At 39.5% G+C, this 144,179-nt stretch overlaps 5 protein-coding genes and 12 non-coding genes across 20 annotated transcripts; 4 read left to right on the top strand and 13 right to left on the bottom strand.

Annotated features, from left to right (window-relative positions):
• Positions 1–10,432: 10,432 nt before the first annotated feature.
• LOC141648031 (large ribosomal subunit protein eL37z) lies at positions 10,433–12,049 on the top strand. The gene is made up of 4 exons (XM_074456447.1): positions 10,433–10,574; positions 10,674–10,809; positions 11,464–11,565; positions 11,775–12,049. The coding sequence occupies exons 1-4, from the start codon at positions 10,572–10,574 to the stop codon at positions 11,819–11,821; spliced, it is 288 nt and encodes a 95-aa protein (XP_074312548.1). The 5' UTR covers positions 10,433–10,571; the 3' UTR covers positions 11,822–12,049.
• A 3,360-nt stretch (positions 12,050–15,409) lies between these two features.
• Positions 15,410–20,413, top strand: LOC141648030 (proline-rich receptor-like protein kinase PERK1). 2 transcript variants are annotated; one of them, XM_074456445.1, is made up of 8 exons: positions 15,410–15,847; positions 16,919–17,395; positions 18,329–18,415; positions 18,512–18,582; positions 18,790–18,866; positions 18,942–19,089; positions 19,432–19,590; positions 19,921–20,413. In XM_074456445.1, exons 1-8 carry the CDS (start codon positions 15,592–15,594, stop codon positions 20,203–20,205), a joined length of 1,560 nt encoding a protein of 519 aa, XP_074312546.1. In that variant the 5' UTR covers positions 15,410–15,591; the 3' UTR covers positions 20,206–20,413. The 2 variants fall into 2 exon arrangements, with proteins under 2 accessions (XP_074312546.1, XP_074312547.1); XM_074456446.1 differs by having other exon boundaries at positions 15,488–15,847; positions 16,939–17,395.
• A 37,077-nt stretch (positions 20,414–57,490) lies between these two features.
• LOC141650442 (small nucleolar RNA SNORD14) lies at positions 57,491–57,611 on the bottom strand. The gene has a single exon (XR_012546474.1). It is a non-coding gene; the product is annotated as a small nucleolar RNA SNORD14 (small nucleolar RNA).
• Positions 57,612–57,655: 44 nt separating this feature from the next.
• Positions 57,656–57,739, bottom strand: LOC141650389 (small nucleolar RNA snoR77Y). The gene has a single exon (XR_012546427.1). It is a non-coding gene; the product is annotated as a small nucleolar RNA snoR77Y (small nucleolar RNA).
• A 19-nt stretch (positions 57,740–57,758) lies between these two features.
• Positions 57,759–57,913, bottom strand: LOC141650398 (small nucleolar RNA snoR2/U65). Its single transcript, XR_012546436.1, has one exon. It is a non-coding gene; the product is annotated as a small nucleolar RNA snoR2/U65 (small nucleolar RNA).
• A 324-nt stretch (positions 57,914–58,237) lies between these two features.
• LOC141650404 (small nucleolar RNA U49) lies at positions 58,238–58,308 on the bottom strand. The gene has a single exon (XR_012546442.1). It is a non-coding gene; the product is annotated as a small nucleolar RNA U49 (small nucleolar RNA).
• A 1,989-nt stretch (positions 58,309–60,297) lies between these two features.
• LOC141648029 (uncharacterized) lies at positions 60,298–64,288 on the top strand. Its single transcript, XM_074456444.1, has 2 exons — positions 60,298–60,456; positions 63,304–64,288. The coding sequence occupies exons 1-2, from the start codon at positions 60,410–60,412 to the stop codon at positions 63,935–63,937; spliced, it is 681 nt and encodes a 226-aa protein (XP_074312545.1). The 5' UTR covers positions 60,298–60,409; the 3' UTR covers positions 63,938–64,288.
• Positions 64,289–65,685: 1,397 nt separating this feature from the next.
• Positions 65,686–65,845, bottom strand: LOC141650401 (small nucleolar RNA snoR2/U65). Its single transcript, XR_012546439.1, has one exon. It is a non-coding gene; the product is annotated as a small nucleolar RNA snoR2/U65 (small nucleolar RNA).
• A 207-nt stretch (positions 65,846–66,052) lies between these two features.
• On the bottom strand, positions 66,053–66,173 carry LOC141650441 (small nucleolar RNA SNORD14). Its single transcript, XR_012546473.1, has one exon. It is a non-coding gene; the product is annotated as a small nucleolar RNA SNORD14 (small nucleolar RNA).
• Positions 66,174–66,228: 55 nt separating this feature from the next.
• LOC141650379 (small nucleolar RNA snoZ7/snoR77) lies at positions 66,229–66,303 on the bottom strand. Its single transcript, XR_012546417.1, has one exon. It is a non-coding gene; the product is annotated as a small nucleolar RNA snoZ7/snoR77 (small nucleolar RNA).
• A 28-nt stretch (positions 66,304–66,331) lies between these two features.
• On the bottom strand, positions 66,332–66,486 carry LOC141650400 (small nucleolar RNA snoR2/U65). The gene has a single exon (XR_012546438.1). It is a non-coding gene; the product is annotated as a small nucleolar RNA snoR2/U65 (small nucleolar RNA).
• Positions 66,487–66,820: 334 nt separating this feature from the next.
• On the bottom strand, positions 66,821–66,889 carry LOC141650405 (small nucleolar RNA U49). Its single transcript, XR_012546443.1, has one exon. It is a non-coding gene; the product is annotated as a small nucleolar RNA U49 (small nucleolar RNA).
• A 1,701-nt stretch (positions 66,890–68,590) lies between these two features.
• Positions 68,591–68,745, bottom strand: LOC141650397 (small nucleolar RNA snoR2/U65). The gene has a single exon (XR_012546435.1). It is a non-coding gene; the product is annotated as a small nucleolar RNA snoR2/U65 (small nucleolar RNA).
• A 364-nt stretch (positions 68,746–69,109) lies between these two features.
• On the bottom strand, positions 69,110–69,180 carry LOC141650403 (small nucleolar RNA U49). Its single transcript, XR_012546441.1, has one exon. It is a non-coding gene; the product is annotated as a small nucleolar RNA U49 (small nucleolar RNA).
• A 29,101-nt stretch (positions 69,181–98,281) lies between these two features.
• LOC141650848 (small nucleolar RNA R71) lies at positions 98,282–98,388 on the bottom strand. The gene has a single exon (XR_012546860.1). It is a non-coding gene; the product is annotated as a small nucleolar RNA R71 (small nucleolar RNA).
• Positions 98,389–99,114: 726 nt separating this feature from the next.
• Positions 99,115–99,960, top strand: LOC141649682 (uncharacterized). Its single transcript, XM_074458364.1, has one exon. It carries the CDS (start codon positions 99,115–99,117, stop codon positions 99,958–99,960), a length of 846 nt encoding a protein of 281 aa, XP_074314465.1.
• Positions 99,961–124,768: 24,808 nt separating this feature from the next.
• On the bottom strand, positions 124,769–126,136 carry LOC141646287 (uncharacterized). 3 transcript variants are annotated; one of them, XM_074454235.1, is made up of 3 exons: positions 125,874–126,136; positions 125,445–125,787; positions 124,769–125,157 (listed from the first exon to the last, which is right to left on the bottom strand). In XM_074454235.1, exons 2-3 carry the CDS (start codon positions 125,769–125,771, stop codon positions 124,981–124,983), a joined length of 504 nt encoding a protein of 167 aa, XP_074310336.1. In that variant the 5' UTR covers positions 125,772–125,787; positions 125,874–126,136; the 3' UTR covers positions 124,769–124,980. The 3 variants fall into 3 exon arrangements, with proteins under 3 accessions (XP_074310336.1, XP_074310333.1, XP_074310334.1); XM_074454232.1 differs by having other exon boundaries at positions 125,864–126,135; XM_074454233.1 differs by lacking the exon at positions 125,874–126,136 and having other exon boundaries at positions 125,445–125,857.
• Positions 126,137–144,179: the final 18,043 nt, after the last annotated feature.

Genomic DNA, 144,179 nt, shown 5'->3' with positions numbered 1-144,179 from the left:
AAAACTGAAGAGAATAGTTGAACATGTTAAGGAAGATCATAACATCAAAACATGTATTTAGTAAATAGATGAGGCAAAGTACCTTTGCTTTGCAAATTTTTAAGCCTCCAAATAAACTGGTGTTCTCGTCGTTCTCCTCTGGCAACTGCGTCTCTATATATGTGTGAATATGTAGTCTATTTTAGCTTTACCCAACAGGCAAGAATGCTCAATAAACTAACCACAGGAATGTTCACTGTACAAAGTACAGCAATTCATTACCTCAACTGTCATCTCAATTCCCTAGACCATTACCTTACCTCATCTCACTTCACACTCCTATCACCCCACTCCACTCCACTCCTTTCCCTTTTTCCCTCATACAAAAAAGCCATATTTCTTAACCCACCACTTTTTTTATGTCATGCTTTAGCAACACCACCAAGTAAATTCCCCCTAAACGGAAGTAATTTGTATGGGACTCCCTCAGCGAGGAAAAAGGCCATATTTCTTAACCCACCACTTTTTTCATGTCATGCTTTAGCAACACCAACAAGTAAATTCCCCCTAAACGGAAGTAATTTGTATGGGACTCTCTCAGCGAGGAGCCTGCAAGTCTCCAAATTTTGATTATTAAGCACATAATTGTAGCCGTAAATTGACAACTAAACAAGCTTCCGCTAATCCAACTGAATTCGTAATGCATCGTCTCCAATTGTAAGCAATTTTGTAGGCTATAAGTATAACCATAGACTCACAATCAAAGCTCATAACAAACACTACGTAATAGTCATTAAGCACAATCCCAATTTCTGAAAGCATAAATGTAACTCCAAATAAAATTAGATACATACCAAAGCGAATGGTCGGTACTTCAATAACTTAAAAAACGAGACAATTCTTCAAAGCCCTTTTAAACAATGCACTTAACCCGTCCGAGATAATCGTAAAAAAGTTAACAACGATTCATGAATCTTATTAACACACAAGGTTTTATCCACACATATTTTTTTTAGAAAAAGGAAATGACAGTAAAAGGTAGTGTGTTAATTTAGGCAAAAAAGTTGCAGAAGGAGATCGATGGACCAGACGAAAATTATAGGAGGAGATGTATTAGACAAGAATTTGCAGGAAGAGTCATGGATTAGGTAGTGTGAATGTCGAAGATTAGCTTTGTCAGTTTGCAAAGGTAATGTCAATTTGGCAGGCTCTAAAGATGTAACGTGGGATACACGAGTGCAAGTGGGCAAAATTGGGCCACATAAGTGTTAGAAGGCCATGCAAACTATTAAGGCCCACCAAAGCTTCATAAGTACCACAAAACCATTAAGGCCAACCAGGTAATTTAGGAAGTCCATATAAAATCAAAGATAGTATGAAGGCCCAGCAAACCTTTGGGCACTCTATGTACAACAAAATGTGACACCCTCATTCATTGCGGAAAAGTAAACACATAATTCTAGATAAAAACTGCATGGATATGTTTGTAATAGGTTCATTTGGGTAAAAACATGTAATTTTTAAAACCTGAACCTGTTATAAAAATATCCAAATGGGAAGGTGTCAAACATGCAAGGTCTAAAGTAAATCTCATAAATAAAACATCGCTAAAGTCGCGAAACAAAGTTATACAACCAAAATATGAAAAAGGGAGACATATGTCCCTAAAAGTATATGACATAAAAAGTGTTTAAGGGTCACAATAAAATAAAGCCAATCTAGGTCCCAAGGTTACTTTGCTCGCTAGCTCGTCCATGTACCCCATATATGCATCACCTACCTGTCAATCGCATTTTATACAAATACGAAAGCCACGGTCAGTGGGGAGTAACTCCGAGTTCTCCCAGCCACGAAATGTCATAATTAATATAACATGTAAACATAAGAATAAGAATATGAATAACACATAGCCTTAGCATATAGATGCTAGACAATCGTGCTTATCATGTGAACAACAATATAACAACACATAGTCCTAGCATGTGAATACTAGACCGACTCATACTACACTATCATGTGAATCACATAACATCCAGGAATCCAAACTCTATCAACCATAGGCGGCTTGCATCTCACCTTCTATGATTCATAGAATCATCAAACAAGAAAGGACAATATATCTAGAGACAGGCATAAGTTCTTAGTACAGTCAATAGTCACTCTGTAACTCGAGTCTATACCACGAGGTAAGGTAAACACCCTAGTCCTAAACCTGTGCAGACCTAGCGACATGCGGAAAACTACCGCATCCAAGACCCATTGATAACAACACATGAGTACCCCTAAGGAGTCCACCAAAGGGTTGGCTAGTACTTAAGCTGACCACATACTTCTAAGAGTACGTCAGGAGGTCATACCCTAACTTGGATATAAACCCACCAAGCTAAGACACAAAGGCTATTAAGCGGTGAACATAAACTCGTCAAAGACTATAAGGGCCTATCTATGACGATGGTCTAAGATACCAACACCACACAAGACAAGTAGGACACCCACTTAATCATAAGAGGGGCAAAGAGTCCAAACTTGCACACACAAATGATCATACACACCCTAGCATATGAAAGGCTACGCAAGAGTATATTCAGCTGACAATCCAACAATATCTCCAATATCAATAATAATCCAAATTCCAGCTAACCAACAGTACCATAATCCATGAGAACAAGCTAAAATGGCAAAGAGGCAACAAGACTCAAGCATAAGACATCCAAAGCATCCAACAACCAACATGTGAAATGATAATTACAAATATCAAGGCATACACATAAAACATCCAATAACAACCAATCTCACCTCAAAATACAAACCCTCGACCCGTGTCCCGCGACGGGTCATCGGTCAAATCGAGGCTGACCGGTTTAAACCTAGTTTGACCAAACTCGTTCGGTCAATCTGGCCCAGCTCAGAGTCTTGGCCTTCTTTGGCCCAAATCACAAAATTCCTCACAATATCATTCTCATGCCATTTCCAATTTCTATCATGTGAAAAACTATCAACATAAGGAAATATATTCTAACTTACAAAATATCCAATTCAATTAAATTCTCGCATAATAATGATTACCCGCATGCTAAAAATACCAAAATACATAAATACGCAAACAAAAGACCCAAAACATCAAACAATAGACCCAAGACCCGACCCACACAACGGGCCATGAACCGGGCCTGAACCGCGCCCCTTTACGGGCTGTTTTGGGCGGTTTTTCCGCCCCTTTTCCCTTTTTCCTACCAAAATCCGTTTCAAGCTCAATTTAATACCATCTCACGCAACAATCAACAATACCCATTTCGTTTCAATACTTAAACATGTGAAAAACAACATATTTAACAAACTTTAACAACAACAATTCATGTGAAAATTAAAGTTAACATGTTATTAATCACATAAGCATCCAACACATCATAAACAACACTAATGTGACATTAAATCGTCGAGTAACTCGGAATAGTTACCTTAAGCTAGCAAAGAGACAAGTAATAACTTGAGAAAGCTTCTAAAACCCAAAATTACTCTTCATCTCCAACCACATATGAGTCACCTAACTCATCCTCAAATTCTTCACCTATAAGAACAACAAAAACACAATTATTAAGCTTAAATTCGAAAACCCTAAAAGATGAGCCTTAAAACAAAATTGGGGGAAATGAAAATAAAGCTTACTAGTAGATGAGGATTGAAGAGAGGATTCCAAATATATAAGTTTTATGCAAATTGGTGGAGAAATGAAGGATTTATGAAGGATTTAGGGTTTGTAAGAAGGTTATTTTGAGAGGAATTTGGTTGTTTTATGAAAGGAAGAGAGAGAGAGTGAATTATGGAGGAAATGAAAATTGAAAGAGGAGGCAAATGGAGGGAAGGTGGCCGGTCCAAGGCATGGGGAGGTTGGGGTCAATTGTTTACGTTTTGGGTTTGCTTCGACGGTAATTAGAAATATTCGTCGAACGCGATTTCCGAGGATATATATTAAAATTCTTAAACACGATTTTACTAAAGGATTAAGTACTCATATGCCCAATATCCAAACTCGTTTACCCAACGACCGTAAGAAATGGGAAAATCCCAATATTACGACTTTTATCAGAAATCTATTTTATCAAAGTAAAAGGTTTAAATATAGTTTAAATTACTTTTAAACATTTCTAAACTATCAAAAGTGATTACATTACTTCAAACTAAAATAAAATTATATTTTATCAAATTATTATTATTTCAAATAAATTAATATTAAATTAAAATGGATTAAAATATTACTTTTAAAATATAATAAAGGTCTTAAAATTTACGGGTTGTTACACAAAAGGCAGACAAAACGACAGGGGTGGGAGTCGTATTAAACTGTTCATTTGAACAGTAAATTAGCTTGGGGACATTTAGAATAAGGTAGGTAGATATAATGTTTTGCTTGAAATGTGGTCAAGGGAGGGAAGCATGTATCCCAATTATGAGTTATGTCCCAACCGTGCCTTCCCCCTTCCCGTGGCTTGCACCCGTGTCCATAGGTTAGCCGTGGGAAATTTGGGACTCGACTAACGAGTCCATGCCACTCTGTGAGACCATTGACCGTAGGCTAGACCTAAGTCTCGACCTAACTACTCATATGTGAGGATTAGAGCCTCCTAGAGTTGGTACATCTACACCCAACCCTCATTTAGGATTGTGAGTAGGTCTTCTCGCGGGACGTGTTATGTTTAGACGCATAAGTGTGTCATTCCATCCTTAGACCATGATTTGCATTTCATTTTTGTGCACGAGTTATGGAATAAAATTTGCTTTCACACGCATATGAACCTCACATAGCCAAATTGCCTTGTTTTGTCCCTTCACTATCTCCCCTTTTGATTCAACCCCTTTGAGCCTTAGCCTTTCCATTTGACAAACCCACTTAAAGAGCTACAACCCATAACCACCCTTCCTTGATCAAGAATTGGTCGGTTTTGTAGTAGTATTGTAGGAGGTGACTCGGGTCGTAATGGTGGACAATGTACATGTCCACATGGGTCAAAAGTTTGATGTATGTTTGGCGTTATATATGAATAAGAGGTATTAATGTCTAAATGAAAAAAAAAATAGAAAAGTGAAAAAGTTTTGAAAAATGCAAAAAGAGTTAGTTATGTTGTATATACATGTGTTAGGAAAAGAAAAAGGCAAGCAATTTGATGTTTTCCAAAGTGAGTCGGGTTTACACAATTTTTGCATAATTTGGGAAATTGAGTTTTTGTTAGGGTTTAGATGTTGCTCATTTGTTGAAATAAGAGGAGTACTTTAAAAATTTTCCAATTTGAATTGGGTTTATGCAATTTTTGCATAGTTTTGGTAATCCATTCTATGTTAGGACATAGACGTGTCTCATGTGTTGCAATAAGAAGTGGGAAGTGATGTGTCGATAATTCTTGATTTGAACTCCATATGTCCAAACGATGCTTGCTCCAATCCCGTTTCGTCCTACTTCTTAGCCCCGTTACAACCAATATTTCATTGCTTGTGCATTATTACATTTTGCATCTCATTTGGACATAGGACGGTCTTACACATTAGATTGCGGGTACGTTCTCACGAGTCGGAGTAGGGGAGTGTTTTGGTTCTTTTTTGTACAAAAACACCCGACATTGTAATGAGAGACGAGTGAAAACCGTGAGGATGTTGTTGACTTAGGTCCCATTAGTCATGGGTCTTGTGGTTGAATCTTGTGTCGGCTTTGTAATTCTCGGAGGTCTAGTCCTTCTTTCCCCTTTCCCGCTCTAGAATCCGTTTCTTGAGCCTTGTTGGGCACATTTGGGTTGCTTGAGTCATCCTTAGGGGGTTGGCACCTCCATTGAGACTCTGAGACGGTATTTTCCCGACCGAGACCATGTTTTTGAAGCAAGAAACTCGGCCACTTAGATGAGAAAAGTAGACCATTTTTGTTAGATGCATTCTATTCTTTGACTATGTGCTTCATGTGAATGTATCGCTATTTCCCGCAAGCCTCCACTTGCCTTGCGTTGAGGTGCATACCTCATTGCATTTCAACGTGAGTTGAAGAGACGGAGGAGGCCCGTTAATTGCCTACCATCGGCTATTATTAGTATACTTTAAATAAGGGTCTTGCATGGTTCATTCTCTTACTCGAGGACGAGTAATGCTTTAGTGTGGGGAGGTTTGATATGTGATTAGTTTATAACATTTCACTTCCCGCTTCTCATGCATTTTGCCTTCTATAGCACGTTTCAAGCTCACTATCGCTCGTGTTTTGCCCTTCATTTTATGTACATCGATATTATGACTCCCCGTACTCCTTTGTAGAGGATTGGCCTTGGCAAAGGCAAGACGGAATGAAGATCGAGTGAAGAAGCTAACTCTTGTTAGCTTGAGAAGGAAAGGAGTGAAAAACCAGAAGAAGCGTGTTCTGCCAGCAGACCGAAAGCCGGTCCAGCCACCGGCAAAATATCCCCACCTGTTATTACAAGGAAAAGAGGAAAAATCTGAAGAAGTATGCTCTACCGGCAGGCCGACAGTCGGTCCACCGGCAGAGCACCACAACCCCCTGAACTAAAGATAGAAGAAGAAGAAGAAAAAAAAGCAAGAATTGTTTGGTCTCGCTACTGGTGCACGCAACAGTAACTGGCCAGCCGGTAGAAGACGTACCAAGGAAGAAATTGGAGTATAGAAGAGTGTGTCCTGCCGGCAGGCCGGCAGTCGGTCCACCGGCAGAACACGCACGCTAGTTAAATTTCCAAGTTTCAATTCCAAATTGCAAAAGGCGCGCTATCGGTAGGCAGGCCGGTAGCCGGTCCACCGGCACAGAGCGACAGCTGCGAGAAATGGGCTTTACTTCCTCATTTCCTCTAATCCAATGAAATACTATAAATACCCCTTCCCTTAATCAATTGTGCACAATACCCTAGATCTGAAATTACTCTCTTAATTTTATGCAAACCCTTAATCAAAACTTTAATCTTTCCTTAGTTAATCTTTAGTTACTTGTTAATCTAGCTTAAAAAAAGTATTGTTGGATTGTTTATATTTGGTATTGGGTTGTAAGTTGGAGATTGGTAAAGATTATTCTTCCATTTAATCAAAGATTGCAACTTTGTCTTCAATATTGGTATAATCTCTTCTCTATTATTGTTCATCTTTCATTTGTTTACATATTAAATTGTTTAGTTAGTAGTAATTGCAAAAATGTTTCTCCTTGATTGTTCTATGATAAATTCTCCATCTTTTGTGTTTGTTATCATCTCCATGTGTGAGTAGTGCCTTACTAGGATGTAGGGGAATCCCTTGTAGTATTAAGGAGAGGGATTTGGCATGGATTAATAGTAATTATTGGGTTATTTACATTTACTACTTGTTACGCACTTAAGGTGTTTGATGAATTTCCCAAATGAGTAAGTTGAGTAATTCCACTAACAATCTATCTACTATTTGAGTGAGTAACTTGATTAGTAACTAGGATTTGATAACAAGTTTTAAGTTAGATTAATTGAATGAGTAAGTTGATTAATCTTGGCTCAAGTGTAGAATTTACATCGAGAGACTAAAGTCTACATGTCGTGACAACTTAGATAACTATTAGTCCATGTCTATTTCCCTTCTCCATGCTACTTAGGTGAACTCGATCGTCCTAGTCCTTAATTAATCTTGTTTTAAACCATCTTAGTTGTTGTTTAATTCCTACTTGCTTTAGTTTGCATTTTAAACATTAGTTTAGAACTTTCCCACCTCTTTTTAGATTGAACTAAACTAGCCCATAAACGAGTAATCCTAGTGCCTCAATTTCCGTCCTTTGGGTTCAACCCTTTTGCATATTACAACGAATTTTCGTTCACTTGCGAGAGGAGTAAATATAAAACTCACATCAATAACCTGTAGACAATCAGAGAAAATACAAACATGAAGAATATTTTCTTGAGTAGCCCACTTTAGTGCTCCTAGAATCGCTATTATGTCGGCCTGTTCTGCAGATTGAGCAAAAGATTTCTTAAAAAGCTCATTTTTAATCAACCCCGAGTAATTGCTATGAGCCCACCCCATCCCAGAATTGAGATTATTATACCAATCTGCTTCCGTACAGATTTTATCAACGCGACAATACTATTGTCCCCAATGAAAAAGAAGCACAAATCAGGTTGAAGGTTTCAAGTATCAGGGTCATCTTTCAAAGCGTTCATCCAAGAAGTATGACGATTATTTTAAAGCTTTTCAGCTTTGTTGATTAAAGCGACTTTATGTTCATAGAGATAAATTGCCCCAATCGGAGAAATCAAGTCATCACCAAATAAAACACTATTCCAAGAAGATAAAAAAAAATCCAAAATGTACAAATAAAAGAAATAATAGCATCAGTAGAGTCTTTTTTCTTTTTTTAACAAACTGATCCAGTTGATGATCCAGTCTTGAAGACTACAATTAGAATCATTATCAACATTAATACCATGTTGTTTATACATTGTTTCGTCATTTACTTGATACTTTTAGTATTCTATAAAACGATTTTACAATATAAATATACAAACGACAATGATGTCTCTGCAAAGATTTTCTATTTTAGTTTAAATAAGGGCACTATGTCCCGGATTAAAATCATTTAATAGCATGTTTTAAGTGGTATGGTAGCTTTATATTAGGAGATACTTTCAGACATTAAGCTTCTCTTAAACTTATGATTAGTGTAAAAAAACAAAAACATATGCTCATATACTTAACGGAGATATAAGCTGTATTAAACTGTTTTAAATAAAAATTAGTGGTTTTAAAACTTTGACCAACTTATGCAAGAAGATTAATTTTGATTATACTGTGTTGAGCACCTTGCATAAATATTGGGCAAGGATTTTCATCCTCCCAGAAGACCGTGCTTAATAAAGTAAAGGCTATCTGTAACACTTCTTTAACATGGTAATGAATGAGACAATCCTGTTGTTGCCTCTTAAGATAATATATGCAAGCCATGGAGGAAAGGGGGTTGAAAAGGCTAAAGCAAATATTGCAGCAATCGACAAGTATGTCTGGTGGATGGAACTGAAGGCTAATCATCTTTGGTTGCGATAAATATTCACTCTATTTAAAGGACAACCAATAAAAAGAGTATGAACAAGGCTAAGGAGCAAACTGAGCTTAGAGGAAGATATATGCTAGGTGAAAAATTATATGTTTTGAGAATAATTGGAGGCAAACTACTGGTGATTAGTCTTTACAATTGGGGCTACTCTTGGTTGGTAAATGTTGGTAATGACTAGGTTCACTGGTATCTTTGAATCAGGAAGAAGGTAATAATCCCGAAACATTCTTTTATGTGTTCTTATAAGCTTCATAATAGGTTATTAACTCAAGATAGGTTTATGAGGATAAATTATATTATTATCCAATATAACAACTGCTATCTATGTGGAACTGAAGAGGATAACCATGATCATTTGTTTTTCCAATGTGTTTATGTGTTTGCATAAATTGGTTGATTAGTTTTGAATTGGTTTACCCGATAGTGATGTTAACTGGTGGCTTAAGTATAAGGAGAAGTCTCTTATGGTGAAAAAGAGCATTGCAACTGGACTAGCAAATCTATTGTACTCCGTATCAGATTTGACAATGTTGGAACAAGTGTAGAATTGGTAATGTGTTGCTACATACCCTAAATATGAACTTATATATAGGATGGTTAGAAATGATATCTAGATGAGGGTTAAAAATTGCCATGTGAAAGTTAAGGACCAAAGTGCTAAAAGATGGAGATGATATACTCCCTCCATTTATCTGTTTTTTCTCATTTCATTAAAATATTTCTCACATATATTAGAGAAATTAGAAGGAAATAGAAAAATAGAGGGAGTATTAGTGAAAATGATGTAATTCACCAGGACTATCATTTTCCATATGTGTTCCTATTCATCTTTGTAATATAATTACCTACATTTTCAAAAAGAAAAAAAAAAAACTTTGACCAATCACGTATGAAGTCAGATAGTGATTGCCTGACTGGTCCCACTGTTTTGCATTTAATGTTATTTCGATTAACTTAATTTGATTGATATTTTGTTGTTTTGAAATTGATCAAGTTGTTAGTAACTAGATCTTAGTTTGTTAGCACAAATACTATCATACAACCAGTTGTATAGTAGCATTGTACAACTGCCTTAAATTTGTTGAGCTTTTACACAAAATTATTGAGCTATTTTACAAGTTATTGAGCTATTTTACTAAGTTATTGAGCTTAATAATTATTCTGTTAAACTCAATAACTTTGTACCATAACTCTATAATTTTGTTAATAGAACTCGATAACTTTATAATAAAGTTCGACTACATTAAATAGGTTGTATATACAACCAGTTGTATAATACATTAACTGAGTTGTTATTTCGCTAAAAATGTCGACGATTATTAGTAGTTTGTCGACGAATGCCAACTGGGTACACACAACAAGGCGTAGGAAGTTCATATGAAATGAGGTAAGCCCGACCCATGTCCCATACGAAGTCCAATACTACATTTGATGAGGTCAAAACAGAACGAAACAAAACCCTAAGAAACCTTGTTGATAAGCAAAACTCCACAACGCCGCGAAGCTTGGATTTGAAACCCTAACCTTCCACTCTTCGCAATCCGCCATGGTAATCTTCTTTCTCTCTCCTCATTTTCCTAATTTCTTTCGCCATTTTTATCAAATCATCAATTTAATTGTTGATTTTGGTTGATTGACAATTCAATAGGGTAAAGGAACAGGAAGTTTCGGTAAGAGAAGGAATAAGACACACACACTTTGCGTACGATGTGGTCGTCGCAGTTTCCATCTTCAGAAGAGTCGCTGTTCTGCTTGTGCTTTTCCTGCTGCTCGTACTAGAAAGTGTAAGCAATTCTCCCTTTTCTTCTTCTTTTTAATTATTATTTTGTTTTATTTTCTGTTATTTTTGTTTGATGTATCTGTAATAATGTTATTATTTTAGAACATTGATAAGATGTGTAAAACATTTGGTCTGCTTGATTGTAATTTTATAGTAATGAGCTACCCGTCACGATCATTTGTTTACCTTTGGTTACAATACTGCTCACGGAAAGTCAAAAATGAACAAATTATTGGGATTTACGGACAGAGGGAATTGATAAAATGGTGGTGTGATTTCTGGTTAACAAACCAGTTATAGCAGTATGTGTAGATTATAACGTCGGATTAGTATTAATGTTGAGGTAATTTTGAGATATGTATCTTCTTGAGTGTGTTTGTGCTGATTATTTTTGTCTTTGGCCAGTTATGCATCATAGTTCTGTTTATTTTGTTTGAATTTGATTCTTCATATTGATTGGTATTTGGAGCTTCATTTTGATGATTCGAGACCTTTTAATTAGCAGTTCAATGTTGTGAGCTAGATTGTTGGTTACAGATTGGTGTGTTGAACTTTGTGCAATTTTGGTTCAGTTGTGGCCTAGTATTAGAATTAGAATGTTGGTTTTAGATGAAGGGTGTTTGATGATTTGCATTTTATTACTTGTTGGGGGACATAGACAACTGGAGTGTCAAGGCAATCAGGAGGAAGACAACAGGAACTGGTCGTATGAGGTACCTTCGCAATGTCCCACGTCGTTTCAAGACTGGTTTCAGAGAAGGTACATATATTCTCTGTTTTTTTTTTAATTCTAGAATGTAAGGAAAGTGAGCCATTTGGCCATCAATTGACCTCAGTTTACTTTCTAGAATGCAAGGAAAGTAGGACACGAGTGCCCCATAACTAAACCAACATTCAAACTTGTTTTGATTGTATGGTTGGTATATCCTTTTGGGTGACTCTGTGTTGACATTTATGCCGTTTATGTAGGCACCCAAGCTGCACCAAGGAAGCAAGTGGCAGCCGCATCTTCCTAGAGAGATTTGCTGTAAGAGGAGATTTTGATTTGGTACATCTGGTGATAACTTTACCATCGTTGCATTTCTGAAATGTTTCAACTAGTTTCTTTTTTATTTGAGACATTGTATTTTCATTGCAACAGTACTACTGCTGGTCTCTGTTGTTCTTTGAAAAATGTAGTATCAATAGATATTTAGAAACTAAAATGGTGATTTTGACATTCTATAAACTTCGGCTTTTGTTTCTTTTGGCAAATCATTCATTCATTCTCGATTACCATAAGATCTCGTTGATTTTAAGTCAGTTTTCACCCATCCCTAGTCCGACTTCTCAAGAACTGGAGTACAAAGATTGAATGATTCGTATCAGTGACCTATGTGATTCTGTTTTGCGTATATTTATTGTACACGTGATCGTGGTTATGCTTTGCTAACTAACGTGAGATTGCGGGTGATATTGGCATATCGCCGAGTTGGGAAAACTAGGTTCTGTTGGTGTCTGATATGACAGTATTGACGCGTGTTGAATTCAAGAATTGTTATGCTCTAGAGTCTAGCCTTAGTTTTAAAGAAGTCTGTTTCGCGTGTGCTTACGCTTGGTGAACACTAGTCAAATTTTCCAAGTGCTTCAGATACTCCTTGTAATCGATAATGTGTCGCTTGTGATTCACACGGCAATGCGATTTTCTGTTTGTTCTTTTCTAGTTCATTTATTATTCGCTTCTCATTTCTCAAGTATCTTAATTTAATTTACTTGCCTGTTTTTGATATATAAATTTGATTGCAAACGCATTGTGTCTCCCAGACCTTTACCTCTCGCCGCGTTCATTGTTGCTTTAGGCTCTCGTCACTAGCGTTGATCCTAACATATTAACAACACCATTCCAAGTTTCGTTCAAGTTTAATGGAGGCTCTTGCTCAACTTGTTGAGAGTAGTTGAGCCAAGTTGGTAATTTACGTTGAAATGTTTTTTATTTATTTATTTTTTATTTTTTTTTTTCCAGAAAGTGTTCATTGAAGTAAATTTTTTATGAATCCCCAAGTTAACATATTTTCAAAAATTATTTGACTTTTGCTTCATTTATTTTTCAGCTCGGGGTAGTAAAAATTTGGACCCATTAGTACCCTCAGCTAGTCTTGCTATAACGGATATATCCGTCTATAGTTAAAGACGGGTTAAATAGCTTGAAAGTGGTGACATTTTTTGTCTCCACCACCCCACTTGTTGTTTGTCATATTAGGAATGTGGTATTGTATTTGGCCCGTCTTTAGCTATAGATGGATATGTGCCGTCTATAATGAGATTTTGTGGAGTACCCTAAACATGTAAACGTAGTAAAATTGCACAAGGTCAGTAATGACCACCATCATCATTCATTATAAACCCCGTATCTTGCTGTGCTCAGCTCTCATCTCTTTTCATCACCTAAACGATTCATGATTCACACTTTATAAGGAGTGAGTAGTCATGGAAACATAAATACCGAGTACAACGAAAGTTTGATTGAAGGGGGCATTAGAGGTTGAAACACAATGTGGAAGGAGTCAATGGTCGACATTTAGGGGGGTCGATGCTCAAAGAGGACATCTAGTCGTGTGGAGGGCCAAGTGTCTGTTGTTTGTGCTTCATTGGTGGTCACTTGTGATGCTAGGGTGGTGGCTTGGCTATAAAACTCCCGGCAACAATGGTGTAATCACCAACTGCTACATTTTTTTTTTTTGACAACGTCCAACTGCTACATTTAAGTGTGCAATTTTGTAAAAATATTTATAATACCGAATGCAGATTTTTTTTTTTTTTTTTTTTTTTTTGATGATGAGGAGGTTGGATCCTCCCCGGATACAGGACCCCACCCTGCTAGGCGCCTGTACCATATGAGTTCTTTCCCGCGGGGATTATTCCCTCTCCGGGCGTCAGGTCCCCAGGAAAGTGTTCATCTAGGGAATCGAACCCAGGACCTCGCAATTCCTCCTTAGGAGCCGAATGCAGATTTAAATTTAGTATTTCCTCCTTTAAACTTTGACAATACTATGACCATCGAAGGTTTAATCTCTTCATTTGGCCGAATTCAGTAATTCACTATAATTGACTAAATATAGAGTATGTCTCTTGACAGATGAAAGGATCACAAAATATAAATAAAACTAGTTTTCAACCTGTGTAATATTGCACGGGTATATTTTTAGTAACATTGATATAATGATTAACATTTAAAAAATGTTATCCAAAATACATAAATATTTTCTACTCTATTTTTTTTAGTTTTATTTTTTTTAGCGGTAGTGATGAAATTCATTATTTTTCCTTCTAGCGTTTAAAGTAATTTTTTGAGATTTTTTTTATTATTTCTCATTATTCATAAAAAAAATATTATGTTATTTTTTATTTTTATTTTGGTAATAGTTATACTTCATGAGAATCAAATGGTAATTTTTTTTCTTTAGAATTAGAAAATATGTAAATCTGCTAATTGTATGCCTAAAAAATTATTTAAGATTGATGTAACTACTCCGTAAATTTTTATAGCTATCAATTTTTAAGCCCTTATTCTATCAATTTTAATTTATTCAATTTTTGGGAACATTGTATTGATATTTTATATTATATTATTTACTTTATATTCTTAATGTTCTAAAAATGTAAAATTAAAGAAATAAGAATCATTATATAAACATATTAACTTATTAGATTATTTTTTTTTTTGTGCGTATAACTTATCAGATTATAAACACGATAAATCTGTGATGAAAAAGAAATTAATTCAACTAACTGGCAAATGGGGCCCACGATTTATTTTATGGGAAAAAAAACTGCATAAAGTGACGTGGATTAATGTGGGTGCATGAAATGTTTCTGTATTTATTAAGATAATATGATACTTCCTTCTATTCTCAAACATCTTCCATATTTTCTAAAACAAAAAATCCACTAAAATCTTCTACTTTTCTTATTTGTCTATAATTTGTGGTTTTCCCTCCCCATATTTCACCCCTCTTAAAAACATTTCAAAACAATGTGAAAGAAGATAAAGAATAAGAGGGAGCACAAAAGACGGGTCTCTCAGTATTTCAAAATATTTGACCCAAATATGGTAATGGTGTAGTTTTACCTAGAGGTGCTCATTGGGCGGGCTGGGCGGGCTGGGCTGGGCCAAGGACGGGCCGGGCTAAGGGTTTGGGGCACTAGCACGACATGGGTGAGGGACCGGGCTGGGCCGGGCCAGTGCTGGGTTGGTTTTGTCCAGCCTGAGCACAACCCACATAGTGGCGGGCCAAGGCGGGCCGGGCCAAGTCAGTTATATTTTTGGATTTTTTAGTGTTTGGACCGGGCTGGGCCAAGGAAAATGCGGCACTAGCCCGGCCCGAGGGAAGGAGCGGGCTGTGCTGGGCTGGCACTAGGGCTGGCCGGGCTGGAGAAAGTCGACCCACGAGGCAGTGCTGGGCTGGGCCGGGCCGGATTGGCCCGTCAGGTTGTCCACCCCTAGTTTTACCCATAGCAAAGAATGTTTGAAAATCCCAATGGAACAAAATACTCCGTATACATTAGCGGCGTTGATCAGGGTGAGTTGGCAAACATAAGAACCACCAACATATATACCAACTGGCAACTACACACAAATATATTTTTTTTTGGGTCGAAAACTACACCCAAATATTATACGGAGTAGGAGAGAAAAAGACAGCAACAACAAAGACGTAACTGTCAGAATCAACCCCAAAACGACTCTCTACAAAAATCAACCACCATACCAAAACTTGACTCACACTGTTTCTTCACTCAAATATATATGTCTACGCCGCCACCGGATACTCCGCCGTTAATTACGGCGGACACATTCTCCGTTCCACCGCCGGCGCCACCGCCACCGCAGACTTCATCGGGAATGTCACGGGAGACAGTGACAGCATTAGTGGTTGGATTTGGACTTGGTGGGTTATTTGTCTTCGTTGCCGTGGCTATTTTCGTCTTTTTCTATCGAAGGCGTATCAACAAAAAGTTGCTTGCTGATTCCAACAATGACAATCACTTTTGTCTTCCTAAATGTATGTTTTTTTTGGCTTAATTTCGTATTCATATTAATTTAAACTATTTAATTGCTGTAAATTAGCCCTAAGATTATCAGGCGTTTATATAAATAACAATATTAATGTATATCAGTGGTGCAGGCCGCAGGAGGGGCTTTAAATTTGCCATTATATTTCTATTTATGTGTTTTGCCCCCAACTTTAGAATCATGACTTTGCCGCGTAGAATAGATTGATGTTTATTAATGGATGGATGGATAGAAGCAGTTATCTTAATCAAGTGTTTAATCAAAGTAAATACTTTGTGCTATGGGTTTGATTTGAATATTTTAATACAGTGGGAAGTGGGAACAATGCTCTTTGTTGCCGCGGCCATTGGCCAAAGCCCGTCTATGTAATTGACAGGGTTGCTTATGATTACTAAAACAAGGAATTTTTGGGAGATGGGTTATTGATGTGGTTTGGGAATTGATATGGGATCTTAAGAATTTTGTGAAACCGAGAATTGGTTGGATACTTGAGACTGAGTGTATGAGGAAATGATATTGGATCTTAAGATATGGGTTTTTGGTGCGACGGATACTGGTCCTTTTGCTAAATACTTGTACATAAAGAGGAAGTACTTCTGTGATTACAAGTTTTGTTCAGTTGAGGTGAGTAGGTGGTTATGATCAGGAATTCAGGATCTATGGTGTTTACTGTTTAGTCTGTTGACCTTCAGCTCTAGAAATTGAAATTTGTGGGCTTGTGATTGACCTCTTTTGACTATGCTCTGCTGTAAGGTTTTATTTTAATGGACATGTGCCAATGTGCTGTAAAGAATGAGGTGAATAGATGACATTTATTTTTAGTGAATAGTTATTCTCAATCTCAAAAATTAGTTTATTTTTTGCATCATTGAGAAATACCTGCAACTTCGCTGTGCTTGAATTGTTGTACTCCTTGTGTTACATGTATTGTGATTACCTTTTCGGGAAAAAAATTACAAGGTATATTGGGTTATTTTTATTCCATATTTTGCTCTAGTTATTGACAGACATAACCTTTTGACATTTGATCGTTCAAGTTTATAAATTTGTTCTCTTTTAGATGACCCTTCTGCTGGACAGGCCCACCAATGGCAGCACCATAACCAGCCTACTCCAGATCCAACACCCGGTGAATTGCCAAACAGATTACCAACTCAACAAAGTTCTGGTGCATTGGGCTCTGAAAAATCACATTCATCACAATCTAATGGTCTTCCAACACCCTACCCTAGTGGCACATTCACTTATGAGGAACTAGCACTAGTAACTGACAACTTCTCGAGCGCTAATCTTCTTGGTCAAGGTGGTTTTGGATATGTACACAAAGGAGTTTTACCTAATGGTAAAGAGATTGCTGTCAAACAGTTAAAAATGGGTAGTGTCCAGGGAGAGCGTGAGTTTCATGCCGAGGTTGACACTATCAGTCGTGTACATCATAGACATCTCGTGTCACTAGTTGGGTATTGCACTTCAGGAGATGAAAGAATGCTTGTATATGAGTTCATCTCAAACAAGACACTGGAGTTCCATTTGCATGGTAGGCCTTTTTCTTGTTCATATATTTCTCCTTCATTCACAGTCATGCTTGTCTGTATTCTTATAAAATAGCTGATTAGTTTTTCAATGGCTTGTTTGCTGGAAGCAACCGTACTTTAGCGAATGTAACTTTAGAATATTGTCATACTTGAAGCCTTTTTCTAGCTATTTCTTGTCTGGTTTATAGGGTTTTTCTTTAGGATGACTATGGCACTAATTTATTCAGATCCTACTAGTAGTCTTCGTTTTGACGTACTAGTATTTTTTCGGGTGTTACACTATTATTTTGATAGTGGAGGTAATTTGAAGGCAAGTAATGCTGTGGAAAAAGGGGTGTGTAACTTCAAATTAATCCTGCGAGCAGCCGAATAAATTAAGAATATGATTTCTATTTGGATGATTTCTGATTGAGCCATTGATATGTTTTAAGGTTAAGAGTCAAATTATACTTCCCATCTATTGATCTACAATTACTAGATTACGTATTGTCACTGCTACCCTGTTCTCTGTTGTGAGTAGGCTGCATGAGAATGATTAGGAACATTTGTTATAGCGCTCCTCTTTGATTGTTTATACCATTCTAAGATTTGCTGCTTTCCCTTTGTCACTGAAGGAAATAATGTATTGATTTAACCCGAGTGGCTTATAGTTTTATTTGAGTCATAAAAGTTTGGGTTCTCCAATAACACTAGTTAATTCAAACTTATTTTCCCTTATTGTGAAGTTATGTTTGATGAACAATGCTTTGTGCTTTCTGTACTCTGTACTCCTTTCACTGAGAACTTACGTGTGATTTTCTCTTGTGTCTTATTTCGTGCATCTTGCTTGTTTTTGGAATGATTGTGCATGAAAAATCTGGCTATACCTGAGGAACAGTTCGGCATAAAAAACCGTATGTCATGTATTTGTCTAACTGAAGTTAACATGTGTCTAGCTGAAGGAAGACCACCCATGAGCTGGGCTACAAGGTTGAGAATTGCTTTAGGTGCTGCTAAGGGATTGGCATATCTTCACGAAGATTGTGAGTCACTAATTATCTTTTCACGTTTTTCTGTAATGATGATACGCTCTTCAAATCATTTGAAAGGTTGTTGACTCGTTGCTAAAAAATGTGCAGGTCATCCCAAAATCATACACCGAGATATCAAGGCTTCTAATATTCTTATTGATGACGGGTTTGAAGCAAAGGTAACAAAGAAACACAAGTAGCAGACTAATTATTTGTAGGATTGTTTTCTTTTGGGTGTGGAGTACGCAAATGTTATGAGTATAATCGAATGAATTTAAACTTGTCAAAATCTTGCCCTACCCATTTTCTAGGTTCATGAACCTATAAATCTTGACACATAATCTTTATCCACATCCGACCCTAAAAAACTGTGCTTAATTATCCAGGTTTCGGACTTCGGGCTTGCTAAGTTTGCCTCCGACACAGACACGCATGTATCTACTAGAGTTATGGGAACTTTTGGGTAAAGCTCGAAATCTTCATTCCTTCGCATATCTTGCTAAATTACTGTAACTAATTTTTTTTGAGTGATTTGCAGTTATATGGCTCCTGAGTACGCCTCAAGTGGGAAACTGACTGAGAAATCAGATGTCTATTCCTTTGGGGTCGTGCTTCTGGAACTAATAACAGGGCGTAGACCTATTGACAAAGCTCTGCCTTTTGTGGACGATAGCATGGTTGAATGGGTGAGGATCAATATCCTGTACTCCCGTTTTTAAATAGCGTGTTTTTTCTAATTAAATGTTAGTCGAGTTTGGCAACTGCCAGTATGGTCTTAGTAGCTGTTGGAAGAAACTTGTTCTCTCTCTCATAATTGACCAATTTGCCAAAGAATGCATCATTGAGACCATAATTTTAAATATCGGTCTTGACCAAGTATAAAGGTTTTGGAGTTTAGCGCTACTGTATTTTAAAGCAATGTGCTAATGTCTCCTACATTTACCGAGATTAGGCCACGACAAATGATACCGCAATTGAAACCGAGTTTTTTACTACGATTGAGGCTTTCTTCTTGGGGAAACTTGCAGGCGAGGTCGTTACTCATGCAAGCTTTAGAAGGTGGAAATTTTGATGATCTTGTTGATCAAAGATTGGAGGACTATGATTCTTCAGAGATGGCTCAAATGGTTGCTTGTGCTGCTGTATGTGTTCATAGTTCAGCAAGACGACGACCACACATGAGCCAGGTGACTGTCTTAGAAGTCCACTACTTTGATTTTTTGTTTGGTGTAAAGTGAGCCCCAAGGGCAATTATACCAGCATCACTACTCGCATCTTGAAGTCCAATTTAATGCCCCTAGATTCAGAAAGACCATCTCGTCCGTATGACCAAGCTAATTGCTCATGCAATTAAATGAGAGAAATATCAAACAAGTATTTCACTTGATCTCACAGTGAAATCGTCTTTTACAAGACTTACTACCTTAGATTATGATCCAGTTGTGACCAAGATTAATACTTCTTCAATGTTTTGTAGAACTTTACATGTGAATTCCTTTGGTTGTGGCTTGAAACAGGTTGTACTAGCTCTGGAAGGGAATTTATCAGTTGAGGATCTGTTGAAAGATCTCAATCAAGATAAAAGAACATTCCACGGTAGCTCGGATTACGACTCAAGCAATCAATACCAGGAGGATTTGAAGAAATTCAGAAAGTTAGCCTTGGAAAGCCGAGATCAGAGTACAAGTGAGTACAGTGTGATAACAGTTGACCATGGTGCTCCACCATCAAGCTCCAGTACTGAAAATCTGCATGATACCCAAAGGCGTGAAACCGGCAAGTCTAGTACAGGCATATTGTAGGTGTTAATTCTCTAAGTTAACCTTCTAATTCGACTCGTATTATATTTTTGATTCATTCTTTAGACAATATGTGATTGGAGGTAAATATTGATATTTATTAGGATTAGTCCTTGTATATGTTCAGATAATCCGACATACTCCGTTATGTATTTGTAATTACTATTTTACTACAGTAATTAACAATGAGCAGTCTCTTCTGGATTGTGTATTGGCCAATGTTACTCAGACTCGTCTACTCGTATCCGACAAAATACGTATCGGAGTATCGGATACGGCTATTTTGTGCGAAATTTTTAATATTTTGATCTAAAATGAAGTATCAAAGTTGTTCCGGGTGTAATTCCAGAGCAGTTATACGTTACCACCCGTGCTTGTAGAATGACGTCTTTAGTTGAATCCTCCTTGCGGTCTCCTGAAACGATGAACAAACTGAGGGCTCGGCTTTGGACCGAGCGAACTCACTCCGACGCTCAAGTCAGTAAACTTAGAGAGAAGTTGTTGTTACTTGGCGAAGTATATATTGTAGAGAGATAAGGAAGATATTACCAGATGAATAGCGATTCTTAGGTTAAATTGTGGATCTCCTCCTCAATGAGAGTTGAGGAGTATTTATAGACTTTCACCTTTTGTCACGTAGTGGCCAAGTGGCCAAGTGGCTAGCAGTGGAAAGATCGATCTACCCCTCGGCCGAGGGACTCATGGCGGCCGGCGGGCCCGGTTGACTCACCGCCGAGGGGTCTTGGATATGAGTTCGCGGATGCGTGCCTCGGGCGGCTAGTTGTCCCCGCCGAGGCACAAGAGACAGCCGACGGTGGCGTCGGTTAGGTCGTCTAAGCCGTTGACTTCTTTGTGGATATCTTTGACCTTGCTCAATATGTTGATCGTCGGGCGGGTGCGAGAATATGCCCCATCAATTTGCCCCCAGCGTAGTCTATGCCGTGGTATGGGCTCCGATGTATGTTGAGCGTATATTCTGCGCAAGTCAACATATTTTCTGCCCCGGCTTCTTCTACCTCGGCGTGGCTCTGCTTAGGCCGTACCATATCCCCCCTCCACATGGTTGTGTAATGGACATCCGATGTGGAAAAGACAATGACGCCGGGCCGAGACCAGGGTGGAGAGTGCTTAGGTTGTTTCGATTGCCCCCGGCCGGTGCCGACAAGCTTAGTTGATCATGTGGCCGGCGGAGAACGATACTTAGGATTTTGTTGAGGAAGACGAATAGGCGAGAGAGATTTGAAGGGTCGTGTTGAAGACGCTTGTCACCGTTGCATTGATTGACGTTCAATCGTTGCAACGATTGACATTCCGTGGCCGCATGCCCGACACGTGTCTGTTTGCCGATTGGTGACGTTTCATGGGTCGTGCCCCGATTGGTCCTTCTTCATGGGCTTTTCCCTATAAATAGGGCGATTAGTCCCCGAAATTGGCCACCAATTTCATTTTCTATAAAATTTTCTTCTTTCTAGCCTTCTTTGTGAAACTTCTCTCTAGCTTTCAGACTTGTTACTCCGGCGTAGCATTTTTCTTCAAGGTAAACAATCAAATTTTTAATTTTTCTCATTAAGTTTTCGTTGTGAATCATGTCTTCTGCGATCTTTGGTCCTAGTAACCGTGCGCCGGGGGGTTCCCCGCCGCGTCTTGATGAGGAGGAGATGCTAGATGCCATCCCGATAAGGTCTGGGGGCCCTAGGTCTCCGTCTCCCGAAGTCGATCCAAAAGCTTTGGAGGATTGGGAGGACGATGATGATGATGATGACGACGGTGATGATGCTGGTGATGATGCTGAAAGGGCTCATCCTGATGAGGGGAGGCAGTACGTTATGGATCACGGCGAGGCCTGTAAGGTCCGCCTGGACCGTGTCTGGACCCATAAGTTCGCCAGTTGTTCCGGCGAGACATTTTTCGAGGGCCATTTCTACTTTGGCAGGGGGTACAAAATTGTTATCCCTGAGGAGGGCCAGGCCATCTGTTGTCCTCCACCGGGTTGCACCGGCGTATACATCCGGCACTTGGAGTACGGGCTCCGATTTCCGCTGAATGATTACGTCATGGCTATCATTAGAGCCATGAACGTCGCCGTGGCCCAACTGCACCCGCTGGCTATTAGGACCATAGTCGGCTTTGTCTGGCTCTGTCTCTTCAAGGGGGAGGTCCCAACGGTTAATTTATTCCGTCGGCTTCACCACCTTCGGCCGTCGTTTCCCGGTCGTGTTGGATGGTACAACGTGCAAGTGGAGCCGGGTTACATCTCCGTTGATAAGCTTTCCTCCTGCAAGGACTGGAAAGATCGGTGGGTGTACGTTGAGGTGCTTGGGATGACTATCCGCGCCCGTCCTTCCAAAGACCAAGTTAATTTGCGGTGCGAGATCGAGGCGGAGCATGACGGATGGGTCACCCGGAAAAAGCTTAAGATGGACGCCAAAGAAGGTCCCTCTTAATGAGGATGAGAGGCTGGCGATGAGGCTCTTTGAGACGGACAAGAGTGGGGTGTCGAAAACATGGATTCCTCCGACGCAGATCATTCTTCAGGATGAACCGCTCTGCCATGTCGGCCTCATACCGGCCCTAGCGCAGGGTGAGTGGGGTCGGTGTGAGGCCCATCTCTGCTCTCAACGTTTCTGTTTCTTGAATTTTGATTTACTTCTACTTAACTCTTACTTTGCTTCCTTTGCGGACCACTTTGGACCGGACTGTCGAGGATATCCTTCGAGAATGGGGCCGCACAAGGATAAGACCGTTGCTTGATTTGCACCCTAAGGCTCGCCCGTGATCGCAGGACGTCGCCGAATGATCGATGGATCGGCGGTGAAAGGCCCGAATGTGGAGGCGGCCCAGGCGAGGGTTGCTAGTAACATGCCGCGCCGAACGCGGAAAACAAAGTCTTCGGCGGCGACGACGTCGACATCCGTTCCACCTTCCATCCCTTCACCCGAGAAGGAGACGGTGGAGATCGTTGACATTACCGATTGGGGGGGGGGGACTCGATGCGGAGGGATCTCCCCTTGTCCGTAAAGGAAAGAGCCCACCCCTGCTGCGTGCCGATATTTCGCATCGCTTATCGCCGCAATCGCTAGCGCCGGCGAGGAGATGCGTCCTCCGAGCAAGAAGGCCAAGCATGGTACGGATATATCCCGTGGCTCGGACTTAGCCGGTTAATTAGGCGTTCCGATGACAAGCCTCTCCGATACGTCCATGTATACCGACACGGATGTTTTAATTGACTTTTTGTAGATCAATCAAGTCGGCGCCGCCGTTCTCACGTGCGGCAATTGGAGAAGCGGCACGAGAAGGCGGGTGATAGAAATGTCACCGTCGATCCCCTACTTCAGAAGGTTTCCCCCACCGAGCTTGTGGCGGAGGGGATGAGAATAGGCAAGAGGTCGGCGAAATGGACTCAGCTAGCCGACTCCCACATTATGGAGCAAGAGAAGACCATGGTCGAGGTCGCCCCACGCTCGAGCGGCTAAGGCCGGAACTTGACGCGGCGAACAAGGAGGCTAAGAGGGCCAAGGCCGAGGTCAAGAGGCAGTCCGTGCTTGAGAGAAAACTCGGGAGGACGCTGAAAAGGAAGTCCTCGCCGAGAGAGCCAAGGCCGGGCCGCGGCGGGCGAAGCCGCTAAGTCTGCAGGAGATGCGTGACCTCGTTCGAAAGCACGCCGACCTTTACCTTACACGAGAGGAACGAATTTAGGGGCTTGTTCCAGGCCCAGGGGAAGGTGGTCCGGAACAAGGATGCTATCATTGCCCAAAGGGAGGAGGACATTGAGAGACTCCAAACCGTTCTTCTCCCTAACATGTGCGCCCAATATCGGGACCTGGCCGAAGAAGCTGCCAGGGAAGTGATTGAGGATGAAGGCAGCTGAGGCTGCTGAGGCTGTGGCTGCTGAGAAAGCTGAGACTGCTGAGACAGCTTCTGGGTCGCCCATTAAGGACGATGCTGCTAGTGCTGCTGATGGCAAGCAGCAACATGCATAGGGAGACGGGCGGTCGTCTCCAGGCTCACCCGGCGTCTCTGATAGCTTTAGCTGTTCGGGGGCCAATTATTAAGCCTTTCCTCCCTGCCATCTTTTGGCGCTTAAATGATATGTCTATAACCTTTTGCCTTTCTTTTCCTTGTATTTTGTACAACTTCGGTAGGTTGTGTTTTGGCTTATCCTTATGGGGACGGCCGTCGTCTGCATTCTTCTCGTTTGTAATCTGTTATCATTAATGAAAGTTTGCTTGTTTTGCCTTTGGCTTGGCCGAGGTCTTTTCTTGTCTTCTTGCGTTATTAATTGAGCGCTTTTTCATTTTTACCTTCGACTTAGCCGAGGCAGCTAGAATGCGTATCTCAACTGCGTTTAACGTCTTTTTCTCGAACATGTTAGCGTGTTGGTCGCTTCATCTTTCACTCTCGGTCTAGGCGAGGCGTCGGATTTGCGCTTCCCAACCGCCGTTGTGAACATGTTAGCGTGTCGACCGTTGTGTCCCCTGCCAGGCCTTCGGCGGGCCGAGGCGACTAGGGGTTACGGCGCGACAGCATTCTTTGGCGTATCGACCATTGTGTCCCCTGCCAGGCCTTCGGCGGGCCGAGGCGACTAGGGGTTACGGCGCGACAGCATTCTTTGGCGTATCGACCATTGTGTCCCCTGCCAGGCCTTCGGCGGGCCGAGGCGACTAGGGGTTACGGCGCGACAAAGATTCTTTGGCGTATCGACCGTTGTGTCCCCCCCAGCCTTCGGCGGGCCGAGGCGACTAGGGGTTACGGCGCGACAGCATTCTTGGGGTGACTGCCCGGCTTGGGCCGTGGCGTCTACCTCGATATGACCGCGGAGGGGATAAACACTTTGATGGAAAAATTGGTTGATTCTTCATTAGATGTAAACATGCGTTGGGGTGCCAACAATTGTTTTGGACACCTCCGCCGCTACACAAAGTATTTCCGAGATTGTCGGTGTTCCAATGGCTCATCGAGGGCACACCCTCCATGTCGGTCAGCCGGTATGTACCCGGCCTCATTTCTTCAACCACTTTGTAGGGACCCTCCCAGTTGGCCGTTAGTTTACCATGAATGTTTCCCTTGTTGGTGGCGGCCGACTTTCTTAGGATTAGATCCCCTACTTTCAAGTCCCTTCTGTGGACTCTTCGGTTGTAAGCTCTTCTCATTCGGTTTTGGTATACCGCCAAGTTGAGGCGTGCTGTATCTCGGCTTTCTTCAACTAGGTCTAGGGAGGTTCTTAAGCCTTCCTCATTTTCAACCGGGTTAAAGGTGGCCGTTCTGAATGTCGGCACCGTTGCTTCAATTGGCGGGATCGCCGGACCCGTAGACTAAGTGGAACGGATCGTGTACCCGTTGCTTCTTTCTCCGTGGTTCGCAGGGACCACAGGACGCCGGGTAGTTCATCGGCCCATCTTCCCTTTAGGTCTTCAACTGTCTTCTTCAAACCGTTGAGGATTGTTTTATTGGCCGCCTCCGCCTGTCCGTTGCTCTGTGGGTGACAAACGGAGGAGTATGCAAATTTGATACCGAGTTCTTCCAGCCAGCTCATTATTGTGTCACTCCAAAACTCTCGGCCGTGGTCGAATACCATGACTTGGGGTAACCCAAAACGAGTTATGACATTTTCCCAGTTACCTTTCTTACTGCTGCTTGTCGTCTTTGCGATCTTGCTACGACTTCAACCCATTTGGTGAAGTAGTCAACGGCGACAATCAAGAACTTTCTTCCGCCGGATGCCGTTGGAAATGGCCCTAGTAGATCCATCCCCCACTGTGCGAAAGGAAGGGGATTAAGTACCGCCGTGCGAGTCTCGGGATGGCGCATGTATCACCGGAGCATGCATTTGACAGTTGTTGCATTTTTTGGTCTTGGCTCTGGAATCCGCAAGCATGGTGGGCCAGAAGTAGCCGGCTCGGAGAGCTTTGTGGGCTAGTGTTCTTGCCCCCATGTGATGGCCGCAGATGCCTTCGTGGATCTCTGTCAGTATTAGCTCCGCGTCGGTTGGACCGACGCACTTTAAGAGTGGCCTCGTCACGGACCTCTGTCAATTGCCCTTCAAACACCAAGTACCTTGCTGCGATCCTCTTTATTTTCTGCGCGAGACTGCGGTCCTCCGGTAGTTCACTTGTCAATTTGTATTTCATTATCGGAGTCATCCACGTTGTCTCGGTCTCTATGTTACCTACCATGCCGACGGCCTCGGTAATGCTCTTGGCATTCCCGATGTCCACCAAAGACACGGTTCGGTGACATTCTTGATGGTTGAACTCAAGCGAGTTTTGAGAGAGCGTCGGCTCGGTTGTTCTCGGACACAGGAATGCATTGTATACGAAAAGATTTCAACTTTGAGGTGTCGGCTTTTACCCTTTCCGGGTATCTTACCATTCCGTCGTCTCGAGTCTCGTACTCTCCTCTGATTTGATTAGCCACCAAAAGTGAATCTGTTTTCAAAATGATGTGCTCCGCCCCTGCGGCCCTAGCTAGCTCGACTCCGGTTATCACCGCCTCGTATTCGGATTCGTTGTTTGAGGCCGAGAAGGTAAATTTCAAGGCGTACTCGAACTCGTCCCCGTTTGGGCTGATGATAAGTATGCTTGGCTCTGAGCTGTTCGTCGTGGAGGACCCGTCGGTGTATACCTCCCATACTCCGGGGTTTTGCTCTTCTTGGTATGTGCATTCGGCCAGAAATCGCCGGTGCTGTCCCTTTATCGAGGGCCTCGGCTTGTCTTGAATGCCGGCCGGGATAGCTCTCTTGCCCATTTGATGAGCTGCGGATTGCTCAAATTTTTCCAATGCTTTCTCCAACGGCTGGTCGGTTAGGACCGTCACGGGATGTGCGTCGAAGTAGGGTTTCGGTTTCCTTGCCGCGACGACGACAAAGAAAGGCCTTTTTCAATCGGCGGGTAATTTCTCTCGGCGGGCAACAATGTATGGTGACAAAGTAGATTGGGTGTCTTGTTGCTTGTCCTCTTCTCGACGATCACAAAGACCGACCGTGGCCGAGGTAATCGCTGCTATGTGTCGGATATAGTGTTTCCCCCGGATCGGCACAGACGGGGTTGGGAGAGTCTCGAAGATGAGCTTTCGGTTGTTTGAAAGCCGTGATCTCGCTCCTCCCCCGGTAGAAGTCTTTATTCCCCTTCAACACCTTGAAGAATGGGGTGCTCTTGTCGGATGACCGAGAGATGAAACGGGCTAGAGCCGCCATCCTCCCGGTCAACATCATGACCTCCTTTCGATTCCTCGGCTCCGGCAGGTCTAGGATCGCTGGACTTTGTCCGGATTGGCGTCAATTCCCCCGGCACGACAAGTACGCCGAGGAACTTACCTGCCCGACACCGAGTTGCATTTCATTAGGTTGAGCTTCATCTTGTACTTCCTTAGTGAACAAAATGTCTCGTGTAAATCGGCTAAGTGCTCGCTGTCGGACTTGCTTTTTACAATAGCATCGTCGATGTAAGCCTCAATGTTTCGCCCTTTTTGATTTTGGAACACTTTGTCCACCAGTCTTGTGTAAGTTTCACCGGCGTTCTTTAAACCAAACGGCATCATTTTGTACATGTATGTGCCGTTACCGATGATGAATGCGCATTTAGGCATGTCTTCCTCGGCCATGAACACCGATGATACCCCGAGAAGGCGTCCAGCAGGCTCAGCATAGTGTAGCCTGCCGTCGCGTCGATTAAACTATCTATTCGAGGCAGGGGATAGCAATCTTTGGGGCATGCTTTATTAAGATTGGTAAAATCCACGCACATCCTCCATGCCCCCGATGATTTCCTCACCATTACAACATTAGCTAACCACTCAGGATAGGTACAAGGCATGATAAAGCCCGCCGCCGCCGCAATTTATCTACCTCGGCTTTTATGGCCTCATCCTTCTCGGCTGAGGAGTTCCTCATCCTTTGCTTGACAGGGCGAGCGGTGGGGAGTACGTTCAGCTTGTGAACAATTACCTCCCGGCTCACGCCTGGCATCTCGGCCGCTGAGTAGGCGAAGACGTCTTTGTTCTTTCTCAGCAGATCTAGGAGTGCGGCTCTTAATTTTGGCTCCAGGTTAACACCGATAGTTACGGTGCGGCCTGGGTCAATCTCTACCTCTTCGGTCTCCGCTCCTTCGACCATGCCGACGGTGGTATCCATGCGCTCGCCCTCCTGTTGCAAGGATGGGCTCTTCCCCTTCTCTGACTTCTTCGCCACTTCGAAGGAGTGCATGTTGCACCCTCTGGCGGATACTTGGACATTGACCACTTCGTCCTTTTCGTTCTTTGAAACGAGCTTATGCGCTTCCCCCCGGTCCGAGACATACATCAATGTCAGAGCCCGGATGGACATTACTGCATCGGCCTCGCTCAGGGTGACTCGGCCTATGAGAACGTTGTAGGCGGACGAGCCGTCAATGACCACGAACTCAGACATAACGTTCTTGGCCGCACTTCCCTCGCCGAACCTCACCGGCAGCCTGATTGACCCAAGGGGTACCAGGCCGGCCCCAGAAAAGCTGTACAACGGGTTGGTGCAGGGGCTCAAGTCTTCAACCTTCAGACCGAGGTTGAGAAAGCATTCGCTGTACATAATGTTTGTGTAGGCGCCTGTGTCAATCAGGCACCTCTTCACCAGGTGGTTGGCTATGTCCAAGTGGACTACGAGTGGGTCACTGTGAGGGGCGATGACTCCCTCGTAGTCCTTCTTCCCAATAGTTATATCGGGGATGCTGGAAGCGGGAGTCGCTGTGTTGGGCACAAAGTTGATGGCCTGATACAGCTCGTTCAGGTGCCGTTTGTGCCCATGAGCGGACCCACCGTTCTCGTTGCCCCCGATGACAACATGGATTACTCCTATCCGTTCGAAGACGGATTTCTTATCTGAACCGTCGGCATCAGTCTTTTGGCCTCTGGCAACATACTTGCCGAGGCTCCCCTTCCGGATCAGTTCTTCAATGGCATTCTTCAGATGCGGCGGTTGTCGGTAAGGTGACCGGTGTGGCCGTGGTACTCACAGTACTGGCTCGTGTCACCGTCACTCCTCGGCCTGGGAGGCCTCTCCCACTTCTGACCCTCGTTCTTGCTCAGGGAGAAAACTTCGGCGGCCGACACGGCCAGGGGGGTGTGATCATTGTACCGCTTCTGGCGGTTCGTTCCCGAACTCCCCTCGGCGTTCGCCGAGTTCTGTTTCCTGGTGGACCTGTCAGACCGTGACCTATCATCGTCACGGCGTCTTTCATCCGGGTTGTCCTCCCGGCGGCTTTTTCTTTCTGAGTGCTCGGCCTCGCTGGGGCCTACCCAGGTTTTGTGGTAGTCCTCCACCTTGATGGCTTGATCGGCCATTTTCCTGGCGGAGTCTAGTCTCTGGCCGCCGCACTTGATGAGCTCATTCTTTAGGTCTCCTCTCGGGAGGCCTTTCATCAGCGCGAAGGCTGCCAGTTCGCTGTTCAGCTCACGAATCTGCTGAACCTTGGCGTCGAACCTCTTCACATAACTTCGGAGAGATTCGCCTCCTTCCTGTCTGATAGTCAGGAGGTCCGAGGTCTCCACGGCCCTCCTCTTGTTGCAGGAATACTGGGCTAGGAACGTGTCCTTTAGGTCGCCGTAACAGTATACCGACCCGTCGGGTAGCCCCTTGTACCAACTTTGTGCCATCCCATGCAGTGTCGTTGGGAAGACTCGGCACCAAACCTCATCGGGTTGCTCCCATACTGACATGTGGGACTCGTAAGCCTCGACGTGGTCGATTGGGTCGCCTTCTCCCTTGTATGCTATAGGTGGCAACTTCAGCTTAGTCGGCACCGGGGTATCTAGGACGTAGGCGCTGAGGGGCTGTCTGACCACGTGTCGAACGACACGCGGCGACCGGCTCCTCGCATCCCTAGTCCGGCTCCTCTCCCCGTGGCGGGAAGGGCTTCTTCTCCGACTCTGGTGAGTCGGGCTTCTTCTCCGACTCTGGTGAGTCGGACTTCTTTCACTCCTCTGGGGGGTGCCTCGTCGGCGCTGCGGCGACGCCGTCCTCCCGCGAGTGCGGGAAGGACTAAGGTCTACCACTAGCGCTCTGGGCTCCCCCGGCGTCTTGACAGGGCCAGCTTCTTCCAGTGCTCCATTCAAGTCTCTTGGAGTCACATTCTGGGCCCTGGTCTCCTGGACGGGTTCCGCCGCTCTTGTCGGTGTGACAGTGTGAGCCGACGTACTACCAATGAGGTCCAGGAGTAGCTTCAGTTTTGCTACATCAACCACATGTCCCATGATGGTGACCTGGTCGGCGGGCAGCGGCATATCTTGTTCCTTCGGCGTCCCGTTCGTCGTATCAGTGATACGGCCGGTGGGGGACTGCCCGATTTCTGAGTTGTGGAATGTGTCGTCTTGGTAGAATTCGTTTTCCACCAACACCTTCTCTGGTTGTTTCGACATCTTCTTAGCTTTTTGGGTGGGTTTTTGTTTTGGTTTTTTTTTTGTTTGGGAATGAATGTGACTAGCTTCTAGTGTCTTTCCCCACAGACGGCGCCAATTGTTCCGGGTGTAATTCCAGAGCAGTTATACGTTACCACCCGTGCTTGTAGAATGACGTCTTTAGTTGAATCCTCCTTGCGGTCTCCTGAAACGATGAACAAACTGAGGGCTCGGCTTTGGACCGAGCGAACTCACTCCGACGCTCAAGTCAGTAAACTTAGAGAGAAGTTGTTGTTACTTGGCGAAGTATATATTGTAGAGAGATAAGGAAGATATTACCAGATGAATAGCGATTCTTAGGTTAAATTGTGGATCTCCTCCTCAATGAGAGTTGAGGAGTATTTATAGACTTTCACCTTTTGTCACGTAGTGGCCAAGTGGCCAAGTGGCTAGCAGGTGGAAAGACTGATCTACCCCTCGGCCGAGGGACCCATGGCAGGCCGGCGGGCCCTGTTGACTCACCGCCGAGGGGTCTTGGATATGAGTTCGCGGATGCGTGCCTCGGCTGGCTAGTTGTCCCCGCCGAGGCACAAGAGACAGGCCGACAGGTGGCGTCGGTTAGGCTGTCTAAGCCGTTGACTTGCTGTGGATATCTTTGACCTTGCTCAATATGTTGACTGGTCAGCGGGTGCAGAATATGCCCCATCAAAAGTATCATATCGTACCAGACAAAATACATATCGGATACGAAATACGGCAACTAAGTGAAGTACCGGAGTAACATACATATTGACACCTGCACCTGAATTCAAATCTCAGTGGTAGATGGTCAAGGACACTGGAATAGTATCTCCCATTTTTCTCAAAAGGTCTGAGTGATGTCCGTCGTTAATGAGATACGGAGTACCATCCAATGCCTTTAGTCTTGAACCCTCAATGGAAACAGGATTTTTTTAGAGGTGATCATGGGCCGGGCTCTAATACCAAAATAAGGCCCAACAAGCGGGTTGGGTTGGCCGGGCCACAGAAATGGGCCTTTTATTTGGCCCAACCCTGGCCCACACGGGCTTCAACGGGCTTCAAGACATGACAAAAAGACTACTATGTATTTATGTAATGAGTAAACTATGGTCTTAAGTTGGCATGATGTTTGTGAAGAAGTGTCTTGGAGCAATTGATATGTAAAACCTACCGACATACTATCATTAGCAATTAACCATTATCACATTACCAACAGTGGTACAGTAGTGCATATTTTTACGATCATATAATTTAGCTAAATGATACCATTAGCATATTTTATACTTCCTCCATTCAACTCTACTCTACCACTTTTCTTTTTCACGTTTGCCTTTGAAAATTACCAATAAGTTGCAGGTGGACAAGTTTTTTTTTTTTTTTTTTTTTTTTTTTGGCTTTGAAGACTAAAAATTATACTAAGTAAAAGTTAGTGAAATGATACAGGAATCAAAATTTTCCATTAAAGTTTCCATTTCGGGTCGGGCCATGTCAAAATACGGGCCAAATGCTAAGCCTATACCCGGCCCAAAAAACGAAGCAAGCTTTTTTGGGCCAGGGCATGGGCTTTTTTGGGCCTAATTTGAAGCCCAAGCCCGGGTTGGGATAGCGGGCTTGGGCTATTTGATCAGCTCTAGATTTTTTACTTCTATTTAGTTACCAAGTAATTATTGATTAACACCGTTTCTCAAACCTTTGTGATGGTTATAAATGCGCGAAAGTGGCAATTTGTCCCCTTAACTTTGTGTTAATGGCGAAATTAAGTCTTGTAAGTTTAATTGTAACAATCAAGTCTCTTAATTAAGTCTTGTAAGTTTAATTGTAGCAATCAAGTCTCTTAACTAAAGTCAAAAATGAAATTAAACCCATTGTTTGATTTTTCATGAAATTCCACCAAAATTTATTTTTATAATCCAATTAATTAAATAAATTTAATTTTTATAACCTAATAACTTTTATACAATTAATTGTAATAGCGAGTATTTTTTATAAATTTTACAATTTTTAGACAATTTATTATAAATGTAAGAACAGTTCATAAAGTTTTATCATATTTTTATTTTGTTTATTATAGATGAATGTAAAATTAGGTTTTAGATGAATAATTAAATTTGTATAAATTAATAAAATTAAAATTAGTAACTTTTATGTGTTATTAGTTGTATAATATAAATATAAAATGAATTTTTGTTGAAATTTAAGTGAAAAATAAAATCGGATAGAATTTCACTTGTTATAGTTAAGGGCTTGGTTGCTACAATTGAAACTTAAGGGGTCAAATTTTACCATTGAACAAAGTTAAGGAGCAAATTACCACTTTCACAATTATAAATGTTTGTTTAACTAATAAAGTGACCGTCTTATATTATAAGACGATCTTATCCTATAATTTGTATTAAATCTTATATCTTTAATAATTGGGTTTAATGAAAGAGCAAACAAGCCCTCCTTTCCCCATTACTCATGAGCAGGGGCGGAGCTAGCTGGTAGCAATGGGTAACGCATGTTATCCTAAACCCTCTAAAAATAGTTAATATTATCGATTTTTGCTATCCAAATTTCCTGAATATGAAACTTTAGCATAAATACAAAATAAGAAGCGGAAAATTGACTACCCAAAATTTCATTTCTAGCTCCGCCCCTGCTCATGAGGAGAACTGTATCACTCTTGTGAGTTGGGATCTATGCCTGACTCGAATCTAGGCCAAATCGAAAGATGGTACACATAAAAAAAAAAAAAAAACCCTTCACAAAATTTTTGGAGAAATAGAAACATACATCGGATGTAGTACCTCAGACCTCATTTGTTATTGAGCATATGTATAACAACCTGACCCACCACGGTCGTAACACAACCCAATAAGATGGGATATGTACCTTTGGGCCCATTACTTGTCCTCACTTAAGCCCAAAAGCACAGGCCTTGTTACTAAGTGGTGGGTGGAATCCCTGGGACAAACTCTCAATAACTTGGGGTGTTACAATCTCCCCAACTTAAAGAACACAACGTTCTCGTTGTGCCTCCAACTTGACCGTAGCCAAGCCCAGAATCCTCCCCCGCTAGGTGTGTGACCCAGGTACTCCCGACCACGGGCTCACCACACGGTCGCTCTGATACCATTTATAACAACCCGACCCACCAGGTCGTAACACAACCCAATAAGATGTGATATGTACCTTTGGGCCCATTACTTGTCCTCACTTAAGCCCAAAAGTACAAAGTCTTGTTACTAAGTGGTGAGTGAAATCCCTTATAAACATATCACAACCTCCTCAATTCCCCGATGTGGGACAACCTTACTCTCAATAACTTGGGGTGTTACAATATGTATATTTTTTCTGAACTTTTTAAAGTTTATAACTTACTCCCTCCTATTCTAGATAAACCTCCCTGTGACACCCCCATATACCAAGGAACCTTAAGAAGACATTCCCTAGCATATAAGGGCGTCAACATCTCGGTTGCCCGAGGTAAGTATGTAACACCCCCTCATACCAAGGTGCCTTACTAGGACCACCCTACCATGAAAGTGTGTTACCATCTCGGTTGCCCGAGGTTAGCATATATCAAAAGCGTCTGAACTGAGCACATTTATTAAAGTACTGTAAAGTGTAAAGCTTACATCATCCAAACTCAAATACTGTTTTAAACAAAATACAACTTCAAAGTCTGACAAATAAAGAAATCCAACTAAGACTCAGACGGTGATGCTATGACTCGTGATGGTACTCCTCCCAAGACTGTCCCCAAGCTCACACTAGCAATACCTGTCAAGCCTGCTCACCATCCCCGAATGGATCACCGCAGATTCCACAAACAACAACGGGGTCAGTATTACTCAATAATATAAGACAGACAAACGATACAATCAACTGATCATCTTCCAATTCCAATCTTTGTTCCCATATCAGAATCGACTACACACCAAAGTGTGTAGCCCCGCGCCATTACCCATCGCAACAGGTAATCCTCGCCGCCAGTGGGTGACCGCAGCCGATCCCACCTAGTCCAGCTCCTCAATGAGCGACAAACAATCCCTGTCCCTTAATGTGCACATCCCCTCCCGTGGCGGGTTCCACGGAGGGCGAACTAGGGTGTGAAGCCACTCCCGCAAGTGACTCCACCACAATCATAATCACAAGATATCACAGCCGTCTCAACACCCTTACACCAACATCATCACCACAAACTCCATACTCCGATGATCAACAGATAACAATAAACACAACAACATGTCTTACAATAACGATGAACCGAGTAGGAAACCCTACCTTAGAAATCAACAAAGGGAAATGAACTTGCACACTCGTAAAGGCTCCTCTACGAAGTCTTCTCCTATATCATAATCATATCACACAATTACACATTGCACAACCCCCATATTCCCAATTCCATAATTATACAAAGAACCCCAACAAATACAACAACATAGAATAAAGCTTACCAACAAAGTAGGATGAGGGATTGTACGTAAGGACTCAAGAAGGTTTCGCAAACAACAAAGCAATTGGGTGATTAAGGAGTGATTAGGGAGAGATTAGGGTTAACGTAAAATGATGAAGTAGAAATGATGTTTTGAAAACTGACGCGGGATATAAAATAAATCTTAAACGCTCCCTAATCAAACCGTCAAAATAATACTCGCCAGACCGAATACTCGGTCGAGTAAAGTTATACTCGGCCGAGTATCCTCTACTCGGTCGAGTATTCACTATACTCGGCCGAGTATTCATCGGCAGAACCAAAACAACTCATAACAATAGCACTACTCGGCCGAGTAGGCTCTACTCGGTCGAGTAGTCACCAAAGAAAATCCGTAGTGTTACAATCTTCCCCCCTTAAAAAGAACTTCGTCCCGAAGTTCACACTGTACTATAAAACAGAGCACAACACTACGCCACAAGTCTATATTGACCACATAGTCTATACTAACCACATATAACAACACCAAGGAACTATACAAATCACCACAAAAGTCATTACTCCGACTCAAAGCAAAACAACAACAACCAAAACACGACCACGACCATCTCCTACCCCCCTAAAAAGACAACGGTTACGTCCCCGTAACCAAACATACCTGAACAAAAAGGTTAGGAAAACGTTCTCGCATAGCTTCCTCGGGTTCCCATGTGGCTTCCTCCACATTATGATTAGACCAAAGGACCTTGAGTAAGTCCGTCTCCCCATTCCGGGTCTTACGAACCTTGCGATCAAGAATCTCCTTAGGAATTTCGGCGTAGGACAAGGATTCATCAAGCTCGATGTTCTCCATCTCAAGGATATGCGACGGATCGCTCACATACTTCCGAAGTTGAGATACATGAAAAACATTGTGTACTCTATCCAAAGCTGGTGGTAACGCTAATCTATAGGCCACCTCGCCAACACGGTCTAAAACCTCATAAGGACCTATAAACTTTTGGCTTAGCTTACCCTTTTTCCCAAACCTCATAACACCTCGCATAGGTGACACTTTTAAAAGAACCTTGTCACCTACCATAAACTCAATGTCCTTGCGGTGCAAGTCGGCGTAGCTCTTCGACGATCTTGAGCGCTCTCATCTTTTGCCGAATCAACTGGATTTGCTCAACCATATCTTGAACCAGCTGTGGCCCTAAAACCACCGTCTCAGAACTATCATCCCAACAAACTGGACTTCGGCATTTCCAGCCATACAAAGCTTCAAAAGGTGCCATCCCAATGCTTGTATGATAATCGTTATTGTATGAAAACTCGATCGGATCAAGCTGTCTTCCCAATCGCCCCAAAGTCCATAACACATGCTCTCGGATGTCTTCTAAGGTCTTGATGGTCCGCTCTGTCGACCATCGGTTGTCGGATGAAAGGTCAGTACTCATCTTTAAAGTCGTACCCATCAACTCTTGCAGCTCTTGCCAAAACTTGGATATGAACCTCGCATCACGATCAGAAACGATATCCTTAGGTATACCATGTAACCGAACCACATGCCTCCTGTAACCCAATGCCAGCTGCATCTTAGACCAAGTATCTTTCATGGGAACGAAATGGGCTGACTTGGTTAACCGATCAACAATCACCCAAATCATGTTGTTACCTTGTTGTGACCTAGGTAACCCCACAATGAAATCCATGGAGATCGACTCCCACTTCCACTCTGGTACATCCAACGACTGAATCTTACCTTGTGGTCTCCTTTGTTCACCCTTGACCTTTTGACAGTCAAACATCCGCTACAAACTCAGCAACATCTCTCTTCATGTTTGGCCACCAAAAAGTCTTCTTAAGATCTCTATAAAGCTTGTCACCACCCGGGTGAACTGAATAAGGAATGCAATGAGCCTCCGTCAAGATCACTCTCCGCAACTTTGCATCCTCAGGAACACACCATCTCCCATCAAAACGAACACTCCCATCTGGATGAATAGAAAACCTGGAAGCCGTTCCACTCTCTACCTTTGACTTCCACTCCTGAATCTTAGGATCAAGCTCTTGCTTACTTTTGATGTTCTCATACAATTCTGGCTCGATCGTCAAATCCCCGATGGTATCCCCCTCTCGAATCATAAAGATCCCCAAACTAGACATCTCATCCCTCAACTTCAGCAAGGACATAGCTGTACATAGCGAATGAACGCTCTTCCTACTCAATGCATCTGCAACAACATTAGCCTTACCCTCGTGATAGATGATCTCCATATCATATCTCCAATAAGCTCCATCCACCGTCTCTGTCGCATGTTAAGCTCCTTCTGAGTGTAGATATACTTTAGACTCTTATGATAAGAGAACACCTTAAAAGTTGCCCCATAAAGGTAGTGTCTCCATATCTTAAGAGCGAACACAACTGCACCCAGCTCCAGATCGTGAGTAGGGTAGTTCTCCTCATATTGCTTCAGCTGTCGCGAAGCATAGGCTATAACTTTCCCTCTCTGCATCAAAACACAACCCAGACCATTCTTTGAAGCGTCGGTATATACCTCAAAGTTCTCACAACCCTCTGGCAAGGCTAGGATAGGAGCTGTGGTCAAGCGTTCCTTTAGGGTTTGAAACGCCGTCTCACAACTCTCATCCCAAACGAATCTGACTTCCTTCCTCATCAAGGATGTCATAGGCCGCGCTATGGTAGAGAAATCTTTCACAAATCTCCTGTAGTAGCCTGCAAGGCCTAAGAAACTCCGAATCTCAGCAACATTCTTCGGCGATTCCCACTTGGTAATGGCCTCAATCTTACTAGGATCCACGGATACCCCCTTCTTAGATATAACATGGCCCAGAAAAGCCACCTCCTCTAACCAGAACTCACACTTGGATAGCTTGGCATAAAGCTGATTATCTCTCAAAGTCTGCAGAACTATCCTCAAATGCTCCTCATGCTCTTCCTTAGTCTTAGAATAGACTAAGATATCGTCGATGAAAACAACCACAAACCTATCCAAAAACGGTGTAAAGATCCGATTCATCAAGTCCATAAAAGCTGCTGGCGCATTGGTCAACCCAAAAGGCATCACCACGTACTCGTAGTGACCATATCGAGATCGGAACGCTGTTTTGGGAATATCCTCATCTGCTATCCTCAGCTGGTGATACCCCGACCTCAGATCAATCTTGGAAAACACACCTGCTCCACTTAGCTGATCAAACAAGTCATCAATCCTCGGCAACGGATACTTGTTCTTCACTGTGACACGATTGAGCTCTCGGTAATCAATGCACAATCGCATACTTCCATCTTTCTTCTTTACAAAAAGAACTGGAGCTCCCCACGGTGACACACTAGGCCTGATGTAACCCTTGCCTAGCAACTCATGTATCTGCTTTTTCAACTCTGCCAACTCCTTAGGTGCCATATGGTAAGGTGCTTTAGATATAGGACCCGTTCCCGGCTTAAGCTCCACGCTGAAATCAACATCCCTCTTGGGAGGCAAACTCGGTATTTCCTCAGGAAAAACATCTTCAAACTCTCTCACCGCAGATATCTCAGAAGCTGTCGGTGACTCTACTCGGTGATCTCTCACATGACAAAGAATCAAGGGGCACTTCTTCCTCAAACATGACTTTAAAGTCATCACAGCTATGAACCTACACTTAGGCTTTACCACAAACCCTCTATAGGACACTCTAACACCCTTGGAACCCTTTAAGGACACCCTCTTCTGCCGACAATCTATCCGGGCATCATACTTACCCAGCCAATCCATCCCGACAATCACCTCGAACCCATCCAAAGGAAACTCTAACAGGTCTACTGGTAAATCTACTCCTCCAACTACCATGGATACTCCCCTATACAGCTTGAGACATGACACAGACTCCCCTGAAGGTATGAATACATCATCTTTTACAACCTCAAACTTTCCCAAACCCATAGACACAGCATGACTCTTAGACACAAACGAATGTGTAGCCCCGGAATCAAACAAAACAAAGGACGGTACATTATGAATAAGAAAGGTACCGGTAACTACATGAGCATCATCCTGTGCTTCCTTCTTGTCCATCATAAAGAGCTTCCCACTTGGCTTGGCTGCCGAATCCTGAGTGACGCTATTGTTCTGGCGCTGATAAGATCCACCACCACCGCGGTTGTAACTGCCCTGATTGCCCTGTCCACTTCTGTTGCCCCATGAACCTCCCGGTCGGTTACTAGCAAAACTTTGAGTCGGTCCCTGGGAAAAATTCCCTGACCGAGATCCTGAACCATTGCCGGGCTTGTAGCTTGTGCATTCCCGTCTTTTGTGGCCTATCCCACCACAGTTGAAGCAAGTAAGGTTGGTGTTGTCACTCACAGCCCGACCCCCATTCTTTCCCCAACCACGAGATCCTCCCGAGAAACCAGCTCCACCAGAAAAAGCCTTAGCATGGTTGAAATTCCCTTTCTTGTTGGTTGGTCCGATTTGTTTCCGCCATCACCTTTCTTTTTCTCGCAAAGATAGCCTCTCTCATCGATCTCTCTTGAGAGATCTACCATTCTCTCGGCTTGACCCGCTCTCAAGTACACTTCCTTGAGGTCGGTAGCAACCCCGGGCCGGCATACGACTCACGATCTTAGCAGATAAACCCCTCTCAAAACGGAGAGCCAAACCTCTCTGTCCTAGCTGCATATCTTCAACATAACGAGATAGCTCCAAAAACCGATGATAGTAATCAGTGACTGTCATCTCCTCGGTCATGGTGAATGAATCAAAGTCGGATCTCATCTTGTGTCGGATATGCTCCGGCACAAACTGCTCTCTCATAGCACTCTTCAACCCAGACCAAGGAATAACTCCTTCCGCCTGGTAGTAAGCTCTAGCATCTTCCTTGATATTTTGCCACCAAACTGCAGCTTCACCTCTTAGGTAGTACACTACCTGCTCAACAATCATGTCCTCGGGGCACTTAACCATTTCCATGAGAGCTTCAATCTCACGGTGCCACTTCTCGAGTAGCTTTGGTTCACCTACCCCGTCATATGTGGGAGGGTGGAAACGAGAAATATTGATGCTAAGCTGTGTTGCATCCATCGACTTCTCGTTCCCTTTTCCCACATTTTTGAGAGCTTCAAGGAGAGCCTCTTGTTGCTCAATCATGCGAGCAACCTCATCAAGAGTCATCTCTGAAGCTTGGATCTGCACGGGAGTTCTTTTGGGCGGCATACTGAACTGACAAGAAACACGGAAACGTAAACACAAAAGCCTACCACTCAAAACGTAGTAACCTCCGCCAAAAGAACACTCGGCCGAGTATACAATCATACTCGGTCGAGTAACGAATACTCGGTCGAGTATCCTAGATACTCGGTTGAGTATTTCGACTCCAGAAGCGAACTTCAAAAACTCAAAAACAACACTCGGTCGAGTAAGACAACACTCGGCCGAGTAGCCACTACTCGGTCGAGTATACATACCTCTTACTCGGTCGAGTTGTCACAAACAGTAGCTACTGCTACTCACTGTAAATCAATACTCGGTCGAGCTCTTGGTTACTCGGCCGAGTGCTCCCTACTCGGTCGAGTACCTGCCCTGCTCGGCCGAGTTACAAGATAGACGGGTATACAGTATAAAGTTCCCCTAGCATGCTCACTATTCCCCGCAGCAACCGCATAATATTACGAGTTTAAATGCCATGTTATAATCACATCAGCATGCAATTCATATATCAAGAACTTTAATGCCACATTAGAATCATATCAGCATACAATTCGTACATATGCTAAATCCAACATGACCAACATTCACAACCCGTCTCATCTACCATTCCTCCCACCACAACATTTAGAAACTTCAACACACATACTTTCAACTATCAACTTTTACCAACATGCATCTTCATATACATGCACATACAAAACCTAGCTCTCATCACACTTCCCCATGTTACCGGCTCGAGTTAGTGAGGGCCAATTTGCGACTCCGGGACGTCTCCCGAGTCTTTGCGGTAGCTCCAAACAACTCTCCCCGGGTTCATTTTACTTAGACTCCCTAGGTTCATTATATTCATTTGTTTAGGTGCCGAAATCTTCGGCTCTGATACCACTTTGTAACACCCCCTCATACCAAGGTGCCTTACCAGGATCACCCTACCATGAAAGTGTGTTACCATCTCGGTTGCCCGAGGTTAGCATATATCAAAAGCGTCTGAACTGAGCACATTTATTAAAGTACTGTAAAGTGTAAAGCTTACATCATCCAAACTCAAATACTGTTTTTAAACAAAATACAACTTCAAAGTCTGACAAATAAAGAAATCCAACTAAGACTCAGACGGTGATGCTATGACTCGTGATGGTACTCCTCCCAAGACAGTCCCCAAGCTCACACTAGCAATACCTGTCAAGCCTGCTCACCATCCCCGAATGGATCACCGCAGATTCCACAAACAACAACGGGGTCAGTATTACTCAATAATATAAGACAGACAAACGATACAATCAACTGATCATCTTCCAATTCCAATCTTTGTTCCCATACTGTAACCGACTACACACCAAAGTGTGTAGCCCTGCCAGATTACCCATCGCAACAGGTAATCCTCGCCGCCAGTGGGTGACCGCAGCCGATCCCACCTAGTCCAGCTCCTCAATGAGCGACAAACAATCCCTGTCCCTTAATGTGCACATCCCCTCCCGTGGCGGGTTCCACGGAGGGCGAACTAGGGTGTGAAGCCACTCCCGCAAGTGACTCCACCACAATCATAATCACAAGATATCACAAAGTCTCTCAACACCCTTACACCAACATCATCACCACAAACTCCATACTCCGATGATCAACGGATAACAAGAAACACAACAACATGTCTTACAATAACAAGAACCGAGTAGGAAACCCTACCTTAGAAATCAACAGTGGAAATGAACTTGCACACTCAGAAAGGCTCCTCTACGAAGTCTTCTCCTATATCATAATCATATCACACAATTACACATTGCACAACCCCCATATTCCCAATTCCATAATTATACAGTAACCCCAACAAATACAACAACATATAATAAAGCTTACCAACAGTAGGATGAGGGATTGTACGTAAGGACTCCGAAGGTTTCGCAAACAACAAAGCAATTGGGTGATTAAGGAGTGATTAGGGAGAGATTAGGGTTAACGTAAAATGATGAAGTAGAAATGATGTTTTGAAAACTGACGCGGGATATAAAATAAATCTTAAACGCTCCCTAATCAAACCGTCAAAATAATACTCGCCGGATCAATACTCGGTCGAGTAAAGTTATACTCGGCCGAGTATCCTCTACTCGGTCGAGTATTCACTATACTCGGCCGAGTATTCATCGGCAGAACCAAAACAACTCATAACAATAGCACTACTCGGCCGAGTAGGCTCTACTCGGTCAAGTAGTCACCAAAGGAAATCCGTAGTGTTACAAAGTAATCATCAATAGTCGATAAAAGAACAATTACAGTTATGTTACAAGTGTTACATCTAAACTATTAAAACAATGGTACAACTCGCCAAAGCTATAGAACTACTTCTGACATTACTCGTGATGACTCATCCCAACCCGGACTCCAGCTAGCATCCAAGACAGCACCTGCTAAGACGGACTGCTCACCATAAGGGATCACACCAGACACAACAAAACAAACAAGACAGCCACACAAGGTCGGTAACTGAGGTATGACACGACAAACAGTACCAACATATTACAAACACAACCAAACAGACACACACAGTCACAACCACTCCAACCAATCTCCGTCACCGACTGTCCACTGGACCAGCCCTGCCAGTGGGGGACCGCAGCCGTACCCACCAAATCCCCGCTCATCATACCGAGCGATAAACCCTGTCCAATTAACCACTCCAACCAATCTGAATTTTTCTGAACTGAACTTATAGGATCTGAACTGAACTGACCTTATAGGATCTCGAATCAACTTATTGGATCTCGAGTGAATCGAACTTATAAGATCTCGAATCGAATCAACTTATTGGATTTGAATCGAACTTATAGGATCTCGAATCGAATCAATCAACTTATAAGATCTGAAGTGAACTGAAATTAAGTGACTTTAAGTCCAAAAGAACAGAGTCATAGTGATACAACTCAACGGGAGTGGAGGTGACATGGCGCAAGAACGCCAAAAATGTCGTATGTTCATTTCTATGTTCTTAAAAAAATAGATTTAACAGAAGAACATTCTCCCAAGTTTAATTTTCATTGACAATTATTTCTTTAAACCCTAATTCATTAGTCTAAATTAATTTAATCTCTCTAAATTGATAATTTGATATAACATAGTTAGTAAAGTAAATGAATTAGAAATAATATTTGATCTGAGATGAGAACTAGCGTCCATAGTTAATTAATTTCACGGATTTGATTAATTTTGTGACGAAAAACATTAGAGAGTGTTTTTTTTTTTGGAAAAGGTAAGGTATGGAAAAATAATGAAAAACGTTCATAAAAGAGTAATGTGTGTCCACGAAAGAACAACTACGTTAATTTCACTTATTATGCAAGTTATGAATCCTAAACACTCCAACTGAAAGTTAAGGGGTTTAATTTCACAATTGTACAAAATTATGGAGTCAATCACCACTTCCCCGTAGTTTTAAATAAAAGTAATTAAGATGAATGTCAATTTGGTGTTATTTAAACCATTATTAAACTAGTTCATTATCGGGCCATCTGTCGGATTGAGAAAATATCGGATCACGTGTCGGATCGGCTCGGTTCAGGTCGGTCTGGGTTGGAAAAATGTGGCTGCTATCGGTTATCGGGTCGGTTCAGTTCGGTTCGGGTTCCCCCAATTTTAAAGTTGTATCTATCGGGTCGGGTTTCAGGCGGGTCAGGCCGGGTTCCTCAGGTCGGGACAACTTTTGCCGACTCTAGTTGAATTGTAGTAAATTTGCGTATTGCATTTAGCAGGTCCCTTTAATTTATGTTTTTATTTCTGGTTTCTAATATTAAGGCCACTTTTTTGACAATGTAAATAGGTAATATATAAAGTAAAAAGTTTGATAATGAATTAATGATAAAACTTGGAGAGACGGTCTCTCACTAAGTGTTGGGCCCTAAATTATCCTGCCTGACCTGATATAGGCCAGGCAACAGCCAAGGACAACTTCCAGACAAAAGATATCTAAAATCAGGCATTACTTCAACACGGACAGGCACCAAGCGGGAGTTGATAAAAGACAAAGCGAAAGATAACCAAAGGCCTAAAAGGAGAAACGCCAGGCCACTGCGAGCGACAAATGGGCAGTTGATATATGTTCCCTACAAAAAAGGAAGACCAATTCCAAAAAGCTATGATAAAGGAAGCAGTCAAAACCACGGCTAAGAGAGAAGCAACCATCTCCGGGTAAATAGGGCACATTCCCTATTTACCAGGAAAACCTAAACGGCCGAAAAGGAAGGAAGAAATCACCTATAAATAGAAAAGAAGAGAAGATAAGAGGCATCATCAGAGAGATACTCACTTTTACTTATATTCTTTGTATTCTTAAGCAATATATTCGCCTGTCACATCTGATACAACAATACTCTGTCAGGCTATCTAAAATCATAGTAACAATCACTCCTGGCTTGGTGCCCGTGGTTTTTTCCCTTATTCCCAGGGTTTTTCCACGTATAAATATCTTTGTGTCATTATTTAATAGTTTGTTTTACACTTAATTATATCAATCAGGCGAGTTATTCGAGTTAGATCACCCTACATATAAATCCCTGGTAGGACACTCTAGATCAGTAAAAAGCCTGCCAAAACAATTGGCGCCCACCGTGGGGCATCTAACTCAAAAATAATCAAAAGCCCACCACCAAATACCACAAAAACTAAGAAAAAATGGCGGAGATAGCGTTGAGCAACAATTAGTCTTGCCAAACAACATTGTTGGAGATGGAACAACTGAAACAAAAAATGATCCAGGTGAAGCGAAGTGGCAAAATTGAAAGAATCGAATCCACCTAAAAATACAAATGGGAGAAAAAGCTTCAGGATCAAAGTTGAAAGTCCATCCTGGCACACCATTCTCCTCCATCATAAGGAACATTGACTTCTCCAATATTGGCACCCCAACTCCATCAAAATCCAAAGCGGGAGAAGGAACGGTTCAGAGAACTCCAAAATCAAGAAACCTTGTCGAAAGAGACTAACACGGCCATTATGATGGCTATGCTCCAGAAATCCAAAACTCCACGAGAGATTTGAAAAGATCCCAGGAGTTCCTACCCCAATTGAAGAAGCAAATCCAGAGAGCTATCTTTGATTCACCCTTTGTGGATGAAATAGCAAAAATAGACCTGCGCAAAAGAAATTTGTGATTCCCTCAATGAGAATCTATGATGGAACCACTGATCCACAAAACCATGTTGCCTATTACAAGCAAAGGATGCTTTGGCAAAGATCAATTCCCAATGAACTACGTCAAGTCTGCATGTGTAAGGGATTTGGAACAACTCTGAACGGACCTGCCTTGCAATGGTACATAAACCTGCCAAATGGAAGCATCAAGTCCTTTGTTGACCCAGGTCAATTCTTTCAATCATCGGTTTGCCAGCAGGGAACTAGAAAAGAGATCTAGTGACCATGTACGGGGTTAGACAAAAGCCTGGAGAATCAATCTGATCCTACATGACAAGATTCAACAAAGAAAAAGTTTCAATCCCCGGATGTGATGTTGGAACAGCCGTTGAAGCTTTCGTGCAAGGGCTACCCACGGACGGTGACTTCTACGATGCAATGACCATGAAGCCCTGTCATACCTTTGAAGATGTCCAAGCATTAGCCATAGGCTATATCAGTGGGAAGAAGACAAAGGCTACAAGGCGATAATGCGACAACAATTCAGATATGACAAAACCAACGAGAAAAGCTTTAACCACAAAGGAAGCGCCCGTGGCCATCTCCCTACACAAGACCTGACGGATCGAAGTCAACTATACACATGAACAACGAGGTAACTCCTATACTTATCCTCCTGTCCAGGAATATAACTTCTCTGTTGACATTGCGGGATCGATCAAGAGACTTGACCATATGGGAGACATTGTCAAGTGGCCAAAGAAGTCAGACAACCCCAACTCAAGGAAGGACACCACCAGGTGGTGCGAATTTCACATGGACATAGGACACACAACGAGAGGAATGCACGGGATTACGCGGACAAGTGGCTTACCTGCTAAAGAAAGGATGCCTGAAAGACTTGATGCAAACAAAGAACATGGAAGACGATGGAACAAGAAAAAAAAAAAAACAAAAGGCAACAACTTGACCTACCCCCTGCACCACCCATTTATGAAGTCAAATTCATCAATAGAGGATCGAAAATTTGTGGCATGACCAGCTCAATTTGCTAAGAAAATTGCCAGGGAGTCAAAAATGAAATCTCCTTTTAAACCTACCAATTTACCTCAAATTACTTTTGACGACACTGATATGCAGGGCATTCCAGACCTCCACCATGACAGCCTAGTGATCACCATGCAAATAGGGACTGCACGTGTCATGAGAATCCTGATAGATAGAGGCGATTCAGTAAACCTGATCATGCTTGATGTCCTTAAAGCAATGAAGATTGATGAAAGTCAAATCATAAAGAAGTCTAATGTCCTAGTAGGATTCAGTGGAGAAACAAGAAACACACTGGGAGAAATACACCTGCCCACATATGTGGAAGGAGTATCTTCATATGAAAGATTCGAGTCTGGACTGCTGTCATCCTATAATGCCATATTGGGAAGACCATGGATCCACAACGTAAGGGCCATACCCTCCACCTATCACCAATGCATCAAAATACCAACAGAATGGGGAGTAGCAACCATAAAAGGTGAACAAAAATCTGCCCAGAATGTTATACTTTGAGTCACCGAAGCCTTCCAAGGCGGGTAAGTCCCTCGCCTAGCAATTACGATACCACTGTCGGGACAACTCATGTGGCGAAAACCAAAATGGAAACCGATCGGGTAATTTTAGACCCTGAGTACCCTGACAGGCATGTCTTGGTAGGATCGATGTCCCCGATAATATCGGGCGAATTAGTAAATTTTCTTAAAAGTAAATCTTTATGTTTTGCCTGGTCACATTTTGATATGACCGGAATAGATGCCAATATTATTACACATAAACTAAATGTTGATGAGTCTTATAAGCCTGTCCAGCAGAAAAAGAAGAAAGTTTGCATTTGAAAGACATGCTATCATTAATGAAGAAGTAGACAAACTATTGGACATGGGGATGATAAGAGAAGTCATGTACCCTAGCTGGCTAGCCAACGTAGTAGTGGTACAAAAGAAGAATGGCAAGTGGAGAGTTTGTAAGATTACACAGACCTCAATAAAGCCTGCCCAAAAGACCCATTTTCACTCCCACACATAGACGCAATGGTAGATGCTACAGCAGGACATGAACTCCTGACATTCATGGATGCCTCAAGTGGATTCAATCAAATCAAGATGCACCCATCGATCGGGAACATCTTTTTATCATTTATCACGGAAAGGGGCATATCTTGCTACACAAAGAATGCCCTTTGGCACGAAAAATGCAGGAGCAACATACCAACGCCTGGTTAATACAATGTTTAAGGATCAAATAGGAGACACCATGGAAGTCTATATTGATGACATGGTAGTCAAATCAAAGAAAGCTGAAGATCATGTCCGGGACTTGGAAACAGCCTTCAAGATCCTAGAAGATTTCAATATGAAACTTAACCCATCCAAATGCCACTTTGGAGTATCCTCAGGAAAATTCCTGGGGTACATGGTGACCAAAAGAGGAATAGAAGCCAGCCCAGAACAAATAAGAGCCATACTAGAACTGAATCCCCAAGTCGGTCAAAGATATTCAAAAACGACGACGAGTTGCGACCACTGAATAGATTCATTTCCGGATCATCGATAAGGTGCAAGGCATTCTATGACCTACTCGGGAAGAACAAAGCATTCAAATGGTTGCACGAACACGAAACAGACCTTCCAGAGCTCAAAACATACCTGACTACACCTCCGCTACTTGCCAAACCAGACAAAGGAGAACCCCGACGGTCTACCTATCATCATCACAAAACAGCATAAGTGAAGTCCCGACCAAAGAAATTGATGGCCAACAAAGATCCGTCTACTATGTAAGTAAGAGTCTCCTAGACGCAGAAACCATGTATGGCTTACTTGAAAAATATGTACTTGCTTTAGTAATGTCCTGCACTAAACTTCGACCTTATTTTGAAAGTCACCCAATCATTGTAAGAACCAACTTGCCAATCAAATCTGTCTGAGAAAGCCCGAGTTGTCGGGCGGAATGGCAAAATGGTCAAGATACAAATCAAGACCTATGATATAACCTTTGAACCCGGGACGGCAATTAAATCTCGGGCATTAGCGACTTCGTGGCTGAATTCGGTCCTACCCTAGAACCAAACCTCATAAAAGAGGTCAATCTTCTTGACACCCAAAAATAGACCAGAATGGACTCTCCATGTAGATGGGGCAACAAATATGAAAGGCAATCGGCCTAGGATTAGTCCTAAAATCACCACAAGGAGACCGATTGCACAGTCATTAATTCAATTCAAAGCCACGAATAATGAGGTTTGAATATGAAGCCCGATTCTTTGGATTAAAGGTATGTATAGAACTCGGTGTAGCAAATCTCAAGGTAAAAACTGACTCTCTCTTAATTTCCAATCAAATCAAAGGAATATATCTTTGCAAAAGATTCAAAGATGATACTCTATTTGGAATATGTCCAAAACCTTTGCAAAAAATTCAAAACCTTTGACATTGACCAAATACCAAGGGACTTAAATACCCGGCGGATGCCCTAGCCACTGGGATCAAACTTCACCTGCTTGTGTTTGACAAAATACCCATCGTCCACCTGCTAGAACCAACCATAGAAAGGCCTGAACAAATTTGCCCTATCCAGGAAGATACAACTTCCTGGACTAAACCTTACTATGATTGGTTCTGCGAGGGATACTCCCTACAAATAAAAACGAAGCAAGGGCCCTCAAAATCAAAGCATCCACTTATACCATTATAAATAACACCTTGTTTAAAAAGTCTCAGTGGACCTTACTTACGTTGCACGGAACCAAATGAAGCCAACCAGGTCATAGAAGACATACATAATGGATACTGCGGAAATCATAAAGGTGGAAGGAGCACAGGAAACAAAATTCTCGGACAGGCTACTTCGGCCAACCCCGAGAGCCGATCGCATAGCATATAGTTCAAAATGTGAAGCTGTCAAATCCATTCCCCTTATATCCATCAACCATCGAGCTACTACACTCCATCTCAGCCCCCCGGCCATTCATGAAATGGGGCATGGACATAGTAGGAAGCTACCTCGAGCGCCCGGACAAAAAGTCTTCATGCTAGCAATGACTGACTACTTTTCCAAATGGATAGAGGCGGACTCTTACAGGCAAGTCAAAGAAAAAGATGTCATATCATTTATCAAAAGGAATATCATATGTAGATATGGAATACCTTCAGAAATAGTCTGTGACAATGGCACACAATTTGTGGGAAAAAGAACAATAACTTCATGCACAATGGAACATCAATCTAGTCACATCTACACCAGGCTACCCTAAAGCCAACGGCCAAGCGAATCAAGAAACAAAGTAGTAATCGGTTGCTGAAGAAAAAGCTGAAAAGAAGAAAAGGAAGATGGGCGGAAGAGCTCCCCTAGTCCTATGGGCTGACAGGACCACACCCAAAACAACACGGGCCGGACACCATACTCCCTGGTCTATGGGCACAAGCATAATACCAAGAGAAATTCATGTGCCAACTACCGGAATGGCTGAACACAATAGAAGAGAACATGCCCCTATTACAGGGATAACCTACTCTTAACGGAAGAACTAAGGGATGCGGCCAAAGTCGGGATAGCCGCCTACCAACAGCAAGAGCGGTTACAACAAAAATGTCAACATCAGAGTATTCAAAGAAGGAGACCTGGTACTAAGGAAAGTTTTCCCCAACACCAGAGAAAAGAACGCAGGCAAACTAGCCCCTACATGGGAAGGCCCGTACTTAATTGATTCAATAGTGGGACAAGGAGCTTACATGCTACAAACCTTGGAAGGAGAAATGATCCCCAGGTCTTGGAACATTTCCCACTTAAAACTATTTCATATCTGAGAAGCAGGTAAAACTACCCACCCTATATACATGTCAATAGAACTTCCTGCTATATGTTAAGTTGCTTGCCTGTTATTCTTAATTTCGCTTTGAAACTTTATTTCAAATCCACGAAAACTTGTTTTACGCCTTCTTTTCACTTATTATATGTTACACTTTAGGCTTAAACAAATGTTCGGGATTGAGGGCCACTCCACCCAACCCGAACAAAGATTTCTAAAAATGCTCTAATTTGGCACCTGCCGCTGACCAAAATTAAACGAGCTCAAGATACAAAAAAGACAAGTACAAAGGTGGAATAGACCATAGTACTTGTCAAAAAGCCCTCTGACAGTGAGGGCCATAAGCCCTCCCGACCAAGCAACCACCCTCATTCTTAAAAGCCCTCCCGACAGCGGATAGAGCCACCATTTCCCAAAAACACGGGAATGAGGGCCATAAGCCCTCCTGACAGGCATTGCTCTAACAAAAAATATCACATGAATGTACTGAGATACAAATTCCAGTCAAACACAAAGAAGAAAATCAAGAGAAGAAAGGATATATTAAAACCTACCCAGAATATACCCTTCCCGTGCAACAAAACCGTCTATCCAGGCAAAGCCAATAAAAACCAAAACAAATCCTAAATTATTTGTTCAGGGAACACCCCCCCCGAATAGGCCAAAACAAAGACAAAATCCCACAAACAGAAAAAAAATCAAACTAGCCTCGCCTTGGACACGATGAGCAGAACCAATCCCCTCATCGACCTCCTCTTCTTCATCTCCCTCCTCTTGACATCACTATTTTTCCCTTTGGATGGAGGAGAGTCCACTTCCTCATCAGCATGCAACTTACAAAGCTCGGGATAAGTGGCATTGAGATCGACCAACTTCGATCGGGATTCCAAAAAGGCGACTTCAAGAGCTCTTTCATAGCATCCACACGACCCTTGCCAAAGAAATACGGTGCGGCATCTTTGTACCTGGCCCGGACCTCATCCCTCTCTACACCAATTCTTCATTTACTTTCAATCGCTCCTCGCATAGCACCTTTTCACCTTCAACTCCTCCCCGAGCAATATCAAACTTAGCCTCGAAGAGCCTTGAAGGCATCCCGAGCGATTTCGGCTTAGAAGACTCCACCAAAGAACCGAGCCTTTCCCGCCTCATTATCCTCCTTCAAAGAATGATTCTCACCTTGGACACCTCCAACTCGACTTTAAACTTGTCAAGATCTTTTTTCAAGATTTGTACCTCCCAATCCAAGGCATTTTTTAGACCATGGATGATTCCAATTGACAGGCGCTCCTCAGCACATCATTAACATTCTGAAACAAAAGAAAAATGCCTATCTAAGCCACAAAAAAAAGAAAACACACAAAAATTCACAATAAACAAAAACAATATTTACCTCCCGAAGCATGGTAACCAAGTTGGCAAAGATAGTCCCTAGAACGATACATGGCGGCCAAAGCACGAGCAGAAGCTTCCTCTGCCTGATACTTGAAATAAGGATCATCAACCACAAAAGCCTGAGCCTGAATTTGATCCTTAGCAAACTGGACCTCATCCATACGAGCCCTAACCCCCCTGACCTCATGAACTCCCCTAGACTCATCCACTCTCTTCCTCTTCTCAGGACGGTCACTATCATCCACAATCTTTTCAGAGACGTCAATCGAACTTCCCGCACAGTTCCCGAACATGAACGAATCAGACTTTGTCACTTCTGTTGCCTCACCGCTCTTTGACTTCTCCCCCGTAACTGGGAGACCCCCGCCTTCACCAAAGACAGGCCAAAACTAGCAATTCTGGCAGAAGCCCTGGTAGCTGCACGACGAGTTTCTAAATCAGCAATATAAGCAGGAATCCAATACAGGAAACAAAATGACAAAAAAGATAAGCAAAAGAACTTACTCCCTGACGAAGATGCCCCTGGAACCTTAGTACTCTTCACAGGCTTATACGTACTCAACTTAGCCTTCTTGAAATGAGGCATAGAAGCTTGCCCCAGACAGGCAGGCCAAGCCCTCTCCTCTTCAGCAACGCCATAAACGCCGCTATCCGGTCACCCCCCTCGGATCGGGATCATTCACCCAATCATTTACTAAAAGAAAGCACGGGCAAAGTAAGTGAACTCTCCAAAAATATTATTACCAAACCAAAAATAATGCGGAAAGAAAGATTACCTCCTTCAACAATTTGGGTAATTAAGATAGTCCAGGTCAGGGGCAATTGAATCAGCCTTGATAAACATATAAGTTTGAGCCCAGCCTTTATCATCCCCTGAATCAAAATTGGTGATCAGGTGAGCCATCTTTGACCTGACTCGAAAATTAAACCTCCCAGTAGAATGACTCTTCAGGTGATAGACATTCTTAAAATCATCCAGGGTAATAACCAATTTATGCTTAGAACATAAATGCTCAATAGAATGGACAATCTTCCAAACCATTGGCATGAGTTGAAAGGGAGGAACCTTAATAGCCCTAATCACCTCAGTCATAAAAGGAGAAAGGGGAAGTTGACCACCACCCCTGAACGCCCACTCAAAAATACAGAACCAACCCGAGCTACTCCAATTAGCCCTGACAGGACCATTCTCAGGAATCCAAACCTCAGCCCCATGAGGAATAAGACCCCTGCCCTTTATATAATGCTCAAAAGCAGGTTTCAGTTGATTGGCCTCATGAAAAGAAACCGCCAAAGCCTTATTAGGAGAATATTCAACCCCCTTATAAGATATAGACAGAATCTCGGAGGAGCAACAACCTCCACCACATCATCCTCGGGAATGATATCGGGGACCCCCTCAACTTCAAGCCATTTCATTTCAACTTCAACAGAACTTTTTCACCTCGGCGGAGCTTTTGAAGTCTTGTCTTTCTCCGCCACCACCATATATTATTTTTTTTCGGAGGATGAATTTTTCAAAGAGAGAATTTTTAGAAAGGGAAAGAAGAAATTTGGAGATTGAGATATGGAAGCAATCACGGCAAAGGAAGGGTATTTATAACCGCAAATCCTAAACGGCTAGAAAAGCAAGTGGTAGAGACTAATCATGACTCTCCTAGGGTTTTGTGAACCTACCCTATTAATGACAAATAACCGTTACAAGAAGTTGAACCAAACACCAATTCTAAATCCGATAGAAAGTCCCTGCACAAATCACTTGCCTGGCCCAAATTTTTATCTCCTCATTCCTGGCCAGACCCAATAAAGGAATAAGCGAGATAAGGGGCAATTGTTGGGCCCTAAATTATCCCGCTGACTGATATAGGCCAGGCAACGACCAAGGACAACTTCCGGACAAAAGATATCTAAAATCGGCATTACTTCAACACGGACAGGGCACCAAGCGGAGTTGATAAAAGACAAAGCGAAAGATAACCAAAGAACCTAAAAGGAGAAACGCCAGGCCACTGCAGCGACAAATGGGCGATTGATATATGTTCCCTACAAAAAAGGAAGACCAATTCCAAAAAGCTATGATAAAGGAAGCAGTCAAAACCACGGCTAAGAGAGAAGCAACCATCTCCGGGTAAATAGGGCACATTCCCTATTTACCAGGAAAACCTAAACGGCCGAAAAGGAAGGAAGAAATCACCTATAAATAGAAAAGAAGAGAAGATAAGAGGCATCATCAGAGAGATACTCACTTTTACTTATATTCTTTGTATTCTTAAGCAATATATTCGCCTGTCACATCTGATACAACAATACTCTGTCAGGCTATCTAAAATCATAGTAACAATCACTCCTGGCTTGGTGCCCGTGGCTTTTTCCCTTATTCCCAGGGTTTTTCCACGTATAAATATCTTTGTGTCATTATTTAATAGTTTGTTTTACACTTAATTATATCAATCAGGCGAGTTATTCGAGTTAGATCACCCTACATATAAATCCCTGGCAGGACACTCTAGATCAGTAAAAAGCCTGCCAAAACACTAAGTAATTGAGAGACCAATTTTTCGTACTCTTTTATTTATATTTTGTACTCCTTTTACTGTTAATCGTAACATTCGTACTATTTACATAATAAATGTACCAATTTTATTATTAATCACGATTTACCTATTTTATTAGGTTTAGTACTCCCGACTCGAATCATGGAATCTGCGTTCAGTACACTGCGTATTATGGAAGCGTCCTGTAAACCCGGTGCGGGAAGAATCTCACCCAACAACGATACTACGAAGGAACACACACAACGAACGTAAGTAAGAACAAATAAAAATGACACCACAATTTATCACGTGGAAACCCTTCTCAACTAAGGGAAAAACCACGGCTCTCACGACAAATTAATTCACTAATAAGAAATTACAAAGTTTATAGAGTACAATCACACACTAGTATTGTCACTCCCTCTCAAACTTTATCTCACTCTTATTATCTCTAATGGATGTTGAACACTCTCTTTTCTCTCCTTTAGAACAAGAAGTATTCTCACAAATATAATGTAATTTGTCTCTCTATATTTTGTGTGTGTATAAAACTATTATCACCAATAGCTTTTTATACTAAGATAATATCAAAACATCTAATAAGTTATTAATTGTTTTAATTAAAACAATTACATAACTCTTTTGCATTATATGTTTCCTCTTCCAAAAACGTAATCCATTTACGTATTTCCATTTGAAACATCAACACACTTTATTCAACATTTAATTGTTTGGAGTTTTTTTGGGAGATTAATCCAACAATTTCCTCCCTCGACCAAAAGCTTCAAATACCTCAACTATCTCAGAAAAGCGGACTTTCTTCTTTACGTCGGCCTTCGTTTTCACGCTATGCCCATCCACATAGCAAATATTGTTTTTCATTTTCACCCTTGCATTACCAAGCTTTTTCCACGATACAGTTTGCACCATTTACCACTACCAACATATCGGTTCCCTTGAGTCGTCAACACACCTAAAGAAATAATGTTGGAACAAGCTTTAGGGACATACCTCACATTTTTTAAAGTTCTTATGGTGCCATCATGTAGTTTCATTCTTACACTCCCTACACCCTCAACTTTTAATTTGAGGCCGTCACCCACTTTGACATGCCCAAAGTCTCCATTATTTTGCAAAGTATCAAATGATCCTTGGTCTTTACACACATGCACAGAGGCACCCGAATCCATCACCCATTTTTCTTGACACTCCACCTCATCTTGAGAAGTCAAGAATATGCCTTCATCATCACTAATATTACCACACACCATATTGGAAGAATCACCTAAATCATCAACCTTAGCCTTGCCCAACTTTTCTCTTAAAGACTTCACACTTTTCAAGTCTTCCTTCATTATTGGACAATTTCGTTGAATATGACCTTTCTCATGACAATAGTAGCACTCCACACTATCCATGTCCTTCACGCGCGACTTTGATCTACTTCTTTGGCCATTTCCATGTCTGTGTGATCCTCTCCCTCTTTCACAACCATCTGCCACTAGTGCCCCATCACTTGATGATGCATTTCCATCTATTTTTGCCATCATCCTCTCATTTTCTCTCACCACCGTTATTGCTTCATCCAAAGAAATTTTCTCTTTACCCACGAGCATCGTCATCACAATGGGTCTAAAACTTTTCGGCAATGAAGCCAATAACAAGAGAGCTTGCTCTTGATCCGTTATCTTCTCATCGGCATTCAAGAGTTGACACACGAGCTGGTTGAATTTATTTATGTGGTCTTGCAAATTTGCATCACCCTCCTTCATTTTGAATTGATACAATTCCCATCGCAAACATAATCGGTTGGTGAGCGACTTTGACGCATACATGCCTTGTAACTTCTCTAACAAGGCCCTCGGCTCCTTCTCGCTCAAAAGATTATACTTAATCTTCGGTGCTACCGCCAACCTTATCATACTCATGGGTTTCTTTTTCTTTGACTCCCAATTAGACTCACTCATCTCTAATGGCTTAGTCAATTCCAAAGCCTCATCAAGACTCGACTGGACTAACAAGTCTTCAACTGTGCTTTTCCACACCATAAAATTCATCTTCCCATCAAACAATGGAACATGAAATTTCTCCGCCATCTTACTTACGATAAATAAGTTCCTCCCTAAATCGGAATCTCCCACACCTCCCGGCCAATATACAGAACCTTCGGCTCTGATACCACTGTTGGGGAAGCGTCCTGTAAACCCGTTGCGGGAAGAATCTCACCCAACAACGATACTACGAAGGAACACACACAACGAACGTAAGTAAGAACAAATAAAAATGACACCACAATTTATCACGTGGAAACCCTTCTCAACTAAGGGAAAAACCACGGCTCTCACGACAAATTAATTCACTAATAAGAAATTACAAAGTTTATAGAGTACAATCACACACTAGTATTGTCACTCCCTCTCAAACTTTATCTCACTCTTATTATCTCTAATGGATGTTGAACACTCTCTTTTCTCTCCTTTAGAACAAGAAGTATTCTCACCAATATAATGTAATTTGTCTCTCTATATTTTGTGTGTGTATAAAACTATTATCACCAATAGCTTTTTATACTAAGATAATATCAAAACATCTAATAAGTTATTAATTGTTTTAATTAAAACAATTACATAACTCTTTTGCATTATATGTTTCCTCTTCCAAAAACGTAATCCATTTACGTATTTCCATTTGAAACATCAACACACTTTATTCAACATAAATACCATCATCCATATTAGTGATTTCTTGATCACCCAATTTCATTTTACTTCTTGGAGGATTGATTTTTCATTGCAAAATTTTATTTCAGACGGACAGTTTTCTCGTCTGAAATAAGACCGATAAAAATGTTGTCATTTTTTAAGAAAATATAACCATTTAATCTACAAAATATTATTATTAGAGGTGTCACTTTTTACCCTGAAAATAATAGGAAAAATAATGGCAACAAGTTATCAGAAAATACAATCATTTTATTGTCAAATGACAACATGTTATCCATATATTAGTTGAGCTCTGTTGTATTATAAATAAGTCTATTGTACGGATGTCAACTTTATGAGTAGTTCAATTCGAGTTTATATGTATGCATAGTCCATGATAATCCACTCTCGGTTTATTGTTCTGACCAAATGTCATTGCCCTTTTTCTTCAGCAATTTCACAAATACAACCTCCGCTTCAATCACCGATGCTCCATCGATTAATCGATGATCGAAGGACAGCCACACAATCCCAATCAACGCAATCACAATCCATACCCAACCTCCCAAATATTGGTCACCACAATCATACACCAAAACATTTACACATTGAATTCACTTTTGTTTTAAGAGTGAAAATTTATACCAAATCATTATCAATAAAATATAAAAAAATAGTTGAGAAGTTTCAGACATCCAAGGAAGGATAAAGCAGCATTAACTCTCAACCCTGCGCAGGGGAAAGTTCTTAGGCGGCTCTGCGAATGTTTTTGAGAAACAAGCCTTCACTTTATCATCATCAACTTCTCCAATATTACTTAATATTCGCATTTACCAAAATTAAAATAAATAAATCCTCAGAAAGAAAGTTTCTCATCAGATTGTTAATCAGACGGTAATTCCAACATTTTTCTGTAATCTCATCAACGGAATCGTAAATAAACTGAAAAATAAATGTAATTGCACAAACGGCTCCGTTTAATCATGGAAATAAATAAGATTAACGGGTTCCTATCAATAATGCAAAATACTAATCAAAATTTGATATTGGTCCAATCATAGCATCGTCAGTCATTGCTTTTGCTACTGTCGACGTGGCATCGGACCTTTTTAAAAAAAATCAACAAAAATTAAAAGTGGCAGGATTTGATGTTTAATTAATTATTAAAAAAATGAAAAAAGAAAACCCTCAGAGACCCGTTTAAAATCACACCCAACAGCAATTATACGAGAAAGAGAAAGAAACCGCAAACAACGGGACGATGAAAGACACAGGCTCAGTAATCCCCGACTAATCGGACGGCTGTCATTCAAGGATCAAATCATAGAATATGAGATGAGTGAATGGACGGCCGTGATTAGTGGATGGGGAAACAACAGCGAGAGAAGATCAACGGCGGAGATGGTGTTTCTATAGTTTCTCAATCAAGCGCAAGAGCTGATTGTATGGAGTGTCATACGGCACTTCCTATCTTTTTTATGGGAATGCTTCCTCATTGGGATTCTTTTGATTTTGATAGTAGAAAAACACTAACCCTAAAACCCTAAAATTGTGATGTTGCGATTGAGAGTGTTGGGTTATTGGAGAAGAGCTAGATATTTCAAGGGGGGATAATGCAGATGGGGATTGTGCAACGGAAAACCCTAGGTATTTAGAAGAACGGATGGTAGGCAGGGATGATAATGAGTCGGATTGTATCGAGCTAGATGGGAATACTGCAATGGAAAACACTAGGTATTTATAAGAATCGGGTGGTAGGTATAGCCGTATAGGTGATTATATGATCAAATGGACCAAGCCCATCAGTCAAACCCAGTCCAGTCCGATTTTTCTCCGGGCTTGAGTCCCTAGTCAGGCCCAAAAAAGCCCATGGCATATTGAAAAAGTAGATTGGAGAGAGGGAAGGTATTGTGGGGTATTATTGTGGGTGGGTGATTAAAATAAGTATTGTTGTGGGGTAAGTAGATTAAAATAAGTATTGTTGTGGGTGAGGTAGGGTATTATTGTGGGGTAAGATGATTAAAATAAGTATAAAACTTTACTAAATAAGGAAATATGGAAGGTATTGTGAATAGATGAAAAAGGGAAGAGAGAAGTTTATGTAGAATAGGAGGGAGTAGTCAAAACTCAAATTCAACCGAACTTATATGTAGGGGGTGTTTGGTAAACGGCGGATTGAGAAATTTTCAGCATATTTAAGGCTTTTAGCATGTTTGACTCACCAATAGATTGAATCTCAATCTACTGTTTTCCAATATGCTGCTCTACCCAGCATATTCTCATTAATAGATTATGAAATATGAATCCGTGAACAATCTACACATAGATACAACAATCTATTAACCAAAATCTGCTAATTACCAAACACTTCTACTAAATCTGCTAATTGAAATATACTAGTCAAACCTGTTAATCCAATCTGTCATTTATAATCTGCTTGACCAATCTGCTTTTGTTAATATCAATCTGCTGATTACCAACCAAACAGGACCGTAATGTTTTTGAGTTATATTGTAATTTTTCGAGTTTAAAGTTTAATTGAATGAACTCAAAAACCTTTATAGTAAAACTCAGAAACATTAAAACAAAACTCAAAAAATTTAATATAAGCTAAAAACTACAAAACTGGTATACATCCCCCCTACTACTAAGAGAATAAAAACTCTTAGTAGTTTTCCCGCCTAAGAAAATAACTCTCAAAACTATACATGGAAAGAATATTACATTTATATTTTACCTCTTTTACAAGAAACAATTATTATCCCTAATTTATTATACAATCATTTCCATAAATGTTATCCTTCCTCCATTACACTTTAAAGTTACGCAAATCATCAGTTAGACTCTAAATATGATTTTCTAAACAAAACAAATTTTTATATATTTTTTTATTAAAAATAAAAAATAAAAATAAAAATATTAGTTAATTATTTGTAAATTGTCTTTTTAAATGCGTTACATGTTTTCGTTATAAGGTAATACGCATTTTAATTAGATCTTACATCACTTAAATTTATTTTAATGTCGTCATATCATGTAACGATATAACATTATAATGTTATTTTTAACAGTAAAGTAAAAATAGTTTGAGACAAAAATAACTTAACTTAAAGTGTCTTTTGATGGTAGTAAAATTTTATTTTCTACCCCTTACTAAGATTATATTTAGTACTCCGTACATTAATTTAATAAGAAAGTTTCTTTATAAAATAAATCTAAAAATTACCGTGCTGTAGCACGGGAACTATACTAGTTGTAGGTAATTCACTTACCAAAGAATTTGTGTAACACAAATTCTCATTATAGACGGACACTATCCGTCTATACGTATAGACGGATACCATTTTCCCTCACAAAATACCCATTTGTCATAAACTGGAAAGCACATGGGGGTGCCTCACCTTGTCCCCCTACCCATTTTATTAGAGGTTTTTATCCGTCTGTTCGCCCCACACGTCTATACCAAGACCTATTGTTTGTGTAGTTCTCCAACTCTCCCGTATTTCCAATAATTCCATGTTATATACATATAACCCCCCTAAACCTCGCCCAAAATCTCCGTTTGAAAGAGCATAAGAAAGGCGAAATCAGAAACGATTAAAATGGAAGAAGGTGATGACAATCAGCAGATACCTATTCTAGATAACGGGTATTTTCCTTTAATTCTTGTGTTACCTTTTTTAACACTGTTTTTATCTTCAATTTTTGCATGCTTCCCTGTTTGTGATCATACTTAGGGATATCTTTTATGTTAACACTTAATTGTGGAATGTATTTGTGTTTTTAAGGTTGTTTTGTCAATCTAATTATTTTTTTGGTCTAAAGAAGCCGCACTCAATCGCATTACTATAGAGGGGAGGGGGATTCGAACCTGGACCTATTGTCCACAATTCCTCCGTCTTAACCACTAGACTAAGACATTGTGAAAACTGTTTATTTTGTCCCCATTAACATTGCATCCTGATTACGCCACTGAGTAAGAATGTACAAATTTTTTTGTGTGTATTGGAGGTCATTGCGATTCATAGTAGTCATGTTGTTCAGTATTTGTACTAGGACTACTAGTATAATTCGTAAAAGTCGTCTTGGTTTCTCAGAATTCCGCTGATTAAGAGGAGGGTTTCCGTTTTACTAGTGTCCACCAACTGCTTTAGTATGAGGGATTTTGGGAAGTTGTCTGATAACAAGATTGGGCGAGCTTTGCCCAAAATGGACTATATCATACTAATATAATATCCGGTGTTGTGGTGGTAGTCGCGGTCCCAAAATAAGAAGTCTGCAAGCTTTTCTGTCATTGTTATTTCCCATCATCATATGCCTTGGCATTTCCCCTAACCTAGACATGCATACTATGCTCGTCCTTCACCTTGCTGGCATCAATTCCCCGAGAATATCATTTTTTTTGTCTCCCACAACTCTTTTTGTTTCACGCAATGGTCATGTCCTGCTTTTGCGATCCAAGTCTTAATTCTCACCTAATTGTTTTCCCAAATATCTCATCACAACTTTAACATATATTCATATACTCACAAGTCGCAACCCTTGAGAATGAAACTACAGTGGTATGGAGGCACTATGGACTTAAGGAGTAATGACAGTATATAGTTACACAAAGTTTGTTTTGTCTTATTTGGAAGAACTAACAAGGAGTATGCAGTCTGCAATTATGTGTACTGAATGATCAAGTTTTAGTTGAGAAGTTATAAATCATTTAAAAGTCTCATCTCAAACGTATTGTGCTCTAAACTTGGCTAATCGCAAATTTTACAAAATCAAATGTTTTTTTTTCTTGGAAATGCTTTTCTTTCCTTTGTTCTTATGGAATTTGGTCATTTCTATTCCACCTGTTTGAATGACTTTCTCTGTTTTATTCTGCTTGTCTACTTTCTTCGAACCTCCTATGATCACTTTGGTTTTCGGCCATTATGGGATTTGGTCTTTCCTGTGTTACACAGTTTGTTTAGTTTGGTTGACAATTGATCATGTATATGCATGTTCAGTGCGATGACTTTGGGAGTAACGACGATATAAAGAAACTTAAAACGTTAGTAGATTTGTTTCGCTTACGCATATGTAATTTGAATTTATAAGAATTGGATGTTAGGTGATATTATATATTTTATTTCAACTATTAGTACCCTTCTTTGGAATGATATCAGATTTTACTTGTAGAGTAATAGTTGGCATGTGTAGATTTCCGATTTTTCCAAAACAAATAGGATTAGTTTTAACCACTTGTCGGGAATTTGAGGATGTTACAAAGTGGTATGAGACAGATTTCTTTTTTAGTTGATGGGATCTTTCATATCTTTTCACAGCCCATTCATTGACCGTCCTTAGGATAAGTGGAGTAGAATAACCATATTAAGATGAGTAAAAAGAACTTAGGTAAATAAAATGAATCATAGGAGTATAGGACGAAATAAACAAAGAATCATGAATGTGGTGACATGAGTGAATGGAAATTTTATGGGATCGTTAATGTTTTGGTTTATAATGATTTGTACTCCCTCCGTCCCGGTCGTTTGTTGTCCTTTTTCATTTTGGGGTGTCTCAATCAATTGTTGTCCTTTCTATTTTAAGAATGCATTTGAAGATTAATTTGAGGGTGATTAATTTGATCATTCACCCTCAATTTGGTCCACTTGTCATTTAATAATTGACCATCTCCCCTTTCCTTGGTCTTTGTGCCAAAACCAAAAGACAACAATTGACCGGGACGGAGGGAGTAATGTTTTGGAGGTATGTACAAATGATTTTGTACTATGGCAGCCCATAGATTGTGAGATGGTCTGAATGAATTCTTGTTGATACATTTAGTTATATTAGAGCCTATATGCAATACTATGGTACGGTGTTCAACCCGGCATATCATAATGATCAATTCAAGCTTTAGACGGGAACTTTTACATACCCCACCCGGCCACCCCATATAAGAATATGGGTTCCGCTAAGGCAGGAACCTGTAAAATTAGTTCTGGACCATAATAGGAAACGAAATGAAAAAGGCACTGAGAGGCAGAGAACCATGACGATGAGGAAGTTGACTTCGAATGATAGGATGTGACCCCAGTCCCCAGTAATGATCCAAATTTAGGATTGTCAATATTTCTCTATAAAATTATGAACTGTTGTTTTAACATGTTCCGAACTTATTTGAAATGTACTGATAAAAGTATTCTTGGATTGAAGCATGTTTTGTGGCATGATGGATTAAATATATACTCCCTCCGTCCCAGTCATTTGTTGTCCTTTGGTTTTGGCACAAAGACCAAGGAAAGGAGAAAGGGCCAATTACTAAATGACATGTGGAATAAATTGAATGTGAATGATCAAATTACTCATCAAATTCAATCTTAAAATAGAAAGGACAACAAATGACTGAGACACCCCAAAATGGAAAAGGATAACAAATGACCGCGTAGTAACTTATAATCTCATGCGTATTGGATTGTAGCCAAATTTTTGAAGTTTGATTAATTTATCGCTTGTGTAGTATCAGCAAGTTGACAGGATCAGAGAACAACAATACTGATAACAACAGCAACAACAACACGAGCAACGACGATGACAACAATAACGAAATGGGAAATCGGAGCAATCTGTCTGTGCAGCAGATCTTAGATATGAACCAGGAGTTGGTGAAGTCTACGCAGGAGTTGGTGCGTAGAAATCGTGCAGCTAGCATAAAGAGCACAATTAGTGAACTAGCGCCAATGTTCTTCGACGGTAAGGATGGGGATCCGGTTAAGTTGCACAGGTGGATTTGGGAATTTGAGAAGATTTTTTCAGCTTTGGAGTGCCCTGCGGAGATGCGTGTGGATCAAGCTGCATTCTACCTCATCGAGAATGCCGATGCATGGTGGTGCAACAATATGGAAAGACTCCGTAAGACGGAATACTCTGTCGGCGAGAATGGGGAGGAGGTATTGGTCCCATTTACGTGGGATGATTTCAAGAAGGCCCTCAAGGCCGAGTTCTTTCCAAAACATGTCCGAAAACAGAAGTGGATGGAGTTTGACAACGTTAAACAAGGTACATTGTCCGTGCAAGACTATTATTTTAAATTCATCCAATTGGCTCGTATTGTGCCTGAGATGGTACCTTCAACGGAGGAGTCCGAGGCGTGAAAGTTCGAGCGGAACCTTAACATAGAGATTCAGGCCAGATTGGGAGGAGAGGATTTTCGTAAGAGAGGGAACTTCAATAACTAAAGCGAACTTGTTAGAAAACTCCATGAACTGATGAGTAATCCTCGTGGGAAAATGTCCGTGCGACGTTGGTCCAGCTATCGTCGACTTCATTATTTCAGGTTGTGATAAGTAGAATGCAGAAATGTTGATGTTTCGTGTGTTTCGTTTTGTTTCTTAACTATAAAACTGTAAACAAGTAGAATGCAGAAATGTTGATGTTTCATGTGTTTCGTTTTGTTTCTTAACTATAAAACTGTATCAAAGTAGAATGCAGAAATGTTGATTTGCGAAGCCGTATGTTACCTTGATTTATACGGAGAAGTATGTGAGTTATGGTGGCACATCTAAAATTTTGAAACTGTATCACTGTATAACGTTTTAAAATCGTCTACACAACAAAGGATCTTCACTTTCGGCTTCTCGGACAATTTGACAATTTGCCAACTGATGAGAAAATTCAGCGATAAGCCCCAAATGTAAGTACCATATCATGAATAAGATGTTACTAATAAAACGGGCGTTCTTTCGTTCATGAGTAATAGACGATATGAAAGTTAGAAATCAGAATGCCTTCAAGCAAACAATATGTAACGCCGCTGGGGCTATTAAAACTTCATGAATTGCAGTTTAATCAAGTCTTGGGTGCGACTATTAAGTTGACAGATAATATCCCGCCTGGATTTTAGAATTTGGGATATGAAGAAAACCTTCATGAAATTGAAAAAAGTTTGAAGTCTAGTGCTGAATTAATGCTATAGGGTGAGATCAATTACTGTCCTAGGCAGTTTATTTGTGGCGATGCATCATGGACCTTAAACCGTTGGATTTTAATAGCTGTTACCCAGCTATTAAAATCAACCTTTGCACAAAGTGATCAACCTTTGCACAAAGTGCTGAACAAGCAAAAGGAAAGGCTATCTTGGAGGTTGAAGTATGGGCTTCAAAGCGAAACTTGTTGCTTTTTTCTGTTGGATCGGATTGTCTTCGTATTCTACAACAGATTCTGGATGGGAAGGCGAGTAACCATCTAACAAAATCAATTATCAATGACATTAGAATACACGTTATACTTCTATTAACGATACTTCCTCGATCCCTGCGCATATGACCAACTACTTCATACTCTGAGCTCAGCCGCAAAAGCATAACTGGACAGTGGTCTCGACGTACAACAGCTTCATTTCTAAAATGTTCTCGAGACACATGCCTAGTATTCACCCATCGTCAACTACTCTTCAATACAACTAATGCAAACAGAATCAATACTTTCTGAAAAATAGTTTGAATGAATCCCCAGAAAAAAAGTGATCGTCAGACTGATAATCAGACGGTAATTCCAACATTTTTCCTTAATCTCATCAACGGAATCATTGCCACATTGTTCATATATGAATTATAAATTAATTCATATAAATAAAGGAGAAATAAATGTAATTGCACAAACGGCTCCGTTTAATCCTAGAGAATAATACTTCCTCCATTCAACTCCACTCTACCTATTTTACTTTTGTACACTATTCACAATCATGTATTCAATTTCGATTTTCTCTCAATACGTAAGTGGAAATATTTTCATGTGGGATCTTGTTTGATTAAATCTTTCTGAAGACATTAAAAATATCTAACTTTTATAATTTTTGCAAATACGTAGCTAACGATATTTAACGCGTAAAATACGCGTTGGCAAACGTGAAAAAAGAAAGTGGTAGAGTGGAGTTGAATGGAGGAAGTATAAGATTAGCGGGTTCCTATCAATAATGCAAAATATTAATCAAAATTTAATTTTGGTACCAATCATAGCATCGTCAGTCATTGCTTTTGCTACTGTCGACGTGGCATCGGACCTTATAAACAAAGAACATTATAAACAAGAGCAAAGTCTTTGGAGAATGAATAAGTGACGCAACATAAACTGTTTTCAACAATTAGTTCATTCAAAAATACAAGTCCTTATTCATACTAATAGATTGACAATTTGGACACCCTGTATTTCAAATCAAATCTTTATTTGTTTTAAGAGTTTATAAATTATAGAAAAAAAAATAGTTGAGAAGTTTCAGACATCCAAGGAAGGATAAAGCAGCATTAACTCTCAACCCTGCGCAGGGGAAAGTTCTTAGGCGGCTCTGCGAATGTTTTTGAGAAACAAGCCTTGACTTTATCATCATCAACTTCTCCAATACTGTATTAATTAATATTCGTATTTAGCAAATTTAAAATAAATAAATCCTCAGAAAGAAAGTTTCTCGTCAGATTGTTAATCTGACGGTAATTCCAACATTTTTCTGTAATCTCATCAACGGAAATCATAATATAAATAAAATGGAAAATAAATGTAATTGCACAAACGGCTCCGTTTAATCATGGAAATAAATAAGATTAACGGGTTCCTATCAATAATGCAAAATATTAATCAAAATTTGATATTGGTCCAATCATAGCATCGTCAGTCATTGCTTTTGCTACTGTCGACGTGGCATCGGACCTTTTTCATACATACCAACAAAAATACGATAAATAACAGTGGCAAAACCAGGATTTATCGTTAAATTAAAAAGACAAAAAAATAGAAAACCCTCAGAGACCCGTTTAAAATCACACACAACAGCAATTGTACGAGAAAGAGAAAGAAACCCCAAACAACGGGACGATGAACAACACAGGCTCAGTAATCCCCGACTAATCGAACGGCTGTCATTCAAGGATCAAATCCTATGAATAGGAGATGAGTGAATGGACGGCCGTGATTAGTGGATGGGGAAACAGCAGCGAGTGAAGATCAACGGCGGAGATGGAGTTTCTATAGTTTCTCAATCAAGCGCAAGAGCTGATTGTTGAGTGTCATACGGCACTTCCTATCTTTTTTATGGGAATGCTTCCTCATTGGGATTCTTTTGATTTTGATTGTAGAAAAACCCTAACCCTAAAACCCTAAATTGTGATGCGATTCAGATTGTGAGGTTATGGAAGGAGGGAGGTAGGTATTTAAAGGGGGAGAATGAAGATGGGGATTGTTCAACGGAAAACCCTAGTTATTTATAAGAACCGGATGGTAGGCAGGGATGAGTGGATGACAATGGGTCGGATTGCATCGAGTTTTGAATTCAAACTCGATCCATTTACTTATTGGATCATAAATTTATATCCATGATTTATATCCAAAATTTTAAAATTCATATCCAATTCATTCATATCCAATCCATTATACTTTTTCAAAGGCTCGTGCTAAAGATCGTCGACACTTTTACTAATTATCGTCGACATTTAATGTAAATTTTCATGTTTGCCCTTCATAACACAACTCAATTTCTGTCTCACTAAAATCTCTCTAAAATAACAGCGGGTTTTGCAATGAACACAACTCAATTTCTGTCTCACTAAAATCTCTCCAAAAAAAAAAAAGATGGTTTCTCAAAAAAAAAAAAAAAACGGGTTTTGTAATGAACAACGTGAACGAGAACGATTTTAACAACGATTTCAACAATGAAGCTAGTAACGAGGTGAGTTTACGATTTAGTTTTGTCTCAAATTTATATGTGATGGGGCATATTCTGCACCCGCTGACCAAGTCAACATATTGAGCAAGGTCAAAGATATCCACAGCAAGTCAACGGCTTAGACAGCCTAACCGACGAGGCATGTCGGCCTGTCTCTTGGGTCCCGGCCGGGCAACCAACCACCAGTAGGGGCACACATCCGCGAACTCATATCCAAGACCCCTCGGCGGCGAGTCAATCCCCGGCCCGTCGGCCGCCATGCCCCTCGGCCGAGGGTAGCTCAGTCTTTCCACCTGCTAGCCACTTGGCCACTTGGCCACTACGTGACAAAAGGTGAAAGTCTATAAATACTCTTCAACTATCATTGAGGAAAGGATCCACAATTTAACCTAAGAATCACTATTCATCTGGTAATATCTTCCTTATCTCTCTACAATACATACTTCGCCAAGTAACAACAACTTACCTCTCTAAGTTACTGACTTGAGCGTCGGAGTGAGTTCGCTCGGCCCAAAGCCGAGCCCTCAGTTTGTTCACTGTTTCAGGAGACCGAAAGGAGAAGCCAACCAAGGACGTCATTCTACAAGCACGGGTGGTAACAAATAACTGCTCTGGAATTACACCCGGAACAATATGTTTTATTAGCAATTGATTCCCGAATTAGGATATATGCCTTGATTTTAGACGAAAATTGGATAGTTTTGTTGACGGAATTAGTTCAAAATGGATTCGAAAAAAAAAATATGGAGAATGGGCTGGACAAAGAACATTTTCGTCCAAACCCAGGCCTGGACGAAAAATTCCTTCGTCCAGTATGGGCCTTGGACGAAGAAATTTTTCGTCCAGGTCTGGGTTTGGACGAAAAATTCCTTCGTCCAAGGCCCATACTGGACGAAGAATTTTTCGTCCAAACCCAGACCTAGACGAAAAATTTCTTCGTCCAAGGCCCATTTCGCATATTTTTTTTTTTTTCCGTCTTACTTTTTCCGTATTTTTTAGTTTTCGTATGTTGTATTATATATATTTTCCGTATTTTTTAGTTTTCGTATGTTGTAATCTCATCAACGGAATCGTAAAAAAGAAAATGGAAAATAAATGTAATTGCACAAACGGCTCCGTTTAATCATGGAAATAAATAAGATTAACGGGTTCCTATCAATAATGCAAAATACTAATCAAAATTTGATATTGGTCCAATCATAGCATCGTCAGTCATTGCTTTTGCTACTGTCGACGTGGCATCGGACCTTTTCAAAATTAAAATCAAAAGAAAAAAACATTGATACATAATAACAAAACAAATGCGATAAATAACAGTGGCAGAAACAGGATTTATCGTAAAATTAAAGACATTAAAAAAAGAAAACCCTCAGAGACCCGTTTAAAATCACACACAACAGCAATTGGCGAGAAAGAGAAAGAAACCCCAATCAACGGGACGATGAACAACACGCGCTAAGTAATCCCCGACTAATCGGACATCTCTCATTCAAGGATCAAATCATAGAGTATGAGATGAGTGAATGGACGGCTGTGATTAGTGGATGGGGAAACAGCAGCGAGAGAAGATCAACGGCGGAGATGGTGTTTCTATAGTTTCTCAATCAAGCGCGCAAGAGCTGATTGTATGGAGTGTCATACGGCACTTCCTATCTTTTTTATGGGAATGCTTCCTCATTGGGATTCTTTTGATTTTGATTGTAGAAAAACCCTCACCCTAAAACCCTAAATTGTGATGTTGCGATTGAGATTGTGAGGTTATGGAAGGAGGTAGGTATTTAAAGGGGGGAATGAAGATGGGGATTGTGCAACGGAAAACCCTAGGTATTTAGAAGAACGGATGGTAGGCAGGGATGATAATGGGTCGGATTGTATCGAGTTTTGCAAGATCTAAACTCGATCTACTTACTTATTGAATCACAGATCCATATCCATATTGGATCCATATCCAAAATTTTAAAATCTATATCCAATCCATTATACTTTTTTCAAACGCATATCCGCTCCAAATCCATACTCGATCCGGATCCACCATATAATCCAAAATCCAATCCGAAACATGATTTGAGTACATAAAAAATTAATCATATAAGAAAATTGAAATTTCAAGTTTAATAAAGCCTAAAATTTCAAAAATATCCGATTGGATCATGTTCGGGTATGAATGGATCGGATTTGAATTTGGTTCGGGTTAATAGTGGATATGGATATGGATATGGATATGGGTTTTTAAATAGTGGATCGTGGATGGATTTTTAAAGTGTGGGTTTGGATCGAATTTTTTCCTTCAGATTCGGTTCGGTTTGGGCGATAATTGCCATCCCTAATGGTAGGCGATACGAGTCATCTATAACAAATGAGTATTTTGTTTCAAATACTAGTACCTCCTATTGAATGCACTAATTCTAATTTTTTTTTTTTTGGGAAAATGTAAGTCTTATCATTAAAATATCATAATCTCCATACAAACAACTTCTAAGGCAAAGTCCAATGGACCTTTGTTCCTTAATGACTCCTAATTACATTCAACCATGCTAGGGTACGACCATTTTGACACTTAATTCGACAATTTTTTAACCTATGGACAACATCACTTTTCACCTGCTCTACCAGTTTCTCAGGACGTAACAGAAACAAATCCACCCTGCTCTTGTTACGGCCCATCCAGATATGATACATCAGTGATGATACAATGATTCCAATTACCTTCTTCTGAGTAAGGGTCCTAGACCTCAACCCTATCCACCATTGTATACAGTTTGCCAGTGGTATATGAAACGAACACCAATCAGAAACCATCCTGCAGCAGGTAGAACTGTAGACACACTCAAAGAAAAGATGCTTGTGATCCTCAGGCAAAATTCCACAAAGATAGCAGACATTACTGAGCAATCCCCATAGCCACCATCTGTCATCCTCTCCGAGTAAGTAACCTATGTTGAACAATCAACCAACAGATAAATCTATGCTTAGGTAGCACCCATCTGTTCAGATGCCATGAATACCAATCAACAGATTCAGTATCTGGCAGCAGCCATCTGTAACCAAAATTAATAGAATACTGAACATTCTGAGCCCAAATGCAGTCCTTCATCAGAGTTTTAATTTGACAGATTTTTCGCCATGCCCAGCTGGAATTAAGAGGAGGTTCATAATTTTTCCAGATATCACCCTTGATATAAATTGCATGGACCCATTTCACCCACAAATGATCTTCTTTCTTCTCAATCCACCATACATACTTAGCTATGGCAGCACAATTCCAGATTTGAAGATTTTTGATACCTAAACCTCCATGTTTCTCATCTCTGCAAACCTTAGCCCAAGCCACCATGGCAGGCCTACTCCCAGACTCCTTGCCATGCCAAAGAAAATCTCTACAAATGGCTTCAATCTGCTTGATCACCGTTTTTGGGAGGATAAAAATTCGTGCCCAATAGCTGTGGAGTGTACTAAGTACAGATTGTATAAGTATCACCCTCCCAGCATAAGACAGCTGTTTTGATCCCAGACCCCGTATTCTGTCAACCACTTTATCCACAAGGCAACTGCAATCCAAGATAGATAGCCTCTTGGGAGAGACACTAACCCCAAGATACCTGAAAGGAACTTTACCCCTACACATGCCCGTAGCTCTCTCAACTTCTTGTACCAGACCTTCATCTACACCATTATAGTAAAAGTTGGATTTACCTCTATTCAGCTGTAACCCTGAAGCTTTGGAGAAAAAATTGAAAGCATTCACCATTAACTCTATTGAAGCTCGGTCTCCTTTGCAAAACAGGATCAAATCATCAGCAAAACATAGATGAGATAGCCCAATCCTCTTGCATAATGGGTGGAATCTGAACTTAGGATGCTTCTGAACTGTTTGAAGTATTCTACTGAGATACTCAAGACAAAGGGTGAAAATGAGAGGGGAAAGGGGATCCCCCTGTCTAAGGCCCCTTTGTCCCTTAAAAAAACCAAACACCTCTCCATTTAGAGCAATGGAATAAGAAGGTGTACTAATACATTGCATAATTATTTGCACCATCTTATCAGGGAACCTCAAAGCTCTTAAAACTTCTTCCACAAAAGTCCACTCTATGGAATCATATGCTTTTTGCATATCCAATTTCATCAGCATTCTAGGGGAGCATGTTTTCCTTTTGTAAAGACGTATCAAATCCTGGCAAATTAATATGTTCCCTACAATATCTCTACCCTTGATGAATGCACTCTGAGAAGGGTTGATGATAACAGGCAGAATATTACTCAATCTATTGCAGATAACTTTAGACAAGCATTTATAGAGTGTGTTGCGATGCTATAGGCCCGAATCGCATCACAGTATCGGCATAGCAACCTTAGGAACCAAAGTTATGACAAATTGTTACATTGCTTAAGTAGCGCCCACTCTTGAACACCGATGAATGGCCTCAATCACCTCCTGGCCCACAATGTTCCAACTGTCCTTAAAGAATTGATCATGAAACCATCGGGGCCAGTGCCTTAGTACCAGGGATAGCAAACATAGCTTCCCCGATTTCTGCAGCAAAGAATGAGAGCCATTAAGCTTATACCATGGGAATTATTCAAACAAGGTCCTTGCCTCATCACTTTAACCTTGACATGCTCAACTGGATTTGAGGAACCCAGAAGAGATTCATAGTACTCCACAAAAGCAGCTTTGATGTCATCAACCTGGGTGCAAAGTTTTCCCCTTACATCTTTCACCTGATACACCTTATTATGAGCTCTTCTCCTTTTGATGCTAGCATGGAAAAACGACGTATTGTCATCTCCCTCTTTTAACCAAGCTTCCTTGGACTTTTGCCTCAGAAACTGCAGTTTAGCTTTAGTCAAAAACTCAAGCTCCTCTGAACAAGCTTTCTCAGCATGGCACATGGCCTCATTAAGGGGTTCCTCCCTCAGCTTGGTCTGGAAATGCTGTAATGATAATTCAGTGATTCTGGTGAGATTTTCAATATCACTGAATTGATCATTATTCAGTTGCCTCAGCTCCTTCTTCAATCCCTTTAGTTTAGAGACCACATTGAACATAGGTGTCCCTGGAATATTCTTTTCCCATCCCCTCGTGACAGTGTCCATAAATCCTTCAGCCATTGACCACATGTTAAAATATTTAAAAGGGGCTTTACCCCTCTCCCTAGTCTCCTCAAAGTGCAGAAGGCAAGGGCAGTGATCAAACAAGCCTTCAGGGGGCTTGTGACGGATATTCCGTCACAAGTCCCCCTTATGTGACGGATATTCCATTACAAAGAAAAAGTAAACTTGTGACGGATATTCCGTCACATAGTCAATTAAAAACACGGGAATGGGACGGATTTGTGATGGATATTCCGTCACAAATTTACTTTTGCTGACACACGTCACTTCTGTCAGAGGGAATCTAAAAAGTATTTATGTGACGGAATAAAGAGAAACTTGTGACGGATATTCCGTAACGAAAATAAAAAAATACGGGAATGGGACGGAATTTGTGACGGCTATTCCGTCACAAGTTTCCTTTTTCTGAAAAAACAAAGCCACGACCCCTTTACCTTTCTCATTTCCCCCAAATCAATTTCTCCAATTATTTACTCCCAAAACATCGACCACCACCATTGTTCACCCCATCAGCCACCGCCACCTGTCAAGGCCGCCGCCGCCTCACCTTTTCCCGCCGCCGCCGCCACCTTTCTGTCGCCGCATGCTGCCACCACAATCAACCACCACCATTTTCAGTTTTAGTTAATTAGGTAATCTTTTCTTACTAATTATCTTTTTAAATTACTAATTATTAGTTAAATTATGCTAATGACTCTAGGATAGTAGCCATTATTGTTGTTGATGTAGTTATTGTTTATGTTGTTATAGTTGATGTTGTGTGTATTATTGTTGTTGATATTGTTAAAGTTAATATTTTAGTAGAATATTAGAAATTGGTTAAAAATGTTGAAAAATTGCTAAAAATGTAAATTAGAAATTGTTATGTTTGTTAGAAATTAGTAGTATATTAATAGTTTATAAATTGTTATGTTAGTTATAAAAGTTAATATATTAGTAAAATGTTGGAAATTGGTCAAAAATGTTGTAAATTGGTTAAAAATATAAGTTAGAAATTAGTAGTATACTAGTAGAATATAAATTGTAAGTTAGAAATTGTTTTAAAATGTAAGTTAGAAATTGTTATGTTAGTTATAAAAGTTAATATATTAGTAAAATATTGTAAATTGGTTAAAAATATAAGTTAGAAATTAGTAGAATATAAATTGTAAGTTAGAAATTTGTTTAAAATGTAAGTTAGATATGATTATAAACTAATGTCAAATGTTGGAAATTGGTTTAAAATGTCATTTAAAAATTGTTATGCTAGTTAGAAATTAGAAGAATATAAATTGTAAGTTAGAAATTGGTTTAAAATTAGTATCCATTGTTTTTATTGTTGATGTTCAAATTATTGTTTGTTTTGATGTTGACCTAGTACCCGTTCAAGAATTTCTCATTAGAAGCAATTCTTGAATAGTCCCCGTTTTGGGACTGTCTTTGTACGTTTCAAGTCACTTAGGTAGTAAAGACGTACTTGTGATTTATTAATGACGAAAGAGTTTGGTGACGATTCCTTTAATGTTCTCTAAATACATATGTGGAATAATTATTTATTCTACATTATGTATTTGGAGAACTAAGGGGAATTGCTGTCGAATTTTTTCCTCATTAATAAATAACAAGTGTGTGTTTACTAGTGACTTGAAACGTACATTGACGGGTTTAGGTTGGAGTGATAAGGAACCAATTCGAAGATGGAGTACTTGTTGACAATAATTATATATTTGTGTGATAATATTTATTGTGTATTCTTGGTTGCTATTATTCTTATTTTACTATTGTTTGTTTATAACATAGATATATTGAAATGTAGATACATAACATGAAAAGATTAGAACGAGCGTGGATGTATGAAAGATTAGATGAAAAAAAGAAACCTAAGGCTGAATTTGTAAAGGGTGTGAGGGAGTTTATTGAATTCGCGGAACAAAGTACCGTGTATAAGGATGTAGATGAAATGAAGTGTCCATGTAAGAAATGTAAGAATGTAGCTTATAGAGGGAAGAGGGATGTTCTAAGTCATCTTTATTCGTATGGTTTTGCCGATAATTATTATGTATGGACGTACCACGGTGAGAAGTTGCCTATCCAAGAAAGTACGAGTAGCGTAGTTAGTGGAAATCCTTACCGGGAGATGGTAGAAAATGCATTACGTGATAATATTGAACAAATATTGGAAGATCAACTTAATCCCGACGACCTTAGCGATGAAGAAGTGCGTTATGAAACCCCAAACCCCCAAATTTATTCCTTCTTTAAAATGCTAGAACAAGTCGAACAACCAGTGTATAAGGGAAGTAATATGAGTTTGTTGCAAGCGGCCGCTAGGTTGGTAAGACTCAAATGTGAGAACAACATATCTCTTAGATGCGTTGATGGTTTTATGTCGTTCGTTGGTGAGATTATTCCAAAGGATAATAAAATGGCGCGCAATTTTAATGAGATTAAGAAGGTACTTAAGGGATTGCAACTACCCCATGAGAAGATTGATGCGTGTCCTACTGGATGCATGCTTTTTTGGAAGGAAAATGTTAATCTTGAGGAATGCACAAAGTGCCATGCAGCTCGGTATAAGAGTGCAAAGAATTCAAGTGGGAGACGAATTCCTTGTAAAACACTAACTTATTTCCCGCTTGCACCAAGGTTACAACGACTATATGCAACCAAGCACATAGCAGGTGAGATGAGTTGACACTATAAAAACTCTAGATTAAGAGAAAGTGGGACAATGGCACACCCAAGTGATGGAGAAGCATGGAAACATTTCGATAGAGAGCATCCAGAATTTGCAAGTGAGCCTCGTAATGTTCGCCTGGGTTTGTGTACAGATGGATTTGACCCTTTTGGGCAATTTGGGAAGAAATACTCATGTTGGCCCGTGATTGTCACTCCGTACAACTTACCTCCTTGGTTATGCATGAAGAGACAATTTATGATCTTATCTTTGCTCATTCCAGGTCCTAAGAACCCTAAGGCAAATTTGGATGTCTACCTCCAACCATTAATCAAAGAGTTGAAAGAACTTTGGGAAACTGGCGTGTACACCTATGATGTCTCTAAGAAACAAAATTTTCAATTAAAGGCCGCATTAATGTAGACGATCAATGATTTCCCTGCATATGGTATGCTTTCTGGTTGGTCTACAACTGGGTACCGTGCTTGTCCTTATTGTCAAGAAAAATACCATTAATATTTTTGGCAAAAACATAGTGGCAAGGTTTCTTGGTTCGATTGTCACCGTGAATTCTTAAAACCTGATCATCCTTTCCGGAATAATTGTAAGCATTTTTTAAAGAAGAGGAAAACTGAAACCCGCATAGCCGCAGCGAAACTAACCGGTGACGAGGTGTGGGATACGGTAAAAGATTTACCAAAAGTAGTTGATGCTTCTGATAAAGAATTAAAAAGATTGAAAGACAAGAAGGAAGGTTGGTGGAAACAAAGCATATTTTGGGAACTTCCTTATTGAAAAACGTTGTTGATTCGACACAACTTAGATGTTATGCACATTGAAAAAAACTTTTTTGAACAGATTATCAACACGGTGATGAATGTACCAAAGAAAACTACATTTTGACCTAAAGGTAAAGCTGACTTTATTGAAAATTGTTATAAACGGCCTATAACATCTAGGTTTGTTTTAACAACTGCTGAAAAAAAGGATTTGTGTGATTGGGTTTGTTCTTTGAAATTCCCGAATGGTTATGCTTCGGATTTGAGTAGGTGTATCGATTATGTGAAGTTGATCTTGCATTCGATGAAAAGTCATGATTGTCATGTCTTTATGGAGCGTTTATTACCTGTTGCTTTGAAACATTTACTCCCGACGACTTCTTGGAATGCAATAACAGAGATAAGCCAATTTTTTAGAGACTTATGTGCATCTACAATTAAGGTTGAATCTATGGAACGTTTAGAGTCAAACATTGCGGAAATAATTGCAATTTAGAGAAGATATTTCCCCCATGTTTCTTCAATTCCATGGAGCATTTGCCCATTCACTTACCTTATGAAGCGAAAGTTGGAGGACCTGTTCAATATCGATGGATGTATCCATTTGAGAGGTAATATATCACTTATTTACTCCTTTAATCATTTATTTCGGAATGAAAATAATAACTAACTATTAATTTAAAAATTCAATATATTTTTAGGTTCCTTAATCATTTGAAAAAAAAAAAGATTACCAACAAAGCCCGAGTGGAAGGTTCCATATGTAACGCTTTTTTGTTAGAGGAAATTTCCAATTTCTGTTCTTTATATTTTGAAGATCATATTGACACAAAAGCGAAAGACTTGGATGTTGGTTTGAATTTAGAATACCATCTAAATTCAAACCTACCCACGTTATTCAATGATGACATGGGAACTACAACCGGAAAATGTATTGAGAGATTCTTGGATGAGAAAGAGTTCGAAGAAGCTCACTTTTATGTGCTAAGGAATTGTGAAAAATTGTTAGAGCGTTATGAAGAGTAAGTTACGTCTTCTTTACTAAATTCATTCTTAATTATTATGCTTGGCTTAAATTATAAATAATATATAACAAAAACATGTTATTGATATAGGGAGTTTGAGACACATATCAAACTAACGTTGTTTCGTCGGAGGACGTTTGGAGCAAACATGACAAACGTTTTACGGAATGGTTCAGAAATGAAGTAAGTTATACATTTTATTTAAAATAGACAACTAACACATTACTTATTTAAGAATGATAAAATTATAACACGTTAAAACATTTCTTATTGAATAGGCTTATAGATTGAAGGATCCTTTAATTAAGACTCTAGCAATGGGTCCTAGTAACATGGTGAAGACTCGGAGACGATATTCTATCAATGGTTATAAATTTCGTGCTTTTAAGAAGAAGGTTGATATTCCGAAAGCTACCTTAAGCAATGGGGTTTGTGTAAGTTCCACAGAAGGGTTGAACTACTATGGAATTCTAAATGAAATAATTGAGCTTGCTTATTATACCGGTCAAAGGATTTATAGGGTCCTATTGTTTAAATGTGATTGGTTTGATAATTCTCCACAAGGACTCAATATCCATAAGGTTTACGGACTTGTAGATGTAAACCAAGCAAAGAGACTTCGTGGACATAATCCTTTTGTGTTAGCCTATCAAGTCGATCAAGTTTGTTATTCTCCTTATCCAACCACTATGCAAGATAATCAATGGTCTGCGGTTTTTAAAATCAAGGCTAGATCACATGTCGACGCTCCTGTTAAAGAAATTGACTTTCTAGAAAATGTTGATGTTGTCAATGATCATTCCATTTTACCAATTTTGGTGGAAGACATCGGTAATGAAGATGAATACGAAGTGGTTATAGAAAGCGGCGAAGAGGCTGAAGATAATGATGAAGAAAAAGAAGAGGGGGAAGTGTGGGAAAATGAGGAAGAAGTTCACGAAGTCGGAATGCTTTTTTCAGAAGATGAAGCTCTTTTAATTCGTAGTGATAGTGATAGTGATGGAGATTAGCTGTAATTTTATTCAGTTTTTTTGGTTAACAATAATGTTAATCCATTTGTGTAAAACTATGATGTTTATTTTGAGTTAAGGTTAATTTTAAGAAAATTTATTGTGTGATTTATTTTTGTTGACTTTCTTGTGTGATTTAGACATATATTGTGTTATGTATCACATATTTGACTAACAATTTGGAATGTTTATAGTTAGTAATTATGGTAGGTCAAACATAATTAGACGGATGTTTGGAGGTGGTAGTCGTGGAGACATGACCGGGAGGAGGAGGAGCAGAAGGTAGAGCAGCCACAACCACAACCACACCAGCAGTAGCCAGAGGACATGCGAATTGTTCTATAAGAGGATCCTGCCAGAGGATCCTGTTAAGTAATGCTTTCCCTTTTTATTTTTTATTGACTTTTTTGTATATTATTTAAATAATGACGCATTTCAAAATACTACCCATTATAGTCAATATTTTTCAAAATCCTATATATTATACTTTGAAAATATAAGTATAATATGTGATATTTTGAAAAATATCAACTATAATAGGTAATATTTTGCAATTTTTCCTATAAATAATTTCATTTTAAATCACCTGATCTAATATACTCCCTCCTATTCTGAATAAGTGTCCCATTTGGACAATGGCACGAAAATTAAGGAATATAGTTAAAATAATGAAAATTATTGTATAGGGGTAAGAATATATGAGTTAAATAATGAAAAGTATTGAATATGATGGGTTATGGGTGGTTGGGGTGGTAAATAAAGAAAAGAGCTAAGGGTAGGAAAGTAAAAAACCATGTCCAAATATGGCAAATGGGACAGTTATGTGAATAGACGAAAATGGCAAATGGGACAGTTATTTAGAATATGAGGGAGTATGTCATTTATTTCAAGGTGGGAGGACACGCCGATCCGCGATTATTTGACCAAGTCATTCACTCATACGTACGTGGAGTACGTGCTTGAACTTTCGACCACGTAAGCTCAGATCCTTCTGAGTACCAACCTTGTTTTGCATGACCGACCAATTTGACCAACTCCACAATCAATCAACTTAATCAATCTGTTTAATTCCTTTAAGAGGGCACTTTCGTCGTACATTCGAGTCGAGCATCACTAAACGTTAACTTAGTTCATCTCGTTTCGTCAAACATGTAAGTCTGAGGGTGTAAATCCTTCTTTTAATTATTGTTCTTTATTTTTGTAATCACTATTGTAAGATTTATGTCGAAAACACACTTAAAACCGATTTGTAAAACCTTGTTTTTAAACCCTTTTTACGGATTATCAGAAGACAACCATCGAGAAAGGACGCAGCACCTGCTGCGCCTCTTCGAAGGGACGCAACACCTGCTGCGCCTCTTCGTGAGGCTGCCGCAGTTCCTGCTTCTTTTCTTCTTCCTTCGTCTTTTGATCGTCCTATTGTTTTCGCTTTGTTTTCAATTGTTCATTTGTTCATTAACACGACAATTTGAGTATGATAATTTTAATCTGTGATTCATTACTCTTTCATCGTCATTAATAACTTATCATCATTAACATCCCGACTTAAATCCCTTATAATTCATATTTGTGCGTTTTCGTCATTAAAATCAATTCGGGTTTTAGAGGTTCGATTTATCCATATTGAGTATCTGGAATTCATCATTGATATATTCGCATCTGTTGTTTATCGTCACCATCATTAGTTCGTCTTTAACCTAATTAATTTGTTTTAATTTGTTAATTTATAATTAACCTTTTTAATCTTGTATATAATTCATCCTAATTAGTTTTTATCCATATTTTATCGTTTTTATGACCTCAATCACATGTAAATAATCTGCTAAACCACTTCCATCCGAATCAAATAATATAATCAAGCATTAAAATCACCAATGAATATTAACGATTTGCAATTCCGGCTTCATAGCCAGAACTGAGCTCAGGAACAGACGCAGCGTCTGCTGCGCCTCTTCCAAAGGACGCAGCTCTGCTGCGCCTGTTCCTGGTTGAGTTCTGTCTCTGAACTCCCGTTTCTGCCTTGACCTAGTTTATTAGTTTACGTATTTAATTTACTATTAATCGTATTATCACCTAATTTGTTTGTTTATTTATTTATTTATTTATTATTTATTTTCTAAAATTATCCGTTTTAAATGTATTTTCGACGTAAATCAATTAATCCAATGTAATTATTGTAATTTTCTTTATTGTATTTTTATTGTGTTTCTTTTATCGTATTGCTTGTATGCTCTCACATGTAATCGATCTTAAACCCTACTTCGACTCAATTGCATGTTAAATTACGTGATAACCGACTTAGTATTAATACTCACATGCTAGGATTAATCTAATGAATGTTGCATTGCATGCATATAAATCGACAACATATCGAGTATAGACAATTTCCCTAATCATTAGTAGAGGCTTCTATCGAGGCGGGCGGGATTAGGTGTTCGATTAAAAGAGCTTCCTAATACGTACCCTCACCCCTGATCAAGATCTCTGTGAACATCCGTGTTCATTGGCATCCACGAGAGTCATTCTAGACATAGAATGCTAAGGGTAGCGAGTTCTTGGTGTTCATGTCACTACTTTGTGTCTTGACATGGCACGAGCTATTCGAACGGTTTCCAATTTTCCACAATAAATTGGTGACGACTCCACAAATGCACAAGAAAAGCTTGCTCACTTTTTGCCCTCGTGGGCCCGCGTCCACAGTTTGGCGACTCCGCTGGGGATTAATACACTTACGTGTAGCCAAGGTGAAACTTGAACAAGGTTAGAGAATAGTTTGTACAAGACAGTTGTCGATTTTCATAATTCGGTCTTCCTAGACCGTTTTATTCGGCCTTCCTAAGCCCAACCCATCCCATTCGACAAATCGTCCCGTCTAGACGGTCCAAATTCTTATTTGGGCCTAAGGATGGATAGCGATTGACGTCATCCATACCATGGTACTTACTCCTGTTTGTACCAAGGGATTTCACTACTCGAGGAAATGGACTAGGAATCGGCCTTACTCTTGTTTGGTACGAGCCTCTCCACAGACCCTGGGTTTGATTGTTCGGTATGGCAACCCGCCCTTTAAGCCAAAACCCTTTTAAATGCACTCAGCATCCTGTTATAATGCCTGTATAAATACTTGTACCATATGTGATCACCATTTCTAAACAAAACCATGACGATTTTTGTAAAAGTCAAAATTTCTTTCAAAATGTAAAAATTTCGAACATAAAGCCCAATATTAGTGCAAAACCAGTCAAAGCTCTGTCCAATTGTCGAGTCAAAATTCGTGCCTCAAAACCCATTTCAAAACCTCACTTCGAGTCCACACCTACAACTACACTACAGTTGACTAGGACCAACATGTTCAAACTTTGTCATTTCTTCAAAAACTCACTTGACACGAGTGGCACACTCCCACTCTACAAGTCAAAACGTTTTTTTCCAAGTAAGTGTGCTAGAATGGTCGACCGTGTTTTGATTCATCGTCGATCTATTGTTCAGTTTCCAAGATGCCTGACACAAGCGACGTGAGCAACAATCAACCCCTGAATGGTAATGATCAAATCCTAGCCGCGCTAGCTCGTCTCCAAGTCACTCAAGACCAAGTGTATGATCGCCTCGACACAATCGAAGGCCGGATATATATTGTTGAAAGGACAGTCGTATACATATCAAAAATAACCAACTGGCTCTAACTAATATAGCTAGGGAAGTCGGGTCGAATCCACAGGGAGATGGGAAAATGTCGGCTTAGTCTAAGTCCGTCTCGGTAACCGATTTGGGGGGTTTTAATTGATTGATTCTAAACTAATGATAAGGATAGGGAAGAGAAAATAAGAGAATAAAGATAAATCAAGTAGAGAAAACAGCTAAGACAGACGGTTCACCATAATCATTCAGTCAAGTAATCTAGGTCTCATGTCAATGCAGATACGGTCCGAGGAGCATTGAATATCTCCTTTCGTTCTCAATTCGCCTTAAAGCACAAATAGCTTAGCTTTCGCCCTAACTATAATGCTCTATTGTTCGCTAATAGTCTCGTCTTTTCCAACCTTTCGGTCCAGGTCAAGGGTCACTAAGATATAAATGCCTAATTGCGTCGACTCAATTAAACAGATACAATTAATTGCAGCAATTAACAACAAAGATTATACCAGCATTAACCCTACAATTCGATTACTTTCCTTTCATAATTATGGATCCCCTAAAGTCTTAGCGGAGGGGAATTAGCTACGCATCATCATTGAACTAACAATAATAACAAATAGATAATGAAGAGAATTAAACATAATAACAATACTAATGAAGATTGAATTAGAGTAGAGATGAAATAATAAGAGAAGTAAAGCAACAAAGTAACAATAATTAAGATTAAAGGATGGAAGAACAATAATGATAGTACCAATCGTAATCCAAATCTGAGTAGCAAGGTGTAAAGGAAAAACAAAATCCAAGAACAGTCATTAAGTCTCGAGTAAAGTGAATGAAAGAGGCGAAGAAGAAAGAATAACGCAGTCCCTCTTTCTCTTTTCATACGAAAATCCCTTCCTAATCTAACCTATGGACTAATTACAAAAGCCCATACGAAAATTAGGCGGAAAAAGTCTATAGAAGGACAAACCACTCGATCGAGTGGAAATAAACCACTCGATCGAGCAAACTAGCGCCAAACCACTTGATCGAGTGGAATTAAACCACTCGATCGAGCATCCTTGCAAAGTCTTCTCGATTGGCTCCCTGAACTGCTCGATCGAGCAACTTGGAGTATATAAAGCATTCGATCGAGTAATAAATCACTCGATCGATCTATCTTGGCACGTAAGACCTCAAAACACCTTCCGAAACCAGCTCATGCGTCTCCAAAATGTTAGATTCCAAGCTCCGGCTCCTTATTCTCCATAAATGCATGCAATTGGGACAAATTAGGCTCGATTTAGCTCCTCTTTGGTTTATTCCTGCAAATTACACAAAACGAACCAAAGTAGAATATTCGGGGGTATTTGTAGCTAGATGCTACATAAATAGTACAGAAATGCGTGTGAAAATGAGGTAAAAACCTTATATAAAATACACGCATCAAATCTCCCCAAACCAAACCTTTGCTTGTCCCCAAGCAAAATATGAATGCAACTAAAGAATAAACAATGGAACGGGACCAACGCATCAGCTACAAATCACCCACCAAAACCAATTTAATGCAACAACTGACAAAGTGGCAAAAGAGAAGTGCAAACGAGTTAAATCAATGTTTCAAACTTACTGAACCGTCGACCTTGCAAGACTCATAAGACATCGGACTCTCACGGGTCGCTCATCACTCAAAATTGGGCACAAGGTGAGTATATATGTGAAAGATATAAAGAAGTAAAGACACTCGCCTAACTCGACCTATAAGAACATGCATGCAGTTAACGTGAATAAAGTCTCTACAACCGTACATACGTATTCCAACCATACTAATGACCAAGACACATGCCGAGGACTTACATTTGGGTAAGTGAGGTAATGGGTAAAAAGGGGCTAAGATGAATTTGGATATGTGGGGTTAATAGCCAGGCTAGCAACAACGAATTCCAAATTTGAACTGCATCCCAACTTCGTACTCATTATAGCAAGATAAAACGGTGCAAATACCATCCACTCTACTCACGAAACACCAAAAACTCGTCAACTCCCCATATGATATAAGTGAAACATGGGAGTGAAAATCATACAATTTCTCAGTTTTTCTTCGCACATGATTTTTCTTTCTTTTTCTTCTTTTCTTATTCTTTTCGTTTTTTTTTCTTTTTCATTTTTCATTTTTTTCCGTTCATCACTTTCCTTTCATTCCCTTCAATTCTTCCACCATCTTCTGAAATCAGACAAAATAACCATATTGCAATAAAACATTCCAACAACTACTCATCACTAGCTCGGCTAGGGTAGGAAGTATTATAGAAAGTAGCTAATAGGACAAAAAGGCAATTTGGCTATGTGGGGTTCATGGGTAGAATGAAATAAAGGGAATTGCCTCTCCTAACATGTGTCACCATCCACAGACCGAATGCATACAGGTATTAAGAAGACTAGACTCATGCTTATGCAAATTGATGTTACATGCCTTAAAGAGAGTACTACTCACATCCTAAAATGAAACCGGTCATGGATGTCACCAGTTATAAAGCTCTAACCTCAGAATGTAGTGTAGCTTGCCGATATAATGAATCAAGTCTATTCGTTCAGATAAGAGAGAGACAAAAAATCGTGGATTATGCACATAATCATGCCAACTGAATGTCAAGAATATGCAAGGCTCAAGTAAAGATTCAATGCAGCGTCAATGTTCACGTTCCGACTCAAATTAAACATGAAATTTTTTTGAATTTTATGATGATTTTTTCGTGATTTTTTTTTGAATTAATTAAAACAACAATGCATGCGAGAATAATTAAACGCACAAGCAGAAATGCAAGAAAAACATGCAGACACAGAAATGGATGCATACCTCCCCAAACCAAACCGTACAATGCCCTCATTGTACCAAAAATAGGGAAGGAAATGCAAACTGAAGAGAAAAGGAGAAGCGGAGTCGGAAAATTTACAAAATGTCGTATAGAGGGACCTCCCCAAACCGACCATGAGCATGGGAGGTCAAAGAAGGTCAAGCAGTAGCTCCATAGACGGAAAATAGCGGCTGGATGACGTAACTACTCGATCGAGCAACTTGGAACAGCTCGATCGAGTAAACTGGTAGATGGAAGGACTCGATCGAGTAGAAAACTACTCGATCGAGTAAACGTGATTTTGGCTCTAGTCGATCGAGTACAAATATCACTCGATCGAGTGAATAATCACCCAAAAGTGCTCGATCGAGTAGAAAAACTACTCGATCGAGCGACTGGACCTGCAAAACACGCATTAAAAGCAAGGATAGCACATAAAGTTCGTAAAACAGCGTCTAAAGTTCAACATAAAGATAAAGAAAAATAAAGTGTTCAACAAAAGTACAATAAAACAGTCCGGGCTGCCTCCCGGAGAGCGCTGGTTTAAGAGGTCCCGTACGACCCTTCTGGCATCAAATAACTGGTGCGTCTAGCTCGTCGAAGTACAAGACTTCAACGCGGTTGTCTGCTTCATTTGCCTCGTGGTAATGCTTCACATATTGCCCATTCACCTTGAACCTACTACCTTCGGAATCTTCGAGCTCCACGGATCCAAATTTGGTGACAACTGTCACCGTATAAGGACCACTCCACCTGGACTTCAGCTTGCCAGGGAACAATCTCAATCGGGCATTAAACAGCAGCACTGTTTGCCCAACATGGAACTCCCGAGGTATAATTCTCTTGTCATGCCATCTCTTCGTCTTTTCTTTGTATATGCGCGAGCTATCATAGACATTAAGTCTAAACTCTTCCAACTCATCTAGCTGCAAAAGACGATTCTGACCACACAACTTAGGATCAAAGTTAAGCTCACGAATTGCCCACCAAGCCTTACATTCCAATTCAACAGGTAAATGACATGATTTTCCATAAACTAACCTATAAGGTGATGCACCAATTGGTGTCTTAAAGGCAGTTCTGTAAGCCCATAATGTGTCTTCTAGTTTAAGAATCCAGTCCTTCCGTGATTTAGAAACTACTTTAGACAAGATCTCTTTCAACTCGCGATTAGAGACCTCAACCTGACCACTAGTTTGGGGATGATACCCCAAACCACGTCGGTGTTGGACACCAACTTTAGACAATATAGAAGTTAGTTTCTTTTCCTTAAAGTGCATTCCCCCATCACTAATGACGACCCTAGGGACACCAAATCGGGGAAATATGACCTTTTTGAACATTTTTATCACGGTCTTGGCATCACAATGAGGTGAGGCAATTGCCTCAACCCATTTTGACAAATAATCAACAACCACTAAGATATACCTGTTACCTTTACTGGATGGGAATGGTCCTTGGAAATCAATGCACCAGACATCGAAAACCTCAACCTCTAAGATACCGTTTTGTGGCATCTCATGTCTCTTTGAAATGTTCCCTGATCGTTGGCAAGCATCACAAGCTGAAACAAAAGACTTAGCATCAGCAAACAAAGAAGGCCAGTAAAAACCAGACTGATGTACCTTAGCCACGGTGCGCGATGGACCGTGGTGACCACCATAGGAAGAGGAGTGACAGCCTTCCAGGACTACTCTGACCTCCCACTGCGGAATACACCATTTGTAGAGACCGTCTGCACATTCCTTAAACAAATAAGGATCATCCCAGAAGTACTGCTTATCGTTATACAGAAAACGCTTCCTCTGCTGATGAGAAAGGTCAGGCGACAGCTTGCCACTAACAACGAAGTTAACTATATCTGCATACCAAGGTCCTTGGTTAAAAATAGACGATATAACAGCAATTAAAGTATCGTCAGGAAAAGAATCATCAATAGGTAGAGAATCTTCCCCTTCTTGTCGCATCAGTCGCGACAAGTGATCAGCTACAACGTTCTCAGCTCCTTTCTTATCCTTAATCTGCAAATCAAACTCCTGAAGAAGGAGTATCCATCTCAATAGCCGTGGTTTGGCCTCCTTCTTAGCAAGGAGGTGCCTCAAAGCTGCACGGTCAGTAAAAACAGTAACTTCTGACCCAACTAAATAAGAACGAAACTTCTCTAAGGCATAAACTACAGCTAGCAGCTCTTTCTCAGTGGTATTGTACTTCACTTGAGCCTCATCCAGAGTTCTGCTCGCATAGTAGATAGCATTCAACGCTTTGTCTTTCCTTTGGCCTAGCACCGCTCCTAGTGCATAGTCACTGGCATCACACATTATCTCAAACGGCAAGTCCCAGTCGGGAGGCTGTATGATCGGCGCAGAGACTAAAGCCTGCTTTAACCTGTTAAAAGCAGAAAGACACTCATCATTAAATACAAAAGGGGCATCCTTAAGTAGCAACTGTATACGTGGTTTAGCAAATTTTGAGAAGTCTTTGATAAACCGGCGATAAAAGCCGGCGTGACCAAGGAAGCTCCTCACCCCCTTAACATTAACAGGAGGTGGTAATTGCTGAATCACTTCCACCTTTGCTTTATCAACCTCTATTCCCCTGTTAGAAACTAAGTGCCCTAGGACAACTCCCTCGTTGACCATAAAGTGACACTTCTCCCAGTTTAGCATAAGATTAACCTCAATACAGCGCTGCAACACTTTCTCAAGGTTAGACAGACAGTTAGAAAAATCACTTCCATAAACACTGAAATCGTCCATGAAAACTTCCATAATAGACTCAATATACTCTGAAAATATCCCCATCATACACCTTTGAAAGGTGGCAGGGGCATTACATAAACCAAAAGGCATCCTGCGATAAGCAAAAACGCCCTGAGGACAGGTAAATGTAGTCTTAGCTTGTTCGTCCGGGTGTATAGGGATCTGAAAGAACCCAGAGTACCCGTCTAAATAGCAGAAAAATTTATGAGAAGCTAATCTTTCTACCATTTGATCAATAAAAGAAAGGGGAAAGTGATCTTTCTTGGTGGCGGCATTAAGCTGTCTGTAATCTATGCACATCCGCCAACCAGTCACTACTCGAGTAGGTATTAACTCATCCTTATCATTCTTAACTACAGTTGTCCCTCCTTTCTTCGGGACCACCTGTACTGGACTCACCCATTTAGAGTGACCAACGAATAAATAATACTGCGTCGAGCGACTTCATTACCTCGGCCATCACAACATCCTGCGCTTCTTCTCGGTTCGATCTGCTGCCTGCCACCACCATGTCTCGCAAGGTTTGTGATCTTCCTCCAGCTCTATCCTGTGCATACAAATATCGCGACTAATCCCTTTGATATCGTCCAATGAATAACCCAGTGCTTTCCTGTTTTTCTTAAGTACAGCTAACAAAGAAGTCAGCTGATCATCATTAAGCTTAGCACTAACAATGACTGGATATTGCTCGGTATCATCTAAGAAAACATATTTTAGATGAGAAGGGAGAGGCTTATGCTCCGGTACCTTTACCTCAATGGAGCAAAGAGTGCTAATCATCTGTTCCACTTGCTCTCCCTCAGCTTCGGTGAGTTCTGGCTCATCTAAATCATCAACACGCAAATCCAACACAGCGTCACTGTCATCTGGGTTATCTGCACACTTATCAAAAAGCATAAGAGCTTCTAGTGGGTCCTTCATAAAAGAACCCGACCAGAAGTCATAAATAGACTCGTCAATAATATCAACTGAATAACAAGTATCCTCTATCATTGGTCGAGCCAAAGTACTAGGCAGACTAAAAGTGATCGCGTCATTCCCTACTGCAAGAGTCAAACGCCCTTGTTTGACATCAATAACGGCCCCAGCTGTACAAAGGAATGGTCTTCCTAAGATAATTGGGGTCCAGGTGTCCTCGGCTATATCTAAAACAATGAAATCCACTAGAATAAAGAGCTTGCCTATTTTCACAGGCACGTCCTCTAAGACACCTAAGGGCTTCCTAACAGATCTATCAGCCATCTGTAGGGTAATGTTAGTCACTTTAAGGTGACTCATGTTCAGTTTCTTGCAGACAGATAGGGGCATGACACTAACACTGGCTCCTAAGTCACAAAGAGCCTTATCAATAACTACATTGCCTATAATACAGGTAATAGAAAAGCTGCCCGGGTCTTTTATTTTGGGTGGAGCCTTGTTCAAAAGCAAATTACTAGACTCTTCCATAAATGAAACTGTCTCAAATTCACTTAAATCTCTCTTACGCGTCACAATATCTTTCATAAACTTAGCGTAAGTAGGTACTTGAGTGACAAGTTCGGTAAAAGGGACAGTTACTTGGAGGTTCTTCACAATGTCCACAAACTTACCGTACTGTCGCTCGATCTTTGCGTCCTTCAGACGACCTGGTAAGGGCACTCTGGTAGCAATGAGTGAACCCGCAACTTTCTCTTTACCTTTATCAGTACGTGACGTCTCCACAGCAGGGGAAGACGACACGGTAGCGGAATTAGATAGTAAAATAGGATCTCTGCTGCTTCTGGTACTCGATCGAGTACTTTTATCACTCGATCGAGTGATTTCATGTTGAAAACTACTCGATCGACCACTTTACTCACTCGATCGACCATTCCCTTTTTATGCCTTACTCGATCGAGCGCTTTTATCACTCGATCGAGTGATTTCTTCAGCAAACTTACTCGATCGAGTAAGAATATCACTCGATCGACCATCTTCAATTTCTGCACTGCTCGATCGACCATAATTATCACTCGATCGAGTGACAGGATGAATTAAATCACTCGATCGAGTAGATTTTTCACTCGATCGAGTGCCTGGAACACACGCAGCAACAATTTCGTCCAGAAACTCATCTATATCATCCTCCGGGGTATCTTCAGCTATCGAAACCCCGTCTTCTAGTACTTTTGGCTCTTCATGAGTAAGGCCAACTTGGAGATTCATTGCATTGGCTGAATCGCATGTCGGTAGAAGCTTGGCTTGGTCTTTCGCGAGCGTTAACTGCGCGACTTGTTCTCTCAACTCTGCGATGACATTTTCTTTCCTATTGCACTTCTCCTCAAATTGTTGTGTTATGCTAAACATAAAGGATTTCAGTTCGGCAATTTCTTGATTTGCAGGAGGAGGAACGGGTTGCGGCGCTGGCGTATAAAGAGTAGGAGCATTCCTTATTTCTTCGTACAACTGAGAAAAAGGAACTCCTTGCTTGTATTTCTGATAAGCGAGGACGCGCTCTGTACTTTCCAGACATCCAATAGGGTCATGCCCTTCTATACCACATCTACCACATAGCTCAACATACTCAGTAATCGAACAAACCTGATCACTCTCCCCTGAAACTTCTGTAATCTCCACATTACCTAGACTTTTGCTAGGACCTTCTACTGCAGCAGCTGCTGACTCAATAACTTGCTCACTACCTCCGGGATTTTCATATTCAGAGACATGAATAGCCATCTCCTCAATGAGACACCCCCCTTGGTCATCTTCAACATTCTTCATGAATCTCCCCTTAGCTACGCTGTCAAGAATAGCTCTCTCGCTCCGATATAGTCCGTTGTAAAATTGAGTACAGAGGAACCATCGTTTGAACCCGTGATGAGGCACAGAGCGGATAAGTTTCTTGAACCTTGTCCAAGCCCCATTCAAGTCTTCAGTAGATAGCTGCTCAAAAGAACTAATCTGAGCTCTCAAGGTATTGGTGCGCTGCGGCGGAAAATATCGCCTGTAAAAGGCCAAGGCAAGGGAATTCCAGTCGGTTACACCGACTGCCTCCCTATTAAGATCTCTCAACCACTCCCGAGCATCATCAGCTAAAGAAAAGGGAAAGAGGGCTCCCTTCACTTTATCCTGTGTTACCCCAGTAGAAAGGGGAATGGTAGAGCAATACTCTGTAAACAGCTCTATATGCCTGCATGGATCTTCTTCAGGTACCCCTCTAAAGAGTTTTCTCTCTACCAGCTGTATGTAGGATGGGTGGATTCCAAAGTTTCCCTGATCAGTAATGGGTACTAGGAAACCTTTTGGCAGCGAATCCACAGTAGGCTCTAAATGGCTGGCTAACTTAGGCATTCTGGCAAATAGACCTTACAAAGCAACACGTAATCTGCAAAACTAATCAAAAACTTTGCAGAAATGAGATTAGTCTCAAGGAATAAATTCCTTGAGACGAGAAACAAACTTAATTAAAGCGACAAAATTGCGCCACCTCCCCGGCAACGGCGCTAAATTTTGACAGAGCAGTCGTATACCTATAAAAAATAACCAACTGCTCTAACTAATATAGCTAGGGAAGTTGGGTCGAATCCACAGGGAGATGGGAAAATGTCGGCTTAGTCTAAGTCCGTCTCGGTAACCGATTTGGGGGGTTTTAATTGATTGATTCTAAACTAATGATAAGGATAAGGAAGAGAAAATAAGAGAATAAAGATAAATCAAGTAGAGAAAACAGCTAAGACAGACGGTTCACCATAATCATTCAGTCAAGTAATCTAGGTCTCCTGTCAATGCAGATACGGTCCGAGGAGCAGTGAATATCTCCTTTCGTTCTCAATTCGCCCTAAAGCACAAATAGCTTAGCTTTCGCCCTAACTATAATGCTCTATTGTTCGTGACAGTCTCGTCTTTTCCAACCTTTCGGTCCAGGTCAAGGGTCACTAAGATATAAATGCCTAATTGCGTCGACTCAATTAAACAGATACAATTAATTGAAGCAATTAACAACAAAGATTATACCAGCATTAACCCTACAATTTGATTACTTTCCTTTCATAATTATGGATCCCCTAAAGTCTTAGCGGAGGGGAATTAGCTACGCATCATCATTGAACTAACAATAATAACAAATAGATAATGAAGAGAATTAAACATAATAACAATACTAATGAAGATTGAATTAGAGTAGAGATGAAATAATAAGAGAAGTAAAGCAACGAAGTAACAATAATTAAGATTAAAGGATGGAAGAACAATAATGATAGTACCAATCGTAATCCAAATCTGAGTAGCAAGGTGTAAAGGAAAAACAAAATCCAAGAACAGTCATTAAGTCTCGAGTAAAGTGAATGAAAGAGGCGAAGAAGAAAGAATAACGCAGTCCCTCTTTCTCTTTTCATACGAAAATCCCTTCCTAATCTAACCTATGGACTAATTACAAAAGCCCATACGAAAATTAGGCGGAAAAAGTCTATAGAAGGACAAACCACTCGATCGAGTGGAAATAAACCACTCGATCGAGCAAACTAGCGCCAAACCACTTGATCGAGTGGAATTAAACCACTCGATCGAGCATCCTTGCAAAGTCTTCTCGATTGGCTCCCTGAACTGCTCGATCGAGCAACTTGGAGTATATAAAGCATTCGATCGAGTAATAAATCACTCGATCGAGCTATCTTGGCACGTAAGACCTCAAAACACCTTCCGAAACCAGCTCATGCTTCTCCAAAATGTTAGATTCCAAGCTCCGGCTCCTTATTCTCCATAAATGCATGCAATTGGGACAAATTAGGCTCGATTTAGCTCCTCTTTGGTTTATTCCTGCAAATTACACAAAACGAACCAAAGTATAATATTCGGGGGTATTTGTAGCTAGATGCTACATAAATAGTACAGAAATGCGTGTGAAAATGAGGTAAAAACCTTATATAAAATACACGCATCAACTGTGGAAACAAGGTTGCCTCATCGAGAAAGTGAAGTGTCTGATGAATTTGTGAATGACTTCGGGAATAAAAATCCTCATATGGGAGCACATGAGGTTAACCCTCCCGTAGGTATGACTGCAGCTGAGAAACGACTCCAATACTTGGAGGAACAATTGATGTATCTCAAAGGGGATGATATCTATAGGGAAAATAATTGCAAATATGAAGCCGTGAGCTCCAAATTGCCAACCAACTTCAGCATGACGGATATCCCTAAATTCAAGGGGCATGAAAACGCTTTGAACCATATCCGTGCTTTCAAGGATTACATGTCTATCAAAGGCATTAAACCCGAGATGTTCTTAAGGATCTTTCCTTCATCTCTTTTGCACTATCCCAAGACAATGGTTCTATTCTCTAGAGTACAAGAAGATTGCTACCTGGGCCGCCGCCGCAATTGAGTTCGCCAAGCAATATGCGGATAATGCCGAAATCCAAGTCAACATGCGCACTTTATAGGTTCTTACCCAAAATGACAAAGAAGGTTTCACCGACTTCCTAAGTAGGTGGAGGAAGACTAGTACCCAACTTGTCGAACGTCCAGATGAAGCTACCCTCGTGGAGAAATTTGTGGACAATTTAAAACCCATCTATGCGAGTCATTTGAGGTACCAAAACATTAAGACCTTCAAAGATTTAACTGTACTAGGAACAAGGATCGAGGATGACATTCGTAAAGGGCTCTTGTCCAAAACGGTAGGTCGTGGATATCAAGGCTCAATAAGTCGTTCTTACAGCTCTACTAGCAAGACTGATGAAGTTAACCTTCTCGATTCATCTAAGAAGAGTACCCCACCAAGGAACTTCACTAATATTGGAGACACATACTCTAATGCTCTAAAGAGACTTATGAAACAGAGTAAGCTTCAACCCATAGGCCTTACTCCCAAACCAGAAAAGAAATCCAAGTTCTGGGACGAGAATTCGTATTGCGAATATCATAGAGGCAAGGGACATGATACAGAAAAATGCTACAAGCTAAAGAATGTGCTTCAAGACATGATTGAAGAGGTCGCCTACCAATACTGCCTGGAGGCAAGCCCAACAACACTCAGAATCCTCTTGGAGTTCTGATGATTACAAGTGAAGAATCTACCTTAGATTGCTCACACCTCATTTCTCCAGTCGAAGATGAGATCTATGCAATAGAAGAAGAAGGGAACTACTCTACCATTTCCCCTACCATCACCGATTTTATAGCATGGGCAAAGAGCGTGAATAGGCAAGTCTCAGAATTAGAAAATGTAGTAGCAACCCTACGTGATCCACGTGCAACACCCCAAGAACGTGCGCCACTAAGCTTCTCTCAAAATGCTACAATGCAAGAAGTAGTAGCCATGGTTGATGAACTAGTCGACCAAATTATCCAATTGGAGGCCGAGATCATGAGGATGAGAGAGCTTGCTACTATCAATGGAGTGTGGGCCGACGATGATGAAGATGAGTATCTCATTGAACACTACCTAGTCAAAGTCAGTGAGGAAATAGTCCAAAATAGTGAGGATCAAGATGTAGATCACCTTACTCGTTCATGGCGTCCATACCAAAACACTTCTCAAAATGGTCCCATAACGAATGGTCCAACCAACGTTGTCACACCAAATGATAACGAAGATACCTCTACTGACCATTTGCTAAAGCAACTACAGAAGACAAAGGTTGGTCTTTCAGTCTGGCAACTGCTTGCAAGCTCATTCCCACATCGCCAAGCTTTACTGCAAGCCTTGGCCAAACTAAATGTGGCACATAATTCCACACCCGATAACATGGTCAACTTGGTCTTCCAAGAATCACCTAAGCTAAGTAACCATGTTACTTTCTCGGATGAAGACTTGCCACCCTTTGGCGCTAATCACAACTTGGCTCTTTACATCACTGTCATTTGCTTGAAGAAGAATGTGCCAATGACTTTGGTAGATAATGGTTCGGCAGTTAACGTTATACCTTTGAAAACGGCATACAAACTGGGCATGAAAGAGTCGGATTGGACCCCGACCAACCAAGGTGTTTGCGCATATGATGGTACACGACGAAAAGTGGTAGGACTTGTTAACCTGACCATAGCCACATGGCCGATCGAACGAAAAGTCAACTTCCAAATAGTAGACATTGAAGCATCCTTCAACATACTTCTGGGAAGACCTTGGATTCACGCTTCCAAAGCAGTGACATCCACCCTCCACCAGAAGATCAAGATCCCACTAGATGGTAAAGTGGTGACAATCACTTCATCACCCATCAAAGCAGTAATAGAAAAGAGATCAAGTAACCAAGTACTCGCGGATCCATTACATGAACTTGGGGGCTTCCATAGCATATACGTCATAGAAAGCGAGTTGGCACCTTTATACTTCAATACCTACTCCAATTTGGTGGTCAACCACATACTCAAATCCCAGGGATACTTCCCAGGAATACCTTTGAATCCTACCCGAAGGAACACCTTTGCACCCTACAAAGAAGGCAACTCACAAAAGATACCACTTGGATTAGGGTACAAACCCACTAAAGAGGAAGCTCTCGAGATGCTCGCCCAAGTTCAAAACCGTAAGAACGTGGGAATCCAAATGCAACCCTATCTCCCTACCCTAAATGGATACTTCGTTAGGGAAGGAAGTCAAGAAATCTTTCATGGATTTCCCGAACCTTGGCACTATCTCGGAAAAAAATTAGCCGTAATCGAGATCTTTCACGATTGCTACTTCATTCCTCCAGAAACGGTTCCTACCGTCAAAACTCGTCAAGCACCTTGCTTAGACGAACAAGCCGTTAGCCTACTATTTGGGGAAGATCGATTTATTAGAGCCGCGCAGGATGAGATCATTACCATGATATTTCAAGACGATCATTTCAACCCTACCGCATTGATCACAGAAACCAACTCAAATCAGCAGAAAGGATGGAGAAAGTCGATCAAGTGGACGAACAACCAAGGAAGGCTCTTCAAGCTCACCACTGGAGAAGGAGAGATGTTCAAAGGAGAACCAGAAGACGATGAGTTCGAGTTGGAGTCAGAGTCGGAGTCTAGAGAAGTCTCTAGAGAGTCTCCTCCTGTCGTCACTCCCACTCCCCTTGTTTCTCCTAGCTTAGCATCAAATAGTAACAGTAGTTCGGGAAATGTCCCAACAGCTGTCCCTTTACCGCCACTGACTACAGAACAGATGGCTTCTTTGTTTTAACTTCTCTCAAATTTTAATACGAATAAATCAGGTTCTGCTTACTCTTTGTGTTATTCTGAATGCAATTCTGTTTACGATGATAATGAGGATGACCTAGACCCAGACTCAATCGAAATACCTCCCTACAAAGCCAAAGAGATACTACAAGAAGGGGAAGGGGGACCCGTAATAGAAGATACTGAACCCATCAACGTAGGAACCGAACTAGAACCCCAAGAACTTAGGATAAGGACGACCTTAAGCCCCGCCGAGAGGGCCAGTTTCATAGACCTCCTACACGAGTTCAAAGACGTTTTTGCTTGGTCCTACAAAGACATGTCAGGGATCGACAGGGACATTGCAGAACATAGAATCCCGATTAAACCAAGTTTCAAACCCGTAAAACAGAAGCTTGGACGAATGAGGACAGAATGGGCTCTTAAGATCAAAGAAGAAGTCGACAAACAATTCAAAGCCGGATTCATCAAAGTTTCCGAGTACTCAAACTGGGTAGCTAATGTTAAGCGCATAATTTACTATATTTTCAATACTTATTTCCCATAATTTTACTTATATTTTCAGCATTATATTTCATTTTAATAATAAATTACTTCCTAGAACATCTTACTGCGATTTATATAATTATTTGTAGGAAGGAGCTATTTTGATGCTGATATTAGCTAAACAGCTAAGCGAGGCGATGAACAAAAGACGACAAAATAAATAAGGACTTCAAGCTCAGATTCAAAACCTCCAAGTCCACACAATAAAAACAAAGCAGTCCAAAATAAAATGAAAAGCCAAGAATTGAATAAAATGTTGACAAGGCCGTCATTTACAAATCATGAAATAAAGAAGCACAATTACAAAAGTTGAAGCATTGAAAATAAAGTGGTGAAACATTCAATTTGGTTGATGTTACATTGAAGGATTTACGAGCAAAACGCATGCCAACATTTACATGGGTGAAGAGTTATTCTGATAAATACAACATGAAACATCTCAAATTAATTATTTAATTCATGAAACATTCATATTTTGAAGAAACTTCAAGCACTAATAGCATAAACAGTAGGAATAATTTTACATGTAATGTATTTACATTAATTAGTGATGTAAACGTACGTGTATTATTTAATTTAGAACTCACATGATCACCTATATAAAGAAGGTGATTTGCATTTGAGAGACAGAGGAGAACACAACAATAAGCAATAAAATAATTAGTTTCATATTAAATTCTATTTATTCTCTCATTATTCACATCAATTATCTTATTCATATTTTTACACTTTCATGCTATTATTTGACGACAAGCTCAAAGTTCTCAACTTGTCATTACCATAGTTAATACTTTATTAATCTCCCTTATTTATCTCTTTTATATTTGTTTTATTTATTTATTTAAATATGTTATCTTCTATTATTAAAATTGTTATTTTAGTTATAATTATGGATCGTGAGTAGTCTTTTGTCTAGGGCTCGGTGGAGCCTTAATATGGATTGGTCAATGTTATAATTTTCTAAACATTATTTAGTGTTTGTACTTAGGTTTGATAGGATTGTGTTAAAGTATTAATTTATTGGTCATAATCTATATACGTAGCTCTTGATTAATACTACAATGAGAGTTGAGTTTAGTCCTTTCGAGTTAGCATATATATTGTGATTTAAATATAATTAATAATTACTTAGTGTAGATTGCAATGAGAGTTGAATTTCCACTTAGAGAACCCGAGTCAAAATTAGACCTCTCCTATGAGAATGGTGAGAGTTATAGTTGAGACATTTTAATTTTGATCCTTAAAGCTCTTATATGAGTTATAAGACCCATGAGAATAGGATTATTTCACTATAGGAAGGCTTCTTATATCTCGAGAGAGAATAACAAGTATTGGTTTTAGTTTTCAGAATTAAAACCAGAAAATTAGTGTCACCTAAGTACACAATTAAATATGTTGTTCCTTCCAATAGTCTATATTGATCAATCTATGTTAGTGGTGATACCGTTGTCCTAGAGCTTTTTATTATTGAATTAATTTTATTATCCAATTATTATATGTTATTTTTATTCTGTCATACCTCGCACATACACAAATATTAATTTGACGTAGATAAATCAAATCATAAATCGACTAGTACTCAACCTTCACTTCCCTGAGATCGACCCGTAAGTGCTAAAACAGACACCGTTCACTTGCGGTAATTTATAACTGAACAAGTTTTTGGCGCCGTTGCCGGGGAAGTAACGGTTTGATATTAGTTAATTTTAGATTATTTTAGACTACGTTTTTTAGCGTACGCAAGTACGCCTTATTTGTTACTAATTCTTCTTCTTTAGTTTTGTTGTTAGTGTTATATGCACACGCGACATTCTGGAGGTGAATTGCTATTTGACCCTGAGATTGAAGCTACAGCTAGGAGACGAAACGCTCAAAGAAAGAAGAAGAGAAAGGAGCCTGAACTCGATACTATTGAGTCTTTTATAGAATTTGATACACCAATTATCATGACTTCTATGCAAGACGAAAGTGCTCCAAAGCCGAATTTCAATTCAAGTATCTCAAAGCCTAAAATTGATGCAAACAATTTTGAGTTGAAGACTTCTTTGATCCAGTTTGTTCAAACCGATCAATTCAGTGGATCACCAACTGAAAACCCCAACGAGCACCTGAATACATTTCTTGATAAGGCTGACATCAAGATTAATGGAGTCTCTGATGACGCCATTCGGTTGAGATTATTCCCTTATTCTCTTCGAGGGAGTTCACGTGAATGGTTGAATAATTGTGATCCTGACTCGTTCGATACTTGGGATAAGCTTTCTACGGCTTTTCTCCAAAAATACTTTCCACCAGGGAAGACTGCCAAATTTAGAAATGACATTACAGGATTCGTCCAACATGCAGACGAGTCTCTGTATGAAGCTTGGGAAAGGTACAAGGAACTTCAGCGGCAATGTCCTCATCACGGGATCCCATCATGTCTATTGATTCTTACTTTCTACAATTCCTTAAAACCGAGCTGCAAATGAGCCTTAATGCCGCTGCTGGAGGGCGGTTAGACGGGATTTCTTGGGACAAGGCCAAGGCTCTCATAGAGGATCTAGCAATAAGCACTTATCATTGGGGCAGTGACCGTCATGTTCGAGGGAGCAAGACTACAAAAGACTTTGTTAATGTGATGCAAGCCAAAATTGATGATCTATCTCAACAAGTGGCTCAGCTTAAATTGAGTAATGGTTCTAGTTCTTCATCGCCCATATGTCAACTTTGTGGGGTTAATGGGCATGATTCTTCTGGGTGTGGGAATGCTTCTATGCTTGAGCAAGTTAATTCTCTTAATGGGAAGCAATAATGGGATCCTTATTCTAATACTTACAATCCAGGATGGGCTCATAATCCTAAGCTCTCATATGGAAATACCAGTAACATTCAGAATCCCCAACATCAAGTTAAGCAGACTTTTCAGCAACCGCCTGGTTTTCAACCAAGACCGTCTTATCATCATTCCCTTATGCAATCTCGTCCCCCATTTCAGCAACAACAACAACAATTTTAACAACCTCACGCTCCGCAAAAATCCAATGTGGAGGTGATGTTAGAGCAAGTTCTGTCCCAACAATCTCAATATATGCGGGACCAAAACCAAAAAAATGAATAGTTTTCTACATTAATTTATCAACTCAAATCCTCACATAAAATGGTAGAAACTCAACTTGCTCAAATAGCCCAACAAGTAAGTCAGTCTGTGAAATCTCATGGTCAGTTCCCGGGAAACACCGAAGCTAATCCAGAAGGTCAGATGAATGCTTTAACCTTAAGGAACGGGAAGGTACTTGAAGAGACTACTAATCCTAAGAGCATGTTTGTTGAATATGAAGCTATTGTGATCGAGGATGAGGGCAAGGCGATGGAGGAAATTGTAGTTGAAAAGAAGCAAGCTTATGAGAAGAAATCTTCGTTAACTCCTCCTAGAGTATATGTGCCGCCTGTACCTTTTCCTCAAAGGTTAGCCAAGGCAAAATTGGAGCAAAAGTACGGAAAATTTCTAGATATCCTAAAAGGAATGCACATTAATATTCCCTTTTTGGAGGCTATTTCTGAAATCCCATCTTATGGAAAGTTTCTCAAGGAGCTGCTTTCTAACAAAAAGAAACTTGGAGCCAGCACGACTATTAACTTGTATAAGGAGTGTAGTGCCATACTCCTTAACAAGCTTCCTCAAAAGCTTGACGATCCTGGCAGTTTTTCAATCCCTTGTTCTATTGGAGGTATTTATATTCAACGTGCCTTGTGTGATTTGGGGGCTAGTGTTAGCCTTATGCCTCTGTCGATTTTTAAGAGGTTGCAAATGATGGATCTAAAGCCGACTAGAGTTTCACTACAATTGGTTGATCGGTCAGTCAAATTTCCACTTTGGGTCGTTGAAGATGTTCCCTTAGCTATTGGAAAACTTGTTATTCCATGTGATTTCTTTGTCATGGACATTCCTGAGGACACTCAAGTACCCATTATCTTGGGACGTCCATGTTTAGCCACTGCTTGAGCTATGATTGATGTGAGGAGTGGAAAGCTCTCATTGCAAGTTGGTGAACACAAGGTAGAATTTGAGCTTAGCAAAACTATGGGCGGTCCTTCTATGAGTGATAGTTGCTACCGAGTTGATGTTTTAGAGGAGTACTTGTCTGATCCCTCTTTGGAGTGTACATCGTCTGATAAACTACAAGATTGTCTCACCAACACTGATTCTGAGGATGCAGAGTTGTTAGCCTATGCTTGGATGCTTGATTCCTCTCCATCTTATTTAACTGAGCCTCCGGTAGAGGCGTTGCAGGTAACGGGTAAGCTAGGGGAGAGTTCTAAGCCTCCCGAGGTAGAATTAAAACCACTTCCATCTTCTTTAAAACATGTGTTTTTAGGAGAAAATTCAACTTACCCAGTTATCATCAATAGTGCACTCAATGATAGCCAAATTTCTAAATTATTGATTGTTCTTCGAAAATATAAAAGTGTTATTGGGTACGCAATTGACGATCTTAAGGGAATTAGTCCATCTTTTTGTACACATAGAATCCTTCTCGAGGACGATAATGCATCCTCCATTGAGCCTCAACGACGCCTCAATCCTAATATGAAGGAGGTTGTCAGAAAGGAGGTCTTGAAGTTACTTGACGCGGGAGTAATCTATCCTATCTCTGATAGTAAATGGGTGAGCCCGATTCATGTCGTTCCAAAGAAAGGGGGGATGACTGTCGTAAAAAACGATAAGGATGAACTAATTTCTACAAGAACTGTTACCTGGTGGCGAATGTGCATTGACTATCGCCGATTGAATAAAGCCACCCGGAAGGATCATTTCCCCCTTCCATTTATAGACCAAATGCTTGAAAGACTAGCAAAACACTCCTAGTTTTGTTACTTGGATGGGTATTCCGGATTTTTCCAAATCCCAATTCATCCAAGTGATCAAGAGAAGACGACATTTACATGTCCATTTGGCACTTATGCTTATCGTTGGATGCCATTTGGATTATGTAATGCTCCCGCCACTTTTCAAAGATGTATGATGGCTATTTTTTCTGATTATGTAGAGCAAATTATGGAGGTGTTTATGGATGACTTCTCGGTGGTTGGCGCTACTTTTGACGATTGTTTGATAAACCTTGAAAAAATATTGAATCGGTGCCGAGAAGCTCATCTTGTGCTAAATTGGGAGAAGTGCCATTTTATGGTACAAGAAGGGGTCGTCTTAGGACATATTGTGTCTAATCGTGGTATTGAGGTAGATAAAGCAAAAATTGAGGTGATTGAGAATCTACCACCTCCTCTCAATGTGAAAGGGGTAAGGAGTTTTCTTGGACATGCAGGATTTTATCGCCGCTTTATCAAAGATTTATCTAAGATTGCTCGTCCTTTGACCGAGCTTTTAGCTAAAGATACCCCATTTTTGTTCACTGATGTTTGTCTTGAAGCTTTTAACAGGTTGAAAAAAGCTTTAATTAGTGCCCCGATTATTCAGCCACCGGATTGGAGCTTACCATTCGAGATAATGTGTGATGCGAGTGATCATGCAGTAGGAGCGGTACTGGGGCAAAGACATGATGGTAAGCTACATGCCATCTATTATGCGAGCAAGACTCATGATGCAGCGCAGGCTAATTACACCACCACAGAGAAGGAGTTGTTGGCTGTGGTATTTTCTATTGAGAAGTTCCGATCTTATTTAGTAGGATCTAGAGTTATTGTGCACACTGATCACGCAGCACTCAAGTATCTTTTGAGCAAGAAAGATGCTAAACCCAGACTGATTCGCTGGATTCTTTTACTGCAAGAATTTGATATGGAGATTAAGGACAAAAAGGGTGCTGACAATTTAGTAGCTGATCACCTATCTCGTTTGGTTCAAGAAGGCCCTTCTGATGGCCTTCCTATTGATGATTCATTTCCTGACGATCAGTTATTTGCTATTGCTATTGTTAATACTCCATGGTTTGCTGACATTGTGAATTATTTGGCATCAGGAGTTACACCTCATGGGTATGATTCCCACCAAAGGAAGAAATTCTTTAGTGATGTCAAGCATTATTATTGGGATGACCCCTTTCTCTACAAGTCTTGTGTTGATGGTATTATCCGACGATGTGTGCCAAATGAAGAGGCTAATTCCATTATCTCCCATTGTCATGATTTGCCATGTGGTGGTCATTCTAGTACCACCAAAACTGCAGCTAAAGTCCTTCAATGTGGCTTCTATTGGCCAACCTTATTCAAGGATGTTGCAACATATGTGAAGGGTTGTGATAGATGTCAACGAACAGGAAATATTTCTAGAAGGAATGAAATGCCTCTAAACTTTATTCTTGAGGTTGAGATATTTGATGTATGGGGCATTAATTTTCAAGGTCCGTTCCCATACTCCTTCGGAAACAAATACATTCTAGTAGGTGTGGATTATGTATCAAAATGGGTCGAAGCTATCGCCTCCCCTACAAATGATGCTGGAGTTGTATCTAAATTCCTTAAGATGGCTATCTTCCCCCGTTTTGGTGTCCCTAGAGTTCTTATTAGTGATGGTGGGAGCCATTTTATTGAGAAGAAATTTGAAACTCTTTTAAAGAAATATGGGGTTCAACACCGACAAGGACTTGGCTACCATCCTCAAACTAGTGGACAAGTTGAAATTTCCAACCGGGAGATAAAATCTATCCTAGAGAAGACAGTTGCTAGGTCTCGCAAAGATTGGTCTATCAAGCTAGATGATGCACTATGGGCTTATCGTACTGCTTTTAAAACACCAATTGGAACCTCCCCATTTCGATTGGTGTATGGTAAAGCATGTCATTTACCAGTTGAGTTAGAACATAGAGCATATTTGGCCATCAAAGCCCTTAACTATGACTATAAAAGTGCTGGAGAGCGTCGTCTTTTCCAATTAAATGAGCTTGATGAGATTCAACTTGAATCTTACAAGAATGCTCGTATTTATAAAGAGAAGACTAAAAGATGGCACGACAAGCGCATTTTAAGGCGAGAATTCCATGAAGGGGATTTAGTTCTTCTTTTTAATTCTAGGTTGAAAATATTTCCGGGTAAGCTTCGTTCTCGGTGGTCTGGGCCATTCCGTGTCACTAAGGTATTTCCATATGGAGCAGTTGAATTATTTGATGAAGCTAAAGGCTGCTTCAAGGTCAATGGTCAGCGCCTTAAGCACTATATTACTGGTGAACCTATTCATGAGAAAGTAATCTTCACGCTTTCTATCGTTCCGCCTGCAAATTAATCTACAAAGGAGTCAGGCTCGTGACGTTAAACAAGCGCTGCATGGGAGGCAACCCATGAATCTTTATTGAAAAAAAAAAAACAAAAAAAAAATTATAAATAAAAAGAACTAATCAGTACAAGCTAAATTGTACAGGTCATGCTCGTGCTCAAATTTCATGCGACAATGCCTGGTGAGCTCGTTTCCTTTCCCTAATCATTTGATGTTCTTTAATTTCATACATTGATGACAATGCTTGGTTTAAGCATGGGGGAGGGTAATTGTATTGATTAAGTTTTAAAATTAGCTTACATTTTTTTTGATTTATATTTCATAAAAAACACAAAAAAAATATAAAATTTAAAAAAAATGCAATTGATTTGTGGCTAGTCTTGTGGATATTGAGCATAATTTGATCAAGTTATTATCTTCAAATTTACAATGATTTTTCATTTTTGATCACATGAGGTAAGCAAGACAGCTTCGCCCTTGAAAGTCTGATAGAGTTTTTGTTTTGTGCTTTTCTTGTGACACTGAAAGCGGTAAGATGGTTTGACTAGACTTATGACAATATAACCATGTGACCAGCCGTGAGATCACATAGCCAAATAAGATTGGGACATCCATGCCAATCTAATTCTTTCATGAGTGGTTTAGGATTAGTACTTGCCATTAGGATTGCATGAATGATAGAGGAATTCATTTGTTTATAAGCTACATGAGCCAAAAAGCCGTCCCGAATTTAATATTTCCTATTTGCAATCCCTTTGAGCCTTTAGCCTTATTTCTTTGTTAATCCAACATTACAAGCCGTTTCCGTACATTATCCTACCCTAGTAAGGGTTAGTGAAGTGTTTGTTTTTCTCGGTTTGAGTAAGGCTATGATACAAGCGAAGCATGGGGGAGTAACTGATGGTAATTTGGTAAACACTGATATATGTAATGGGTTAATGGTTGTTTGAAAAAAAAAGAAAAAATTGAAAAAGACCAAAAAAAAAAAACAAAAAAGGTCATACTTCTAATTATTAATAAATGGGGTTCGAGTTTTACTATTTATAAAGGTGTATGTTCTAAATAATGGAATTTGGTAATAAAATTGGTGTTTGTTCTATATTTCATACGAAGAGTAGTTGTTGGAGGTTTTTGTATCCATACTTCCGACCGAGATTTGACAAGTTATTCACTAACTCTTACTCTTAACACCACATTTCCAAAAAAATCCACACCTTTAACCCCTAGCCCCGTTACAACCCATAAAAGTCCTCCTGACATGTATTAGCCGGCAAGTTTAGGCTTTGTTTTATATGTGTAACCCGTGTCCTTACAACTCAGACACATGAGAGTAGTGATTTTCCGCGTTTACATTCCCAAAAGTGAGGGTCCACTGGTTTGTCACTTGTCTAGATGGTTGGTGGTAAGATTGAAAGGTCACTTGGGCACATTACGTAATATTTTGTTGTATTTGTTAGGGTGATTGTTCTTGCGAGTTAATTTGTGATCTTAAACTCTATTTCGAAATTAAAATGATTTTGAACTTATGTTTAATTTCTTTTCGAAAACCTTGGTTGAATTATTATTTTATCCCTTGACTTTTGCCACATTTGACCTTTTGTTGTGTATTAGTTATTCATGTCTCTGGAGTTTACTCGAGGACGAGTAAAGGTTTAGCATGGGGGAATTTGCTAAGCGCATAATTTACTATATTTTATATACTTATTTCCCATAATTTTACTTATATTTTCAGCATTATATTTCATTTTAATAATAAATTACTTCCTAGAACATCTTACTGCGATTTATATAATTATTTGTAGGAATGAGCTATTTTGATGCTGATATTAGCTAAACAGCTAAGCGAGGCGATGAATAAAAGACGACAAAATAAATAAGGACTTCAAACTCAGATTCAAAACCTCCAAGTCCACACAATAAAGACAAAGCAGTTCAAAATAAAATGAAAAGCCAAGAATTGAATAAAATGTTGACAAGGCCGTCATTTACAAATCATGAAATAAAGAAGCACAATTACAAAAGTTGAAGCATTGAAAATAAAGTGGTAAAACATTCAATTTGATTGATGTTACATTGAAGGATTTACGAGGAAAACGCATGCCAACATTTACATGGGTGAAGAGTTATTCTGATAAATACAACATGAAACATCTCAAATTAATTATTTAATTCATGAAACATTCATATTTTGAAGAAACTTCAAGCACTAATAGCATAAACTGTAGGAATAATTTTACATGTAATGTATTTACATTAATTAGTGATGTAAACGTACGTGTATTATTTAATTTAGAAACTCACATGATCACCTATATAAAGAAGGTGATTTGCATTTGAGAGACAGAGGAGAACACAACAATAAGCAATAAAATAATTAGTTTCATATTAAATTCTATTTATTCTCTCATTATTCACATCAATTATCTTATTCATATTTTTACACTTTCATGCTATTATTTGACGACAAGCTCAAAGTTCTCAACTTGTCATTGCCATAGTTAATACTTTATTAATCTCCCTTATTTATCTCTTTTATATTTGTTTTATTTATTTATTTAAATATGTTATCTTCTATTATTAAAATTGTTATTTTAGTTATAATTATGGATCGTGAGTAGTCTTTTGTCTAGGGCTCGGTGGAGCCTTAATATGGATTGGTCAATGTTATAATTTTCTAAACATTATTTAGTGGTTGTACTTAGGTTTGATAGGGTTGTGTTAAAGTATTAATTTATTGGTCATAATCTATATACGTAGCTCTTGATTAATACTACAATGAGAGTTTAGTTTAGTCCTTTCGAGTTAGCATATATATTGTGATTTAAATATAATTAATAATTACTTAGTGTAGATTGCAATGAGAGTTGAATTTCCACTTAGAGAACCCGAGTCAAAATTAGACCTCTCCTATGAGAATGGTGAGAGTTATAGTTGAGACATTTTAATTTTGATCCTTAAAGCTCTTATATGAGTTATAAGACCCATGAGAATAGGATTATTTCACTATAGGAAGGCTTCTTATATCTCGAGAGAGAATAACAAGTATTGGTTTTAGTTTTCAGAATTAAAACCAGAAAATTAGTTTCACCTAAGTACACAATTAAATATGTTGTTCCTTCCAATAGTCTATATTGATCCATCTATGTTAGTGGTGATACCGTTGTCCTAGAGCTTTTTATTATTGAATTAATTTTATTATCCAATTATTATATGTTATTTTTATTCTGTCATAGCTCGCACATACACAAATATTATTTTGACGTAGATAAATCAAATCATAAATCGACTAGTACTCAACCTTCACTTCCCTGAGATCGACCCGTAAGTGCTACAACAGATACCGTTCACTTGCGGTAATTTATAACTGAACAAGTAGCTAACATAGTACCCGTACCCAAAAAGGATGGGAGAATCCGGGTTTGTGTGGATTTAAGAGACCTAAACAAAGCAAGTCCCAATGATGACTTTTCTCTACCACATATCGACATATTGGTGGATAACACAGCAGATCACGCGCTATTGTCCTTCATGGATGGATACGCAGGATATAACCAGATCAAGATGGCCATAGAAGACATGTATAAGACCGCCTTCGTCACTCAATGGGGCACCTATTTCTACACGGTTATGCCATTTGGGTTAATCAATGCCGGAGCTACATATCAACACACCGCAACTATGCACTTACATGACATGATGCATAAAGAAGTTGAGGTATACGTAGATGATATGATTGTTAAGTCCAAGGATAGAGAGGGGCACATTGCGAACCTTCGCAAATTCTTCTCAAGGCTACGAAAGTACAACATGAGACTCAACCCTCAGAAATGTGTATTCGGGGTAACATCTGGCAAACTCGTGGGATACGTTGTTAGCCAACGAGGAATAGAAATAGACCCTTCCAAGATCAAAGCTCTAATCGAAATGCCGCGACCTCAAACAAAGAAAGAATTTAGAGGATTCTTAGGTAAGGTGCAATACATAAGTCGATTCATATCGAAACTCACCATGATTTGTGAACCTATCTTCAAAAAGCTAAAGAAAACAGATCACACCATGTGGCATGATGACTGTCATAAGGCATTCGACCGAATCAAGGAGATACTATCCAAGCCACCAGTGCTCATGCCACCTCAACGAGATCAACCTCTTGGTTTATATCTCACGGTAACTGAAACAGCCATGGGCGCCATGCTAGCCCAAACCGTAGGAAAAGAAGAAATAGCTATATACTACCTTAGTAAGAAGTTCTTGGAGTACGAGTGCAAATACACACCACTCGAGAAGACATGCCTCGCTCTTATGTGGGCAACGAAGAAGCTACGCCATTACATGCTTAGCTACTCCGTCAAAATATACTCCAAAATGGATCCTGTCAAATACCTCTTCGAGAAACCTGTTCTCAATGGACGCTTAACAAGATGGACCTTGATGCTCTCAGAATTCGATCTCAATTATGTACCCCTGAAAGTTATTAAAGGGCGCGCCGTTGCCGAATTCTTCGCAGAAAATCCCATCAATGATGCACAAACAATAGACACCTGGTCATTTTCGGATGAAGATATACTCCAAACTGATGTAGATCCTGGGACCTTTATTTTGATGGGGCATCGAACTTGAGAGGATTTGGAATAGGAGTGTTGCTCATTTCCCCTGAAGGCGAGCATACACCAATATCTGTCAAACTCGACTTCGAGGTGACAAATAACGCGGCAGAATACGAAGCTTGTCTCATCGGATTACAAGCAGCAGTAGGTTTAGGCATCAAGAATCTTCGCGTACATGGAGATTCATCTTTGATCATCAACCAAATTACGGGATATTGAAAAATTCGAAGTGAAAACCTAGCACCTTATCAAGCCAGAATAGACCAAGTTACCCAATTCTTCAATCAAGTAACATACCTACATCTACCTCGAGAAGAGAATCAATTTGCAGATGCTCTTGCAAAACTTGCATCTTTGATTAACATGCCGAATAATATGGTAGAAATGCCTTTATGCATCGAACGGCGGAGCAAACCCCGTGCACCAAATTACAGAGGAAGAAGAAATTACAGAGGAACCTTGGTTCCAAGCAATCCTGAACTTCAAACTCAATGGTACCTATCCACCGGATATGGACAAAAGGGGACAACGTGCTATACGCTTACTAGCTTCCCAATACGTCCTCATGCAAGGAGAGTTATACAAAAGAACGCCTCTTGGCGTAATCCTACGTTGCCTTGATCATTCACAGGCACGGAAAGTGATGGAAGAAGTCCATGATAGAGAATGTGGCCCTCACATGAGTGGACCAATGATGGCAAATAAAATCACACGTTTAGGGTACTATTGGACCACAATGGAATCCGATTGCATCAAGTATGTCAGACATTATCATAACTGCCAGATATTCGGGAATGTGCAACACGTCCCTCCTTTATTACTCTACACAATGACATCTCCTTGGCCATTTTATGCTTGGGGGAATTGACATCATCAGAAAGATCACGTCAGCCGGAACAGGAGGTCACTGTTTCATTCTAGTGGCAATCGATTATTTCACCAAATGGGTAGTAGCGGCTTCTTACACTAGTCTCACAGCCAAGAACGTGGCAAAGTTTATACAAACCAACATCATCTGTCGATACGGTTGCCCACATGAGATCATTAGTGACAATGGGTCACATTTCCAGGCTGAGACTGAGCAATTGCTAGCTAAATACAAAATCAAGCATCACCACTCCTCGCCATACAGACCACAAACTAATGGCGCGGTAGAGGCGGCAAACAAGAACGTTGTCACAATCCTCAAGAAAATGATTGACAATTATCGAGATTGGCCAAGCAAGATACCATTTGCCTTATGGGGATATCGCACATCTGTTAGGATGCCCACTGGGGCCACCCCTTTCTATTTGACCTACGGCATGGAAGCCGTGCAACCAGTCGAGATTGAAATACCATCTTTGCGTATTTTACTCGAAAGTCAAATCCCGGAAGCCGATTGAAAGAAGGATAGATATGAAGAACTCATCCTCCTGGATGAACGAAGATTGCGCGCATTACATAATGTGCAAACATATCAGGCACGTATCAAACGAGCCTTTAACAAAAGGGTTAAGCCAAGGAACATCAAAGAAGGAGACTTAGTCCTCAAATCAATTATAGCTTTTTTACCTGTCGAACCACGAGGGAAATTCAAACCCAACTGGGCCGGACCATTTCTAGTCAAGTCCATACTTCCAAGGGGTGCGGTTAGGATCACAGACTTAGATGGGAATGAATTTGCCAAACCCAACAAACCTCGACCAATTGAAACGTTACTATGCCTAGAATAGGAACAAAAAGCGCCTCGCGTAACCTCACGTGTCGCTCCTGTAGTATGGAATATAAACGGCCGCTGGCCAAGCTAAATAAAGCTAACGTCACCTTGCTCTTGCATTTTGACAATTTGTCATCCTCATATCATTAAATAAATTGAATTGCACTTTAGGAGTAAGTAAAAAGCTCATGCTTATTTTCTAGTTCACTACAAGCTCTTGCTTAGAACAATTATTCTTTTACGTTTACTTGAACTACACGCAAGGGTTTGATTTCATTTTTTAAAATGAATACGTAGGCAATCCTTCACAGAATACAACCCATTATTTTAAAATGTAAATAGAAGGACATTTGCATATGCATTTGGAATTCGACAAGAATAATAATAGAAAATCCCAACGGTTTCATAACCAATCCACCTCTTTTATTTCATTTCCTTTAATAATAATACGCTACATAATAGAAATAAAGCTAAAAAAAACAATAGGCTAGGATTCTAAAAACCCCACCTTCTTATTGCAAATAATAATAATAATAATAATAAATAATAATAAAGACTCAGGCTATTCTTCCATTTTCCCTTTGCCTTTGTCATATTTATCATATTTCTTGTCTTGACCTCGAGCCGGACGCTCTTGCACCACTTCAGACCTAATCACCAACGGTCTCACTCGTGGTCTTGCCTTGCCATTCTTGTGAAACACCTTTTCCACGGCATGAGAAGTCTTCGGTTTCTTCGAAGGATGAACAACTCGAAACCCGGCTTCTTCCTCTCCCTCAGTCAGATGCTTCTCTTTCTCCTTCTCTACATTGCGAACCTTGTAGTCAACAGGCTCGCGCTCCTCCGGAGTAGTAGCTTTCCTCCACTGCAAGTAGGAATCAGATACCCATAGAGCACTAACAGAAGAATTCAAGAACCACATGTTCCTTTGAGCCCATTTGATGGCCCATTCTCTTCGGCTCTCACTGGTAAGGGCCATAGCGGTCTGCGGGACGGTATCAAGCTTCGGAATCGCCTGCTTCAATCCAACCTGCCTCATCAACCTCTCCGGGAAGATGCATATCATAAACTCCAAGCCAGGAACGCGCACCGACCGGGTAGGATCCAAGGACGATACTCCAGTGACATATTTGAGATGCCACCATGGTACGATCCATCTAATCAGTGGACCATCATCACTCTTCAGTTTGTTCTCCCAATAGTTGCAGACTCGAGTGAAGTCCACCATGTAAAGTCTAGTCCTCATTGCAATTGAGCGAGCATGATAAGCAGGAACATTAACTGGGGGCTCGATCAATCGAAGACGCTCCATAAGCCAGACCTACCAAAACGGAGGTATTAAAAAAATTAAAGAAAAAAAAGAGAAAAAAAATCGAAAAACAAAAAAGGAAATAATAAAAAAGCTTCGTTCTGTTACCTGCAATATGATGGGACTTCCCAACAAAGGAAGGTCGCGGCTGGCTTTCCTGTTATCTAACCCCAACAGGATCTCTCCTAGACACATGCAAGCTGGGCTCCTGCGCAGCTCCATTTGCTCGATTAAGCTCAAGTAACGAGGGTCACCTCTTAAATCCTCATCAACATGCCCTTGAAGGACATATACATGCAGTAGGCAAAATCCGAATGCCCTTCGCCTTGCAACATAGGAAATGGTAGGATCTGCCCTGCTTATGAATCGATCGATGAAGTCCAACATTCGCACTCCTTTTGAGGTCACAAGACGGTCAACCTCAACTCTTGTCAACCCAAGCAAATCTCTGAACTTATTCTTATACCCTTGAGAAGTAGAGGGTATAGCAGGCAAGTGCTTCGGGTCCCAACCACCGATCGCAGCAATTTCTTCGGGAAATGGGCAAATATCGCCTCCAGGAAAGGCAAATACGTGATAATTCGGGTTCCAATAATCAAGACAAGCATCTAGGAACGGTTTGACTACCTTGAACAACTTCAAACTCAAGATCGATCCAAAATTATAGGCGCCCATATCGTGTTTCTCCACATTAGAGAACTCATTTGTCCACTCTTTCAGACGGATTTCAAGAGTATTCATGATGTATGCTTAATTAGAGAGCTTCTATGTAATAAGACGAGAGAAAGACGGAAGAATTATGTGAATAAAACCTCCCTCGACGTCTATATTTATACTAAAAGCTGTTTTCTAAAATCTGTCAGGACATACACACTAGGGAACAGGCGCAGCACCGGCTGCGCCTCTTCAAAGAGACGTAGCTCCTGCTACGCCTCTTCCTCAGCTGTATTTATGTGATTTTCCGCGTTGGATATTTCCTAATACCTCCAAGAATAATTTCCTATTCATACGGGTTATTATTTTGGTAAATCCGTCAAATTACCATGTTGCGCGTTTCCTAAATTCTATGGGCATGCATTTCGAGGCAATATCGGCATTTTCGTCATTTCAGCACACTTATACATTTTTTTTTAATTTTCTTTTTTCGGAGAATCATTTCACCAATTTAGATATTCATTTTCAAACTTACACATTTTATTTTTTATTTTTCTTTTTTGGAGGAATTATTTCACTCCCATTCCATTTCACATTTCAAACTTATATGTTTCTATTTTTTTCATTTTTTAGGGGGTAACACTCCCCACCGTCCGGTCATTTTCAGTAAAGTTTTTGCATTTTCGAGTCTTTGTCCTGCGCTAATTTAGGCCACATGTACAAATATGTATTTTATGTGCAATCTCTGTATACATTTCGGCAGCATGACGGCGTAAACCGTCATCTACCAAACCTGTTCAAAGCTAACCTGCAGGTACAAACAAAGCAACCCAACAACAAAGGCACTCAGGCCGTCATATATACAACCAAAAAGGGTATATGTACACTAAACTAGGGGCTCGAGCCAGAAACAAAGTGTATAAAATGCAAAATGAAGGTTCCAAAATGTACAAAAGTCTGTGAAGTATAGCCAACAACAAAAACGACAAAGAGCAACAAACTACAGCTGGTCGCCGCCTAGCTCAGTAACTCTCGCCTCGAGAGCAGGGATCTCGGCGTCGCGGACCTCTAGCTCCCTCAGCAGACGAGCTGTCTCCTCCCGGGACTGGGCAAGCCCTCGCTCCAGGTCACGCTCCCTCTACAAATGCAAGAATTGGCTCATGTCAATCGTTTCAAACATAAGTAAAGTTAGAAAATTCAAAAGTAAAGTAAACGGAAGGTTCATACCTGACGTCCTCGACCGCCAGCAAGTGCCTCGATGGCAGTAGCCCGTAGCCGGTTGGCTACCCGCCACAAAGCCACGAACCGGGATGCCGCAACCTACATTTCAAGGATCCTCAATAATTTGATAAGTTTAAACAAGTGTATTCTTATACGAAAGCTGATTAAATTAGGGAGCATACCCTCCAAATCAGATGCTGCCACTCGTCTAGACCAGCATCTCTCACCGCCGCGTCAAAGTCGCGAAGCTCGGAGATCATCGTCATCCCCGTCGCATCAGTGTACTCGAGGGTCTCGGAGTACGCTGGGGGCTCGATGCCCACCACCTCAACCTCATGCAAAATTCAAATGGTTTTCATTAATTGATGATCATTCATCATGTTTTCATGTCAATCGAAAGGGAATAAAACACTTACCACGACTGGCCAGTACGCCAACCTCCCATAGAGGAACGCCGAGTAGTCCTCACTAGGAAGAAGGAGGGCATCGCCACCGATGCCAGCTAAGTCAGCCTCCCTCTCAGCATCGGAAGGCTCCATGAACATTGTCCGAGGAGGATCGATGGGAACCGTCAAGACGTCTCGGGAGCACTGACGAGCCAAGCGCTCGCCCAAGTACCACGCAGGACCCATCGACGTCCTCAAAAGCAACCGGCTCGAGCTCCTAGGTCGAAGGACCTCAGCCATAAAAGGAGGAGCGCCAGTGTAGTCTGACCAAGGCCTGGGCACCCACTATGAAAAGCAAACAAGAGGTCATTCATATGATCGATTCCAAAAGAAAGAAAAGAAAAGTGGCTCGAAGATACTCATGCCGTCCAGCTGCAGAGCGTTCACGCCCCGTCAACAGGCGTCGTGGAAGGAACTCTGACTCTTCGTGCGACACATCACCCAATCCCTCACGATGGGATAAGCTCTCTCCCCTGGCTCCATCCTCTTGGGCGCGAGGCCTGGAAAGTAGGAGTACACCCACGCATGTAAAACAAGATAGTTAATGACGATCTTTCGTGATTCGATAAAGAAATGATCTTTCATGAAAAGAAATGGAGGTTCATACCTCCAGCAACAGTCCAGGGCCAATAGTGGCAGGAGAAGTCCCCTTCTCTATCAACTCCGGACGAACCATGGCCCTCATATAGCGAATGAGGACCGCAAAGCCAGCAGTGGCCCAGTCCCAACGGCCTAGGCCACCCAGGTCAGAAAGGAAGGGAAGAAGCTTCATCGATAGCCTCTCTCCCTTGTCTACGAGGTAGATCGAAGACAGGAACCACCAGACCACAAACGAGCTCTCTGCTCGGCAGTGCAAGGAGGAGGAGCCATCTCCCTCCCCTCGATCACCACCATCGCCGGCCTCTTCCCAGCAAAGTAATCCCGAACATAGGAACTAGGCACCAACCCGGGCACCGCAGCAGCCTTCATCATCAAGTTCCAGCCGATCAAGCTCCTAGCCTCAACCGAGTCTATCCTCATGGCTGTCTTCGGCCACACCACCGCCTCAGTCCCGCACGGCAAGCCAGAAATCATGCCGTAGTCCTCCAACGTGACCCCAATCTCACCGAAAGGCATGTGAAAGGTAGAGGTCGTGTCCCAAAACTGATCCAGGAAGGCTCGAACCAGGCTAAGGTTAGCCCGAATCTACCTCCTCGTGATGTCTCTCCAAGCCTGTACCAAGGCACTAAATGCTCCTCACTCGATGATGGCCCGCTCCTCTGCTGACAGTCTCTCTTAGGCCACCATCATCGTCGTGTAACCCGAGAATGATCTGATGTTCCCGGCCTCCTATTTTGATTCAAAGCAATAGATATTTTTAGCTCGAATGAAAGGGAAAAGGAATAGCAAATAGAAATGAAATAAAATGAATGAAAGAGTGATGAGTTCAAGTTACCAAGCTCTTCAGCGTCCTGTAGGACAGGTGACCCTCCGCAGCCCAGATGAGGTGTCTGCTGTCCCAGCTCTCAGCCCACTCGGGCGCTCCCCTCAGCTGGTGACCACCTCGTCCGACATTGGCCCGCCTCGGGGCCTCCTCCTCCTCAACAACCTCCTCCTCAACGACCTCGTCCTCAGCAGCTGACACTGCAGTAGTGAAAGCATGCTCTAACGCCTCCTCAAGCGTACGAGAAGGGTCAAGAGCTGTGTCCACGTCCATGGGAGCTCTCCCTGACGTAGAAGCCTCATCACCTGCAAAATTAAAGTGAATTTAGGCCGCGTCAAGTGACGACAAGGCTTAATTAGGGGATTTTCGAGTTTTCGAAGCTCCGAAATCGCTCTTTTCTCGCCATCTTTGGCCAATTTTCCTACAGATCCATCCGCTCATGTGGTAATTTGGGTCAAGTTTAGTCTAAGTTGAAGCCTAGTCATGGGTTCGAGTCGAAATTTCGACAGCATTTCAATATAACGACGATTATGCCCTAGAAAAGTGTCCTGAAAAAGCTGTCACAGATCAAAATTCTGAAATGGTAGGAAGTTAACCCATCATACAAGGATTCCAAATACCGAATTGCATCGCAAATGGGCAATCCTAAGGCTATTTTCGAAGTAATATACGGTTTAGCTGTGAGACCGTCTCAATTTCACTCAAATGCTCAAAACTCAACGAAAATTCAAAATAAATACATGGTTACGATCCTTATATTACCACTTATCCATTTGAAAGGTCAATTTTACAAGGAAAAATCATTTGGGGGAATAGACCCAAATTTTCGATATTTTTAGGGTTGAAAACCCTGATTTGTCGACTCAATTTGATCAAATACGGAAGATTAATGCAAAATTAATACACATACCTCGATTAGTCATGGCAAATGTAAGCTTTCGATCAAATTTTAGCGAGAAATGGTTGGAGTTTGAGAGAATATTGGAGGTTTTATGTTTCGAAATTATGAAATGAAACCCATCTTTCATCGAGTTTTTACTCAGGAAAGCCGCACTCAGGAAAAGACGCAGCAGGTGCTGCGCCTCTTCCAAGAGACGCAGCTCTTGCTGCGCCTCTTCCTCAGTTTTCCTCCAAATGAATTTTTGAAGATTCGTTATAAGTTCGTTATTCGTGGGCCCGTCTTTGGTGCGCCTCTTCCTTGATACCACACATCGTATATTTGGTCCATTTGACGTTTGTTCTTCGCCCGGACCCGCATTTCCAAGCCGACTGCAAACTATCGTAATATATATCTTTTACCAAGACTTTGGTTGCCACAACGAGAGGGTATTTTCTGACAGGTATTTCGACACACCTTTATTCTGTTCCCCCAGCGAGAGTACACGGACAGCCAATCGTCCCTCTCGAGACACGGAGATCAGTTCCCGATTATGTTCCTCGATGAGAGTTTACAGACAGACATTTGCCCCTCTCAACATGTGGAGATCAACATCGACCCAAAGCTTTTTTGAAGTTTGTTTGAAAGCCGACCCAAACAGATTTCTCCTAGCAGTTCCTGCCCACGTCCTGTTGCCTCTTCCAACATCGCGTTTTACTTCCCTTTGGAGTTTCAAGGAACTTCAGGTATGGGGTCTTCTTATGGCTGGCGAGCCTCCTTACGTAGTATAATGGACTTTAAATGACCCTCCCCGATAGTCGACAGACTCTAAAATGTTCCCAACGACAAGTACTTGGTTCAGACCCCTTGAACCGCCTCGCGTCGCCATAGTCGTCAGGTTGTAATCTTCGATTGACATGATGGCTATACTTTGACTTTCGCCTTGTCCAAGCCTCAGTCAAAGTGGGGGCTCTGTAGATACTTCATTTCTGCACCTCCCGCAAACCACCCGGTGATGATTGGGCCGCATGTTTGGTACACGGAACGATTTGTGACAGTTCGTAAGTTTGTCATCAAGTGGTCGCTCAAACACTTGTGTCTACCTCATAGTCGTCATCTACACACCGATACGGTCGTTTTGGCAGTAATTAGAGTACATTTGGAGTCCGGGTCAAAAACCGTCTTCATTTTCTAATAACCGTTTAAAATGCCGAGTCAGAATATTCTGGAATGTTCCGGATATTTCTATTCCATATTTTCCAATATTTTGATCTTTGGTAAAATATACCCCGAGATTATCATATAAAATATTAAGGAAATAAGATTAATCCGCTATTCCATAATAGAAACACGGAAATCTTTCTTCCGCAGGAGGAAACCACTGAGGAAAAGACGCAGCAGGTGTTGCGCCTCTTCCAAGAGACGCAGTGCTTGCTGCGCCTCTTCCTCAGTCCTTTTCTACGCATTTTTTGTATCTTTTCGATATTCACTTCCAAAGTTTCTCCGAAAACCCTAATTTCCGTCGTGTGATTAGTATAAATAGAGACCTTCGGTGTCACATATTTCTCACGCGAGTGTCCACCCTTCTCTTCTCCCTTTGCATTCTAGACCACGTTCTTACTTTTTGGCATCTACGTGCTTGAACTTTCGACCACGTAAGCTCGGATCCTTCTGAGTACCAGCCTCGTTTTGCATGACCGACCAATTTGACCAACTCCACAATCAATCAACTTAATCAATCTGTTTAATTCCTATAAGAGGGCACTTTCATCGTACATTTGAGTCGAGCATCACTAAACGTTAACTTAGTTCATCTCGTTTCGTCAAACATGTAAGTCTGAGGGTGTAAATCCTTCTTTTAATTATTGTTCTTTATTATTGTAATCACTATTGTAAGATTTATGTCGAAAACACACTTAAAACCGATTGGTAAAACCTTGTTTTAAAACCCTTTTTACGGATTATCAGAAGATAACCGTCGAGAAAGGACGCAGCAATTGCTGCGCCTCTTCGAAGGGACGCAGCACCTGCTGCGCCTCTTCGTGAGGCTTCCGCAGTTCCTGCTTCTTTTCTTCTTCCTTCGTCTTTTGATCGTCCTATTGTTTTCGCTTTGTTTTCAATTGTTCATTGTTCATTAACACGACAATTTGAGTATGATAATTTTAACTTGTGATTCATTACTCTTTCTTCATCAATAATAACCTATCATCATTAACATCCCGACTTAAATCCCTTATAATTCATATTTGCGGGTTTTCGTCATTAAAATCAATTTGGGTTTTAGAGGTTCGATTCATCCATATTGAGCCTCTGGAATTCATCATTGACATATTCCCATCTGTTGTTTATCGTCACCATCATTAGTTCATCTTTAACCTAATTAATTTGTTTTAATTTGTTAATTCATAATTAACCTTTTTAATCTTGTATATAATTCATCCTAATTAGTTTTTATCCATGTTTTATCGTTTTTATGACCTCAATCACATGTAAATAATCTGTTAAACCACTTCCATTCGAGTCAAATAATATAATCAAGCATTAAATCACCAATGAATATTAACGATTTGCAATTCCGCTTCACGGCCGAATCAGAGCTCGAAACGCAGGACGCGGCGTCTGCTGCGCTTCTTTCAAAGGACGCACTCTCTGCTGCTTTTTCTGGTTGAGTTCTCATCCTGAACTCTCCGTTTACGCCTTGACCTAGTTTATTAGTTTACGTATTTAATTTACTATTAATCGTATTATCACCTAAACTGTTTGTTTGTTTATTTATTATTTCTTTTCTAAAATTATCCGTTTTAAATGTATTTTCGACGTAAATCAATTAATCCAATGTAATTATTGTAATTTTCTTTATTGTATTTTTATTGTGTTTCTTTTATCGTATTGCTTGTATGCTCTCACATGTAATCGTTCTTAAACCCTACTTCGACTCAATTGCATGTTAAATTACGTGATAACCGACTTAGTATTAATTCTCACATGCTAGGATTAATCTAATGAATGTTGCATTGCATGCATATAAATCGACAACATATCGAGTATAGACAATTTCCCTAATCATTAGTAGAGGCCGCTATCGAGGGCTGAGGCGGGCGGGATTAGGTGTTCGATTAAAAGAGCTTCCTAATACGTACCCTCACCTCTTACTCCAGATCTCTGCGAACATCCGTGTTCATTGGCATCCACGAGAGTTATTCTAGACATAGAATGCTAAGGGTAGCGAGTTCTTGGTGTTCATGTCCTACTTTGTGTCTTGACATGACACGAGGTATTCGTACGGTTTCCAATTTTCCACAATAAATTGGTGGTGACTCCACAAATGCACAAGAAAAGCTTGCTCGCTTTTCGCCTCCGTGGGCCCGCGTCCACAATATTTCCTTTGCATTCTAGCATTGTGGCATGTTCATTTACTAAGTTGTATTTCATAATTATGTATTGAAACTGACGTTTGTGTGTCTGTGTAAATGTCACCTATTTTCGGGGTGGCCTGCGTCGATCCATATGATATTTACGATCATACGGGGAGCAGGTTATGTACAGGTTAGCTTTAGTAGCACGTGGGAGACGGGACGAGCCTTGATGACATCCGAGACTAGCATAGTCGGCTAGAATAGTATAGTGGCCATGAGTTGTATTATTTTGTTCATTTTTTCATGGTTATGTAATTCAGCAAATACTTTATTTATATTTAATTGTTTCTCAATTGCAACTCCAATTTCACCGCCTCGGGAAAGCGAGATGGTAATATCTCCTAATTACCTTGGCCGGGTAAGAAGAAGGTGTTACAAAGTGGTATCAAAGTTTCGACTTTGGAACCCAAAACAATGAAGCAAAATGAACCTAGGTGTATCTAATAAAAGGAACCCGACATGAGTATAATAGGAGATCGGTTTGGATGAGTGGGCGCCCACATATCAAACTAGGGCATATTATCTCGGTTGGTCACTACGTGGGTGATTACAAGTAGGGGTGAACGACATGGACAATGTTGTGTGATTGCATGAATGATGTGGTTGTTGATAGACTTTTGCATGATATAGGCTTTCACATGTGTGTGATAAGGTATGGAAATTTGATGAGTAAATTTACATGTCATGGCACATTTGAAGGATGATAATTCCATTCTCTAGATTCATATCGTGTGTTTATCTAATGCTTGATAACACTACCTTAGAGTATAATTGGTCACGATTTTACTAGAGTAAATGCGAGTGTAGAAGTAGTAGATAAGGGACGGCGATTATGATGCCGCGTGAGCTAACTCGGGACGGATCATCGATAGACGGTGAACTCCCAAACCTCTTATCGTCTTTAAGGAAATCCATTGATAGGGCCTTGTTGAGAATTTTAACCCAACGGAGTCACTTGATCGAGTTTGAGTACTAACTCGGCCGAGTAAACAATCACTCGACCGAGTGGACCCTTGACTCGACCGAGTGGACCAAATCCAGGAGGTGGTACATTTCTGGAAAACCATCACTCGACCGAGTGGGCCTTCTACTCAATCGAGTACACTTGGCACTTGACCAAGTGGATTCACACGGGTTGGGCTACTCGACTAAAAGCCCCTATCTCCTTCACTTTTTATTCTTATCTTCATATCTTTCCTCACCAAAAATCCCCCCAAAACCTCCATTGTTGTTCCATTTTCCTTGCGATTCATCCTATTACTCCACTTTTCTTCACCCAATTCCATTAATTTGTCAAGGTAAGCTTATTCACCCTTTTCCATATTTTCCCCAATTTGACTTTTCTGTAGATCTACACTTACATCATTTGTTTTTTTTAATTAGTTACCCCTTTTACTTAATTTGTGATAGTAGTAAACTTTTTACACCATTGTTGTTGATAAAAATCAAATTTTTGTGATGAAATTTTGTCCACCATTGATGAACTTGAAAATGATGTTCTTGAGTCAATAATGGGGATTTTGGTGCTTGTTGTTGAGTCTAATTGGACAACAAAGGCTTAACCTTTTTTGTTATTGATGGATCTTGTTTAATATGTGAAAAATTCGTTTTAAAACTTCATCTCAAAATTTCGAATTCTAGGCGAGTCATGCTCAAATCGATTTTTCATGGGTAAAACTTGATATAATTACCTTATAAGACTACTAACTTAGTAATGTAATATGTGCTCCCAAGATGAAACTAATTTCGTCTTAAAACTTGGGTGAAATTTTCAAACTTCTCTTGAAACACCCATGAACAAATGTAATTTGTGTCTTAAAGATGGTTTAAGTATGTTGTTAGATTGTGAATTTGATAGTTGTTGCTATACTAGGAAATGAATTAAGGAAAAGTTGTCTTAAAGTGTAACCAAATTCTTGAAAACCCGACACTAACCATGTCAAAAATTTAATTTTTATGCCTACTACTTGTGTTGCTTATTCATGACTTCTCAAAATTTCAAACCTATGATGCTTTAAGTAGCCTTAGATTTAAAATTTTTCCTTCTTAAGGACTTTAAAGTGTCAAATAGAAGTATCTCACTTGCCCGGATTTTGAATTTTACCAAGCCAATTCTTGTCTTAATCGCTTTTAATGAATTAAGTCGATTTCAATAACATGTAACCTCTTAAGTTAAGACTTTAAAGTGTTAAAATTTTCAAGATTTGAGCAAGTGACTATTATGGAAAGAGTAGTGTAGTATGTCATGGTTGAGACAAGTTTGAACAAGTTGGATGATAAACAAGAGTAGTACATGTGATTAAAGTTATGTTTAAACCATATTATCACAGAATTTCAATTTCCGGAAAAGAATTTGTAACATAAGGAAATTTTGGAATATTTGTCAAAATATAAGAGAACTATATTGGGATTCCTATTTTATTTGTCATCCACCAATTTGACAAGTAGAGAAAATTCTTATCCATATCCAAAATTGACTTCAAATTCTTGCCTTTCTCCTTCCATATCTTGTGTGTGATTCTCTCTTGTAGCATGTCAATGTACACTAGAACCGGTCGTGGAAGGAATGCCCGCCAACCACAACAAGAGGCACCGCCCGCTAACACCCTTCCGGGCTACCCGACGATAGTCTTTGGGAATGAAGATCATCGGGGTAACTTTGAGGTCCTAGCCACTAGAAGGATGGCCCTAACAAAGTGCATGTCGGTAAGTACCTTCGACAAGTTTCGATCCAACCTTTTGTTACTGTTTGACGCGTCTTGAAACAATAACCCGAATTATATTCAATAGGTCTAGACTATAATTTACCATTGTTTGACGCATCGAGCTCCTTTTGTAATAAACTACTCCTAATATTATTAGAACTACGATATTAACCAATTTCGAGCTGGATTAGGACTCCTCGAACTCTGCTAATCCGACCCAAGTATGAAATACTAGGCCCTTGATTTTCGTCCATTGATTATTTTGTCGAGCTCCTTACAACCTCGTTAACTACTACATTTGAACTCGTTATTTCGGATCACAAATATGTTTTGAAACTCGAATTGAGTCGATCTGACCCAAACCGTGATTCACCCAATGCTGTTTCAACCCAAGACCACCCAATCCGTAATTGACACGACTCAAAATGACTTATACTTGAAAATAACCCGTCTTGAAGTGATCCAAACCCAATGTTCGGTCTGTCTCATTATACACTGCCACTATCCGTCTATAACTATAGACGGATAGTGTCCCTCTCACAAAATTAAAGTGAGAGGGTAAATGGAGGTATCCATTTTCCACCCACTTACACTATACACTTAGGCCCTGTTCTTTTGGACTTAATTTCAGTTCTAATAAGTTCGATTCGATTTCATTCGATTGATTCGATTCGATTCTCACTCCATTCGATTCGATTCGATTCGATTCGATTCGAATCGATTCGATTCGATTGATTGATTGATTCGATTCATATTAGTTTATTTCAACATTACTATTATTATTCTTATTGATATCATTATTATTATTATTTTTTATAATGTATTTACTATTATTATTATTATTATTATTATTATTGTTGTTGTTGTTATTGTTATTATTATTATTATATTATTTTTATATTTATTATATTACTATTATATTTATTAATATTAATTCGTAATGTTTATATTATTATATTTATATTTAATATATTTATTATTATTATTATTATTATTATCATTGTTATCATTATTATATTATATTTATTATTTTATTAATATATTCATTATTATTAATATTATTGATAATATATTTAATATTATTATATTAATAAGTTATAATATTATATTTATTATTTTATTAATATACTCATTATTATTAATATTATTAATCACATATTTATTATTATTATATTTAATATTATTATATTAATAAGTTATTATATTAGACCTATTATTATTATTATATTATTTTTTATTTTTTAGTTATTATTATTAATATATTATATTATTATTAATAATGTTATCATTTATATTACTAATATATTATTATTATTACTATATTTATTATTATATTACTATTTTATTTTTTATATATCTTATTAAATTATTATTATTAGATTATATTAATATATTATTATTATTATTATTAATGAATAATATTATAATAATATTTATTATTATTATTATTGGTATTATTTTTATTATAATATTTAGTATTATTATTAGTATTATTATTAATATAATCTTTTTATTATTATTTGATTGATTGATTCGATTCGATTGATTCAGATTCCATTCATTCATTCAATTGATTCATTCATTCATTCATTCGATTGACAATTTGATCCAAAAAAAACAGGGCCTTACATTTATGAGAGGGACACTATTCGTCTATAGCTATATTGTCCGTCAGAATTTATGCCCAATGTTATAGTAGCCTTATGACTGTCTCATAGATTCTTAGTTAGCTAGACTTGTAGTGGCTTTATGATTGTCTCCCGTGCTGCTTTTATAATACAATTTTCATTATGTATCATCATGTCTGTCAATTTCACATCTCTCTGACGGGTCGATATTTTATACTTTTTCTTTTTTTTGGTGTAACAATCAATAGTTTATTGTTTGTTTTTTCAGTATGTTTTATTTTCTAGTTACTTTATCTTTTAAGAATCTTTTAAGAATATTAAAATTAATTCTTTTTTTTTTATACTTTGATCCTTGTATATAAAACATATATAAACATCTCATTAAGGCAATACAGTATACTTCACGTACTTTGCGTACTTTGTATATAAAGCATACATAAACATTTCATTAAGGCAATACCGCATACTTCACGTACTTTGAACACCAATATAGAAAGAGTTTTATTTCGTATTACGTAGGTAGATGGTACTTAATCATTCAAGTCATTTTACTACATTATTCATAAATTCTCGGAAAAATTACAAATTACCACCATATATTTGCGTTTTTTTACAAATTACCACCACGTATTTGCGTTTTTACAAATAACCCCCAACATTTACGGTATACTCCCCAATCACCACCGTATTTTTACCCCGAACATTGTCTTTCTTAATTTCCGACTTATTGAGTGACGATTAACCCAAAATTCCAAAATTACCCTCAATTACTTCCGCTAACCGATTAATCCCAACCCAAATAACATAACATATACCTTTTCTACTCGATTTCCCTAAATCCCCCAATTGAACCCTAAATCCCAAAATTCCCTCAAATCAATCGATTAATTTCTCTCGTAAATGTTTGCAGTGTATAATTTCACATTCACAGCTACAGAGAGTAGATAAGGGAGCAAAAAGGAAGGAATCTGAATATTTGATTTACCACAAAATAATTATATGTTCTTCTTCTACCACACCTGTAAAGCTTGTTTTCTTGGATTTGTATTTTGTTCATATTGCTTAGACAAGAATGCTATGTGCTTTGTCTTAACCCTTGCCTGTACTGTCTTACAAGAATCAAGTGCCAATAGATGGTCTGATTGACTCGCTTTGTTCGTCAGTTAACCTTGAGAACTCAAATCATTTGATGAAAGGTTTGATTTAGCTGGTATAAAGATTTGATTTCGTTTTTCTAAGTGCAGTAATATGACAACATGAAAAAATGAGCATTATTGGCATGGAGAGATTGAGAGAAATTGATAGATTGATTTGGGGAATTTTGGAATTTAGGGTTCAATTTCGGGGATTTAGGGAAATCGAGTAGAAGAGGGATATGTTATGTTATTTGGGATTGAGATTAATCAGTTAGTGTAAGTAATTGAGGGTAATTTTGGAATTTTGCGTAAATCATCACTTAACAAGTCGGAAATTAAGAAAAACAATGTTCGGGGTAAAAATACGGTGGTGATCGGGGAGTATACCGTGAATGTTGGGGGTTATTTGTAAAAATGCAAATACGTGGTGGTAATTTGTAAAAAAACGCAAATACCTGGTGGTTATTTGTAATTTTCCCTAAATTCTCACAAACTTTTGAGTAATGTATGAAGTGAATTAAACTAATAAAGCACCATGTAGGGATTACACTTTAGTTGTATGGTAAGGTAACCCCTACTAAAGGAGGGATGCTCTTATTTAGTACGGAGTAATATAAGTCACAGAATGCAGCAGGAGCTAGCATGACTCGCATTCCCCTCCGTTCGATAATTATTTAATTAACAAATAATACTTCCAAGCGACGTTTGTTTCCATCGTCACCGCGAAATCGGGCCGCTGCTCTTCCCTCAAAGACCGGATCAGTATGGTGGCTATCGGTATCAGCTTGATTCAGGAGTACTTCTACCGCGTTCCAGTCAGTTGCTCCAATTGGCCCGGCTTCCACATGACACTGTCTCACAATGATAAAAAGGGTTTCATGAGAAGCTGACAAACCGTCGTATATATTAATAAAGTAGCGTGGTCAAGCATGTATGAATGGTTCCATCACCTTAAACGGAGGGAATATATTATTAAGTGATTTCATGTATAATATTATGATAATAATGATTTCATATCAAAAATGAATTTTTAAGGTGTGATACAATTTATTAAAAGACGTAAAACAATGTTTTTCAGGATGAATGTAGTAATGTTAAGATTGTAGATTTGTAGAATTCCAGGAGTCATTAAATATACCTTGTTGTTAGGAGTGTCGAAAGCGACAAGCCATTTGCGAGAAGTCGTGTCAGTGCCATCAACGTACACCACTCCTCCTTTGGAGCCTTCTAAGCCTTGATGAATAAAAACTTCATATTCTCCAATATTGCTAAAAGGTATAGTTGGGTATGCTCCGGTCACATCTCCAGACCAATTATGAGTGTCATACACCACTAACTCCTTCTCGTTCCTGTTGTTATTGTACAAGATACCTAAGGTTACTTTGTGGTTGTCTTGAATTACCGAATTGTCGAAAACGACTTCTTTTTCAGCAACCTCCTTGAACATCATCTTTGCTGTTGCCATTTTTTGCTTAATTTACCTGTACAATGTTGACAACAACGAGTTATTCAGTGATGATTTAGGCTTTTAAAGGGAGGAATAATTTAATTAATTACCGTAGCTTACTTCTCTATAAAATGGTACTTGGTGTTGTGAAGCAAGGGATTGTTTAAACGCTTATTTATAGATTCCCAGGAAGAGCACTTTTTGTCTTTTATCCCCTATAAGCATATGATGCATATTTCAACCTAATAATGGAGTATTACTTTTAGCACAAAGACCTCGATAAAATAAAATGGGTGATTTATAACCGTATAAATTACAATGATTCCTCTTGCACATAAACGATGACCCACAAAAACCTACAAAAATAAAAAATTGATCAGCACTAGATAACTCTTAGAATAAAACACTTTAAAAGAGAAATATATAACTTCTCGCTAAAACGAAAGTAATGTATTATTCTCAGTAATCCGCTTGCTAGTTATAGTATATGTATACACGATCTTGCCTTATCTCACATGTACTCCATCTATGAAGTCAACCATAGATCTAATATTCCTTTTTTCTTTTTGCAAATCGAAGTATCCACCGTCGATAATCGTGAGTAGTCCTATCATTGCGATTGCTCTCAAAAAGAGGTAAATAATTGGCCACAAAATTTGCTCCTTTCTCGTGAATGGAGATAGAACCTTTGATCTCATGGTTATGAGATGACATAAAATATACCTAAGATATTCTTAAGAGATACTCCTTCAGTGTCGCTCAATAGTTACCTATTTCCATTTTTTGGTGTATTAGTCACTAGTTATCTATTTCTTTTTTTGGTAGATTTTTTGTCGGATATCTTTCATGTGTGAGTTGGGTGTATGTTTTGTGTGGTTCAAAAGCACCCATATTAATTTTCTTGTTTTTTGTGCCGAAATAAATAGATAACTATTAATTGGGAAGGACGGAGTACTCTATTAATTAAAACTTGCAGATACTAACTATTCAAAAAAATTGTTCGACTCTTAGGCCCTGTTCTTTTGGACCAAATTGCCTCGAATCGAATCGAATCAATCGAATCAATCAACTTAATAGAGAATCGAATCAATCAATCAATCGATCGATCGAAAAATAAAATAAAAATAAAAAGATAATAATAATAATAATAATAATAATAATAATAATAATAATAATAATAATAATCATTTAATAATAATAATATATTAATATAATATAATAATAATCTAATAATTTATATAAAATATAAAATAGTAATATAATAATAATAATAATAATAATAATAATAATAATAATATATTAGTATATAAATGATAATATTATAATATATTAAATAATATAACATAATAATAATAATAACTAAAAACCAAATATGATAAGTACAATATAAATATCATAAATAATAATAATTAATAATAATAATAATAATAATACTAGATGAAAAATAATAATAATAAATATGTTATTAATAATATTAATAAAAATGATTATATTAAAAAAATAATAAATATAATAATAATAATAATAATAATAATAAATATTAATACTAGTAATATTGCCATTAATCATAATAATATAATAATAAACAAATACAATAAATATAAATAAAATAGTAATAATAATAATAAATATAATAGTAATATAATAAATATTAAAAATAAATTTTAATATAATAATAACAATAGTAAATAAATTAATATAATAATAATGATAACAATAAGAATATAATTGAAATAAGAATAATAATATTAATGTTGAATTAACTGATCTGAACTGAACTAAATTGAACTCGATCCAATCAATCAATCAATCGAATCGAATCGAATCAAATCGAATGGAGCTGAATCAACCGAATCTGAACTTAATAGAGTGAATCGAATCGAATCAATTTATTAGAACTGAAATTAAGTTCAAAAGAACAGGGCCTTAGGCCATGTTCTTTTAAACTGAAATTGTCTGAACTGAACTGAACTGAACTTAACTTCATGGAACTGAACTGAACTGAACTGAACTGAACTGAACTGAACTAAACTAAATTGAAATAATAAAAAAAAAGATTATAATAATAATAATAATAATAATAATAATAATAATAATAATAACATTATAGTAGTAGTAGTAGTAGGACCTATACTAATCTTTTATCTATTAATATAAGATCCTAACTTTCTGCAAAAAAAAAAAAGATAATAATAATAATAATAATAATAATAATAATAATAATAATAATAATAGTAATAGTAATAATAAATATCAATACTACTATTATTCTCATTAATCATAATAATATAATAATAAATAAATATATTAAATATAAATATAATAATATAAACAATACGAATTAATTAATAATAAATCTAATAGTACTATAATAAGTATGAAAAAATATAATAATATAACAATAATAACAATCGTAAATAAATTAATATAATAATAATGGAACAATAAGAATATAAAATAAGAATAATAATATTACTGTTGAAATAAACTAATTTGAACTGAACTGAACTTATTAGAATTAAAAATAAGTTCAAAAGAACAGGGCCTTAATAGGGAGACTAGGGATGCAAGCGGATTCAGGGGCCCCGAGCGGAGGTGCCTACCCCCAAAATCCATATCCGAAAACGATATCTGAATTCTGAATCGATTAAAATGGATAGCGAATTAGGTAATCAAATATTTTGCTACAAGTACTAAAAAACAATTATATCTTATGAAACATATTATTTGTCAATAACTTCACTAAAAAAAAAAAAAATTACAGTACCCCAAGAAAAAAAGTCTCTGACCACCACTACCTCTTGATTAATATGAGCATTCAATCACTGATCAAGTGATCACGAAAGGATACAATTGACCGAGATATTTTAAAATGGAATATGACAATAAATGACCGGGACGGGGGAGTGTAGGCTCTGGATCCGAAAGTAAGAAACTCCTTGTGACAATTTCAATCCATTCATAAGTTTTTAAATTTGATTCTTTGATAATGGACAAGAATTTATTCTCATGCTGATATTATCATTTGTATGTACAAGCATCAACGTGAAGGTGGGTTATTAGGAATAGGAGTGCGCATCATTTTTCTCTTTTCAGACCACTTGTTATGTTAATATTTCTCTCCTTTATTCATGATCTTTCATATATTATATCACATTAAGAAAATTCACAAGATAATTGTTAACAAAAATAAAAAATAAAATATAATACGCAATATCAATTTATGTTCGTGAGTTAAGGTTTACTTGTCTAATTATAAAGAGACAAATTGTTAAGTATTTTCATCAATGTAGACGACGAATTTCATAGGAGTTTTCAATTACCTAAAGGAAAGTAGATAATCTAAATCCTCTACTACGTAGGTATTCTAAATTTCTAGGAATACTGAATCCCAACATTATTGTTAACGATATAGATGGAAGAGAAATGAATGACTTGAGTAATATTGATAAACTGATTACAATTATATTGTATACTACCTTGAGGAATACTCCAAAGAATATTCCTAAAGACAATATCTTATCTAGTATATTATCTATCGATAATATATTTTCCTAATATTCTACACTATCTATTATTCTAAACTTATATTCTCTAATGCATCCCCTCAGTCAAAGCGGTAGGAAACCGATACTTTGACTGGACTAAAACATATAGTTGATGATGTCGTGGTAGATAAACCGAGTTATTGTTGTCGACGCTTAAACCGGATGTAATGCCTTGCGCTAGTCTTGATCATGCCCTTAGAAGAGCCATATATAAGAACACAAATAAAAATAAATGTGCATGAGAGTCGAAATAACTCGTGAGATACAACTAAAACATCAAGATGCACGATGGCCGAAGCAAACTCGTGAAACACCGAAACTATGATGGTCGAAGCAAACTCAATAGTCCAATTAAATTTAAATAAAAACATAATCAAACTAAACCAAAACAATGGAACACGTCCAAATTGGACTAAAGTAAACGGTCGATGACGAAGTCATACCAACCGGCTCGTTAGGCAGCGGTGATTGCTGGGCGAACTTAAGGCGGACTTGGAGAAGTTGATGACGAATGTGGCAGTGGTTTAGGCGAGGCATCATAGCTGGATGTGATAACAGTGGCGGTTGTGGAAGAAACCTTGCGTAGATAGGGTTGTTTTAGCAACCATAGACAACGACAAGTATGATGGCGGTATTGGCGTGGACGACATTAACTCGACAACACGGAGGCGGCAACACAACTTGAAGAACGAAGGAGGGTAAAGATATATTTATTTATTCCAGGGTCGTCCCGGTCGTTTTGGGGGCCCTGTGCGAAATCTTATAGAGGGGCCTCGGTACCATTTTTATTAAAAGAATGATTGAAAAAACGTATGTTAACGAGTATTTTGAGTAATTTTTATATGGCTAGTTTATTTCTCAATTCTAGAAGCAATATAGTATATAAATATATTTCTTTTCCATTCTTCTACAACAATTAATTAGCATGGTGGTTAGTTGGATGATAAAGAAGAGATGCCACTCGAGTTCGATTCCCCATGGCCTTAGTTTTTTGAAAATTGAACAACACATTGTTTAAAGATTTAACAAAATTAAATCTCAAGTGGGAATCGAACACAAGATCATTGGCAATATATACCATTAATCTTACTAGTAAGTCAAGTTGATTACTATGCTAAAAAAACGCGCTAAATTAATTATTAACTAACGCGGATATTTCTTACGATTGGGGCCCCTTCAAGTCGGGGGCCCTGTGCGGCCGCACCGCTTGCACGGCCCCAGGGCCGGCCCTGATTTATTCCAAATTTAATAATATAGGGTGTAGGTCTTGGTCGGTTGGAAGATGTGATATAGGTGGTGGTTGGTTGTTCAGAAGGGAGATGTAAAGGTAGGCTAGTTTGGGAATACCGGAATGGTGGTGTGAATGGTACGAAAGATTGGCAGGGAAGGACCAAACCCATGTTTATTGTTTTCTAATAAGACAAAAACATATCCTGCGTACAATAATACCTGCCGGAGATGGTATAAGATCGCTATCTCGGGCCGGTGGATTAAACACGGAGTTGTCGCAGGCGGAAAGATTTTTGAGAGGATCTGTAATACCCCATATTTTATCAATTATATAATTATATTGTATTCTAAATGTTATGTTATAAGACGGAATAATAATAATAATAATAATAATAATAATAATAATAATAATAATAATAATAATAATAAATATCAATACTACTATTATTCTCATTAATCATAATAATATAATAGTAAATAAATATATTAAATATAAATATAATAATATAAACAATACGAATTGATTAATAATAAATATAATAGTAATATAATAAATATGAAAAAATATAATAATAATATAACATTAATAATAATAACAATAGTAAATAAATTAATATAATAATAATGAAAATAATAAGAATATAAAATAAGAATAATAATATTAATGTTGAAATAAACTAATCTGAACTGAACTGAACTTATTATAACTGAAATTAAGTCCAAAAGAACAGGGCCTTAATAGGGAGACTAGGGAAGCAAGCGGATTCAGGGGCTCCGAGCGGGGGTGCCTACCCCCAAAATCCATATCCGAAAACAATATCTGAATTCTGAATCGATTAGAATGGATAGCGAATTGGGTAATCGGATATTTTGCTTAGCTCTACATTGAATCACTAACATTTTTTTTCTCAAACACGTACTAAAAAACAATTATATCTTATGAAACATATCATTTGTCACCAAATTCGTTCATTTAAAATTTAAACTATCATTAGAAATTGTGTTGAGAGTTTTTGGTTTTTTTCTCCATTTTCAGGGTTAATTTGGAATGGAGATCTAAATCTTTAAACTTTTTTGATGATTATCCAATCGTTTTGAATGGCTTTGATTGTTGGAGCTTGGTGTTTATGGAGGTTTGGTTTAATCTGACCTTCCCTTTTCCTGCATATCTAATGATTTTTTTTTCTTTTTTAATGGGTTTTTAAAGCTTGGCAGTATTTTCTTTGAAAGTATTCTTTGCCCCCTTTGATTCCCTCTATCATGTTCTTTGTGTAAATTGAAAGTTCTTGGCTTTCGATTACTGCTTTCATCCGCGAGGATGTTATAGGTCGATTACGATTGGCCTAGTTTCCTTTCCTTATCAGAAAAAAAAAACGTGAAGGTGGGTTATTAGGACTAGGAGTGCGCATCATTTTTCTCTTTTCAGACCACTTGTTATGTTAAATATTTCTCTCCTTTATTCATGATCATTCATATATTATATCACATTAAGAAAATTTACAAGATAATTGTTAAAAAATATAAAAAATAAAATATAATACGCATTATCAATCTATGTTCGTGAGTTAAGGTTTACTTGTCTAATTATAAAGAGACAAATTGTTAAGTGTTTCCATCAATGTATAAGTGTTTCCATCAATGTAGACGACGAATTTCATATGAGTTTTCAGTTACTTAAAGGAAAGTAGATAATCTAAATCCTCTACTATGTAGGTAATCTAAATTTCTAGAAATACTGAATCCCAACATTATTGTTAACGATATAGATGGAAGAGAACTGAATGATTTGAGTTACACTTCAGAAGTTTTAAGAAGTTTCTTCAGAAGCCCTGTAACCCCTAATGCCTTCAGTCGCCAAGTTATCTTCAGACTAAAGAGTTTTGCCGAAACGCCTTCAGTCTCGTTTCACCTAGGGGTGTCTCAGGTATGATTTCTTCTTATGACTGGGGAGCCTCCTTACATAGTCTAATGGATTTTAAACGATCCTCCTCGATAGTCGACAGGCTCTAAAATATTCCCGACGACAGGTCCTTGGCTCAGTCCCCTTGAGCCGCCTCGCGTCGCCATAGTCTTCAGGTTGTAATCTTAGATTGACCTGAGGGCTAAACTTTAACTTTTGCTTTGTCTAAGCGTCAGTCAAAGTGGGGGCTCTGTAGACATCTCGTTTCTGCACCTCCCGTCAACCACTCAGTGATGATTCAGCCACATGTATGATTATGCGAAGCGATTTATGACATTTCGTAAGTTTGTCGACACGTGATAGCTCAAACAGTTGAGTCAACCTCATGGTCGTCATCTACGCGCCGATACGGTCATTTTGACAGTAATTAGAGTTCATTTGGAGTTCGGGTCAAAAACCGCTTCCATTTTGTAAAACCGCCTAAAACTCGAGTCGGAATATTCTGGAATTTTCCGGAGTAATATTCTTAAATTTCATTTATTATCACGGAAATATCTACCTTGCGGAATAAGGAAGCTTACATCTTCCCTAATTCCTAAAATCAACCGCGGAAATCTTTCATGCTAAGGAGGAAACTGCCCAAGAGAGAATGCAGCAGGTACTGCGCCTCTTGGAAAGGTCGCAGTTCCTGCTGCGCCTCTTCCTGGACTGCTTTTTCTCCAGTTTCCAGATTTCCTCCGGATTTCTTCCCAAATTCTACCCCTTCCATAATTTCCCCGTGTGATTGTAGATACCTCATTTCTGCACCTCCCGCAAGCCACCCAGTGATGATTGGGCCGCATGTTTGGTATACGGAATGATTTATGACAATTCGTAAGTTTATCGTCAAGTGATAGCTCAAATACTTGTGTCTACCCCTTGGTCGTCATCTACGCACCGTTACGGTCGTTTTGACAGTAATTAGAGTTCATTTGGAGTCCGGGTCAAAAACCGTCTTCATTTTCTAATAACCGTTTTAAATGCCGAGTCATAATATTCTGGAATGTTCCGGATATTTCTTTTCCATAATTCAATCTTTTAATCTTTTGGCAAAGTATTTCCCGAAATTATATTTTAAATAATAAGAAAATTGAGATCAACCGCAATTCCATAATAGAAATGCGGAAAATCTTTCTTCCGCAGGAGGAAATCCTTGGGGAAAGGATGCAGCACCTGCTGCGCCTCTTCCAAGAGCCGCAGTGGTTGCTGCGCCTCTTCCCCAGCTCCTTTCTGCGTATTTTCAAATCTTTTCGAGATTTATTTCCAAAGTTTTACCGAAACCCTAATTTCTACGTGTGATTAGTATAAATAGGGATCTTCGTTCCTCATATTTCTCATGCGAGTGTCCGCCCTTCTCTTCTCCCTTTGCATTCTAAGACCACGCTCTTGCTTATTGGCTCCTACGTGCTTGAACTTTCGACCACGTAAGCTCGGATCCTTCCGAGTACCAGCCTCGTTTTGCATGACTGACCAATTTGACCAACTCCACTCAATCAACTTAATCAATTTAGTTTAATTCCTCTTACGAGGGCACTTTCGTCGTACATTCGAGTCGAGCAATCACTAATCGTTAACTTAGTCAATCTTGTTTCGTCAAACATGTAAGTCTGAGGGTGTAAATCCCATCTTTTATTATTGTATTTTATTTTTGTATCACTCATTGTAAGATTTACGTCGAAAACATATTTAAAACCGATTTACAAAACCTTTTATCAAACTGATTTTTACGGATTAACGGGAGATAGACGTCGAGAAGAAACGCAGCAACTGCTGCGCCTCTTCCTGAGGCTGCCGCAGTTCCTGTTTTTCTTCTTTTTCCTTCGTCTTCTGTCAATTCGTCTATTTTCTTTCGTCTTTTCTTATTTATTTCTTATTCCATTCGTATAATAATTTTAATACATAGTTCATTAATAATTCATCACTTTTAATTCCCGACTTAACTCTCAAGTAATTAATATTTGCGGGTTTTCGTCACTAAAATCAAATCCGGGTTTTAGAGATTCGATTCATCCATATCAAGTCTCTGGAATTCGACCTTGGTACATGTTTTCATCTTTTTATCGCCATCATCACCAGTAGTTTAACATTATTTTAACTTAATTAGTTAGTTTTAATAAATTTAATTCACCATTGATCTTGTAATTAGTCCTTAATTCGTTCTAATTTAATTTAATCTCTCTTTATTGTTTTTATGACCCTTTCACATGTAAATAATCCATTAAATCACTTTTACTTGAGTCGAATATCAATAATCGATCATTAATTCACCAATGAATATTAACAATATGTAGTTTCGGCTTCACAACCATAACTCACCTCGGGAACAGACACAATGACCACTGCGCCTCTTCCAAGAGACGCAGCTCTGCTGCGCCTGTTCCAGGTTGAGTTCTGACTCTGAACTTCCGTTGTTGCTTTGACCTAATTCATTAGCCTACGTATTAATCAACTATTATTCGTATTATCACCGCTAATCTATTCTTTAATTTATTTTCTCTTTACTTTTCTCAAGTTATCCGTTTTAAATGTATTTTCGACGTAAATCAATCAAACCATTGTAATTATTGTAATTTCAATTATTGTATTTTCTCATATTCCTTGTTGTTGTTCGTTTGTATGTTTTCACATATAATTAACCCTAAATCTTTACTTCGACCTATTGTGTCCTAAATTATATGTTCACCGACTTAGTTAATCTTCACATGCTAGGATCAAAACGTTGGATGTTGCATTGCATGCATAGAATCGACAACATATCAAGTATAGATGATTTTCCCTAATCATTAGTAGAGGCCGCTATCGAGCCGGGCGGGATTAGGTGTTCGATCAAAAGAGCTTCCTAATACGTACCCTCACCCCTTACTCCAGATCTCTGCGAACATCCGTATTCATTGGCATCCATGAGAGTCATTCTAGACATAGAATGCTAAGGGTAACGAGTTCTTGGTGTCTATGTCACTACTTTGTGTCTTAACATGACGCGAAGTATTCGAACGGTTCCAATTTCCCATAAAAATTGGTGGCGACTCCACAAATGCAAACGCTTATTCCCAAACGACCTCGTGGGCCCCCGTGTCCACAGTTTGGCGACTCCGCTGGGGCGCAATACACTTACGTGTTGCCAAGGGTGAAACTTAAACAAGGTTAGGGAATAGTTTATATGAGACAGTTGTCGGTTTTCATAACTCGGTCTTTCTATTCGGCCTTCCTACGCCCAACCCAACCCATTCGAATAATCGTCTCGTCTGGACGGTCCAAATTCTTATTTGGGCCTAAGGATGGACAGCGATTGACGTCAACCATACCATGATGCTTACTCCTGTTTATATCAAGGGCTTTCACTACTCGAGGGAATGGACTAGGAATCGGCCTTACTCCTGTTTGGCACGAGCCTCTCCACAGACCCCGGGTTTGATTGCTCGGTATGGCAACCCACCCTTTAAACCAAAACCCTCTAAATGCACTCAGCATACCGTTATAATGCCTGTATGAATGCTTGTATCATATGTGATCACCATTTTCTAAACGAAACCATGACGAATTTTGTTAAATCAAAGCCTCTTTTAAAAATGTAAATATTTTCGAAAAAGGCCTAATTTAGCGCTAGACAAGTCGAAATTCTACCCAAAAAAAATCGAGTTAAAATTCGGGATTTAAGCCCATTTCAAAACCTCACTTCGAGTCAACACTTCTACAACTACACTATAGTTGACTAGGATGAACATTTCGAAACTTTGCCTTTTTTTCAAACCTCACTTGACACAAGTGGCACACTCCCACTTCACGAGTCGAGTCTTTTCTTTGAGTAAGTGTGCTAGAATGGTCGACCATGTTTTGATTCATCGTCGATCTCTTGTCCAGTTTCCAAGATGCCTGAAACTAGCACCACAAGCGACACTCAACCCCAGAATGGTAATGATCAAATCTTAGTTGCGCTCGCTCGTCTCCAAACTAGCTAAGACCAAGTGTGTTATCGCCTCAACACAATCGAAGGCCGGATTGCTGCTGTAGAAACTAGGCTACCTCCCACAGAAAATGAAGTGTCTAATGAATTTGTGAATGACAGCCCTCCATCTTATGTGGGACCACAGGAAGCCAACCCTCCCGTAGGTCTTACTGAAGCTAAGAAGCGACTCCAATACTTGGAGGAGCAACTAATGTACCTCAAAGGGGATGATATTTATAGGAAAAACAATCGCAAGTATGAGGCCGTGAGTGCCAAATTGCCAACCAACTTCAACATGACTGATATCCCGAAATTCAAGGGACATAAAAACCCGTTGAACCATATTCGCGCTTTCAAAGACTACATGTCTATCAAAGGCATCAAACCCGAGATGTTCTTAAGGATATTTCCTTCATCTCTTGACATTATCCCTAAACAATGGTTCTATTCCCTAGAGCACAAGAAGATTGCCACCTGGGATGACGCCGCAATTGAGTTCGCTAAACAATACGCGGATAATGCCGAGATCCAAGTCAATATGCGCACTTTAGAGGTTCTTACCCAAAATGAGAAAGAAGGTTTCACCGACTTCCTAATTAGGTGGAGAAAGACTAGTACCCAACTTGTCGAACGTCCAGATGAAGCTACCCTCGTTGAAAAGTTCGTGGATAACTTGAAGCCCATTTATGCAAGTCACTTGATGTACCAAAACATTAAGACCTTCAAGGATTTAACTGTACTAGGGACAACAATTGAGGATGACATCCGTAAAGAACTCTTGTCCAAAACGGTAGGTCGTGGATATCAAGGCTCAACAAGTCGTTCCTACGGCTTTACTAGCAAGACTGATGAAGTTAACCTTCTTGAATCATCAAAGAAGAACAACCCAAAAAGGAAATTCATGAACATTGGCGATACGTATTCCAATGCTTTGAAGAGATTGAAGAAACAGGGTAAGCTCCAACCCATAGGGCCTACACCTGATCCAGAAAAGAAATCCAAATTCTGGGACGAAAATTCATACTGCGAATATCATAGAGTTAAAGACACGATACAGAGAAATGTTACAAGTTAAAGAATGTCCTTCAAGACATGATCGAAGACGGTCGCCTACCCATACCACCTCGAGGTGAGCCTAACAATACTCAGAATCCTCTTGAAGTTCTGATGATCACAAGTGAAGAATCTACCTTAGATTGTTCACACCTCATTTCTCCAGTCGAAGATGAGATCCATGCTATAGAAGGTGAAGGGAGTTACTCCACCATTTCCCCTACTATCACCGACTTTATCGCATGGGCAAAGAGTGTAAATAGACAAGTCTCAGAACTAGAAAGTGTAGTGGCATCCCTACGTAATCCAAGTACAACACCTAAGGAACGTGCGCCACTAAATCTCTCCCAAAATGCTACGATGCAAGAAGTAGTAGCCGTGGTTGATAGCTTAATTGTGACACCCCGCGACAACGCGGAAAATATAAGTAATAAATTAAAGCGGAAATTAGGAAATTTTTGAAACTTTTTAAAATTTAAAGCGCGGGTTCATTAAAATCCAAAACATAAATAAATAATGCGGAAATAAAGTTTAAATTATACAAACGTGATAGTCAAGGTGAGGGAAAATATATCCCTCGAATGACAATACAATAAAGGGTAAGTCTAATTAATTCTAATAAACCGACTACAAGGCCAAAGTGCTCGCTAGCTCACACATGTCTTCACCCCATGAATGCGCCACTAATACCTGTCATTCATGTAAACATGAACGCCACAGTCAGTGGGGAGTAACTCAAGGTTCTCCCAGCCACAAATTGTCGAAATGAACATAACAAAGAACTAAAACAGGTAAATCATGCAAGATACTTACAAAAGATATGAATATCAAGTTTATATTTAAACATGGCAATTTAATGAGATAGAACAAGATAGATCAACATTAGCATGATAACGATTAAACTACTCACATGACACAATTAAATAGTATGAAAGACAAGAATACGGTCATTTATATAAGAAAGCACGTATTCCCAGGGAATACAACATAGGTATGAGATTAGAATCCGAATCATGTGAACCATTTAAGTAAGGGATCAACCAATGCAAATTACAAGAATGGAAACTGTAGCCATTACTTGGAAAACAGCTTAGCAAATATTGCACGGGACGTGGCTACTAATGTCACATTCATACTTATAGCTTGCATCTCACCATAAGAACGAATGGGAACATCAATCCCGACGATCATACCGCAACTAGAGGGCTTATAGCTCACCCCTAGTATCCGATAGGACCAAGACAAACAACACAAGGCATAACTCTTACCTTGAAAGATAAATACCAATATCTATAACCAAGCAAGACATTTACTACTCATATATCAATATATAATTCCCCTGGTAGGACGACAATGGTACTCCCAAGACTCAGTCCTAGTCTAAATCTGGCCAGACTCTCGGGGCAGAACGGTCCCCGATTCGACATGCGGCAGAACAGTCCGCATCCAAGACTCGATCGACAGAACGGAAGTCGAGAACCCACAATCGGCAGAACAGTCCGAAAGAGGCGGAAAATATGAGCTAAACCCACAATCGGCAGAACAGTCCGAATGAGCCGTAAAAATATGTCAAGCAATAAGGTATAGCATAAAGGCATTATTACCAGAATACGATATGGGCTAACCCGCAATCGGCAGAACAGTCCGAAAGAGGCGGGGAAAAACGTAAATCAACCAACTCCCGACAGAACGGCACGAGAGCGGCGCAACCCAACACTTGGCAGAACGGCACAAGTACGGCGTAAAGATATATCATAAGAATACGACTCAACCAAGCGATACGAATCAACTTGGAAAGAGACTACTACAAGTAATGAACCGATGATAATCCAAGTCAGACATTTCATGCCAAAATTATATTCATGAATGTGAATAAGTAACCCTTTTCTTTAATATTTGTCACTTGAATAAAAATGTAAACAACGGAAATGAATCATTTATAATAAGCAAAACAAGCATTCAATTATAAACGACTCAACTTAATTAAACAAGTAGAATAATTTGCTCATATTTGAGATAAGATAAATAAATGAGAATGAACGGACTAAAAGTTCATATTATAGGTAAATGAGACATTTCATTAAATTTTGACTTGAATAAATAATAAATTCAACATTTTTGATTAATGTGAGAAAATATATGAATGAATGGTATTTAACGAATTAAGTTATATAAAATGCGGGAAGGTTATTTAATCATATTTTAAATAAACCAAACTAGCGCCAAAACAATTTATAAACAAGACTAGCCCAAAATTACCAAATATAGCTAGCCCATTTACTAAAATCGAATGAGCCCCACGAACTAAATATGTGAAAGAATGATATTAACTAATTAACTTATAAAATATGGGACGGATATATGTACACACCACTTATACCACACATACTAATCATCCTATTATCACCCATTTCAACACTTAAATATCATCCCACGACCGCTTAAACAGTCCGCTCAAATGCTATTATAACGGCTCCAACACCCGAGTCAATGCAACCCCTAACCCACGGCTCAAAGGAGCCACCATCACTCGACTCCATTAGACACACGCCGTCCCAAAACGACTAGCAATACCACCACTGAGGCAGAGTCCAGAATAGGCCGTGACAGTCACCCACAACCGCCATTCGCACCCGTCCCAAAACGGTCCTATAACAGCCTGCTCAAAACCCCTCTCCCACTGCTGTACACCAGACCTGTAAAATAGCATCCACAACCCAACCACGGTTGCCAAAAGACCCCTGAAACGGTCACCAAAACAGAGGCATACGTGGTCCAAAACCGAGTTTTCAAAGCGGAAATACTAGAGCATACAGACGACATGGGAGGGTGGAAGTAAGCATGAAAGTTGGTCTGAAAATTGCTCACCCCGTCCCCAAAACGGAAACCAAAAGCCGCACCTGCCCTGGATATATGACGAATTCGACAGCCTAATTTGGGCTCAGTTTTCAGACGGTAATAAGACAGAATTGCGACGGAAACAAGACACAACCAAAATATGAATAACACCCACTAAACTCATCTTAACCATGTCCGAAAAACCCAGGTAAAACAGTCTGCCTCAAAAGTCATTCTGAGACGGAAATCTAACACAATCTACTCCGTGAATACCACAAGCGAATCCTAGCATAGAGAACGAATTGAAGCGATAAATTGAGCATAAAAATGAGGAAAAGTTAAAGAACCGAACTTTATCAAACAAGGACATGAAAACGACATGTAAGACGGAAAATTCGACATTTGTCGAGTAACCTATCACCGTTACCTTTTTGCCCTTCAAAACTCCGAGGAAAGTGCTTAAAGAATACGAGCTTCCCTCCGGTTCATCAGTTTCTTCAGCTGGGAGGAAGAAAACGAAATAAAGAAGCTGGAAATCGGGACTTTTATGAGACGGGTCAAACTGAAATCACCACAAAAACAATACTTTCTTACCTCGAAAGATGAAGGAGGAAATAAGGAGAAGAATGGTACAAAAATTAAAGGAAAAGGTTGAGAGACGAAGTCGGGATCCGGGTTTGAAAGTTGCGAAATGGAGGTTGAGTATAGCTGAGTATTATTTGTGGTGGTGGTTTGCTTTCGCAGGAAAAGAAGAAGGAGACAGGGGAGTAAGAGGGTAGGGACGGGAGATTGGAGAACAACAAAAACAATAATATCCAATAAAAACAATAATATATTATATAATAATAATATATAAATATATATAAAAGAGATATTTAAAGGTAGGGTGTAAGAGGTAGGTGAGTGTGTTGTCGATATAGGATAGGTCGAGAAAAGATTAGTCTCACAAGTGAAATGTGACGGTCTAAAGCTAGACGGAATAATGTCTCGAGTCTCTATTAACTTAAGACGGAAACTAATATTATTATTGTCACTATTATTACTGTCCGACTAAAATACGTATTTTCATATAAATTAAGTTTTAGAATATTCTTTTTATAAAATTCGTGCTTAAAATGAATTAATTAAATTAAATAATTTAAAAATATAAAATAATGCAATTGAACGGTTAAATAAATTATAAATGTCAAAATGAGAATTTTGCGAGTGTTACAATCACCCCACCTTTTAAAAAGTTTCGTCCTCGAAACTTGAAAGTACAAATGAAAAGTTATAAAAATAAAATCGGACTTTTGAAATTGGTAACCAAAACATTAAAAGGTTACACTTTGTGAGAATTAAAATCCTTTCAAGAATTGCAAATAAAATTTTCCGACATAACCAGATTCTCATCAAAGGGACGGAAGTGTTCTCGTTACGTATTCATGAACATCACATTCCAAATCAAAGATAAGGTCAAAAGGCAAATCATTTGTATAAATCGAAAATCAAAACGCTTTCAAAACATTTATGAAGAGTTTTCAAAAGTATAGGTCTCATTTATGGAACGAAATTGCTCTTGTTGTGCACACAAGAACGCTAACTTTCCAAGTCAAAGACAAATTTAAAACCAAAATCACTCGCCAACAAGCGTAGAACAAGTTATTAAACGTCTCTAATAACGAGTTCTAAAATCCTATCAACGTTAAAATCCAAAGAAAAAGTAATCCACTCAAATTTTCTTTTGCCAAAGCCAAAATAGAGATAAAGGTTTCACTTTTAAATTGAAAAGGGAGTCAAATTTCTAAAAATGTAATATTAAACTTTGACAAAGAAATCCTAAATAGATCAAAGTTAATAAAAATTGGATAAAATTTAATAAAGTCTCGGGTTTAGCAATCAAAATCGTGATAAAGAAGTCTATACTCAAGGAACAAATAGGGAACTAAATTAAATTTTCATTTTCAAATCCTTAAAATAAGCAAGGTTTTGCAAAAGTAACATAAACTTTTAACAACGAATCAAAACTGGTAGCTTGAAAGTTTAGAAGTTGTACAAAAGGAAGGTAACTTAGATATCATAACTACAAAGTACGCTAAGAGAAACCAAACTTAACCAACGAAAGAGCTATGATGAATTTCCTAGGGGTAAGAATTGAAGTGAAATCAACAAGGATGTCAAAGATAGAGTTTCACAGGTTACGAGTATCAAACTGAAAGGAGGAGCATGATGAAGCGAGGAAGAGAGGTATGAACGGTAATGCTTATGGTAAAGAAGAAAAGAAATTAGACAACAAGGAAACGCCAGGTACTCAAATCTCAAACAACAACAACGTCATCCTGAATGGTTCCGAAAACTTCCTAATAACAAGACTTATAACTACATCACTCCTAAGGGCTTCCTCAAAACACTTATGTCACATCATCTTAAGCGATTCCATGAAACAAGGTATTTCGCTATAAGTGTGATTCCACCACTCCAAATCCTCACACATCTACCAACATCCTCCACGAGATCAAGGTCAAAGCTTCTAACAAAGCTATACTCATATCCAACTGGTGTCAACTATAAGTTTCTCAAGATGGTAAACCATCAATCAAAATTTCAAATTTAAAAGTTCTTTTGCACAATCTATCATCCCAAAGAGGTCTTGTTATATTCTCGAAACCTAAAGCATACATGGTGACATTCTCCAAATCACAAGACAACCACCCAAAACATCTAACTCATCTAAGCTCAACATCTATCGATTGCAACTTATAATTACATCTTAAGAACTCTGGCTACTAATCCTCATCACCGCAAAGTGAATACCCAAATGAGATTCCAAAACTAACAACAACTCTCGCCTAACATGGTTCTTATGTAATCATCACAACACTCACAAAAGTATACCGACTATTCTAACCTCGAGTTCAACTCAAATTTCCAAGTAACACTTTCAGCACCAATGGCTAACAATGTCCTAGAGGTGTTTCCTTCAAAGCTCTCATCATAAACTCTACTCCATGTCAAAACCCAAGCAACAAAACTCAAGTTACCAAATCCTCAAATTCTAAGTATAAACAAGGCCAAGTTCCATAGTCTTAGTATCATAGGCAACTCACACTTAACACACATAATTCCACCGATCAATTATACTCACTTTACCAAAGAACTAGGTATAAGAATCACTAAGTATGTCTCACCACACTACCTAAGTCCTTCCAACATCACAACTTCTCAAAACCAAGAGTTATGGGTCAACCACAAACAAACTCCACAAAGCCAAATTATCCAACCAAAATTAACATCTCACAAAAGAAAGAGAACTATCAAAAAGGCGTTAAGGGAGGATTAGCAAGGATCAAAGGACAAGTTGGGAGGATACAAATGTAACTTCCAAGGAAGAAGAAAAGAGAGTTTAGAAGAAGGATAGGCACCAAGAGGTAAAGAGTAAGGCAAGATACACAAAGAATAAGGAACATCTTCGAGGAAGAAAAAGCATTCTTCAATACTTGAACAAATCTTCAATCTTCGGCAGTAGGCACCAAGTTTTGATCGCAACGCGGGTAAGCTCACGGTCATTGATCCCAGGGTACAAAAATAATTGACAATCAACAAACATGTTAGAACCTACACTACTACAAGAACCCTTTACTACATCGGAGTTTTAGGGTCATGGACATGGGATAGTGCTCCGATGTAGAGTTCGGTCATGTCCTTATGGTAGTAATGCACATCGGATTTACAACCGATGTCCATTTTTGGATGGACATCGGATTTCTTATATATCCCATGTCCATTATTGTTGATACACATCAGATTTTACTCATAATCCCATGTCCTTTACTTGGATGGACATCGAATTTCTTATATATCCCATGTCCATTATTATTGATACACATCAGATT

Source organism: Silene latifolia, chromosome 3 (assembly GCF_048544455.1).
Source record: "Silene latifolia isolate original U9 population chromosome 3, ASM4854445v1, whole genome shotgun sequence".
NCBI lineage: Eukaryota > Viridiplantae > Streptophyta > Magnoliopsida > Caryophyllales > Caryophyllaceae > Silene > Silene latifolia.
Note: the sequence above shows the minus strand (reverse complement) of the source record. Positions and strands in the feature narration are given on the sequence as shown.

What these genes read in the sequence shown, in the direction of transcription:
- LOC141648031 (XM_074456447.1), top strand. An exon ending in TGCTGCTCGTACTAGAAAGT is followed by an intron (nt 10,810 to 11,463) that starts GTAAGCAATTCT and finishes TGGGGGACATAG; the next exon opens with ACAACTGGAGTGTCAAGGCA. An exon ending in CAAGACTGGTTTCAGAGAAG is followed by an intron (nt 11,566 to 11,774) that starts GTACATATATTC and finishes CCGTTTATGTAG; the next exon opens with GCACCCAAGCTGCACCAAGG.
- LOC141648030 (XM_074456445.1), top strand. Translation starts at nt 15,592, where the DNA reads ATGTCTACGCCGCCACCGGATACTCCGCCGTTAATTACGGCGGACACA. An exon ending in ACTGGAGTTCCATTTGCATG is followed by an intron (nt 17,396 to 18,328) that starts GTAGGCCTTTTT and finishes ACATGTGTCTAG; the next exon opens with CTGAAGGAAGACCACCCATG. An exon ending in ACGATAGCATGGTTGAATGG is followed by an intron (nt 19,090 to 19,431) that starts GTGAGGATCAAT and finishes GGAAACTTGCAG; the next exon opens with GCGAGGTCGTTACTCATGCA.
- LOC141648029 (XM_074456444.1), top strand. Translation starts at nt 60,410, where the DNA reads ATGGAAGAAGGTGATGACAATCAGCAGATACCTATTCTAGATAACGG. An exon ending in ATACCTATTCTAGATAACGG is followed by an intron (nt 60,457 to 63,303) that starts GTATTTTCCTTT and finishes TCGCTTGTGTAG; the next exon opens with TATCAGCAAGTTGACAGGAT.
- LOC141649682 (XM_074458364.1), top strand. Translation starts at nt 99,115, where the DNA reads ATGGTAGAAACTCAACTTGCTCAAATAGCCCAACAAGTAAGTCAGTCT.
- LOC141646287 (XM_074454235.1), bottom strand. Translation starts at nt 125,771, where the DNA reads ATGGCAACAGCAAAGATGATGTTCAAGGAGGTTGCTGAAAAAGAAGTC. An exon ending in TCGACACTCCTAACAACAAG is followed by an intron (nt 125,158 to 125,444) that starts GTATATTTAATG and finishes ATTGTGAGACAG; the next exon opens with TGTCATGTGGAAGCCGGGCC.